General features: G+C 45.9%; 1 protein-coding gene and 1 non-coding gene across 2 annotated transcripts; one reads left to right on the forward strand and one right to left on the reverse strand.

The window, feature by feature from the left end:
• Positions 1-46,553: 46,553 nt before the first annotated feature.
• LOC147124279 (U6 spliceosomal RNA) lies at positions 46,554-46,660 on the reverse strand. Its single transcript, XR_015080241.1, has one exon. It is a non-coding gene; the product is annotated as a U6 spliceosomal RNA (small nuclear RNA).
• A 641-nt stretch (positions 46,661-47,301) lies between these two features.
• On the forward strand, positions 47,302-89,862 carry sptlc1 (serine palmitoyltransferase, long chain base subunit 1). Its single transcript, XM_085984532.1, has 15 exons — positions 47,302-47,422; positions 65,579-65,686; positions 65,775-65,869; positions 66,784-66,877; positions 67,244-67,316; positions 71,398-71,530; positions 78,450-78,579; positions 78,678-78,767; positions 78,971-79,078; positions 80,020-80,115; positions 80,796-80,892; positions 81,771-81,825; positions 84,487-84,604; positions 85,238-85,311; positions 87,951-89,862. The coding sequence occupies exons 1-15, from the start codon at positions 47,369-47,371 to the stop codon at positions 88,042-88,044; spliced, it is 1,419 nt and encodes a 472-aa protein (XP_085840658.1). The 5' UTR covers positions 47,302-47,368; the 3' UTR covers positions 88,045-89,862.
• Positions 89,863-144,179: the final 54,317 nt, after the last annotated feature.

Genomic DNA, 144,179 nt, shown 5'->3' on the forward strand with positions numbered 1-144,179 from the left:
TGTAAAATCAGCCCTTATATCTACATAGAATTACATAGAATATACAGCACAGAAACTGGCCATTTGGCCCAATCAGTCCATGCCGGTGTTTATGCTCCACTCGAGCTTCCTCCTCATCTAACTCTATCAGCATAACCCTCTATTCCCTTCTCCCTTATATGCTTATCTAGCCTCCCCTTAAATACATCTATACTATTCGCCTCAACCACTCTGTGTAGTAGTGAGTTCCACATTCTTACCACTCTCTGGGTAAAGAAGTTTCTTCTGAATTCCTTATTTGATTTCTTGGTGACTATCTTATATTTATCTAGTTTTGCTCTTCTCCATAAATAGAAACACTCTCTTTGGCCGCGATTTTGCCAGTGCTCAGAAGGTGGGTTTGGAGGCAGGTCAGAGGTTAAAATCTTTTTGATTGATCAACCCGCCTCCTCACAACTTTGCCAAGTGCCGGCTCTGGGAGACCCGATCGGACCCACCACCAAGCGGCAGGAGAGGCATTTAAGACAGTTAACAGCTTGTTAACAACCTCGATAATCAGATTTTATCAGGATCTTTCGATTTAAGTACATTTTCAGCATGTTCCACGCCATTCGCAAACCATGCCAGCTGATTGTGCCGGGTTCAGTAAGTACCTGACTTATTGACAGCTGCAGCTCCAGCATAAAAACGGAGCTCTAACATGGTTGACTTACAGATGACAGAACTTTGTTTTTTCAGGTTTTGGAACACTTTTTGCAGGTCTATTGAGCTTGTAAGTGCTGAAGCTGAGATCCATATGCACTGTAACATCCTTCGAAAACCCTCTGGCCACATTGACTGAGTGCTTATAACTTCTAGTCCTCAACTGAGATATATACCAGCAGCATGGGAACCATTTATACCCTCTCATCCTGGTCCTCAGATTCAGAGGAAGAGCAGCGGCAGCGGCAGCAGAACCAGGAACAACAGCAGCAGCAACAACAGGAGCGCCAACCTTCTCCTCACCCACCTGATGCTGCACAGGGCACAGATAACCCCAACACAGCGTTTACAGGCCGAGGATGAGTTTCCTCAACTTGACTGAGCAGCAGTGCCAAAGGAGGCTGAGACTTTTGCGAGAGGTAGTCGCTGACATCTGCGCAGTGCTGCAGCAACACCTGGAGCCCAGAGGAGCGTGTGGACACCCCTTACCAGTGGCTGTCAAAGTCACCACCGCCCTCAATTGTTTTGCTTCTGGGTCCTTCCAGGGATCATCAGCAGACATCAACGGCATCTCCCAATCAGCCGCACACACTTGCATCATGCAGATAACCGATGGCCTCTTTGCAAAGGCGCACAATTACATCCACTTCTCCACGGATGAACCGCGGTGTAACCACGCGTGCGGTTCGCTTTGCAAATATGGCAGGGTTGCCAAGGGTGCAGGGCGTCGTAGACTGCACACATGTTGCCATTAGGGCACCCAATCACAACCCAGCTGTATTTGTCAACTGCAAGGACTTCCACTCCCCTAACGTCCAGCTGGTGTGTAACCACAGGAAGACATGTTTATACATGTTTGCGCCAAGTTCCCTGGCAGTTGCCATGACTCGTTCATCCTGCGGCAGTCTACTGTGCCTCAGCTCTTCAATCCACCAACCCAACTTTCCGGATGGCTACTTGGAGACCAGGGCTATCCCCTGAAGACGTGGCTAATGATACCGTTGAGGAGGCCATCAAACGAAGCTGAGGAGTGCTACAATGCCAGCTACATTTCCACCAGAGCCATCATCGAGCAAACTCCATCGGCTTGCTCAAAATGCGATTCAGATGCCTCAACAGATCAGGTGGAGCCCTACAGTACTCAACAGCCAGGGTCTCCAGAATCATCATGGTCTGCTGTGCACTGCACAACATCGCACAGCAGCGTGGCTTACTGCTGCCTGAGGAACAAATGGCTCAGCGCACAGCCTCCTCCTCCTCAGAAGAGGAGGAGGAGGAGGAAGACCTTGTGGAGGCAGATGTGCCAGTTCCACCAGCACGCGAGCACATTGCTGCCCATGATGCAAGGGATGCACTAATCTATGCCAGATTTGCTTAAGTTGACGAAGCAAACACATGTGACTGCCACCTTCTTCCCTGACACCTCACTGTAACACTTCCATTTCTGGGCTCACATAGGCCAACTCTTTGAATGTTTGCCATCGCATTTGTTTACTACAATTGAAATGCCGATCATTATCTTAAATATGTATTACATCAAAACACCCAAGTGACTACCCTTGTGACTATTTGTGTGTTAACTTTCTTACGCATGCTTCTACGTGGTGCTTCCCCTGTGGCTTCAGCAGATGTGGAGGCACCTTGCTCACTTTCATGTTGTTCCTGCTTCGACACCTTTGGTGGGCGTCTTCTGGGTTTGGAAGCCTGGGAGGGCTCGGCAACAGTCTGCACCTCCTATGGCTGTGCAGGGGCTGAGATGGCCATCTCAGTTGGGTGAGGAATCTGGTGGGGCTCTGACCGAGGGCTCTGCAGTGGCATGGGAGTGTGAGCGCTTGGAGAGGAGCCTACACTTCCTTGTTGCCTGCCACCAACATCCCTCTCATGGGTCAGCCGCACTTCAGTGCTAGCAAGTGGCTGGATAACACCTTGCTGTACATTAGGGGGGCCATGAGGACCCATCCCTGTACTGACAGTCCTCATAACAAGGACGTCCATGAACCTTTGGTGTCTCTCCTCAATAGATGTCTATCTCTCCTCCATAGTAGACAATCTATTTTGAAGAGTGACCATGTTTTTGTTAGTCTGGTGAATTATGTCCTCCATGTCGGTTGCCACCCTCTCCATGGCGGAACGTTCATGTGCCATTGCCACCACAAAGGCAGTGCTCATGTTAGAGATGGATTCTTCAGTTCTCTCCACACTCGCAGTTACCCTGAATGCAAAACCTGCCAGAGACTCCTGCACTTGTTCTTGGAGTTCCAGCACCGCTCTCTTTCTGGATGGATCCGGAAGCAAGGGTTCACATGCAGCTGAGCAGAGCTAGGAGCGCCCTACGGCCTCCGACGAAGACTCTCCACTGCTGTCCCTGTCTCAACCATCTGCTGATGGTCACTTGTGAGCTGTGATACACCAGGTGACAACACTACTCTATCTCGCGAAAGACCCACCAAGGTGTGCGTCTCTGCGCTGGTGCAGGGTGCGCTCATTTCTGCTGATGCTGCTCCCTCAGAGGTTGCAGCTTCTTCTGAGGAGTCTTCTGGCTCTTCCTCCTGGACAGTGGGGAGGGGGGCTCTCAATGATCCTGTGGGGGAGTAAAGGGATGATTTACACCTGTGAAATTAACATAGCAGGCACATCAACTTGTGCAGATTATCAGAACTCAATCTGTATGAACATCAGATGCCATATCAGTCACTTATGCAATCTAAATGAGAGTGCTGTCACCAGCTTGCTCTAATGCACCTGTCTGGCCGTCCCCCACTTCCAGATCCTCAGCACCTCCTACGATGTCCAGAGCAGCCTCCTCAGCGGTGGTCAAGTGGGCAATGGAAGGTGGCCCTCCTCCTGTCCTGGCCCTCTCCCTCTTATTGTGGGCTCTCTTTTCCTGCAATGAGGGACACAAGTGGAGTTTGAGTGAGAATGATGGAGTGAGTGTAGAGAATCCATAGCATAGATGTTTAGAGGGAGACAAAGATGGAGTGAGGTGCCTATACCAAGGGCCTTCCATGTGCATTGTTAGTTGTTGACATTGCATAACAGTGACAGCGAGTGTTAGGGGTGCATAGTAGAATAGTGAAGTGATTCTGTACATAGAGCGAGCGGGGTGGTTAAGGGTGCAAGGGATGTAAGGGTAAAGTGGGATGTGGAGGAGTAGATTGACAATGCAGAGTGCTGGTGATGAGAGGAGATGGGGAGCAGATTGAAGGTAAGTGTGATGATATACTCACTTTTGCTGTGCGTAGCAGGTCATTGAACCTTTTCCTGCACTGCACCCAGGTGCGACCACACAAAGACCTGGAGCTCACCTCCTCAGCAATTTGCAGCCAGTCTGCAAATCGGGGGGAGGCCTTGGCTCTTGTAGCAGTCATTTTTACAAGTGGTACAATGAGAAGCAGCAGGAAAGGATGGATGCAAAACAATACTGCATGGGCCCCTTAATACAGCTGGCTGACAGACGTCAGCAGAGACGAGCAGTAGACCCGAACCCACTACTTGGGCCGGGTAGCGCACACGGAGACATTAATCAGGCCACTTAAGGGAAAGTCTTAATTCCTGGGCGACTGAAAGTAGCAGTGGGGCCGGAACCCGCCGAACATCAAAGCTGCCTCCAACCCGCCTCCACTGATAAAATCGCCACCTTTGTCTACTCTATCAAAACCTTTTATGGTTTTAAAGATGTTTATTAGGTCACCCCTCAGCCTTTTCTTTTCAAGAGAAAAGAGATCATCCTTGTAAATCTTTTTGCACCCTCTCCAGTGCCTCTATATCTTTTTTATAATATGGTGTCCAGAACTGAACACAGTATTCCAAGTGTTCTTCAATGAAATTTTGCCAAAAATCCTGATGTACAACAAAAACAACAACTTCATTATTTCTAGCTACAGTACAAATCTACAATCTATCTATAAGTAAAAAGAAACCAAAAACTTTAATCATATGAGATTAAACCAAATCCTACGTATATAAAAATAGGGTATCTTACATTATTGAGTGAAATTTGTCTTGTGTGGTAACGTAGAATGGGAGATAGCGAATCGGCAGCCGGTTTTGCATACCATCCAATTTTCTTTTCCGTGGGGCTGGATTTTGTGAATGGAGGTGAGTTGGAGGAGGGACTGCTGCTTGTCGCGTCAATGTCCCGCCTGCATCCTCGCCTGACCAATCAGAGGGATTTCCCCCTGATTGAGCTTGTTAAGCCCGCCCTGCGGGCTCAGCAGGCCAATTAGGAAAGAAGTCACTGACAGAGCACGTCAACATCAGACATGCTATCTGTCAAGACATCTTGAAAGAAGAAATGACAGCGTTTGACAGCTCTGTGAAGCTGTCAAACACTGACATTCTCTTTAGTTTGATGAGTCTTTGAGGTGAGGACTCATCAATCATTGCAAATTTGTAAATTTCAGATGTCTGATGGATCGGAGGGTCCATCAGCCATTACCTGAAATTGACAAGGTGGATGTCCGCTCTTCCCATCCAGCGTGGCTAAAGGCTATGGAAGGATAACAAGGTAAGTGAACACTTTTTTAAACTTATCACTCACCTTGCATGCTTACCACTCCACACTTGCACCCATCACTCACCGCTACACCTTACTTCCAGGTGCCTCCGACCACCACAGACCTCCTCCACATCTCCTCCAACCTGGTGGGGTTCTCCGAGGTCGGGAAGTCTTCACCTGTGAAGGTAAAATGGCCCTAATTCTTTTTTCTGCAGTTAAAAGGATTAAATGCCTTTCCCACCTCCAGGAGACAGGACCCGAAGCTGCACATCTTCCCACCTCCTGGCAAATGGGCATGGAGGCGGGATGGGGGCGGCTTTGCCATCCGCCCCCAAATTCTCCGATTTTACCGGCTGTCCCGCCTCCATGACCGCCTCCTTGGGGCTTGGAAAATCCAGCCCATTGAGTCAAATCGGGCAGAGTGTAAAACAGGCTGTCAATTCACTGTCGCCCATGTTGTGCTGCCGCCCAAGATGAATTTCACCCCCATTGTGTTGCTGGGTTCCCAAAGTGCAGACTAGAAGAGAAGACACCATGTAGTATTTTGAGCTCCTAAAGTTACACCCCTCAATTTTCTTATTCGGGAGGGGTAGAACTCATTGGATGTCCAGACATTATGGAAGGAATTTTAACCTCCAAGGACGGGTGGGTTGGGGGTCGATGGGAAGAAAATTATTTTAAATCCACAACCCCACAACCCGCCCACTTCCAGTTCTAATGGAGGCGGGTCAGAGAGCGGGCAACCAATCCGCTCTTAGGAAGCAGGTTGGTCAGTAAAAGCTTTTAAGGAGGTTGTGCCTCCATTTTAACAGGATTTTTATTTTTAACCCATGGAGGCCGGGTTTCCCGAGGCTCGGGAATCTCGACAGGTAAAAGGAGGAGGAAAGGGCCGGATCCATGATGTAAGCATATTTACAGAACCGCTTGTGGTCCAGGAGGAGCAGGAGTGTTTCCTCCAGATCCAACAAGCTAACCTCTTTACAGACCCCACGATCGGCCGACCCCACCCACCCGATCTCCGACTCCCCCCATCCCCGATATCCGCCTCCCCCCACACTGTCCAAGTCCTTCCACTCCCCACGATCTCTGACTCCCCCCAGCCCCCTGCGATATCCTATACCCCCCACCCTGCAGACTCACCCCCCCCACCCCCGCGATCACCAACACCCCTCCCACTCTCCCTGTGATCGGCCTTCCCCCACCCCACCCCAATCCCAGCTGCTTTCCTGCCCAACAGGCAGCTAGCCCATTAACCCGGCCAGATGGCAGGTGGGAAACCTGCTCTAAAAATTTTAAAGACATCTTGCTGTTAATTTCAGCAGGAAATCCGGGAAACCCTTACTCCCGGGTTTCCTGTCTGGAAGTCCTCCCCCCACCCCGCTCTCTTCACGGCCCTGAGTAAATAATGGGGCCTATGTGACCAGATGTAAAGAATCCTTCATGTCAATATTAGGTTTGCTGGAAGTTCCCTTGACACATTTATCTTTGGAAATTCTGCAATCCCTGAGTTCTTCAAGGTTGATAGTTAAGTGAATGGCTTATGACAAAGTTTATCCCTTGCTGCTATGGATAATGATCACTCCATGAGTTGCAAGAACAACAGTTGAGGATCACTGCAACAAGGCATATGTCTAGACCATTGTTGTCAATGAGAGAACTATAGGCCGCGATTTTATCGGCACTGAGAGGGCAGGCTTGGAGGCGGGTCAAAGGTTAAAATCATTTTGATTGACGGCGGGGTCCAATCCCGCCGTCAACCCGCCTCCAAACAATTTTCCCAAGTGTCGGGTCCCCGATTTGCGCATGGACCCGGCACCTAGTGGCGGGAAGAGGATTAAAGCTAATTACCTGCCTGTTAATAATAGTTGAGAGTAGTTGACAGGCTATTTTTAAATTTTGCCGCTTCTGCATCGGGCTTCCCGACATCCGGACACCATGCCAGGTAAGTGTGGCATGTTGTGAGTCTGCTGTAATGTTTCTGCATTGATGACAGCTGCAGAAGTGGTGTGAAGGATCCAATGGTGCATCTCAGAGGTAAGAAAATGTTGGGAAAATTATTTTTAATGCATTGACACATTTCTTTAGGTAACAAGTTTTGAAAATGATGTCCAGTGCCACCTCATTGGGAGAACCTCTCTCACCAGTGACAGATCACTCTGTCACCTCACCTGCAGCTGCCATCTGTTCTAGCCTATGGAGGGGGGTCATTGGAGAGCCTGGGTGCAAGAATTCACCTTTGTACAGTGATTGTCAGTGTTTGCAGCACCTCAATGCTGTCAAACACTGAGAAATCAACTGTCAAAAAAAAATTGTGCATGGTCCCTTTAAGAAAACCGGCAGATGACACGTCATCAAATGATGTCACCTGACTGGCCTCCTCTTAATTGGCCGGCAAGCCCGCAGGGCGGGCTTAACAAGATCAATCAATGTAAGTTGAGGGCAGGACTGGAAGCCGGAAACCACCTGACCCGCTCCCATCCCATATCCATTGACAAAATCACGGCCATAGGATCCTTTGTTACCTTGATAGGTTAGGAAGGGCTCTGCAAAATGATACAGAGCACGTTATAGTTTGCTGTGCCCAGCACAGTATTGCCATCCATTAAGGCTTAGGCGTGGAGATTCCTGGGAAGGTGGCCCCAGTTTCTGTGGAGGCAGAAGAACATGGAATGGATCATCAGGTCACTCAAACTCCTCACTGATGGCTTCAATGGACATCAAAACTGAACTTATCAATAAAGTGTTCTCATCTGTTTAATGGTGTCCCTTTGTCATCACTGTCATTGCTCATCACCTGTATATTCACATAAATTAGTAGTTCTTCAATCCAGTTCCCAGCCTAGACCATCATGTCAAATCAGACCTTTCTTTTTCCTATTCTACTGTGTGTCATAAGGGAAACCTGAGAGCCAGTATTGTAGGAGGTGGTTGGCTGTTCCTATGCCACAAAAGGCTGATGGAATGAGGTGGCTCTGCTGTCAGAGCAGCTTGGTCCTAGTAGGGAAACAATGCTGGTTGCATCTCTGGAGGTTGTGTCTGGGCAGCCTGGTGTCACCTACTATATGCCAATTACGTGGTGCTCTGAAGGGGAAGGCCGGATGCCTGGCATTTGCTGCTGTCCTGAGAAATGGCAACCTTGTGCAGGTGCATTCCAGCTGCTGTCATTATACTAGCCCTGGATCTGTGTGTCCACTGATCACTGAGCTGGCTGGTCTAATGGCAGCTATCAGATCCTGAAAGCCCTGAGAGACAATGGCCAGCATGTCAGCCACCAGTGCCTGAAAGTCAATACGAATCTGATTCCTACCGCCACCTTATATCTCAATAAAGTGTCTACAACTAGCCTTAAGGAAATAGACCTTCACATAAGTCAAAAGGATGCTCCAGGAAATTTCTTTGGGGAAAATAAGTTCTTAGTTCTTAAAAGCTGCATTTTTGCACCTTGTTATATCTAACTTCTTTGAGGACAAACACCAAATAAAAAAGCCTGTAACTATGATTCACAGAAACCATCAATTCAGCTGAGAGGTTTTTTGTCTCAAGTTTGTGCACAACCAACAGTGGGAGAAAGTAATTTCTGATGAATTGGTTCTGAGAGGCTCCAGTTCTACTTTCCACCTGATCTGACTGCTTGTTACTGGCAGCCTCCAATCCCAGTGGAAACCTGATTTTTCTTGTGAAATGCTGAGATATCGATTCAAGTGCTGAGCATCAGCTGAAAATACTGACAGTCAGAATTTGGAGAAAGGTTTCTGAAACAATAAAAGGCATGTAAGAAATTAAAGAGGTAACTCTGCAACCCACAATCCTAACAGGAAGCCACATTTGCAGGTAGCACAGGCCAGAGAACTAGGGCTATAATGTTGGAACCTTATCTCCGTTACATGCTCCCCATGAATCGTGTTCCCCACTGGAGACTCATGATATTGGAATCACCCTTAAAATGTTCTTAGAATTACATAGGAATACATAGGATATGCGGCACAGAAACAGGCCATTCGGCCCAACGAGTCCATGCCAGTGTTTATGCTCCACACGAGCCTCCTCCCGTCTTTCCTCATCTAAATCTATCAGCATAACCCTCTATTCCCTTTTCCCTTATTTGCTTGTCTAGCCTCCCTTAAATGCATCTTTACTATTCGCTTCAACCACTCCCTGTGGTAGCGAGTTCCACATTCTCACCACTCTTTGGGTAAAGAAGTTTGTTCTGAATTCCCTATTTGATTTCTTGGTGACTATCTTATATTGATGGCCTCTAGTTATGCTCTTCCCCACAAGTGTAAATATTCTCTCTGTGTCCACTTTATCAAAATTTTTCATAATTTTAAAGACCTCTATTAGGTCACCCCTCAGCCTTTTTTCAAGCGAAAAGAGACCCAGCCTGTTCATCCTTTCCTGATATGTCTTCTTTCTGTGTTTTCATCCAGAGTACTCAATACATGGCTGAAGTCCAGAACAGGACTCTATCTATACCTGAGAACACAATATTCTCAAAAAATTAAGGCCCGTAATTTACGGTCAGCGGTGAAGCTGGCCCAAAGAAAGCTGCCTACAGAGATCTCACGATCTTGCGATATCTGTGGATAGAAGTTTGCCTTTTTTAACGTTCAATTGATTTCAGCGCTCTGTAATGGGAATTCCTAGTGTGACGCTGCAGTGACGTCAACAAGCTGTCTAAGCAGTCAGTCACATTGCAGAATTCCCACAGACAGGAAACCAGGAAATGAGAAGATGCTTTTATCCAGACTTTAAAAAAATGTTACAGAGAGTGAAATAAAGATTGGGACTCTCACATCGGGATAAGGTAGAAGTTGAAATATCATGAACAAACTTTAAAAAAAATTTAAGTTTTTTTAAAATTTGTAATTTTTATCATATTGGAGAAATTTGACACGCCACAAATATAAAAAATAGATTTTCAGGGCCATAACGTTTGTAGAGCAGTCAATACGCAGTTAAAACCCCAGTTACACCTATTCCAATAAGGCTTAACATTTAATGGGGTATTTAACAGCGATGTTAGCGCAGAAAGGCCCAATTTTCATCAGTTTCACTGATTTCACTGATTACACTGATTGCTGGCTATGGCAGGGAGGGGGGCCACAGCGCAGCCATTGTCAGAGCAACTTCAGGATTTCCACATTTAGATGCACACGCGCTAAATCTTGAAGTTGTGGTCAGTTGCTGGTAGTTCATCATCATTACCCTCCGCAAATTCTGGGCCATTATCTCAGGGTGAGTTCAGACCAACATGTCCCTCTGCTTGCACTGAAAAACTGGAAAACCAGGAAACAGGTTAGTAAATCCACAAACAGACCCCAATTACCCTACTGCACCTTTTAGCAGAAACTGATTACCACTACTGCTAATGACAGCAGCAAAATAGCTTCACCTACCGATGGAATGGTACTGATGGCTCCTGGAGTTTTTATAAATTCATTCATGGGATGTGGGCATGGCAGGAAAGGCCAACGTTTATTGCCCATCCCTAATTGCCCTTGAGAAGGTGGTGGTGAGCCGCCTTCTTGAACCGCTGCTGTCCTTGTGGTAAAGGACCGCACCTTGAGTACTGTGTGCAGTTTTGGTTGCCTTACCTGAGGAAGGACGTTCTTGCCATGGAAGGAGTGCAGCGAAGATTCACCAGGCTGATACCTGGGATGGCAGGAATGACGTATGAGGAGAGATTGTGTCGATTGGGCTTATACTCACTGGAGTTTAGAAGATTGAGAGGGGATCTCATCGAAACCTATAAAATTCTGTCAGGCCTGGACAGACTAGATGCAGGAAGGATGTTTATGATGGCCGGGGAGTCCAGAACCAGGGTGTGATGAAATATATGCCTTCATCAGCCCATGTGTTTTACCTGTGTGTTTTACCTGCTTGTATTGTGTGAACCACCCCCTTTTGTTCCTATTGTGTGTATTGGCTACACCCCTGTCTTTTGCCATATAAAGGTCTCAAGAGCTGTATGAGTCATTCCTACCAGACGAACCCGATGTGGGAAGACCTGTAATGCTGCAATGTTCTTAGTGATTAAAAGCCTTAGTTGAATCCTTTAAACTCCCTGGCCTAGAAATTCACTAGCCTTAGCGCCGCTTTTGAGGCGCTAGAGGGACTAGCGCCAGAGTTATGGCCAGTTTAAAAATTCCCTGGGGGCCTAAATCGGCGTTGCACCGGTAGCGCTGCGCCGGCACCGATGACGTCATCGGTGTGCGCAGCGTCCCGGTTGCCGTGGTAACCCGCCCGAACTCCGAAATTGAGTTGCGGCCGCCTCGCCCGTGGCAGCCGCAAGCAACGTTCTGGCAGAGGTGCCTTACTCCAGTTTGCGCCGGCGCATTAAAGGCCCCGCGGCGGCCGGCCACTTTCCCGCCGGCCGCCTGCCCGCAGCTCCCTCCCCGGACTTCTCCCGCCCCCCCCCGGAACAGATGCAAGCCCGGCACTTGTCCGAGGTGCCGGGCTCATTTTTAAGCTGATTTGCGCGGGCCGCGGCCGGGTGCAGGCAGCTCCTTCTTAACGGGAGGAGGAGGCCTGCACGTCCCCAGCCTGCCGCACCGCATCGGGTGCCGCAGCGCCGGAATTGCGGCGCGAAACGGCAGTTAGCGCCGATGTACCGCCGCAAAGACCCTTCAGTAGCGCCGGCAGCCGTTTGGGCGCGGCGCCACTGAATTTTTGGCGCGCGCAGGGTACTTAGCGCCGGCACTAACTTCCGGCGCTAAAGCCCTGGCTAAGCCAAAACCCAATTTCTAGGCCCCTGTCTTTGAGTTATTGAAGGCACATCAATTTTAATCACTAAAACACCAGGATGGATCGACTCCTGAAACCAGAGCGCTTGGATCTGGACCCCCATGTCTCAGACGCAGCCACACAGTTCGGACACTGGTTCCAATGCTTCGAATTTTTCATTGCAAACTCATCCACCACCATAGCAGCCGCAACCGCTACCGGAGACATGAAACTGGGAATCCTGCGAAACTGGGTGAGCCATCGGGTCTCCCCTCTCATCCAAGATACCACCAGCTACGGGGAGACCTGCACCATTCTGAAGGCCCACTACATGCGGCCAATAAACGAGGTGTACGCCAGGCATCTTCTGACTACTCGCACGCAGCAGCATGGTGAGTCACTAGAGGACTTTATACTAAGCCTAAAAGTACTGGGCAGAGACTGTAACTGTAAGGCCGTGTCTGCCATCGTGTACACGGAGGAGCTGATTCGAGACTCCCTTATTGCGGGCCTCAGTTCAAATTACATTCGGCAGAAACTGTTTGAAAAGGAGGGACTGGGCTTAAAACAGGCTATAGACATAGTGCGATTGCTGGATATGGCCCAGAAGAACTCTGAATCCTGTTCCCCAGGCCACGCGGCCCACTCCGCCTCGTGTGCGCCGTGGGGGCCGCCATCTTGGAAGCCATCTTCACCTCCCAGGTCTCAGGCCAGCCCAGCACCATCGGAGCCCCAGCCTCCACCCAGGAGCCCCACTACTGCCGCGATGCATCGGGGCCCGAAATGCTACTTCTGCGGCCAGGACAAACACTCCAGGCATCTGTGCCCAGCGAAGGGCACCACCTGTTTTAAATGCGGGAAGAAAGGACATTTCAGCAAAGTCTGCAGAGGGAACCCCGCCTCCAACTCCACCACCGCCGCGTGCGCGCCGTGGGAGCGGCCATCTTGGAAGCCATCTTGTCCACCCTCATGGAGTCCACCATCTTGCCCCGACTACACGGCCCTCCAGGACCCACTGGTGGCCTCGATCACAGTGGATCAGTCCAGGCCGCATCCATTGTCTAAATCGATGATGGACATAGAGGTAAACGGGAACAAGGTTAAATGCTTGATTGACTGCGGGAGCACCGAAAGCTTTATTCATCCTAGCCTGGTAAAATGACTTTCACTAACGATAGTCCCCACACAGGGCAAAATCGCCATGGCCGATAAGACTCATACCTCAAAAATTACAGGTTTCTGCGCGGTTATGTTGTCGGTAAAAGGCAATGATTACAGAGATTTTAAACTATTGATAATGCCAGATCTCTGTGTGAGCGTGATCTTGGGTCTGGACTTCCAGTGCCACCACCAAAGTATCACGCTTACCTACGGTGGGTCCCAGCCGCCCCTCACAGTGTGCGGTCTGGCTACCCTGAAGGTCAAGCCGCCCTCTCTGTTCGGCAACCTCGCACCCAACTGTCGACCCATAGCGACCAAGAGTAGGCGGTACAGCTGGGAGGACAGATGGTTCATTGCGTCGGAAGTAGAAAGACTCAAGCGGGAGGGTATCATCGAATGCAGTACCAGCCCGTGGCACGCCCAGATAGTAGTAGTTAAGGGTATCGAAAAGAAGCGGATGGTGATAGATTATAGCCAGACGGTTAATCTATACACCCAGCTAGACGCCTACCCTCTGCCCCGCATAGCGGATATGGTTAACCAAATCGCGCAATACCGGGTGTTTTCCACCATCGATCTAAATCGGCATACCACCAGCTCCCCATTAGGCCGGAGGACCGTCCATACACCGCCTTCGAGGCGAACGGACGTCTCTACCACTTCCTCAGAGTCCCCTTTGGGGTAACGAACGGGGTCTCGGTCTTCCAGCGGGAGATGGACCGCATGGTCGATGAGAACCAGTTAACAGCCACCTACCCATACCTAGACAACGTCACCATCTGCGGCCACGACTAGCAAGACCATGACTCGAACCTCGCGAGATTTCTGAAAACCGCCCTCAGACTCAATCTCACCTACAACGAGGATAAGTGTGTCTTTAGCACCACGCGCCTCTGTATCCTGGGCTGCGTGGTGGAAAACGGGGAAATCGTTCCGGACCCCGACCGATTGCGCCCCCTACGGGAGCTACCCCTACCAAACACCCCCAAGGCCCTGAAAAGGTGCCTGGGGTTCTTCTCCTATTACGCCCAATGGGTCCCCAATTATTCCGACAAGGCCCGTCCCCTCCTGAAATCAACATCCTTCCCGCTCACGGCCGAGGCCCACGCCGCCTTCAACAGCATTAAACACGACATTGAGAAGGCCGCGCTGCGGGCAGTGGACGAAAACATCCCTTTCCAGGTCGAAAACGATGCGTCCGACTTCGCTTTAGCAGCCACCCTCAACCAGGATGGGCGGCCCGTAGCCTTTTTCTCAAGAACCCTCCAAGGGCCCGAGATCAGGCACTCCTCGGTAGAGAAGGAGGCCCAGGCCATAGTGGAGGCAGTGCGGCACTGGAGGCACTACCTAGCCGGCAAACGTTTCACCAGCGGTCGGTAGCCTTCATGTTTAACAACAAAGAGGGGGAAGATCAAGAACGACAAAATTCTCAGGTGGCGGATCGAACTCTCCACGTTTGAGTGCGACATAATATATAGGCCGGGGGCCCTCAACGAATCCCCCGACGCCCTATCACGAGGGATGTGTGCCAGCATCTAGGGGGACAGGCTACAGGGCCTCCACAATGGCCTCTGCCACCCGGGGGTCACCCGGCTATTCCACTTTATAAAATCCCGTAACCTGCCCTATTCCATCGAGGAGGTCCGGTCTATGACCAGGGACTGCCGCACTTGTGCGGAATGCAAGCCCCGTTTTTTCAGGCCCGACCGAGCCCACCTGATCAAAGCTACACGGCCATTCGAGCGCCTGAGCTTAGATTTCAAGGGACCACTCCCCTCCACCGACCGCAATGTGTACTTTCTCAACATTGTGGACGAGTACTCCCGCTTCCCATTCGCCTACCCCTGCCCAGATATGACCAGTGCCACGGTCATCAAGTGCCTCGGCAACCTGTTTTGCACGTTCGGCATGCCCAACTACATCCACACTGACAGGGGGGCGTCGTTCATGAGCAATGAACTGTGCCAATACCTGCTGTCAAAGGGGATAGCCACGAGTCGGACCACTAGTTATAACCCCCGGGGTAATGGGCAAGTGGAGAGGGAGAACGCGACAGTGTGGAAGGCGGTCACCTTAGCACTAAGGTCTAAAGGCCTCCCTACCTCCCGCTGGCAGGAGGTCCTCCCAGACGTACTCCACTCGATAAGGTCGCTACTGTGTACTGCTACTAACGCCACTCCTCACGAGAAGATGTTTGTTTTTCCCCGCAAATCAACCTCAGGAGTATCCCTACCCTCGTGGCTCTCCACCCCAGGGACAGTCCTGTTACGGAAGCATGTGAGGGGCCACAAAACGGATCCCCTCGTGGAGGCAGTACACCTACTCCACGCAAACCCACAGTACGCGTACGTCAAGCACGCCGACGGGCGTGAAGACACCGTGTCCATAAAGGACCTCGCCTTGGCAGGAAGCGACGATGACGACCCATCACCACCACCCCCAGAATAACCTCCACCATCCCCAGAGGTATCCTCACTGTTAAGTCTGTGTGTTATAGTGATAATTACTACACAGACTAAGAGAGTAAATTCAACAGGTCTTTACTGGTTGGAGGTCGGGACTATATTGAATACAATATTACTGCACAGTGCTTATATACCGGTGTGGTCACCACCGGTATTACGTATACAGCAGCCAGAGAAAGTAGTACATCTCTTAAGGTGGAACAGGTTACATACACCACAATCCTCCCTTTTTAGCTTAACAGTCATATCCCCATTTAACATAACATAATAACATATATACATATATAACTTCAGGTATAACAGTTCAAAGGTTCAGTCTCTCAGGAGGCTTTCTGATGCGGCTTGGATAACGCCTCTCAGTAGTCTCTGATTCTTGTTGTTGAGGTGCCTCCTCGATTTGGTTTCCAATGTATTGGGTGTCATCATCATCAAGTACATTCCCTGCCGAGGTAGATGCTTCAGGTTCATTAACGTCTTCCACAGTTGTCTCTGTCACAACCATGGGTTCGACCCTTGCTCTCGACTCTACCAGTTGATCCGCATGACGCCTTATCACATTATGACCAATATCTACTGTGTACATCAGAGGTCCTTGTCTGGCCCGAATTGTTCCGGAGTGCCATTTTTCGTTTCCATAGCCCCTTGCCAACACTGGTTGTCCTACGTCGAAAGTTCGAGTGGTCTTGTTGTTAATATGCCGAAACTGTTTGTTTTCCACTTCCCTCCGCACATTTGGTTTTAACAAGTCCAACTTGGACCGCAACCTCCTGTTATAAAACATCATGGCTGGACTTTGGTTAGTCACTGCATGATCGGCGTTTCGATACGACATCAGGAACTTGTCGACCTTGTGTTGCAGCGGAATCTGATCATCGTTCATGGCCTTAATTGCCTTTTTGAATGTCTGGACAAATCTTTCAGCCAACCCGTTTGTCGCTGGATGATATGGGGCAGAGGTATAATGTTTTACTCCATTCTTCTTTAAGAATTGTCGGAATTCTTCCGATACAAACTGTGGTCCGTTGTCCGAACAGATCTGTTCTGGCAATCCGTTCCTTGCGAATATTGTTCTTAACACCGCAATTGTCTTTTCTGAAGTAATGGTATTCATCTTGATGACTTCTGGCCATTTGGAATGTGCGTCCACCGCGATTAGGAACATGGAGTCCATGAATGGACCAGCAAAGTCAATGTGTACGCGTTGCCATGGGGCTGAAGGTCATTCCCATGGGTGTAGCGGTGCTATCGGAGGTGCATTTTGCACTTTTTGGCACCCAGCGCAGCTTTTCGTTAACTCCTCAATCTGTTGGTCAATACCCGGCCACCATACATAAGCCCTAGCAAGACTTTTCATTTTAACTCCCCCCAGATGACCTTCATGCAGTTCGTTTAAAACTCTTTCCCTTAACTTGGGAGGAATAATCACTCTTGTCCCGTACATCAAGGTACCATGGCAGACGGACAGCTGGTCTCACCTTGCCGAAAATGCCGGTAACAGAGGATCACCCCGTGTTGGCCATCCTTTCACTGTCACCTCGTAGACTCTGGACAGTGTCAGGTCGTTCCTGGTTTCTCTTTCAATACTTGCATTGGTGACTGGTAAACACTCGATGATGGTCGAATGAAATAACTCAACAGGGTCAACTTTCATCGTGTCTTCTTCTTCAGGTAGTGGCAGGCGCGACAGCCCATCAGCATTGCCATGCTGTTTCGTACCTTTGAATTCTATTTGATATTGATGTGCCCCTAGGAAAAGAGACCATCTCTGGAGACGCTGTGCTGTCATCACCGAAACACCCTTCTTAGGGTTAAAAATGGATACCAACGGTTGATGGTCTGTCAGAAGTGTGAATTTTTGGCCCTGCAGTTAATGATTAAACTCCTTCACTCCCCATATAAAGCTAAGAGCCTCCCTATCGATCTGCGCATAGTTGCGCTCAGCGGAGGTCAATGATCTGGATGCAAACACGACTGGCCTTTCCGTGCCATTTGGCAACTTGTGTGAGAGTACTGCTCCAATACCATATGGGGAAGCATCACAAGCCAACCGAATAGGCAGTGTCGGGTTGAAGTGAGCCAACACTTCCTCTGAGGTGATCAATTCTTTGCTTTTGCGAAATGCCTTCTTACAGTTTTCGCCCCATTCCCATGGTACCCCTTTCTGTAAAAGAGCGTTTAACGGGTGCAGTACCGTGGATAGATTTGGCAGAAATTTATGGTAATAGTTAATTAATCCTAGAAACGACCTCAACTGAGAGACATTCTCCGGAGCGGGAGCCTTTACAACTGCCTCAATCTTGTCAGGAGACTTATGAAGCCCCTCCCGGTCAATGACATGGCCACAGTACGAGATCCGCTTCTGGAAGAACTCACATTTCTGCCGATTTACTCTAAGTCCATACTCTTTCAGTCTGTTGAGCACCAGTTCCAAGTTTGCGAGATGTTGTTCATCGCCATCACCTGTGATCAGAATATCGTCCAGGTAACATTGTGTGCCTGGAATTCCCTGTAATACCTGCTCCATGGCCCTCTGCCAAATTGCTGGAGCCGATGCCACTCCAAAAACCAGCCTATTGTACTGGTACAACCCTCGATGCGTGTTGATCGTGAGGTATTGGCGTGACTCTTCCTCAACCTCCATCTGCAAGTACGCCTGCGCCAGGTCTATCTTGGTGAAGTGTTTCCCGCCAGACAATGAAGCGAAAATATCCTCAATCCGTGGAAGCGGATACTGCACCGTGTGAAGCACCGGATTAACGGTGATTTTGAAATCTCTAGAGATGCGACCCTTCCCTGGATCTCCTGGCTTGTTGCTCGCAGGACGTTTCATAATGGGAACAATGGGCATAGCCCACTCACTCCAATCTACCTTAGACAGTACACCTGAATGTTCTAGTGCTTCCAGTTCCGCTTCAACAGTAGGTCGTATTGCATAGGGTACCGGTCTGGCTTTAAAAAATTTTGGTTGTGCATGTTCATCAATCTTGATGTTTGCCGTAATTCCTCTCAGTGTTCCCAGTCCCTGCTGGAACACCTCTTTAGCATCATCCAATATTCTGGACAATCGTTTAGGTTTGACATCTGTTTCCCCGGAATCTACCGTTAGTGCCTTCAAGGAGTGCCAGTCCATATTCATTTTCCTAATCCACTCCCGTCCTAGTAGTGGTGGACCTCCTTCAGGTAGCACATATAAGTCCATTACTTGGCTTTCTTCACCCTTGTGGACCACTTCTACCTCTATTTTTCCGATGGGGTACACTCTTTGCCCCGTGTATGTTTTCAATATAATCTCCGTATCCTGTAGGGGAATATGTTGGAATAACCTTCTGTAATCTTTCTTATTCATGACCGTCAATGCCGATCCAGTGTCCAATTCCATTTTTACTTGGACTCCTGCTATCTGAAGAGTGACCCAAATTGTCTGGAGATCTGCATCCTTACCAACGTTGTGTACTCTTAAGCTATCCAGTTCATTACTGCTAGCGTCTGGATCTGACTTCTGTTCGATCAAACTGTTCTTTGTCACCTTGTGTACCTTTGCGTATTTTCCTTGCGGTGACTTTTTGTTGCTGGTCTTCTTTCCTGACCGGCATACTTTAGCTATGTGGCCAAGCCTGCCACACGTTCTGCATGCTTGGTTTTTAAACCAACACTGGTTCTGATCGTGCGTTGTCTTTCCACAATGATAACATTTGACAGAACTCAAACCCAATTTGTTTGTACCGAGTTCCGGTGACCGTAGCTGCATTACTGCCGTGCCTCTCGCTGCGGCTTCATGTGCTGCTGCCATAGTGACCGCCTTCTCAAGCATCAGCTCATTCTCCTCGAGCAGTCGCTTTTGTGTATCCTGTTTAAATAAACCACACACAAATTTATCTCGTAGTGCCTCTGTCAGTCCCGTTCCAAACTGACAATATTTTGCTAGCTTACGTAATTCCATCAAATATTCAGCATTGCTTTCATTCTGCAGCTGCCTTCTGTCGTAAAATTTAAATCGTTCCGCTAGCATCAGCGGCGTGGGGTTTAGATGATTTTTCAGGACAGTAACAATCTCATCGAACGTCTTATCCGCCGGTTCATCTGGTGATAACAGGTGTTTCAATTGCCCGTATGTCTTCGCACCCATTAAATTTAATAATGTTAGTGCTTTATCTGCATCAGGAATTTTATTTGCCTTACAATAATTTTGTATGCGTTCTACATACATGGCCCAATCTTCGATGTCACTATCAAAGGTATTAATGTTCCCATGTTTAGGCATCGTTGCAATTTATTGTATTTTTATGTTATCCAAGATGGCGACTTCCCGCTCTTTGTCGTCGTCTTCCGCCCACAAAATGGCGGTTTTCCCGCGCTTGGCGGTCTTCAACCGTCCCCCGACGCTGTCTCCGCTTCACCGCGGCTCTCGCGCCTTCAGTTTCCCCAGACGCTGCGCCTTTTAGCCCGAATGCGGCCCTTATCTCCAGTCGCGATTGATCTCACCGCCCTTATTCCTCCATCTTCCCAGCCCCGTCTGTACAGCCAACGCGGTTGACTTTCTGTCGCGTCGCTGCCCGGCTTACCCACCACCGAGGTAGAAGAAGAAAGCTGACAGTCGCTGATGGAGGCTTTGAGGTCAGGATGTCTTCTGCACTCCGGTTTCTCGATGCCTGCCGCTCGACGTGTCTTCCAGTAGGGTGATGAGGGTGGAAACCTCTCTTCGACGTCCTGTCTGTGGACGAAGCCGCCGTGGAAATAACTGCCACAGGGTAAGAATCGGACTCGTCGCCACTGTTAAGTCTGTGTGTTATAGTGATAATTACTACACAGACTAAGAGAGTAAATTCAACAGGTCTTTACTGGTTGGAGGTCGGGACTATATTGAATACAATATTACTACACAGTGCTTATATGCCGGTGTGGTCACCACCGGTATTACGTATACAGCAGCCAGAGAAAGTAGTACATCTCTTAAGGTGGGACAGGCTTAATTCTCTTAAGGTGGAACAGGTTACATACACCACACTCACCACCCCCAGCAGTACCTGCAACACCCCCAGCACATGGGTATGCCCAGGAGGGCACCATGGACCCCCGGTCGGAACCCGAGGTACTGTTGCGACGTTCAGGAAGGACTATCACACCCCCGGACAGACTAAATCTGTAGAAGGGGTGAATGTGATGAAATATATGCCTTCATCAGCCCATGTGTTTTACCTGTGTGTTTTACCTGCTTGTATTGTGTGAACCGCCCCCTTTTGTTCCTATTGTGTGTATTGGCTACGCCCCTGTCTTTTGCCATATAAAGGTCTCAAGAGCTGTTTGAGTCATTCCTACCAGACGAACCCGATGTGGGAAGACCTGTAATGCTGCAATGTTCTTAGTGATTAAAAGCCTTAGTTGAATCCTTTAAACTCCTTGTCTTTGAGTTATTGAAGGCACATCACAGGGGTCATAGTCTAAGGATAAGGGGTAAGCCATTTAGGACTGAAATGAGGAGGAATTTCTTCACCCAGAGAGTGGTGAACCTGTGGAATTCTCTGCCACAGAGGGCGGTGGAGGCCAGTTCATTAAATATATTCAAAAAAGAGTTGGATATATTTCTTAAGGCTAAAGGGATCAAGGGATATGGGGAGAAGGCAGGGACAGGGTACTGAATTTGGATGATCAGCCATGATCTCATTGAATGGCGGAGCAGGCTCGAAGGGCCGAATGGCCTACTCCTGCTCCTATCTTCTATGTTTCTATGTTTCTAAAGGTACTCCCACAGTGCTGTTAGGGAGGGAGTTCCAGGATTTTGACCCAGTGATGATGAAGGAATGGCGATGTATTTCCTAGTCAGGATGGTGTATGACATGGAGGGGAACTTGGAGGTGGTGGTGTTCCCATGCGCCTGCTGCCCTTGTCCTTCTAGGTGGGAGAGGTCGTGGGTTAGAGTCATAGAGTTATACAGCACAGAAAGAGGCCCTTCGGCCCATCGTGTCTGCGCCGTCCATCAAGCCCTGTCCAATCTAATCCCATTTTCCAGCATTTGGTCCATAGCCTTGTATGCAATGGCATTTCAAGTGCTCATCCAAATGCTTCTTGAATGTTGTGAGGGTTCCTGCCTCTCCCACTCTTTCAGGCAGTGAGTTCCAGACTCCAACCACCCTCTGGGTGAAAAAGTTCCTCCTCAAATCCCCTCTAAACCTCCTGCCCCTTACCTTGAATCTATGCCCCCTTGTTATTGACCCCCCTACTAAGGGGAAAAGTTCCTCTTTATCTACCCTATCTATGCCCCTCATCATTTTGTACACCTCAATCAGGTCCCCCCTCAGCCTTCTTTGCTCCAAGGAAAACAACCCCAGCCTGTTTAGTCTTTCTTCATAGATGAGGCGCTCCATCCCAGGTAACATCCTGGTGAATCTTCTCTGCACCCTCTCCAAAGCAATCACATCCTTCCTATAGTGAGGCGACCAGAACTGCACACAGTACTCCAGCTGTGGCCTCACCAGCGTTTTGTACAGCTCCATCATAACCTCCCTGCTCTTATATTCTATGCCTCGGCTAATGAAGGCAAGTATCCCATATGCCTTTTTAACCACCTTATCTACCTGATCCGCTGCCTTCAGGGATCTATGTACATGTACACCAAGGTCCCTCTGACCCTCTGTGCTTCCTAGGGTCCTACCACTCATTGTGTATTCCCTTGCCTTATTTGTCTGTCCAAAATGCATCACCTCGCACTTTTCAGGGTTAAATTCCATTTGCCACTTTTCCGCCCATCTGACCAACCCGTTTATATCGTCCTGTAGCCTGAGGCTTTCCTCCTCGCAATTTACCACCCCACCAATTTTCATGTCATCTGCGAACTTACTGATTATACCTTTTACATTCTCATCCAAATCATTTATGTAGATCACAAACAGCAAGGGACCCAGCACCGATCCCTGAGGTGCCCCACTGGACACAGGCTTCCAGTCACAAAAGCAACCTTCGACCATCACCCTCTGCCTCCTGCCACTCAGCCAGTTTAGGATCCAACGTGCCAAGGCAACCTGGATCCCATGGGCTCTTACCTTCTTGACCAGTCTCCTATGCGGGACTTTGTCAAAAGCCTTACTGAAGTCCATGTATACCACATCCACAGCATTTCCCTCATCCACACACCTAGTCACCCCCTCGAAAAATTCAATCAGATTGGTCAGACATGATTTACCCTTGACAAAGCCATGCTGACTATCCCCAATTAATCCTTGCCTCTCCAAGTGGAGACTAATTTTGTCCCTCAGAATTTTTTCCAATAATTTCCCTACTACAGATGTTAGGCTCACTGGCCTGTAATTCCCTGGTTTATCCCTGCTACCCTTCTTGAATAATGGTACTACGTTAGCTGTTCTCCAGTCCTCTGGTACATCCCCTGTGGCCAGAGAGGTTCTGAAAATTTGTGTCAGAGCCCCTGCAATCTCCTCCTTTGCCTCACACAGCAGCCTGGGATACATCTCGTCCGGGCCTGGGGATTTATCCACTTTTTGGCCTGCTAAAACTGCTAGTACCTCCTCCCTCTCGATGCTAATATGTTCAAGTATATCACAGTCCTCTTGCCCGATTTCTATGTCTACATCGTCTTCCTCCATAGTGAACACAGATGCAAAAAATTCATTTAAAACCCCGCCTACATCATCTGGCTCTACACACAGATTGCCACTTTGGTCCCTAATGGGCCCTACCTTTTCCCTGGTTATCCTCAAGCTGTATGTATAAATATCTACAGGAGGTTTACAAGGTGCAGTTGCAGAAGCCTTGGCGAGTTGCTGCATTGCATCTTATAGATGGTACACACTGCAGCCATGGTGCGCTGGTGGTGTAGGGAGTGAATGTTTAAGGTGGTGGATGGGGTGCAAATCAAGTGAGCTGCTTTTTGCTGGATGGTGTTGAGCTTCTTGAGTGTTGTTGGAGCTGCACTCATCCAGGCAAGTGGAGAGTATTCCATCACACTCCTGATTTGTGGAACAGCTTTGGGGAGTCAGGAGGTGAGTCACTTGCCACAGAACACCCAGCCTCTGACTGCTCTTGAAGTCACAGTATTTATGTGGCTGGTTCAGTTAAGTTTCTGGTCAATGGTAACCTCCAGGATGTTGATGTTGGGGGATTTGGTGATGGTAATGCTGTTGAATGTCACAGGGAGATGATTTGACTCCCTTTTGTTGGAGATAGTCATTGCCTGGCACTTGTGTGGCGCGAATGTTACTTGCCACTTATCAGCCCAAGCTTCATTATCTGAGGAGTTGTGAATGGAACTGATAACTGTGCAGTCATCAGCGAACATCCCCAGTTCTGACCTTATGATGGAGGTAAGAACATTGTTGAAGCAGCTGAAGATGGTTGGGCCTAGGACACTGCCCTGAGGAACTTCTGCAGCAATGTCCTGGGGTTGAGATGATTGGCCTCTAACAAGCACAACCATCTTAGTTTGTGTTTGGTATGACTCCAGCCAATGGAAAGTTTTCCCCTGATTCCCATTGACTTCAATTTTACTAGGGCTCCTTAATGCCACACTTGGTCAAATGCTGCTTTGATGTCAAGGGCAGTCACTCTCAGCTCACTTCTGGAATTCAGCTGTTTTGTCCATGTTTGGGCCAAGGCTGTAATGAGGTTTGGAGCCAAGTGGTCCTGGCGGAACTCAAGCTGAGCATCGGTGGGCAGGTTGTTGGTGAGTAAGTGCCGCTTGATAGCACTGTCGACAACACCTTCCATCACTTTGCTGATGATTGAGAGTAGACTGTTGGGACGGTAATTGGCTGGATTGGATTTGTCCTGCATTTTGTGGACAGGACATACCTGGGCAGCTTTCCACTCTGTTGGGTACATGCCAGTGTTGTAGCTGTACTGGAACAGCTTGGCTAGAGGCATGGCTACATAGGATTACATAGGATATATGGCACAGAAACAGGCCATTCGGCCCAACCAGTCCATGCCGACGTTTATGCTCCACTCGAGCCTCCTCCCGTCTTTCCTCATCTAACTCTATTAGCATAACCTTCTAGTCCCTTCTCCCTCATATGCTTATCTAGCCTCCCTGTTGTGGAGTAATTTCAAATCACTCAACACAAGTCCGAGATCGAGAGTCCAAACAGCCTTTATTCGCACCGGTGGGGAGACAGCCTGCTTCCACCTTAGTCAAGCTTCTCCAAATTGTTACAGCAGTTAGTAGATATTTATACATACAGTTTGATGCACTATACATTGTTCCCGTCTACCTTCTAGAATGTTCTGCGTTATAACATCGTTTAGCTCTTATCAGCATTTGTTTACTAGCCCTTTGTCCTAGTCCCAAGAATTGTTGACTTCGGGGGCAATTTTCTGATGCTGGAGGAGGCGGGTTTGGAGTCGGGAAAGGCAGGAAAATTTGAATTACTGAGGTTGGGTGAGAAACCCGACTCCAACCCGCCTCCGTGGGATTTTGCCGGTGCCAGTTTTGGCGGTCAGGAAACGCTCCCGCCTCCAGCTGACCATAGCGTTAACTAACATCTGCAAATGCTTGTTAAGGGCCTCTCTAATCCTCTTGAGTTTCCCATCATTTCAGCGTGCTTCACGCAACTTCTGAACCATGCCAGGTAAACCCGGCGTGTTGACTCGTGGGTGGCCTCCTCACTGCTGCAGGTCTAACAAGACATTTTTTATTGCAGCAAGGATTACTTGCAGGTGCCAGACCTTGGCTTTAAAAGGTCTCTGAGCACTTTTAGAAGGCCTTCCGAAGTTGGAGGTGCTGCAGCTTGACTCCATCAACTGTGGGACCTCCTGGGAAGAACCTCGCCCCGCTTACAATGAGCGCTTCCCCAGAGGAGGCATCTGCAAGCAGAATGAGAAACATTCATTTCCTTTTGCCTTGGACCTCAGATGAGGATGAGGATAAGGAGGAGGAGGAGGCTGAGGAGGAGGAGGATGATCTGGAGGAGGAGGAGCAGGAGGAAGAGGAGGAGCAGGAGGAGGTCAGAGTGCTGGTGTTTCGACCAGCGGCAGTGGCAGCATGCGAGCACATGGCTGCCAGGGATGCAAGGGATTAACTTATCATGGCCAGATTTGTATAGGTTGGCCAAGTTGGCACATGTCCTTGGCTCCATGCTCGGACTTCATTGACAATGGACATGACTCTCTGGCCTCCTTTCAGTCAGGCCAGCAACCTGACAGTGCAAGTGTGGCGTTGCCCGCAATGTGGAGCTGCCTAAGGCTAAGTAACAGATGGCATAACGCCAACATTTTGGCATCAAATCATGTTAATGCTTTCCAACAGGGATGATATTTCATCAATACACAGAAACAGTCTCCCAATCTGCACTCAGATCTGAAGGTTATGTCCCTTGCCAGCTGTACGCACACAGCCTTGGTTTCTTTGGCAGGCCTCTTCCTCCGAGATGAGTGGAAGAGCACCTCGATGCTAGCTGTCACCCCCTCCAACAACATTTGCAGCGCCTCATCCAAGACCCTTGCCTTGGAATTGGACATAGTGGTTTCTCAAAAGATGTTGGAGGCGGTGCAGGAGACGCAGAAATGCTGTGGAATGAGCCAAGGGAGGAAGAAGCCATAAAATCAGACTGGAAAAGTGCTGTCAACAGAGGCGAGTTTCAGTCCCAAAACACTAATTGAGCATGGGCATCCCACACCTCTGAAATCAAGTGGCCAATCATGGGAAAATCTATTTTTTGAAAACTATCAGTGGAGGCGAGTTTCTGACACACCCAAGATGAAACCCGCCTCCATCTCGCCTCCAGTGAGAAAACCGCCCCCTTTGTGTCTGCTTCCTGATCTACTTACTGTCCTTGGGATATTGTTAGGCCATCTGGTTTCTAGGGTGGTTACACAACTTGAGCATGCCCTTTATCTTGCAATATTAGCTGTTTCACTCAACTTAATTTCTTGCAGCATTTGCAGTTCTTTGCCCTTGATTATATCTTGTAGCCAGCCCAGTCACGCGATTATGTGAGGTAATGCTATACACTGCCTTTCCTGGCCATTTTTTGTATAGAACCAAATCCCCATCATGCACCACCACACTACACATCTTCTTTCCCCCCTTTCACTCCCCTTAAATGCATCTATATTATTTGCCTCAACTACTCCCTGTGGTAGAGAGTTCCACATTCTCACCACCCTCTGGGTAAAGAAGTTTCTTCTGAATTCCCTATTTGATTTCTTTGTGACTACCTTATATTAATAGCCTCTAGTTATGCTCTTCCCCACAAGTGGAAACATTCTCTCTGTATCCGCTCTATCAAAACCTTTCATAATTTTAAAGACCTCTATTAGGTCACCCCTCAGCCTTTTTTCAAGCGGAAAGAGACCCAGCCTGTTCATCCTGTCCTGATACGTATACCCTCGGGTTTCTGGTATCATCCTTGTAAATCCTCTCTGCACCCTCTCCAGTGCCTCTATAACCTTGCTATAATATGGCGACCAGAGTTCTGGAGCACAAGTCTTCAGCATGACAGCCGGGATATTGTCGGAGCCCACAGCCTTTGTAGTATCCAGTGCGCTCAGGTATTTCTTGATATCATGTGGAGTGAATTAAACTGGCTGAAGACTGACTTCTGTGATGGTGGGGATCGCAGGAGGAGGCTGAGATGGATTATCCACTCGGCACTTCTGGCTGAAAATGGTTGCAAACATTTAAGCCTTGTCTTTTGCACTCACGTGCTGGGCTCCACCATCATTGAAGATAGGGATGTTCATGGAGCCTCCTCCCACTGTTAGTTGTTTAATCGTCCACCACCATTCACGACTGGATGTGGCAGGATTGCAGAGCTTTGATCTGATACGTTCTTTGTGGGATCGTTTAGCTCTGTCTATAGCATGCTGCTTCCACTGTTTAGCATGTATATAGTCCTGTGCTGTAGCTTCACCAGGTTGGCACCACATTTTTAGATACACCTGGTGCTGTAGATGGCCCACGGCGCCTCATGGATGCCCAGCTTTGAGCTGCTAGATCTGTTCTGAATCTATCCCATTTAGCACGGTGGTAGTGTCACACAACTCGATGGAAAGTATCCTCAATGTGAAAACGGGACTTCGTCTCCACAAGGACTGTGCGGTGGTCACTCCTACCAATACTGTCATGGACAGATGCATCCGTAACAGGTAGGTTGGTGAGGACAAGGTCAAGTAGGTTTTTCCCTCGTGTTGGTTCTCTCACCACCTGTCGCAGGCCCAGACTGGCAGCTATGTCCTTCAGGACTAGGCCAGCTCGGTCAGTAATGGTGCTACTGGGCCACTCTTGGTTATGGACATTGAAGTCCCCCACCCAGATTATGTTCTGTGCCATTGCTGTCCTCAGTACTTCTTCCTAGTGTGTTCAACATGGAGGAGTACTGATTCATCAGCTGAGGGAGGGCGGTAGGTGGTAATCAGCAGGAGGCTTCCTTGCCCATGTTTGACCTGACTTCGGAGTCAATGTTGAGGTTTCCCAGGGCCACTCCCTCCCAACTATATACCACTGTGCCGCCACGTCTGGTGAATCAGTCCTGCCGGTGGGACAGGACATACCCAGGGATAGTGATGGAGGAGTCTGGAATGTTGGCTGAAAGGTATTATTCTGTGAGTATGACTGTCAGGCTGTTGCTTAACTAGTCTTTGAGACAGCTCTCCCAAATTTGGCATAAGCAGGGTTGGTCCCCTGGCTTGATGGTAATGTTCAAAACCATGCAGCATCTATTAGGCTGTTCCCATTTCCTGTACAGACTGGCTCCTTGTTGGGGATGAGGGTGTGTTTGTATTTCAACATTAGGGTTGTTTTGCTGCTAAAGTTGTAATATAATTCTAGAGCTGAGTCCTGACCTGACTCTGGAGGCCAGCTGTTTGAGATATCCTGGAGGCGGCCATTTCATACTGCTTGGTATAGCTGCTGTGTGGAGTGTAATTCTAGTATGGTATTAAACCTGGTTTAAAAAGCATTCAGGAGGTTCATTGGAGCTCCATGGCACCTTTTTAAAAACTTATCTGCAGTTGATTTAAATCTTTAGTTAGTGCTGACATTCCATTCTGCACTCTCAAAACATTAAAGAATTTTAACAGTGGGGAGGTGAGAGGCACGTGCTGACCTTTCTCCCAGATAGGAGCATTCTAATCAGAGTTGGGCAGCATAAGCAAGATGCTGCCCGACTGGAACCAATTTATGCTGCACCTATGAGTCTCAGAGCTGCATTTTATGTGTGACCTTGGAGAAGTCAGAGTCACTAGATACTAAAGCATGGCTATGCAGTAAAGAGTCTTAACAAAATCATTTTGTGTTCTGTGATGTTTTTAGCCCCTGAAGCAATACAAACAATTGCCAACAAAAGCAGAAACAATTTGGTACATTCACTGCCAACTGGAATATTTTGACAAAATACAGCGGGCCGGATTTTGCGACCCCCACGGGTGCGTACGAGTGCGTACCTATCCTATTACTATCTCGTCTCACCTTGAATATCTCTTAATGTCTCTTCTTTCATCCCCTCCCCCATTTCCCAGCCCCCCAAACTGCCTTTTGTTTCATTTCCTGCCTTTTCTCTCAGTTCTGTAGAAGGGTTTCAACCCGAAACGTTGACTCTATTTCTCTCTCCACGGATGTTGCCTGGCCTGCTGAGTTTTTCCAGCATTTTCTGTTGTTATTTCAGACAGCTATGTTGATGGATATGGCCGACCGATACTCCCGAGAGTTCCGCGCCATTTTCAATCATCAGACAACCGAGGTGAATCAGCTGCAGACTAAAAGTAAAAGGCAGTTGGGCCACAAGGTCTTAACAACTGGCCAAGGTAACAGTGCATTGAAGTCGTGCTATCGGGACCTGGGTCAACACATCGCTCAAAGCTCTCCATATGTGAAGGCAGAGTGTTTCTACTGCAAAAAAACTGGGCATCTTGCGAAAGCGTGCCGACAGAAGAGTAAACCGACTGGCAATGCTAGAAGTAGAAATCGCCAGACACTACATACCATTGAAGAGAAGCAGCAGGACGAAGAGTTTCTGGAGATTCACATCATCAGGGGCACGAAGGTATCTAACAGCGATTTGTGAGGTATCGTCATCCAAGCAGATGTCACAGGAACCAGGATACCCGTGAGCGTAGTACCGGAATCACTATATCGCGACAAGTTGTGTGATTATCAACTAGAGAAATCGAAGGTAGAGCTGCGAGGCTACTCAGGAGAGCAAATCCCTGTAGTAGGAAGTTTCACCATACCAGTGAAATACAAGGATCAGTGTCAGTGCTTGCCTCTCATAGTGGCAGGAGACAAGCCTGTCTTGATCGGTAGAAATTGGTTGTGATTACTGAAGCTGGATTAGAATGAGGTTTTTCGTGTGGAAGCAAAATTTGCATCGAAAGATGATGTCATCAAACAGTATCCGAAGGCGTTCAGCGAAATGGGCAGTCCGATCCAAGACTTCAAGGCGAGTGTCAGAGTGCAGGAGGATGCAAGACCAGTTTACTGCAAGCCACGTCCCGTACCATATGCACTCAAGGAGAAAGTTGAGCAAGAACTCAAAAGACTAGAAGCTCAGGTAAACCTGAGTAATTGGGCTACTGTGGCGGAGCCACCATTGGGCTATGGACATTGTATGTAATTCCTTTTTACAGCTCTGTTATATAGTCTGACGATGTACCTTTAAATGTATCTGTTACTGCACTCAGGCTTCATTCCTGTACTCTGCGTGATGACGTCATGATGTCAGAGCTCGGAACCCTCTAGCAGTTCCAGACAGTTGGAGAGAGGGTCATAGCTCGGAACCTTCTAGCAGTTCCAGGCAGTTGGGTAGAGGGTCATAGTTCGGAACGTTCTAGCAGTTCCAGGCAGTTGGAGAAAGGTTTCCAAGCAGACCAGGCACGTTTCCAGTTCATCCTGTAGTTGTTAACTTGCTTCGTTTGTTCATTAAAGTTTATTGTTTTGACTTCGTGAGTCGAACTCCATCTTTTGGTAAGGAACAGAGGTTCCTACATTGGTGACCCCGTTTTTCTTCGAACGAATTCGTTGAAAAAACAACATGGACACGAACGCCGTCACGATCAAACTACCACACTTTTGGGAGCAGCAGCCAGCCGCGTGGTTTTGCCAGGCAGAAGCTCAATTCCAGATCCGGGGAAATACAGCGGATTCGACCCGTTACTACTACGTGGTCTCCGCCCTTGACAGTGCCACGGCCTCGCGAGTCGTCAGCCTCCTTGAAAGTCAGCCTACCGACGGCAAGTATGAAGCATTAAAAACACGCCTCCTCCAAATTTTCGGTCTGTCCAAATCTGAACGTGCCCGACGCCTAATCGCCATGCCCGGTCTCGGGGACTCGAAACCCTCAGAGCTCATGAGTCAGATGCTCACGTTGCTCGGCTCGGAATCCCAGTGTTTTTTATTCCGTGAGCTCTTCCTCTGCCAGCTACCGGAGCCCGTGCAGACCACCTTGGCCAACTCCGCAATCACAGATTGTGCCGAACTCGCTGCGGAGGCGGATAACATCTTTTCGGTCGCCCAACAGTCCTGCGCAGCCACAAAACGCCGAGGCAGTCTGGAGCCCCCCGCCGACACTGACACAATTTACCCCGAGCTGCAGCCATGTTGCGCCACCACGAGTCGCCCATCCCCCATGAGGACGAACCAGTCTCCTCTTCCTATGGGTTGGTGCATTTACCATTCTCGTTTTGGCGCAAAAGCCAGGAATTGCCGTCCACCCTGCAGCTTCTTCCAAGAAAGAAAAAATCCTTTTTCAAGTCGCCGAGTTTCGAGACACCATTCTAATCCTGCTGCACACGCGGGGATCACGATGGCTGTGGGATCTGCAGGAAAACTCCTGTACATCACTGACTCCCTTTCAGGACGCCGCTTCCTCTGCGACACTGGCTCCCAGTGCAGTATCCTGCCGGCGTCGAAGCTCGACCTGCAGTCCAGTGGCCAGGGTCCCTCCCTCGAGGTAGCTAACGGCGCAGCCATCCGGACGTTCGGAAAGCGTTGGGTCCAATTAAGTTTCGGCGGCCAGCGTTTTAGATGGGAGTTCATCACTGCAAGGGTTTCACAGGCCATCCTGGGGGCGGATTTCCTCTGTGCTAATGGTTTCTTAGTCGACGTTCGACACTGCCGACTCATCAACGCCTCGACTTTTCATTCGGTACCCTGCCACCGAAGCACTGCAGCACATTGGTCTGTGGTTTTTGCAGTCCCCGCCGCCAATGATTTCTCTCGTCTCCTCAAAGATTTCCCCAAGCTCACCAGGCCTACCTTCTCTGCATCAGTAGCAAGACACGGTGTGACGCACCATATTACTACAACAGGGCCCCCCATTTACGCAAGAGCACGTAGGTTGGAACCCGTCAAACTTGCGGCGGCCAAGGCAGAGTTTCACACAATGGAACGCCTAGGCATCATCCGACGGTCCAATAGTCCTTGGTCCTCGCTCCTGCACATAGTCCCTAAGCCAGGCGGTGGATGGCGACCATGTGGCGACTACAGGCGCCTGAACGAGGCTACTACCCCGGACAGATATCCAATCCCTCATATACAGGACTTTTCGGCCCACCTGGCGGGAAATTGCATTTTCTCTAAAGTAGACCTCGTACGCGGCTATCGTCAAGTGTCGGTTAATCCTCAAGACGTCCCCAAAACCGCCGTCATCACACCCTTCGGGCTTTTTGAGTTTCTCTGTATGCCGTTTGGGCTAAAAAATGCAGCACAGGCTTTCCAACGGCTTATGGATTCCATCTTTCGAGACCTAACATTCGTCTTCGTCTACTTAGACGACATCCTCATCGCCAGTAGCAGCCACACTGAGCACATCATGTACCTGCGTGCCCTGTTCTCTCGCCTTAGTCAAAATGGCCGAATCATCAACCCGGCCAAGTGCCAGTTTGGTCTGCGCACTATCGACTTCCTGGGCCACAGAATCACTGCAGATGGTGCAGTCCCTCTAGCCTCCAAGGTGGAGGCCGTCACATCTTTTGCTCTGCTGAAGACCGTGAAGTCCCTCCAGGAATTCTTGGGAATGGTCAACTTTTATCACAGATTCGTTCCCAAGGCAGCCTTGTTGATGCAACCATTGTACGAGGCCATCAGAGGCAGAGCAGGCAAAGGTCAGATAGAATGGACACCTCACATGAACCAAGCCTTTGTTGATACCAAAAATGCCCTGGCTGCAGCAACCATGTTGGCTCACCCCCTCCCAGGCGCAACCATCGCCCTCACTACAGATGCCTCTGACTACGCCATTGGGGCGGTTCAAGAACAGTGGGTCAATGGGGCTTGGCAACCGCTGGCTTTCTTCAGCCGACAGCTGAGGAAGAATGAACAGAAGTATAGCACCTTCGACAGAGAACTGTTGGCACTCTTCCTGGCCATCCGCCATTTCCGTTTCCTCCTGGAAGGACGGCCATTTACGGCTTTTGTTGATCACAAGCCGCTGACCTTCGCGATGGCTAAGACAACAGAACCATGGTCGGCGCGCCAGCAACGCCATCTCACATATATCTCGGAGTTCACCACCGACATCCAGCATGTCTCCGGGAAGGATAACATGGTGGCGGATTGCCTCTCCCGCGCTCAGCTCCACGCAGTACATCTTGGTGTCGACTATGTCAGATTGGCGGAAGACCAGAGGGCGGATCCCGATGTGCAGGTGTACCGCACCACACCTTCCAGTTTGCAAGTGGCTGATGTGCCTTTCCAGTCCGCAGGGACCACACTCCTGTGTGACGTTTCCATGGGTGTTCCACGCCCAATCATCCCGGCCGAATGGTGCAAAAAAATCTTCGACACTATCCACGGGTTGTCACATCCCGGCATGAAAGCATCTCAGCGGTTAATGGCGAAGAAATTCATTTGGAAGGGCATGCATCTCGACGTCCATGACTGGACAAATTCCTGCGTGACCTGCCAGAAAGCCAAAATACAACGCCACGTTAAAGCCCCACTCTCCACTTTTCCGGTCCCGGAGCGCCGCTTCGACCATGTACACGTGGACCTCGTTGGCCCTCTTCCTCCTTCTCGCGGGCACACTCATCTTCTCACCATAATTGACCGCACTACTAGATGGCCAGAGGCGATTCCTTTGGTTGCAACCACAGCAGCGGACATCTCCAGGGCTTTCATCTTGTCATGGGTAGCACGTTTTGGGGTATCGGCTGACATCTCTTCGGTTACCGAGGACCTCAGTTCACCTCTGAGCTTTGGAACGCCGTTGCTCAAAGTTTTGGTGCCAAACTTCATCGTACCACCACCTACCATCCACAGGCGAACGACCTCTGTGAGAGGTTTCACAGGTCTCTTAAAGCAGCACTACGTGCCAGTCTTACCGGGCCGGGGTGGATAGACAAGCGTCCTTGGGTGCTACTAGGTCTTCGCACGGCGCCAAAGGACGACCTGCAATCTTCCTCGGCGGAGCTAGTCTTTGGGCAACCGCTCAGGGTTCCAGGTGATTTTCTTCCTCCTCACACTGAACCTTGGTCTCCAGTTCAGCAACTCATCAGCCATCAGGAAGCGGCCAAGAACTTCATCCCGGTTCCTACTTCACATCATGACCGGCAACGTTCCCACATTCCAGGGGACCTCAAGAACGCGAGGTACGTGTTCACCCGGCAGGATGCACACAAAGACCCTCTCAAGCCACCGTACACAGGTCCTTTTCGTGTCATCTCCTCGGGCGATAAGACCTTCATAGTCGACATCGGCGGTAAAAATGACCACATCTCTGTAGACCGACTGAAACCTGCTCATCTTGACCTCAGCGCACCAGTTGTCACTGCCCAGCCGCCTCGTCGCGGTCGTCCTCCTTTGACTGCCGGTGTCCCACAGCCACAGTCGACCATCAAGACAACAGGGTCCATCGCACCGAGTTGCTTGCGATCGTCTTCTTCTTCTTCTGCTTCGGCAACGTCATTCCAGCCTCAAACTATGGCTGTTTCATCTTCTACCTCTTCGTTCCAGCCGCCAGAGTACCATAGTCGTTCGGACAGGCTCGTCAGACCTCCTTCTCGCCTTACCTTCGCTGTTAAAAGCAATTCTGGGGGGGCGCATGTGGCGGAGCCACCATTGGGCTATGGACATTGTATATAATTCCTTTTTACAGCTGTGTTATATAGTCTGACGATGTACCTTTAAATGTATCTGTTACTGCACTCAGGCTTCATTCCTGTACTCTGCATGATGACGTCATGACGTCAGAGCTCGGAACCCTCTAGCAGTTCCAGACAGTTGGAGAGAGGGTCATAGCTCGGAACCTTCTAGCAGTTCCAGACAGTTGGGGAGAGGGTCATAGTTCGGAACCTTCTAGCAGTTCCAGGCAGTTGGAGAAAGGTTTCCAAGCAGACCACACACGTTTCCAGTTCATCCTGTAGTTGTTAACTTCCTTCGTTTGTTCATTAAAGTTTATTGTTTTGACTTCGTGAGTCGAACTCCATCTTTTGGTAAGGAACAGAGGTTCCTACACTACACCCATTGTTGTTGTACCTAAGTCAGATGGTAAGGTAAGGTTATGTGGTGATTATAAGGTAACCAGAAACCAGGTTCTAGTGAAGGGATAATTACTAGTCCTAGCCCCTTTAGGGCTACCCAGAATCAGGCGTATTCCTCAGATGTTCACTTTCAACTAAAGTTTGAGGTGGCCGAATCCTAAAGATGCTTAATTGGGTCTAAGGGTCTGGACTATCTCTCCCTAAAAGAAAGGAACAACCTGAAAATGTTACCATCCTCCAGATAGCACTTTTAATAAGTTTAGCCAGACTGTAACATTCCGGATATTATGAGGGTCCAGAAAACTCCCCCAGAATTCTGCAACTCCTCGCCAAATAGTGTACAGAAATTGAGTTTGTGAGTTTGATACAGAAGTCTTATGTGAGACAATACTAAAAATATATACGATAGCAAAATACTGCAGATGCTGGAAATCCAAAATAACAACAGAAAACGCTGGAAAAACTCAGCAGGCCAGGGCAACATCCATGGAGAGAGAAACAGAGTCAACGTTTCAGGTCGATGACCTTTCGTCAGAAATATATATATAGATTTATTAAAGAACTGACATGCAGTTTACAGTTGGTGAGTCAATCGCAACATTAACAGTTCCAAAAAGAAAAAGCTTACAATCCTATTATCAGAGAACCTTACTTTCAAACCTTAACTTTGCTACAGTTTTACAGTTTTTAAAGTTCTATTCAGGATATCCACCAAAATCAAATACCTTTGATCCCCAAGGTACAAAGAGTTGGAGACTTACAGAGCTGCCTCTGAAGCTGAGAATCGCTTTGCCCCTTTAAAGCGAGTCTACTATCCCATTTGAGAGTTCAATATTTATACCCTTTTCCAGTGGTATTTCCTTTAAAGTTTTCTGCTGATGTAAGCTAATTATCTCTAGTCATTTTTCTGCTGACCCCTGCAATTCTTACAGTCACCTCAGCTGGTAGCATTACAGAATTATGTCTCTTCTCTAGGTGATATAAAAACGGTGTTACGGCAGGTGTGTTTTTTTACTTGGTGTCATTTTTACGAAGACAGATGTTTCTTACTTTTATGTGCTTCTTTACGAAGTGTAAATTAGAACACCTTGTCCAGGGTGAGCCATTGTTTCATTCCGAAAGGTTCAGCCTACCGGAGCCTTTAACCTTCTGTTTCAATAAGGTTATTGATTCAGTGTCAACAACTATCTTATCTCTATAGCCAGAATGTTTTCACAGCTTTTTCATCGTTCAGTTTCTAGATTTCCAAACCCAGTTTGTCATGTTTTAATAAGGCCAGAATTCTTTCATAGAATGGTGTATTTTTCTGAATAGGTTATATGACTTATTCCTTCACACTAGAGTGTAATCTACCGAATACGTTGCCAAATGTGGAAGATTACTCCAGAGAGTATTGGCCCATTCTACACAATCTCTCATCATAGGACAGTCCTCTCATCCCAGGAATCAATCTAGTAAACCTTCGTTGCTCCGCTTCCAAGGCTAGTATATCCTTCCTTAGATAAGGAGACCAAAACTGTGCACAGTGATGTAAGAAAAAGGAGACTTACCATCAAGTAACTTTAAAGTAAGCTTTAAGTAACTTATAAGCACACTATATACACAAGAGAGGTCTTTACCATGCCACTGGTAGAAGCCTCTTACAATACTGAACAGACCAGTATTTATACCAGTCCAACAGGAAGTGACATATGACAGGAAGTGAGGTATGTACACAGTTCATAGTTCATAGTTCATAGTTCACAGGAAGTGATGACATAACTTCCCGGAAGTTATCATTTTTATCACATTCTTCCCTCCTGCAGGATTAGGAGGCTGTGGTCTACCTTTTGGTCCGCAGCCGCCGAACAAGGAAGAGTCGCACCCGTTTGGATTCCCGTCGTAGAGGGTCGCTGGTCCGCTTACATGCGGTTGGCCATTGGTCAGAGTCTGTGTGGCCTGGATTGCCCTGTGAAGGGTCGGGGAGATCATGGCTTCGAGTACGAGCCCCAATAGGTTCAAAGTCGGACTGCCTCTGTTCAGAGGGAGGTGCAGAGCTGGTCTGTGGCGGATCAGTACTTTCATGCGTGGTACTGGGAGGGTCGAAACCTTGAGCACGGGGTTCTACCGGCACCAAGCTAGTTGGTGTCCGATCAGGATCCTGGAGAGGGGTACCCGATAGGTCCCAAGAGTTTCCTGGTGAAATGCCATCACCCGATGTCCCACTAGGTCCTGGTGGGCAGGGAGCCAGATCCCGTAATGATACGGTAGATTCTCGGCCGTCGGAATATCGTATGTTTGCATAGGTGGGGTTGGCATCGGTTAGTTCGACCTCGTCTACAAGAGGGTCATTTTTAGACGTCCGAACGTATCTTCGGAGTAATACAGGTCCAGGAGTAGTTAGCCATGACGGGAGTGATGTCCCATGAGATGAGCGATGCTGGAATTCAAAGAACCGCTCATGAGGTGTAGTATTTGTGGCTGGAGAAAGCAGGGACCGTATAGAGTGCAATGCATCCGGAAGCACTGTTTCCCATTGCTGGTCTGGTAGGCCCCGAGATCTTAAAGCGAGACGTACGGAATTCCAGATGATACCGTTATACCTCTCTACCTGCCCATTTCCGATGGGATGGTATGGTGTTGTAGCACAGAGAGTGGCTAAAACTCTCGGTGTGCTTCTTCGGGAGAGAGCTCGAGAGGAAGCTTGATAGGTCCTAGCTGGAGCATCTTGATAGGCCCTAATTGGGGCAGTTCGGTAGGCCTTAGCTGGATTGGCCCTCGTAGAGGCCCTTGATAGGCAAACTTTAGCAAAGTGTCCTTTTTTCCCGCGATAGCTGCAGATTGCATTGCGAGCAGGGCAGGTTTTCCTAGGGTGAAAAGCATCTCCACAAAAGAAGCATTCCTTCCTAGATTGCCAAGAGGCTGCTAAAGTGGGGTCATCCTCCTCTTCTTCATCAGAATTATCAGAATTAGATTCCCCCATGATAGGGTTCACCTGACACCGCTTGAATTGTCTGGTTGCAGCTACAGCAGCAGATCGAGATCTGGGCAGCTGATAGAGGTCTGCATTTCTCTTTGCCAAATCCAGTGAACAAGCTAGGTCAAAAGCTTTTTGTAGCTCAAGTGTTTTACTTTCTAGTAGACGCTGGCGTATAAATGGAGAGGCAATCCCGCAGATGAAAGCATCACGAATCATTTCTTGGCGGTACAGCTCAGCTGAGGCTGCCTGAAAGTTACAATCTACGCTGAGCCTGCGAAGTTCTTGCAGGAATTCGTCAATTGATTCCCCTGGCCCTTGTCGGGCTGTGGCCAGTAGATGTCTAGCATAGACCTCATTTGGGGTCTTCGCATACAGTTTCTTAAGTGCCCGAATCACCTCTTCGTAATTATCCCAGTCATCAACATATTCGAACACTTTTGGGGTCACATAATTGACAAGTATCTTCAATTTAGCAGGAGCATCCGCTTTACATTCATCCAGAAAATTCTCAAAAGTACGATACCAATGCTTCCATACCCTGCCAGCTGCTGGTGTATTCGGGTCCAAGTCCAGACGAATAGGTCTAAGGATTTTCTCCATGATGGGTGGTTCCCTGGATCCTTAACTTCCGAGTTTGTCTGAAGGTCTAGTGTTTGTCAGTGTAAATATTAAGTTACTTAAATTGATGTAAGAAAAAGGAGACTTACCATCAAGTAACTTTAAAGTAAGCTTTAAGTAACTTATAAACACAGTATATACACAAGAGAGGTCTTTACCATGCCTCTGGTAGAAGCCTCTTACAATACTGAACAGACCAGTATTTATCCCAGTCCAACAGGAAGTGACATATGACAGGAAGTGAGGTATGTACACAGTTCATAGTTCATAGTTCACAGGAAGTGATGACATAACTTCCCGGAAGTTATCCTTTTTATCACACACAGTACTCCAGGTGTGGTCTCACCAAGGCTCTGTACAACTGTAGCAAGACTTTGACTCTTATACTCCAACCCCCTTGCAATAAAGGTCAACATGCCATTTGCCTTCCTTATTTCTTGCTGTACCTGCATGCTAGCTTTCTGTGTTTCTTGCATGAGGACACCCAAATCTCTCCGAACACCAACATTTGAAAGTTTCTCACCATTTAAAAAATATTCTGTTTTTCTATTCTTCCTACCAAAGTGAATAACCTCACATTTCCCTACATTATACTCCATCTGCCACCTTACTATCCACTCACTTAGTCTATCTGTATCCCTTTGCAGACTCTTTGGCCCCGATTTTTGGCTTGTGTGGGAAATGGTCGGATTTCCCCGAATGTGGGGTTTCTGACACACATAAAAAAGTGTCAGCCAGCCCCACGCAATTTTCCCTCAATTGGCCAATTAATTCCCAGCATGTGGGAAGCCTTGCTAATTGTCTAAATCGAGTCAGAAATCCCCACAGTATGATGTCATCATTCGTGGTGCTTTCAAGGTCCATGGCAAGCTCTGCATCCTCTGAAGGCTTCCAAATGAACCATACAGGATGGCATAAGGAGCCTACAGCAGCTGTGGCCAGTGCCATACCCCGAGCTGCCTTCAAATTCGACGAGGCTTCACTGCAGGCATTATTGGATGGGGTTAGGGCCCACAGGGAGGTCCTCTTCCCTAGGTCAGGGAGGAAGAGGCCTCCCACTGAGACCAATGCTGCATGGATGCAGGTGTCAGCAGATGCCAACTCGCTGGGAGTCACCAGAGGAACCTTGGCATTACATCTCTAACTCCTTCCTTTACTCCCCCACAGTACCATCCAGAGCCCCCGTCCTCACTGTGGAGGAAGAGGCTGTGCAGCCAGACTCCTCAGAGGAAGCTCTAACCTCTGAGGGTGCAGCGTCAGCAGAAGTAAGCGCACCCAGCACCAGCGCAGACACTCACACCTCGGGGGGACCTTTGGGACATAGAGTAGTGTTGTCACCTGGTGTTTCACAGCTGACAAGTGAGCCTCAGCAGATTCTGGAGACAGGGACAGCAGTGGAGAGTCCTCATCGGAGGGCGCAGGGCTCTGCCAGCTCAGCTCAGCTGCGCTGCATCTCGACCCTCTGCCTCTGGGTCCATCCGCAAGAGAAGAGGTGATGGATCTCCATGCACAGATGCAGGAGTCTCTGGCAGGTTTTGTCTCCAGGGTCGCTGCGAGTGTGGAGTGAATGGAGGAGTCCATAGCGACCATGAGCAGAGCCTTTGTGGAGTCATTGGTGCATGAACGCAGCACCATGGAAAGGTTGGCAACATCCATGGAGGAGATAAGTCGCCAGGGTAGGGAAAACATGGTGAGTGCTCATAAGAGAATGACATCTCTTGAGGAGCGTTGGCCATCTGTTGAACAGAGAAACCAGATCTTCATGGAAGTCCTTCTGAGTAGGACTGCCAGTGCAGAAACGGGTCCCACTGGCCCCCTAAAGTGCAGCAAGGTGCTCTCAAGCCACTTCCAAGTGCTGGCCCCTTCTGGCCTGTGCAGCTTCAGGTGAGTGAGCAGCAGCCTGGTGCTCCTGGTGCTCATCCTGCTGTTCCTGGTTCTGCTGCTGCCGCCTCTGCTGTTGGAGATCCTCTAATGCCAGGAAGGGAACGTCCCAAAGGCCTCCCATGCTTCTGGCAGATGCCTCCAATGAGGGGGCGCTGAGTTAGGGTGGTGAGAGGGGCTTCCCAGGAGCTCACACTGGAGAAGTGTGTGAGGCTCCAACTTTCTGCAGCTGCTCCTAAGGCTTCAAAAAGTTCCCCCAAGCCTTGATCAACAGGGTCCTGCAGCCTACAAATGCTGCCTATTTAAATCTCTTCAGCCCTCAGCGACCTGCTGCTGCAAGCAAGCAAGCCAGCTGTTTTCACGCCAGCTCTCAGCAGCGGGGTTCCCCGCAGGCGGGTTTCAGGTGGGGAAAGCCCCAAAGTCGCAACGGCACGGGAAAATCCACTTCAACAAGCAGATAATTGCTTGTTAGTGCTCCGACGACCAGTCCCGCCAGCGGCGGCCGGGACTGAAGCGGGGCACGTGGAAACGGCAGTTCGAAAGTCGGATGGGGCGGGGAATTGGGCGGGGGGGTTCCCGACCCGCTTTTTCGCTGATTTTCGGCCCCCGGCCGCATGAAAAGCCGCCTGACGGCGGCCAGAAAATTGGGGCCAAGTTCTCCTCACAGCTTACTGTCCCACCTGTTGTATATATGTGCTGTGTCTCAAGAATTGTCATGTGATGAAACTTCCCTGAATGAAATCTAACCAGAGCAGGCAGCCCTATATGGGAACAGGGTTGAGGTGGAACTTTTTGCGTAAGCGGGGGTTTAGCTATTTGTGTGTAGGTGATGCACTTCGTTGTGTATGCACAGTCTTGCATTACCTGGAATGTCACAATCTTTATGTATGGGGTATTTAAATTTCCAGTGCATCAGGACTCACATTTCTGCATAATAGTTTGGACGCAGGCCCACTTGCACCCTTTTGGAGGCCAGTACCGTTCATCTCGCTTGCTCTGCCACTGTCTAATCTTGTAAGAAGTCACACAACACCAGGTTATAGCCCAACAGCTTTATTTGAAATCACAAGCTTTCGGAGCGCTGCTCCTTCATCAGGTGAAGTGGAGAGATGCATAAAGACACAGCTTATATAGTCAGAGAATAATGCCAGATGATTACAGGTAATCTTTCTAACTGCCATTTATCACACATCGACAGAGAGATAATCACAGCAATCAAAGGTGTGAATGGTGTCCAAACAGGTCAGTCAGGAAAACATTACATCAAAGAACAATGAGGTGGGGTCACAAGGGGTCAAATGTTGCAGATGCTGGGGTCTGTATGAAAAACAACAAACAGACAAAAAAACTTTTTTTTGCTGGAAATCACAGCAGGTCCGGCCGCATCTGTGTAGAGAGAACAAGCCAATGACGACTCGAGTCTGGATGACCCTACGTCAGGTGGGGTTACATGTAGCGTGACATGAACCCAAGATCCCGGTTGAGGCCGTCCTCATGAGTGCGGCACTTGGCTATCAGTTTCTGCTCTACGATTTTGCATTGTCGTGTGTCTCGAAGGCCGCCTTGGAGAATGCTTACCCGAAGATCGGAGGCTGAATGTCCTTGACTGCTGAAGTGTTCCCCGACTGGGAGGGAACACTCCTGCCTGGCGATTGTTGTGCGGTGTCCGTTCATTCGTTGTCGCAGTGTCTGCATGGTCTCGCCGATGTACCATGCTCCGGGGCATCCTTTCCTGCAACGTATGAGGTAGACAACGTTGGCCGAGTCACATGAGTATGTACCATGTACCTGGTGGGTGGTGTCCTCACGTGTGATGATGGTATCTGTGTTGATGATCTGGCATGTCTTGCAGAGGTTGCCGTGGCAGGGTTGTGTGGTGTCGTGGTCGCTGTTCTCCTGAAAGCTGGGTAATCTGCTGCGAGCGATAGTCTGTTTGAGGGCAGGCGGCTGTTTGAAGGCGAGTAGTGGAGGTGTGGGGATGGCCTTAGTGAGGTGTTCATCATCATTGATGACATGTTGAAGGCTGCGGAGAACATGGCGTAGTTTCTCCGCTCCGGGGAAGTACTGGACGACGAAGGGTACTCTGTTGGTTGTGTCCCGTGTTTGTCTTCTGAGGAGGTCTATGCGATTTTTTGCTGTGGCCCATCGGAACTGTCAATCGATGAGTCGAGCGTCATATCCCGTTCTAACGAGGGTGTCTTTCAGCATCTGTAGGTGTCCATCGCGTTCCTCCTCGTCTGAGCAGATCCTGTGTATTCGCAGGTCTTGTCCATAGGGGATGGCTTCTTTAACGTGGTTAGGGTGGAAGCTGGAGAAGTGGAGCATCCTGAGGTTGTCCGTGGGCTTGCGGTAGAGTGAAGTGCTGAGGTGTCCGTCTTTGATGGAGATTCGTGTGTCCAAGAATGAAACCGATTCTGAGGAGTAGTCCATGGTGAGTTTGATGGTGGGATGGAACTTGTTGATGTTATCGTGTAATCTTTTCAGTGATTCTTCACCGTGGGTCCATAGGAAGAAAATGTCATCGATGTATCTACTGTATAGCATTGGTTGGAGGTCCTGTGCAGCGAAGAAGTCTTGCTCGAACTTGTGCATGAAGATGTTGGCATATTGGGGTGCGAATTTGGTCCCCATGTAATGTTTTCCTGACTGACCTGTTTGGACACCATTCACACCTTTGATTGCTGTGGTTATCTCTCTGCCGAGGTGTGATAAATGGCAGTTAGAAAGATTACCTGTAATCATCTGGCATTATTCTCTGACTATAAGCTGTGTCTTTATGCATCTCTGCACTTCACCTGATGAAGGAGCAGTGCTCTGAAAGTTTGTGATTTCAAATAAAACTGTTGGACTATAATTCTTGTATAAACCTTGTTCATCTTCATTACTTTCAGTTTCCCTTCTCGTGTTTGATCAGGTATCTGCCAAGACTCGGTTTCACAGCCACATCATTTTCCTCAGCAACTGTCTCCAGTTCCGACTTATTCCACATGGATTCCAACTAAACTTCCACCCTTCGTGCTTCGGATCCACCCAGGATTACAAATATCTCCAAGATATTCATCGTTCCTCAAACTGCTGCTCTCGCCGCATCTTGAGATCCACGCTCAACGCCATGCGCCACCACATGAACAACCTCGACCTCTCTCTTCAGCAGCACCGACGCACTCTATCTCAAAGCTGTCCGGGTCCACAGTTCCATTTCATCCTTCGACTCATCCGACGCTTCAATAAAAAACTTTTCTACTTCCTTTCCGATGTCAAGGATCGCAAGCTTCATCAACTCTTGGACACCAACGCCCCTCCGGAACCTTCTTCCCCTTCACTTTCCTCTGACCCCCCTTCTCCCAATCTTACCCCCTGCCGCGTTTTCACTATCCCCTCTGACCTTCCACTCTCTGACCCTGAACGATCAGTCCTCAGCAAAGGCCTGAGCTTCATCCCCTTACACCCCCACCTCAATGAATTTCGAGCTCGGCACGATGTTGAGCTCTTTTTCCGCCGCCTTCGTCTCCGTGCCCACTTCTCTGGCCAGGAGTCTTCCCCCCGCACAACTGACCCTTTCTCCCGCTTGCAGAATTCCCATTCTACCTGGACCCCTCCCCCTGGCCTCTTACCCTCTCTAGATCTTTTCATCACTAACTGCCGCCGTGACATCGGCCGTCTCCATTTCTCTGCTCCCCTCACTCACTCCAACCTACCTCCCTCTGAACTTGCAGCACTCCATTCTCTTAGATCCAACCCTGACATTGTCATTAAACCCGCTGACAAGGGTGGTGCTGTTGTTGTTTGGCGCACTGACCTCTACCTAGCAGAAGCTGAACGCCAACTCTCCGACACCTCCTCCTACCTCCCCCTGGACCATGACCCCACTACCGAACATCAAACCACCATTTCCAAGACTGTCACTGACCTCATCTCCTCTGGAGATCTTCCCCCCACTGCCACCAACCTCATAGTTCCCCAAACCCGCACAGCCCGCTTCTACCTCCTTCCCAAGATCCACAAACAGGACTGCCCTGGTAGACCCATCGTTTCAGCCTGTTCTTGCCCCACAGAACTTATCTCTTCCTATCTTGACTCTATCTTTTCTCCCCTTGTCCAGTCTCTTCCCACCTACATCCGCGACTCTTCGGACGCCCTCCGCCACTTTAACAGTTTCCAGTCTCCTGGCCCCAACCACTTCCTTTCCACCATGGACGTACAGTCCCTCTACACCTCCATCCCCCACCCGGATGGCCTGAGCGGGCGCTCCGCTTCTTCCTTGAACAGAGGCCCAACCAGTCCCCATCCACCACCACCCTCCTCCGCCTGGCTGAACTTGTTCTCACATTGAACAACTTCTCCTTTAACTCCACTCATTTCCTCCAAATCAAAGGTGTTGCCATGGGCACCCGCATGGGTCCTAGCTATGCCTGCCTTTTCGTGGGCTATGTGGAACAATCTTTGTTCCAGTCCTACTCGGGTCCCCTCCCTCACCTCTTTTTCCGATACATTGATGACTGTATCGGTGCCGTTTCCTGCTCTCATCCCGAACTTGACAATTTCATTCACTTTGCCTCCAATTTCCACCCTTCCCTCACCTTCACATGGTCCATCTCTGACTCTTCCCTTCCCTTCCTCGACTTCTCCGTCTCCATCTCTGGGGATAGGTTATTGACCAATATTCACTACAAGCCCACCGACTCCCACAGCTACCTGGACTACACTTCCTCCCACCCCGCTTCCTGTAAGGACTCTATTCCATTCTCCCAGTTTCTCCGTCTCCGCCGTATCTGCTCCGACGATGCCACCTTCCACACCAGTGCTTCAGATATGTCTTCCTTTTTCCGCAACCGAGGATTCCCCTCTACCGTGATTGACACTGCCCTCGACCGTGTCAGTTCTATCTCCCGCACTTCTGCCCTCACCCCTGCCCCTCCCTCCCGGAACCACGATAGGGTTCCCCTTGTCCTCACCTTTCACCCCACCAGCCTCCACATTCAACGGATCATCCTCCGGCATTTCCGTTACCTCCAAAGTGATCCCACCACCAAACATATCTTCCCCTCCCCTTTCAGCATTCCGCAGGGACCGCTCCCTCCGAGACACCCTAGACCACTCCTCTCTCACCCCCAGCACCCCTTCCCCTTCGCCTGGCACCTTCCCGTGCAAGCGGAGGAGATGTAACACCTGCCCCTATACCTCCCCCCTTCCCACTGTCCAGGGCCCCAAACACCCCTTCCAGGTGAAACAGCGATTTACTTGTACTTCTCGCAATCTAGTATACTGTATTCGCTGCTCACGATGCGGTCTCCTCTACATTGGGGAGACCAAACGCAGATTGGGTGACCGCTTTGCGGAATACCTCCGTTCAGTCCGTAAGGGTGACCCCGAGCTTCCGGTCGCCTGTCATTTTAATTCAATGCTCCATTCCCACTCGGACCTCACCGTCCTTGGCCTCTTGTATTGTTCCACGGAAGCTCAACGTAAACTCGGGGAACAGCACCTCATCTTCCGATTAGGCACTCTGCAGTCTTCTGGACTCAATATCGAGTTCAACAATTTCAGATCATAACCTCGGCCCCTATTTCATTTTTTCTTGTAATTTTTCCACTCCTTTCCCCCCCCCCCCCTTTCCTTTGTTTCGCTCTCACACCTGGCAGCTATCCCTTGCCCTGCCAGTACACTTTACACCCAATCTCAGCCTATTACCATCTCGTCTAGCTTCTAACACCTTTTATTCTCTTTTTTACTTCTTTTGTTTCTTTTATTCTTTTGTTCGATCGCAGCCCTGCCACCAATCTATCTTTTCTTTCCAGTTTTGAAGAAGGGCTCGACCCGAAACATCAACTCAAATTTCTGTCCACGGATGTTGCCTGACCTGCTGAGTTTTTCCAGCATTTTCTGTTGTTATTTCGGATTTCCAATATCCGCAGCATTTTGCTATTGGACTATAACCTGGTGTTGTGTGACTTCTTACATTTGTCCACCCCAGTCCAACACTGGGCATCTCCACACCATGTCTAATCTTGAGCCAGGAACATGACAACTTCTGGTGTGTTCGGCAGGGGTGGGCTGGAATGACAATTTCAAAACTGTTATTTTTAACTTAAATATGCACGGTCATAAACCGTTGCAAAGAAAATAGCTTTGTGTTTTAATTTCGCAAAATATGGAACGCTTCACGAATTTGCGTGTCATCCTTGCGCAGGGGCCATGCTAATCTTCTCTGTATCGTTCCAATTTTAGTATATGTGCTGCCGAAGCGAGCACGACTAAAGAGGGAATCTCAAAGCTATATAAAGCACCAGGGCGCACAGCTTTTTATATTTGTAGTGGTTTTATATTTAAGTTTAACAGTTACCGGTTATATAACATCTGTTTCTTATGTTAACATTCAACATATCATCCTCCTGCTTACTGTTGCCTGCATTTTAATCTTACTAAAATAATGAAATGAAAATGCCTGCTGTGGAATTGTGGGTGCCGGCTGTATGTAAATGAGCTGCGCTGCCGCTGTACCAATGGGAAGCAGGTTCTTACAGCGTGCTGTTTAATAACTGAAACCCACGGCTATTCTCACCTTTTTCTGTCCCAATATGTGTACTTATAATTGTTAGTGTTGTGAACTTAATTGTTGGACGAGGGCTTGAAGTGAGGGTCACTTAAAAAACATGGAAGAGCTGTGATTAGTCAAAGGAGGCTCCATCATTAAAACAAAGCAAGTGACTCGGCAGTTCAGTACACTTCCCCCCCCCAAATGAATATCTAATTTATTTATTACAGATAGTTTGACAAAGACAGCGGCGCCACTTCTGTTTGTCTTCCGACAGCAGACCGTTGGCGTGAACCACGTGATCTGAGTTGGCCAAGTGACTATATCAAAGATGGCGGCCGCACCTTTCAACTGGCTTGGTGTACGCATGCGCGTCACTGTGTTCATTCCATCTTTAATGCTGTCAATTGACGTCAGGTAGCAAGATGGCGACGGGTCAACAGTGGGTGTTGGTGGAGATGGTCCAGGCCTTTTATGAGGTAAGATCAAACTGGTTGCAGAAAATAACTTTAAAAGGTACACAGTTTGTGACCAGCATAAGGAATAACTAAAGTCACATTGGGAAGTGAAAAGTTGAGGGACGTTGTGACCCAGCCCCGTGCTGAACCAATATTACAAGGAAGTAGTTCTGGAAAGGGGTTGCATTTGTTGATTGACAGCTGAACTATCCAATAGTAATTCAGCTTCTTATTTACGTCGTTGCGTACAGCATGATTGTTGTGTCGGACAACCAATTGGGAAAAGACGCGGGCGGGTGTGTACCGGTTAGATTGTGATGTCACAATCCAGCAAAGTTACGAAATGAAAGTGAAGTCGAGGGAGGTTCAATATGAGTTTCAGTGGCTGGAAGGAGAGAGAAAACAAGAGGTCTTGAGTTGAAATGTTTATTGAACTATTTATTACATGAATATTAAAACAATGATAATGTTATGAGGAACAGCACCTCATCTTCCGATTAGGCACTCTGCAGCCTTCCGGACTCAATATCGAGTTCAACAATTTCAGATCATAACCTCGGCCCCTATTTCCTTTTTTCTTGTAATTTTTCCACTCCTTCCCCCCCCCTTTTGTTTCTCTCTCACACCTGGCAGCTATCTCTTGCCCTGCCAGTACACTTTACACCTAATCTCAGCCTATTACCATCTCGTCTAGCTTCTAATACCTTTTATTGTCTCTTTTTTACTTCTTTTGTTTCTTCTAATCTTTTGCCTGATCGCAGCCCTGCCTCCGATCTATCTTTTCTTTCCAGTTTTGAAGAAGGGTTCGACCCGAAACGTCAACTCAAATTTCTCTCCACAGATGTTGCCTGACCACCTGAGTTTTTCCAGCATTTTCTAATGTTATAGGTGCTGATAAAGTCTATAGTCTACTGCTAATTAAAATGATAATTAGCAGTAGACATTCAGGGGTGATATCAGAAAGCACTTCCCACAAAAGGTAGTGGGAATCTGGAACTCTTCCCCTCCCTACCAAAAAAAACTGTTAGGCTAGAGCAATTAAAAAATTTCAAGACTGAGATTGATAGGGTTTTTGTTAGGCAAGGGTATTAAGGGTTATGGACCCAAGGCAGGTAAATGGAGTTGAGGTACAGATCAGCTATGATCCAATTGAGTGGTGGAACAGGCTGGAGAGGCTGACTGGTCTACTCCTGTTCCTGCATTCAACAGCAATTAAGCAATCTGAGTCACACAAACCACCTATTACAAAAACAAAATACTGTGGATGTTGGAAATCTGAAATAAAAACAAAATGCTGGAAATACTCAGCAGGTCAGGCAGTATCTGTGGCGAGAGAAACCGAGTTAACGTTTTAGGTCGATGACCCTTCGTCAGGACTGGAAAAAGCTGGAGATGGAACAGGTTTTTAAGCAAGTGCAGGGGCAGGGACGGAGGGGAGGAAAGAACAAGAGGGAAGGTCTGATAGGATGGAAGGCAGGAGAGATTAAGAGATAGAAACATAGAAACATAGAAGATAGGAGCAGGAGTAGGCCATTCGGCCCTTCGAGCCTGCTCCGCCATTCAACGAGATCATGGCTGATCATCCAAACCCTAGCACCCGGTCCCTACGCCGACAGCCATCCCACCCAAGCCCTATCCTCGTAACCCCACGTATTTAATCCCCCCTAACACTAAGGGCCAATTTTTTTATCATGGCCAATCAACCTAACCCGCACATCTTTGGACTGTGGGAGGAAACCGGAGCACCCGGAGGAAACGCACGCAAACACGGGGAGAATGCGCAAACTCCAGACAGACAGTCAGACAGACAGACAGATGGTGGAAGGCAGGAGAGATTAAGAGATGGTGCAAGGCAAAAAGAGATGGTAATGGGACAAGTTAAGAAACAAAAGATGGCTCTAGATGAAGTGTAAATGGCACTGGCAGAAAAGTTATGAAATGAAAGTGAAGTCCAGGGACGTTCAATGAGTTTCTGTGGATGGAAGGAGAGAGAGAGAGGAAAAAAATGGAAAATAAAGGATGGGGCAGAAGTTCTGGTCTGAAATAGTTGAACTCTTGAGTCCAGAAGGCTGTAAAGTGCCGAATCAAAAGATGAGGTGCTGTTCCTTTTACTTACGTTGAGCTCATTGGAACAGTGTAAGAGGCTGAGGACAGTGAGGTCTGAGTGGAGCGGAACAGTGTAAGAGGCTGAGGACAGTGAGGTCTGAGTGGAGCGGCGAATTAAAGTGACAGGCGACCGGACGCTCAGGGTCACCCTTACGGACTGAACGGAGGTGTTCTGCAAAGTGGTCACCCAATCTGCGTTTGGACTCCCCAATGTAGAGGAGACTGCATCGTGAGCAGCAAATACAGTACACCTAAATCTATGGTGTGTTGGGCAATTCATATGCTATAATTGGTCTCGGTGCTTTTTATCACTATGCAGTCATAGCAGAATCTGGTTTGGCTGTGTGTATATAATTTTTTAATGCTCATACGTGAATAATGGCTACTAAGAAGGTGAGTGCATATGGAACTGTATTCTGGAGTCAAATGTTTTCAGGGGAGGAAAGTATAAATTTAAACCGTAACTTTATTTAAAAAAATTAATTCATGGGATATGGGCACCGCTAGCAACCCATCCCTAGTTGCCCTTGCGAAGGTGGTGAGCTGCCTTTTGTATATCTTCACAGTAGAAGACACAAAAAGCATACCAAAAATGGTGGGGAACCAAGGGTGCAATGAGGGTGAGGAACTTAACGTAATTAATATAAGTAGAGAAAAAGTACGAGAGCAATTAATGGGATTAAAAGTCAACAAATCCCCTGGACCTGACTGCCTACATCCTAGGGTTCTAAAAGAGGTGGCTGAATAGATAGTGAATGCATCTTCCAAAATTCCCTAGATTCTAGAACGGTCCCGGCGGATTGGAAGATTCCTGGGATGAGAGGGCTGTCCTATGATGAGAGATTGTGTAGAATGGGCCTATACTCTCTGGAGTTTAGAAGAATGAGAGGTGATCTCATTGAAACATACAAGATTCTGAAGGGGATTGACAGGGTAGATGCTGAGAGGCTGTTTCCCCTGGCTGGAGTGTCTAGAACTAGGGGGCATAGTCTCAGGATAAGGGGTAGGCCATTTAAGTCCGAGATGAGGAGGAATTTCTTCACTCAGAGGATTGTGAATCTTTGGAATTCTCTGCCCCAGAGGGCTGTGGATGCTGAGTCCTTGTGTATATTCAAGGCTGAGACAGATAGATTTTTGGACTCTAGGGGAATCAAGGGATATGGAGATCGGGCGGGAAAGTGGAGTTGAGGTCAGTGATCAGCTTTAATCTTCTTGAATGGCGGAGCAGGCTCGAGGGGCCTTATGGCCTACTCCTGCTCCTATTTCTTATGTTTTTCAACCGCTACAGGTGAAGGTACTCCCACAGTTCTGTTTGGTAGGGAGTTCCTGATTTTAACCCTATGATAATGATGGAACGGTGATATATGCACAAGTCAGGAGGTTGTATTAAAATAATCCTCAAAGCTACAGAGAGATTTGTTCTCTAAGTTTAAAATGTTTTACTTTTGGGGGAAACATTAAATATACTCAGTAGTGATGCTTCATACAAGTGTACCACTTCATAGCATTGAGAAAACAGTCAAACTGTGGGTGGAGGGTCAGATCAATTCTTCGACTTACTGGATAAACAAGTTCTTATTTCTTCTCATCTGTTTTGTAGATTGCTAGTTACTACCTGGGAAATATTTTCCTCGCAACTTTTGATATTGAACATGACCAACTTTTTTTTTAAATTCACACTTTCCATTATCTACTCTCTCTTCCCTCCCCCTCAACTTGATTTTTCACTTTGGTTTGTGATATACCATAATAATCCTTTAAAATCATCTCCATCCGATCAGATTTATAATTTAGCATTTTGTAATTTTAAAAACAGTTTCTTGATTTTGCTTTTCTGTATTAATGAGACAATTTATTTGCATTGCTTGAGTAATTTCCTTTGTCTGTTTGACAGACCAGTTCTCTTCAAGGTAATCTATGCTTTATAAATTGTATGAACAATCCAGTTCATTCAGTCATGTACATTCTTTAGTTCAACTGCAGTTTCTTCAGCCTTGACCCATACGTGCTAATGTTGGGGAAGATCATGAAAAGGAGAGATAGTTGGTTCAATCAGCATTTGAACATCCCCCTCTCCAACAGATATACCACTTTGAGTACTGTTGGGGGGGGGGATGGCTTATCAGAGGAAGGCAGCAGCAGCCAACTTCCTGGCACCAGGGGTGGCTCTGCTGCACAGAATGGGAGGAAAAAGAGTGGTAGAGCTATAGTAATAGGGGATTCAATTGTAAGGGGAATAGATAGGCGTTTCTGCGGCGGCAAACGAGACTCCAGGATGGTGTGTTGCCTCCCTGGTGCAAGGGTCAAGGATGTCTCCGAGCGGCTGCAGAACATCTTGGAAGGGGAGGGTGAACAGCCAGTTGTCGTGGTGCATATAGGCACCAACGATGTAGGTAAAAAGCGGGATGAGGCCCTAAAAGCGGAATATAGGGAGTTAGGAGGTAAATTAAAAAACAGGACCTCAAAGGTAGTAATCTCAGGATTGCTACCAGTGCCACGTGCTAGTCAGAGTAGAAATAGAAGGATACTTCAGATGAATACGTGGCTAAAGGAATGGTGCCAGGGGGAGGGATTCAAATTCCTGGGACATTGGAACCGGTTCTGGGGGAGGTGGGACCAGTTCAAACCGGACGGTCTGCACCTGGGCAGGGCTGGAACCGATGTCCTAGGGGGTTTGTTTGCGAGTGCTGTGGGGGAGGGTTTAAACTAAAATGGAAGGGGGTTGGGAACCTGAGCAGGGAGACAGAGGACAGGGAAACAAGGATAAAAGCAAAAGATAGGAAGGAGAAAAACAAAAGTGGCAGTCAGAGAAATCAAGGGTTTAAATCAAACGTGGCCACAGTAAATAATAATTCTAATAGGTCTAAGAGCATTAAAAAAACAAGCCTGAAGGCTTTGTGTCTTAATACGAGGAGCATTTGTAATAAGGTGGATGAATTGGCTGCGCAAATAGAGGTAAACGAATATGATTTGGTTGGGATTACGGAAACGTGGCTCAAGGATGGCCAAGACTGGGAACTCAACATCCAGGGGTATTCGATATTCAGGAAAGATAGGCAAAAAGTAAAGGGAGGTGGGGTAGCATTACTGGTTAAAGAAGGGATTAACACAGTGGTAATGAAGGATATTAGCTCTGATGATGTGGAATCTGTATGGGTAGAATTGAGAAATACTAAGGGGAAAAAAACATTAGTGGGAGTGGTATATAGACCTCCAAACAGTAAGGCGGAGGTTGGGGATGGCATTAAAAGGGAAATTAAAGAAGCGTGCAATAAGGGCACAGCAGTCATCATGGGTGACTTTAATCTACATATAGATTGGGCTAACCAAATTAGTAACAATACTGTGGAGGAGGAATTCCTGGAGTGTTTACGGGATGGTTTCCTGGACCAATATGTCGAGGAACCAACCAGGGATCAGGCCATCTTAGACTGGGTATTATATAACGATAAAGGATTAATTAGCAATCTTGTTGTACGAGGCCCCTTGGGTCGGAGCGATCATAATATGATCGAATTCTTCATTAAGATGGAGAATGAAGTAGTTGACTCAGAAACTAGGGTCCTCAATTTAAATAAAGGAAACTACGATGGTCTGAGGAGCGAGTTGGGTAGGATTGATTGGGGAATGGCACTCAAAGGGTTGACGGTGGATAGGCAATGGCAAACATTCAAAGACCGAATGGATGAACTACAGAAGTTGTTCATCCCAGTTTGGCATAAAAATAAAACAAAAAAGGTGACTCAACCGTGGCTAACAAGGGAAATTAGGGATAGCATAAGATCCAAGGAGAGGACATACAAATTGGCCAGCAAAAGCAATAATCCTGAGGATTGGGAGCAGTTCAGGATTCAACAAAGTAGGACAAAGGGATTAATTAAGAAAGGGAAAATAGAATATGAGAGTAAGCTTGCAGGGAACATAAAAACTGACTGTAAAAGCTTTTATAGATATGTGAAGAGAAAAAGATTGGTGAAGTCAAGCGTAGGTCCCTTGCAGTCAGAATCGGGGGAATTTATAATGGGGAGCAAAGAAATGGCAGACCAACTAAATACATATTTTGGTTCTGTCTTCACAAAGGAGGACACAAATAACCTCCCAGAAATACCGGGGAACATAGGGTCTGATGAAAGGATGGAACTGAAAGAAATCAGTATTTGTAGGGAAATGATGTTAGGAAAATTGATGGGATTGAAGGCCGATAAATCCCTAGGGCCTGATGATCTACATCCCAGGGTACGTAAGGAAGTGGCCCTAGAAATAGTAGATGCATTGCTGGTCATCTTCCAGAACTCAATAGACTCTGGAACAGTACCCATGGATTGGAGGATAGCTAATGTTACCCCACTATTCAAAAAAGGTGGCAGAGAAAAAGTGGGGAATTATAGACCGGTAAGCCTGACATCGGTAGTGGGGAAAATGCTAGAGTCCATTATAAAAGATGTAATAGCAGAGCACTTGGAAAGCAGTGACAGGATTGGACAAAGTCAACATGGATTTACAAAAGGTAAATCATGCTTGACTAATCTACTGGAATTTTTTGAGGATGTAACTGGTAAAATAGATAAGGGAGAACCAGTGGATGTGGTGTATTTGGACTTTCAGAAGGCTTTCGATAAGGTCCCGCATAAGAGATTAGCGTGCAAAATTAAGGCACATGGGATTGGGGGCAAGGTATTGACTTGGATAGAGAACTGGCTGGCGGACAGAAAGCAAAGAGTTGGAATAAACGGGTCGTTTTCCGAGTGGCAGGCAGTGACTAGTGGGGTACCGCAAGGATCGGTCCTAGGACCCCAGCTGTTCACAATATATATTAATGATCTGGATGAGGGAATTGGATGTAATATCTCCAAATTTGCAGATGACACAAAGCTGGGTGGGAGGGTATGCTGTGAGGAGGATGTCATGAAACTCCAGTACGATTTGGACAGGTTAGGTGATTGGGCAGAAACATGGCAAATGCACTATAATGTGGATAGATGTGAGGTTATCCACTTTGGAGGCAAAAACAGGAAGGCAGATTATTATTTGAATGGCAATAGATTGGGTGAAGGGGAAGTGCAAAGAGACCTGGGTGTTCTTGTGCACCAGTCGCTGAAGGTAAGCATGCAGGTGCAGCAGGCGGTTAAGAAGGCAAATGGTATGTTGGCCTTCGTAGCAAGAGGGTTCGAGTACAGGAATAAGGATGTCTTGCTACAGTTGTACAGGGCCTTGGTGAGACCGCACCTTGAGTATTGTGTGCAGTTTTGGTCGCCTTATCTGAGGAAGGACGTTCTTGCCATGGAAGGAGTGCAGCGAAGATTCACCAGGCTGATAGCTGGGATGGCAGGAATGACGTATGAGGAGAGATTGCGTCGATTGGGCTTATACTCACTGGAGTTTAGAAGATTGAGAGGGGCTCTCATCGAATCCTATAAAATTCTGTCAGGCCTGGACAGACTAGATGCTGGAAGGATGTTCCTGATGGTCGGGGAGTCCAGAACCAGGGGTCATAGTCTAAGGATAAGGGGTAGGACATTTAGGACTGAAATGAGGAGGAATTTCTTCACCCAGAGTGGTGAACCTGTGGAATTCTCTGCCACAGAGGGCGGCGGAGGCCAGTTCATTAAATATATTCAAGAAAGAGTTGGATATATTTCTTAAGGCTAAAGGGACCAAGGGATATGGGGAGAAGGCAGGGACAGGGTACTGAATTTGAATGATCAGCCATGATCTCATTGACTGGCAGAGCAGGTTCGAAGGGCCGAATGGCCTACTCCTGCTCCTATCTACTATGTTTCTATGAACCAGAGGCCCTGCCTGTGCTCAGTACCACAACAAGTGTTGCAGTTATCCATTGACTTATTAAAATCAGGTTGAGAGCACCCTTAATAAGGAAATAACCTTTATTTCTACATTTCATAAGGTTAGATCAAATAATTAAACCCAAAAGCAAAATGCACACGGGGACAATTTTTTTCCTTCCAATATCCCTAAAACTTAAACATGCACTTTCCCGCCACTGATCAATTACAACAGAATACCTACTCAAATCATAATTCATTGATTACCAAATATATCCAGAAGTTGAGTTCAAATCCCAACATGACAAGTTGTGAAACTGATTTCAATAAATCAGCTAATTGTGGGCTGACACCAGAAATAATTACCATGAAACCTGCTGGATTGTTGGAAAAGTTCCAAAAGTTTCATTAATGTCCTCCATGGAAGGGAACCTGCCACCCCTACCTGGTCTGCCTTATATGTAACTCCAGTATCACGCTATATGTGGCTGATTCTTAATGTCCTCTGTAGTGGCCGATCAAGCCACTGAGTTGTATACAGTTGCTACAAAGTTCAGTATAATAAGAAAAAAATCAGATAGACCATCACGTTAGGACAAAACTCCAGTGATGCCAGCCCAGTCTACTCAGCAAAATCTACTTCGCTAACATCTAAGGGCTGGTGCCGTCTCTGGGTATGTCCTATGCCACTGGCAGGATAGATGCATCAGCGGTGGGGGCACAATGGTATACATTTGTGGGTGGGGTGGGAGTGGTCCTGGAAGTCTTCATTGATTCCAGATCCCATGAAGGTTTCAGGTCAAACAAGACCAAGGTAACTTCTTCCTGATCACAACTTACCACCCCTCTCAGCTGAACAATCAGTACTCATCTATGTTGAACATCACTTGAACGAGGTTCTGAGAGAAGTAAGGGCACAGAATGTACTCCTGGTGGGGGACATCAATGCCTACCACCAAGAGTGGCTTAGTAGAACCGCCACTGATCAAGTTGGCTGAGACCTGAAGGTTACAGCTGCCAGACAAGGCCTGTGTCAGTGGTGAGGGAACCATTATAAGGGGCTAGCCTACTTTACCTAGTCCTTGCCAACCTACCTGTCACAGACTGGCCTGACCATGACAACATTTGTACGAATAACCACCACACAGTCCTTGTGAAGGAAAGTTTCAACTTTACAGTGAGGACATCCTCCATCATGTAGTGTAGTTCAACTGCTGAACTAAGTGGGACACACTAAGATCAGCTCTAGCTGTCCAAAACTGCCCATGAGGCACTGTGGGCCATCAGCAGCAGCAGAATTATAAATCACGACAATCTGTACCAGGAGCAGTTCCAGGCATACCTTAGAATGAGGTATCAAGCTGTTGAAGCTATAAGATCAAGCTATGCTCATGCTAAACACCAAAAGCAGCAGGTCCACAACCAACTGATCAGAACCAAGCTCTGCAGCCCTACCTCATCTAGTTGAGAATGGTGGTAGATAATTGGGTAACTAACAGGAGGAAGAAGCTCCACAAATATCTCCATTTTCGAGCATGAATGTAAGAGACAAGGCCAAAAGTGCCAAGTGGATGGTCTATTTGGTCCCTTCCTGATGCCACTACCATTATAGGGGCCAATTCGGTTCACACCACGTGACATTAAGTGGCTGACTGCACCGGACTCTCCCAAGGCTTTTGGCACTGACACCATCCCTGCTGAAGTGCTGAAGACTTGCACAGCACAACTACCATAGCCAAGCTGTTCCAATGCAGACACTGGCATCTACCCAGCAATGTGGGAAATTGGCCATATATGTCCTATCCACAAAGAATTTAATCCGGCAACTACTGCCTCCTCCCAATCTTCAGTAAAGTGATGGAGTCATTATCAGTACCATCAAATTACACCTGCTCATCAACACTTAGTTTGGGTCCTATCAGAACCGCTCAGCTGAAGACCTCATCATAGCTGTGATCCAGACATGGATGCAAGCGTTGAATATGAGATGAGAGCAGCTGCCCTCGACATCAAGGCAGCATTCGACTGAGCATAACACCAAAGAACCCCAGGAAAATAAAATGTAATTGGGTGGGGGTGCGGTAGAGAAAGTCAAAGGGAAACCCCCCAATGGCTGGGGTCATAAATGATGGACAGGAAGATGGTCATATTTGTTGGAGTGTCCTCGGCGACCATCTTCAGTTTCTTTACCATTGACATTCTACCCTCCGTAAGCTTGAGGTCATCCAAAACTCGGCTGCTCGTGTCCTAAGTCCCGTTCACCTATCACCCCTGTGCTCGCTGACCTACATTGGCTCCCGGTTAAGCAACACCTCGATTTTAAAATTCTCATCCTTTTCGAATCCCTCCAACGCTTCGCCCCTCCCTATCTCTAATGTCTTCCAGCCCCACAACCCTCCGAGATATCTGCTCTCCTGAGCATCCCCGATTTTGTTTGCTCCACCATTGGTGGCCATGCCTTCAGCTGCCAAGGCCCTAAGCTGTGGAATTCCCTCCCTAAACCTCTCCATCTCTTCCACTCTTTCTTCCTTAAGATGTTCCTAAAAACCTACCTCTTATCTCCTTATGTGGCTTGGTGTCAAATTTTGTTTTAGAATGCTCCTGTGAAGCGCCTTGGGGCGTTTTACTATATTAAAGGCGCTTTATACATGAAAGTTGTTGTCCCTGCACGAGGCTCAGTGGGCTATTCAGCTATGAAAGGCACCACAACTGAGCCTGAGTTTTGTTCTCCCCCCTCATGCCATCTAGCAGGGAGGGAACAGCAGAGGGTGAGGTTCATAATTTTCAGGTAGCTAGGGCTAGACAGTAAAGCCTTGGCAGTGACACCAACATCCAGTGAACATTTTTTTTAAATCCAGTTAGTGGCATACTTATCATAATGCTGCAGTGTATACCATCGACAAGATGCACTGCAGCAACTCGCCCAGGCTTCTTCGGCAGCACCTCCCAAACCCGCGACCTCTACCACCTCGAAGGACAAGGGCAGCAGGCGCACGGGAACACCACCACCTCCAAGTTTCCCTCCAAGTCACACATCATCCTGACTTGGAAGTATATCGGTGTTCCTTCATCGTTGCTGGGTCAAAATCCTGGAACTCCCTCCTCAACAGCAGTTCAAGAAGGCGGCTCACCACCAGCTTCTCAAGGGCAATTAGGGATGGGCAATAAATGCTGGCCTTGCCAGCGATGCCCACATCCCATGAATGAATTAAAAAACAATATTCACTAATGTCAACATTAATATACTGAAATAAAATTAAACTTGCAGTGCTAGTCTAAAAAGGCATGTGGTGATGGTCTGATTTAGAAGCTTTTTAAAAAAACAAACAGATTTGGTTAAGAAGAAAACACAGCAATATTAACTCACAACTCGGACAGAATCCAAGAACCAGCAAGAATAGCAGCTCCGCTCCTCCACATGATTGTCCACAAACATCAGCCAGTTTCTCTTAAGCCATGAGGTTAACTTTAAAATTGTCAAACAAGTCTTGTTCCTTTGAATAAAACAGCAGCAGCTCCCTAGAGCTGCAGGCATATCTTTATTTCCCTCCATCAAGTAAGGGCCACTGCCCTACAGCCACATTGTAATCAGCAGAACCTCTTCAAAGCATGCCATAACATATATTATGTTTTTCCTTCCTTTTTGCCTATCCAATTCACAGTAATGAGGCTGCCAGCAAAGTCCCATCTGGGCTGATCTTCCTGGCCTTTGAACAGCCCATGTCACAAGGGAGGCACAGACTGGAGCTTAGAAACCAGTTTTCATTTTACAAAATGATTGCTACAAAGGGCCTTATTAACTGATCTCTTCTCCTTTCATGGAGTCTCTGACTCTGATTCCGGCAAGTCTGTAGATAAAATCAGGATAGAACACAGGCTCCTAAACCTGCTGTGCAACTTTTGACATGTGGCCTAGCTTTTCCACCTGCTCATAGTCATAGAGTCATAGAGTTTTACAGCACAGAAAGAGGCCCTTCGGCCCATCGTGTCTGCGCCGCCCATCCATCCCTGTCCAGTCTAATCCCATTTTCCAGCATTTGGTCCATAGCCTTGTATGCAATGGCATTTCAAGTGCTCATCCAAATGCTTCTTGAATGTTGTGAGGGTTCCTGCCTCCACCACCCTTTCAGGCATTGAGTTCCACATTCCAACCACCCTCTGGGTGAAAAAGTTCCTCCTCAAATCCCCTCTAAATCTCCTGCCCCTTACCCTGAATCTATGCCCCCTTGTTATTGACCCCCCCACTAAGGGGAAAAGTTCCTCTTTATCTACCCTATCTATGCCCCTCATTATTTTGTACACCTCAATCAGGTCCCCCCTCAGCCTTCTCTGCTCCAAGGAAAACAACTCCAGCCTGTCCAGCCTCTCTTCATAGCTGAGGCGCTCCATCCCTGCTATGGCTCATTATCCACTAACTCCTTTCATGAAAATGATATCCTTGACTCCTAACTATCACCTCCGCACTTTAGCTACCAGAAACTATTGGAATTCATCTTGCAGTTGAGGGAGCCTAAGTTTCATAGATCCAAGTCATCAATGTAAAATGTTCGTATTTGTCAGCCTTCCATCAGAGTTGGTATGTTTCAGTTTCCCAACTGGTACAGGTAGACTACCCTTTATCCGCACTTCCGACAACCGAAATCCTCTGAAAACCGAAAGGTTTCGTTCAGCGTAAGTCGTCCGCACGACGCCGACCCCCGACCGCCGGCCCCCACCCCCGACAAATTTCCCAGTCTTATAAAATACCTTCTGAAATCCGAAAACCGAAACACGGCTGGTCCCGAGGTTTTCGGATAAAGGATAGTCTACCTGTACTGAGACTGTGAATTGTCTGTGTGCCAGGATTGGCAGCTAGGGCCAGGAAAGATGCTTTTGGGTCCTTCCGTGGTTGACTGGTAATCAGAAACATGATTGAAGTAGTCCTTTTCTAGCTAAGATTTCTGATATAGTGGGTTCTGTGAGCTTACATTTTAGCTTATAAAATTAATTAAGACTATCTTCACTTAGGTTGTAGCTTTTTTAAAACAGTAAATAATGTAGCTGCCTTATTGGCGGGGTGGGGGGGAAGAAATTATTGACCAGCATAGTCAAAGACTAAATCTAACTCCAATCTAACGAGCTGATATTTATTTTTATTAATTTTTTTAATTAGACTGAATGCAATGAGTGATCTGACTGATTGTGACACCTGGCAATGTTGCATTTCAAAAGTTTGTATTCCTAAAATAACTTGTCTACTAATTGTAATTGTTTTATAGCAACATCCAGCATTGTTTTATACCTTCCCCAGCTCTGAATCCCCTATTTCAGCAAGGAATATGCTAAAACATAATTATTGCAATAGTAAATCACAATACATGACCTGTACTTCTGATTGATATCGTACTCTTTGATGGAGTTGGTGAGTAGTTCCAGTAATGGCTTGTGGGAGATGTGAAATTAAACACTTCAAAAATAAATAGAAGTGCAAATAGAATATCTCTAAATGTATTAATTTAAAATGATAGTAATGCCACAATAAGTTTAAAATCATGTTCTGAATATCATGCTGCAGTATGTTAACAGTTTACATTACATGCAAAGAGCTGAGTGATATCCCAATCACAGACTGTAAGAATTATGACTAATATTAAACTGTCCACTGTGCATTGTATCTTTAAAATCACTGGACTGGTCTCATGGTTGCAGAGAAATCTTAGGCTGAGGTGAATTTCTCAACTGGATTATGTGCTTTGTGTTTTATTCTCATCAATCCCTATGTTCCACCTCCCCAATCTAATAAAATTACACTTTTGTAACTTGCTCCCTGTTGCCCATTATTCCATTCACATTGCACTTGTGTGATATCAATAGAATTGATTAGGGCAAGGGAAGAATAGACGGATTTTGATTAAGTTGATATATGACTAACTATAATACAAGGCATCGTTCAACTAGTGCATCATTGAAAATGGAACCTGTTCGTGCGTTGCAGCTGAAACGGTAGGCTTCCCTCGCTGCAGTCCTGAGCAGAACCATTTATTTTGACTTTTATCATTTATATTGGAGTACCAACAAATGTCACCAAGAAATATACATTTCTGTCTAAGATTTTTCCATATTGCTGAGTTCTTGGTCTTGTCTCTGTTGCTCTGGTGAAGGGTCAAGCAGAGGTTAGGTGCTTTCCGTAAAGGGTTGACAAATTATTTACAGGCGGCCCCTGTGTCCATTCTACCGGATTGTTTGCAGCAGTGACCACCCCAGTGAGATCAGGGAAATGGGAGGAAAAATCGAGGGACTAGCCTTCAACGTTAAAAATGACCATGGTGGTGTCGGAGCCATACAGCACAAACTGAGCTACCTTTTGAGGTGGAGGGAAGTGTTGAGTGGGTTGTGCCAAGAATTGGTGTTGGGACCACAACTACTTCTAATTTACACAATGACTTGGACTCGGAAACTCAATGCAAACTGGTCAAATTTGCAGCTAACAGCAAACCAGGAGGGGCAATGGAATTGGAGGAGGCAGCTTAGAAATTACAAAATGAGTTGGACAAAATATGTGAGTGGGCAGAACAATGGCAGAGGGAAATTGAATATAAATACAGCACATGTAGTATGTGTCGTCCATTATTACTTTACATGAGTTGTGTTAAACCTATGAAATTGATGGGCAGGAAAAGACCAGCTGGTCCGCTAAACCTGCCCCACACCACGATGGCAGGAGCATCAACTAACATAGAAAGAGACCTAAGAGTGTTAGGCCTAGAAATTCACTATGGCCCTGCCAGCTGGCTAGCGCCCAAAAGTTAGCGCTGGGCGCGGAGCCAGTTGCGACCGTCAGATATTCAGTTTTTGCGCCCCAAGTCGGAACCGGGCGCTATTCCAGGGTGTGCCCGCCCCCGCTTGGGGCGCTGAAACTGAATTTCAGCGCTCTAGGTGCCGCTGCGCCACCCACTGCGGAGCGGCAGGCTGCGGTACTGCAGGCCTCCTCCTCTTAAGGGGGAGCTGCCTGCCACGGGGAAATCGCCGCTGGATTGTGCCGGCAAATGAGCCCGGCACCACGGATAAGTGCCGGGTTCGCGGAAAGCAGCCGGCAATGCCGGGGGGAGGGGGAGGTGGAGGAGGCTGGGGAAGGAGGTGCGGGCAGGCGGCCGCCGAAAAAGCGGCCGGCTGCACCTCCACCTTAAAGCGCCCCACTAAGGCTACAGTACGGCCCCGTTTTCTGGTCGCTGTTTGCGGCCGCTGCGGAAGAGGCGGCCGCAACTAAATATGGGGATCGGGCCGGTTTCGGGGCGGAACCGGGGCACTGCGCACACCGATGACGTCATCGGTGCCGGCGCAGCGCTAACGGCTACCGCCGCCATTACCGCTGCGCTGAATATCAGCGCAAGCTCCTGTATTGGCGCAGAAGCCCTCTTTAGGCGGTAACTGGCCGCAAAGCTGCCGGCGCCTTAATGAATTTCTAGGCCTTAGTGTTAGTAGGCAGCATTCAACATGTACAACTAATAGAGAGCAATAATCTAAGCCAAAGCAATAGAATATAAATCAAAGGAAGTTGTGATCAAACTGAACAGTGCTTTTGTCAGACCACATTTGACCACTGCATCCAGTTCTAGTTGCCAAGATATAAGGAAGATGTTCAAAGGTAGGAGGCAGCACAGAGAAGAGCCACAAGGATAATCTCCAGTCTCGGAGATCTAATGAGGAATGACTGGAGAAATTTGGGCTTTTCAATCTTGAAAAGTGACTGAGATGATACAGAAGTATTTCCCTTTCCTCTCAAGTCCTTGTGCTTGTTGTTACTTCCCAAATACATCCTCATCTTTCCAGCAACTACATGTTTGAATCTCGCTAATCAGCACTGAAATGACCCTACCACAGCACTGAAATGACCCTAATCAAAGTCACAAATAATATTCTCTTGAGTGTGACTGTGGTGTATTTTCCATCTTCGTCCTCCTCAAGCTCTCTGCAGTTTTTGACATGGTTGACCACTCCATCCTGCTCGATTGTCCAGTTCAGTGTGATTGACCTCACTTGATTCCACTCTTACCTATCCAGAGTATCTCCGGCAATGGCTTCTCTTCCTGGCCCCAAACCGTTATACCCAGCATCTTCCATGGATCTATCCTTGCACCCCCCCCTCCCAACCTCACCATCATCTGAATACATGGGGTTAGCTTCCACATATATGGTGACAACACCAGCTCCACCTCTCTACTCCACTCACTGCCTCCGTGCTATTAGACTGCTTGTCCAACGTTCAGTCTTTGATTAGCCACAATTTTTTCCTTGGCCATTGTCTTTGGCCTCCACCACAAACTCTGTACCCATGCCACCAAACTGATTCCACCACCGAACAAATTCCTTCTCCCCAGCCACTGTCGTGGGTTGAACCAGACTGTTCATAAACTCGCTGTCCTTTTGGACCCCAAGGTTAGCTTCCGATTCCATATCCTCTCCATTGCAAAAAATGCCTACTTTCACCTCCGCAACCCTGCCTTGATTCCACCCCTGCTTCAGCCACCAGATTTTCCTTCCTTGTGTTGACAGCACTAGTTAAACTAACAGAATAACTCTTAACTGCAAGTGAATGTGGATTCTTTAGTTTACCTTGACTTCTGACAGAAATCTGTTCTACTTTTTGATTGCAGAGTAAACATATTGGCCCAGAAATTCGGGTCGGGGGCTTCCTGCGGGTGCAAGCCCCCGACCTGCACTTACCTTGCGCGCCGGCAGTTGAGCTGTAGGGCCCCGTGGAATTCCGATCCGGGGCCTGGCCCAGCTGCTGGCGCGCAGTGCTTGCGTGTCCCAGGAGCGCAGTTAGTTCGATGCGTCCCCTGGGATCACGTGGGCCATGGGCAGCCAATCGGAGCAGGGAATGCTCCATTCATAAGTCTTGACAGGAAGTGATGTTAAGACTTATAAATACTACGGCCCCAAAATAGCAGTAAACCTTCAAATAATTTTTTTTTTAAATCACATTTTTAAAAATAAACTATAAATTACATTAAATAACTATTTTAAACAATAATTTAAATTTTTGAAATTTTTTAATATTCTAACGGGGCTAAAAATAAACTTACCTTGCTTTAAAGTATTTAAAAATAATAAACCTGTGGAAAAAATGTTTTAATTTTAATTAATTGACCACTTACCTTGTAAAAAGCAGGGCTTACGCCTGCTTTTTACATTTCTAAATTCTAAAGACTTACGTTTTTTTTTACAGGTTTTTCCCATGAGGGTAAGTTCAAAGCGCTCGCGCAGACTCCCCCGCATACACGTTCGACCTCTGAACCCCTGCTTTCAGAGGAACGGAAGTGCCGGTTTCCCGCGCATGCACAGTGCATGCAGGAAACTGGCACTTCCATCGGGTCTACGGGTGAGTACCCCGTGCGTACTCGCCCGTGGAGACCCGAATTGCTGGGCTAATAACCGTGAACTAGTGAGAAAACAGCAGAAATCAAAATGGGAAAAGCAGGGGGAAATTGTGTTCCATAATAGATTTGTTATAATGCTGTTAAGTTATATCTGACAAAATAATCCTTCAATTTATCCCTGACATTGATCATTACAATTCACTCGCAAATAAAAATACTATATGTCATGTTGCGAGATATTAATCGTCCAGATGCATCACTAGCGCTAATCTCATTGAAGCATTTTAAAAGTGAGCTAGTGAGTCACAGTGTATATAGTTAGGTTATAAGATTCCCAAATAGTTTCTCCTGCCTAAGTGGCTGCTTGATTTCTGAATAGTTTGTCCAGTGATAGTTATATGTCACCTTTTCAAAAAGAAATGCACAGTAATGCACTAAATATCTGGGCTTTGGGATTTATGTATGACTTGTGCTTCAAATTTTACAGTACTCCTCGAGGTGTGTTTTCATGCCAGAAGGGTGAGGTGAGCCTCAACCGATTGATGAGGTTTTTACTGCAAAGTTCACGGACGTGAAACCCTTTCCAGACTGGTGTTAACAATCTCTCCGTTACTTGTATTTCTGAATAAAGTGTAGAATTCCACAACAATTAACCTGTATGTTTGTTCTAACTCATGATTAAGCACTTGATTATAAAGTGAGATTTTATCAGACCTCTGAGGTTGTAAATTGACACTTTGGATATTTTATGTAGATTGCAATGGTGGAAAAAATACTGCTTTTGTAATGTAAAGCATTAAATACTCATGTACTATAATTGTTATATTCCATAACTTTTCCTTTGCCACAGTAAGGATATTCTCTATTTTTTGATGTAACATTGAGCACTGTGGCATATAATTAGCAGTTGTTTTTTTGATGTCCTTTAGGCCCCAGCTTACCATCTAATTCTGGAAGGAATTCTCATTTTGTGGATAGTGAGACTACTTTTCTCCAAAACCTACAAACTTCAGGAGCGTTCTGACCTGACAGAAAAGGTAATCAAGTAGAATTTTTAATAAGATCTATTGCCCTTTTGGTATTGCAGCTTCTCATATTTGTTCCGTGTTGCACCTTTTCTAACAGGAAAAAGAAGAGCTTATTGAGGAATGGCAGCCAGAACCTCTTGTCCCGCCAGTATCGAAAGACCACCCTGCCCTTAACAATAACATTGTCTCCGGGTATGTAAAACACTTTTGGGCTATATTACAATGGTTCTTAACTTTTAATTGTGCATGTGTTTGTTGTACAATGCTCAAAAATGTGACCTGTTTGATTTAGTGTTGTCTTAATTCTTTTGTTTTTAACTACTAAATGACAGGATCAGTGGAAAATGCATATTTTTTTCTATATCAAGGTTTTTTAATGTGTTACAGTTTTAAAGCACTTTTTATTAATGGCTCACTGACTAAAGGTATTGCATGTTGTTGTGCTGAGCCAAAGAGACTGGGAAAGTCCCAAGAACAAACCTTGTCTGTGCAAAGTTAGCTGATCGCAGCCAGGCTAGCATTAAAAGCCGTGCAGTTGGCTTTAGCCTCCTAGGCTGGGGAGCCCTCTAAGGCTGAATTAACCTACTGAAACTCATTGGCCCATAATTTCCACAGACTTTCTGTTGTTAAGCTGCTGTAACTTAATTGGGCTTTCTGCCGCACTTCCAGCAAAGAATGACCAGTTGAGTGAGGCACTGGAGGGCTTCTTGTGCCTGCAGAACATAGCCCCAGCTTGGATTACTACCTTCAGGAGAGCAAAGGGAAGCAAATTGCAAAAAAAAAACTAAAAATTCATCAAAATATCTTTTTTCAGTTTAATGAGTTTATGGAATTGTGACAATATTGTATATTGTGACTTTTGCTCTGTGTTTTACACTTCCCTGATTGTCTGTAATGCTTGTTATTAACTGTCTGTAATGCTTGTTCGTAACTGTCTTCGGCATTGAATGTCTTCTCTTGTTTGGATTGAAATTTGGTTTCAAACAAACCTCAATTTCTTTTATAACTTTATTGATTGATGACTTAAAAGTTATAACTTTTTTTTGTCTGAGCTTTATGAAATTTCATAATGAATTGTGCTAATTTAATTTTTTTATTATTTTCAGTCCTCCAACTCATAACATAGTGGTTAATGGTAAAGAGTGTATAAACTTTGCGTCCTTTAATTTCCTTGGCTTGCTAGACAATGAAAAAGTCAAGGTGAGTTTATTGCTGTATTGATCTAAAGAAAATATGCTTTAGTATTAAACTTGTGGATTTTTGATGGGGAGGGGATTTGAAATGGCAATTCTTAACAAGAGTTTCAGTGTTAAATGGGCTCCAGTGTAATGCAATTGGTGAAAGGGCCTTTTTTTTTTTTAACTGGGTTATGTAATTTTTGAAATGAATGGGCAGTAAGGTGTTTACAGCAATATGCCTAGTATGTAGATGATTGCTTGCTATATTTTTTATTACAGTTTCCTGATAATTCAAAGTTTTAGCTTAAAAATTGAATCATACAATAATTTGAAGTAAATTCTAACTTGATTCAAGGTTTTTAAAAGATAAATTTTTGTTCATGCACAGAACGTAGCTTTGGCTTCACTGAAAAAATATGGTGTTGGTACATGTGGACCTCGAGGGTTTTATGGAACATTTGGTAAGTTAAAATTATTGTTAAAGCTAATCAAATTGCATTTTTGAGATACTAATCACACCATTTATCTTTTTGCAATCCTTTTTTCTAAGTGAAGAAAGTATTTTCTAGTACTTTTAACACCAGTCGTTACACACCAAGTCTTCTTCCAAATTTATTTCACCGGTGGAGGCAATCCTGAATAATATGGCAATGCCAATGTTAGCAGAAGTACAAAGACTCCTCTTGTGAAGGAATTTTCCCTAGTGCCAATCTGGGTGCAGGCAATGGCATCGGCTCATTTGCCATTGAGGGTGTGGCTACAGATTAGGCTGACTCTCCGCTTCCTTGTACAGTACATGTCAGCAATGCATTTAAGCTTTGCCAGCCTGTACTGATCTTTCCCTGATCTCAGAAAAGGTCCTGGCCTGATTGACTAAAGCATGACATTAATTTGTGAAATTATCCATTGTTTCTGAATCCAGCCACAGTATAAAGGCAAATTCAGCAGCAAGAGAACTACTGGAAACAGTTCTACAATATAAATGGGCTATTCATTTATTCCTAGATCTAATTATGAATGCTTTATTGAAAATTCATCTTTGTTCACTGGGAAATAAGAAATAGTTAATGCCTATGATTTAAAAAGTAGGGTAAACTATAACCTGAAATGACCTATACAGCTGAACCCTGAAGAACAAATCTTTTAGGATAAGGAATACACAAGTGTCAGCTATAGCACACACTCCTTTGAGTCAGAAGGTTGTGGGTTCAAGTCCCACTCCAGAGACTTGAGCACAAAATCTAGGCTGACACTCCAGTACAGTACTGAGGGAGCACTGCACTGTCAAGAGGTGCCATATTTCAGATTAGATGTTAAACTAATCAGGTGGCTGTAAAAGATCCCATGGCACTATTTTGTGGAACAGGGCCAGGAGATTGGAGAGAACTCCTAATATTTATTCCTCAATCAACATCACTAAAACAGATTATCTGGTTATTATCTCGCTGCTGTTTGTGGGACCTTGCTGTGTACAAAATGGCTGCCATGTTTCCTATATTACAACAGTGACTATGCTTTAAAGGTATTTCATTGGCTGTAAAGCGTTTTGGGACGTACTGAGGTCGTGAAAGGTGCTATATAAATGCAAGTTCTTTCTTTGGCCCAACAAACCCTATTTTCAATTGATAATGGCCCAATCTTCTCTACCCCTCTCCCCAGAAGCTCTTGGGCCCATCTGTGCTGTTTGCTTCAGTGATAACTTAGTTCATGCGTATTACCTTGTGTCTAAATAGTTCTGATTGAATTCACCATTTGCTTCTAATTTCCTAATCTTTGTGATAACCGTAGTTTTTGAAAGCTTAATCTGAGCAATTTTGTCAATTCCCTTCATATAATAATAACTTCTATGGGTTACCTCAAAATCTCGCATTTCCCAATGAGAATAAATCCAACTTTCTTAACCTTTCCTCATCATTTGGATTCCCAAGAACTGGATATCATTTTGGCTACCTAAAATGAAACTTCTGAAGGGCAATCACATTTCCTGAACCTTATTTAAATAGAAGAGTTACATTTTGCTACTTTCCATTCCTCAAATTTAACCACTTTTAAAAGAAAAATTAAATTCTTGCTAATTTCTATCCCCATTTTGTTTAAAGCACATGGGTAGGTGTTCTCTGGACTTGGTACTTTTTGGTTCCAGAGCATCTAACCTATTATAAATATAAATATTTCCATCATTATCAGCACTGCCTTGCCTCTCCTTAGTCATTGCTGGAAATTTTATTCTTGACTTGGGAAAATCATTATTCTTGTTTTCTGTAAAAATATGTGAAAAGTAACTGTTCATCAGCTCTGCCACTTCCTTATCCCCTGATTTGAGTTTCCTACCATCATTTTTAAAAGAACTGTACTTTTATCTTTTTGTTGTATGTGTATATTTGGAAAACCTTTTACTGTAATGTGACTTGTTTTCTACAGTTAGATTTGTTCCATTTTACAAATTTGCCTTTGTTTATTTTGGAGGATTATTTGTATTTTCTTAAGTTCCTGGCTTGTATTTCTCTCTCGCCCTCCTTCCACCTTTTAAGTGGATTTGATTGCAACCTCTACAACTGTTCCTTGAGTATTCTCATTCCTCCACTGTACATTTACTATAATTTGAGTTCCAATCAACTTTCTTTAACTAATTTTTTGTATTAATGTCCTTTCCCCTTAACTTTTTGAGCATTTCAAATTGAACAATGTTTTGATCATTGGAATCTAGATGCTCCCCAAATCTAAATTATTTACTACATACAGCTCATTTCTTATGATTATATCCCGAACAAGCTTTGACTTTTTGGTTGCTTGCCGAACGAAGTAAGAAAGAAGTCTGACACTACCTCCAAGAACATGTATCCTTCTGTAGTTTATCCACTGCTGATTTCCCAGTCAGTATCTGGGCAACTGCAATCTGCCATGAACAATGTTGTGTCCTTTTTTACAGGCCTCTCTCCTCTTCAAAGGCATTTCCTGTTCAGGAGGTCAGCGCCAGTATCCAAGGATCCCCTTTTTTTTTAGTATTGGATATATAATCTATACAGACTAACTGGATTATGTAATTAACAACAACAACTTGCATATATAGAGCCTTTCATGACCACTGGATGTCTAAAGTGCTTTCCAGTCAATTAAGTACTTTTTTTGAAGTGTAGTCACTGTTATAATGTAATGGAAACTTAGCAGCCAATTTGCGCACAGCAAGCTCCCACAAATGGCAATCTAATAATGACCAGATAATCTGTTTTTGTGATGAGGGATAAATGTTGGCCAGGACACTGGGGATAACTCCCCTGATCATCTTCAGGATAGTGCCATAGGATCTCTTGCATCTACCTGAGAGAGCAGATGGAGCCTCGGTTTAACGTCTCATCCGAAAGATGGCACCTCCGGCAGTGCAGCACTCCCTCAGTACTGCACTGGAGTGTCAGCCTAGATTTTTGTGCTCAAGTCTCTGGAGCGGGACTTGAACCCACAACAAGTAGTAAAGCGTCCCATGGCGCTTCACAGAAGCATTATTGACAGTGCGGCGCTCCCTCAGTACTGCCTCTCCGACAGTGCGGCGCTCCCTCAGTACTGCCCCGCCGACAGTGCGGCGCTCCCTCAGTACTGCCCCTATAATATTAGGACAGATGAAAGAGATAGATTTGAAGGAGAGCCTTAAAGGAGGAGAGACAGGCAGAGAGGTTTAGGGAGGGAATTCCAGAGCTTAAGGCCTAGGCAGCTAAAGGCACAGCCACCAATGATGGAGCGATGAAAATCGGGGATGCGCAAGAGGCCGGAACTAGAGGAGCGCAGAGATCTCATGGGGCTGGAGGAGGTTAGAGATGGAGAGTGAGCATAAATAATGAAAGTAAGGATTAAGGACCCCCAAAGGCAGGCATCACAGTTGTACCATGTCATTCATATTTCAGTAATATGGGCATTCATTTCACTAAATGTTTGTGTGTGCTGTATATTTGTAATTGAGTGTTTCTAAGGTTTTTTTTTACTGTCAGCTTAACTCTGTTACCTGGCAAAACTTGGCAGGTACTGTGGTTATGGTGACCTAACAAATAACGCTGGTAAAACCACAGTGGAAAAAGATGATGTGTACAGCTGTAGATAAAATACATTTCCCCACATGTCTGCTGGACCCTGGCCCTATCTTGCTTTGTGCTTCCTTTTTCCCTTGAACTGATAACACATGGCCTATATTGGGTTAAATGTTCTTTTCTATCCCAATTAACTATACTAGTCAATGCAAATCATGTTGCCACCATTCAGGAAGGTCAGGACAGTGTATATGTTGTGGGCTCCTACTGTGAGGATAAAGACAAAATTGTTCTTCCATACAAATGAAAAAAGATTTTGAAACTTCTGTCTCTTTAGTCTGCTTACTCCAGTCCTGTTTGTTGCTTGCTAGTATAATACCATGGTTGTGACTTGCCAGCAACTGTGGTTTACCTCTTATTTTGGATCATCATCAAATTGTTTCCATGTGTTGTGAACAGTACATAGTTTGACATTTTAAGTGCATGCTTACAGCATTTTATTCTTGCTGTTTTCCTTTTTGATCAGATGTTCATTTAGAACTGGAAGATAGAATTGCCAAGTTTATGAGAACAGAAGAAGCTATTATTTATTCATATGGATTTGCTACAATAGCCAGTGCCATTCCAGCATACTCAAAGAGAGGAGACCTTGTGTTTGTGTAAGTCTTTTTCTTGCCTAATTCAAACCTAATGCGTGCATGCACGTAAGCTAGTTGCTTTCCCCAACTGGTGCTAATGAAAGAAATGGAACAATAGTTAGCACAGTTAAAAATTGCTGCGATTTTTATCTAGACCTTCTGTGATGAAACTTGAGGGATTTCTCTATAATGACATCCTGAACTATAAACTTTCTCTCCAGCTGCTCCCATTCTCTAACGATGATATGTTTTAAATTTTTCTGGTAAGTTTTCAGAGTAGTCCTTAGAATCATTGTGCAGGATTTTGCAGTAGAAATAATGGTGAGGCTAACAGTGCTCACGATTATTAACGTGTAAATCAGACAGTAACTTCCAGTGATAGCGCATGCATAGTTAAACGCAGAAATCTGGAAGTTGCTGGCAGAGATGCCCTGTTCCTCCGCAAGCTGCACTATACCGGTATCTCGTCCAGAGACTAGCCATTGAAATACATGGAACGGCGTGAAGTTACTATACTTGTCTGATAGATGCACACTAAACTCGCCAGAAAAAGTTTGGGCTTGTTGATTCCAGTGCAAGTACATTTTTAATGGCTTGATAAGTCTTAATTACTGCAAAACAACCTCTTTTGGCCCTGAAATTTAACTTTTACAAGTGTAGAGTCTCATTTCTTCAGCTTTTAATTATTGTTGGAGATTTAAAAAAAACTTTTTACTTTTCTTTGTCTCTTTTATCTCTCTCAATCCAATCTTTCTTTCCCTCTCTTTTATTTCACTTTATATACCTGATTTGACATTGAATTCAATATTCCAACTGATACTTCCTGGTATATAGGCCTCCAAACAGTAATGCGGAGGTTGGGGATGGTGTTAAAAGGGAAATTAGAGAAGTGTGCAAAAAGGGCACAGCAGTCATCATGGGTGACTTTAATCTACATATAGATTGGGCTAAGCAAATTAGTAACAATACTATGAAGGAGGAATTCCTGAAGTGTTTACGGAATGGTTTCCTGGACCAATATGTCGAGGAACCAACCAGAGATCCGGCCATCTTAGACTGGGTATTATGTAACGAGAAAGGATTAATTAGCAATCTTGTTGTACGAAGCCCCTTGGGTCGGAGCGATCATAATATGATCGAATTCTTCATTAAGATGGAGAATAAAGTAGTTGACTCAGAGACTAGGGTCCTGAATTTAAATAAAGGAAACTACGATGGTCTGAGGCGCGAATTGGGTAGGATTGATTGGGGAATGTCACTCAAAGGGTTAACGGTGGATAGGCAATGGCAAACATTCAAAGACCGCATGGATGAACTACAGAATTTGTTCATCCCAGTTTGGCATAAAAATAAAACAAAAAAGGTGACTCAACCGTGGCTTACGAGGGAAATTAGGGATAGCATAAGATCCAAGGAGAGGACATATAAATTGGCCAAAAAAAGCAGTAATCCAGGGGATTCAACAAAGGAGGACAAAGGGATTAATTAAGAAAGGGAAAATAGAATATGAGAGTAAGCTTGCAGGGAACATAAAAACTGACTGTAAAAGCTTTTATAGATATGTGAAGAGAAAAAGATTGGTGAAGTCCAGCGTAGGTCCCTTGCAGTCAGAATCAGGGGAATTTATAATGGGGAACAAAGAAATGGAGGACCAATTATTATAAATGCATATTTTGGTTCTGTCTTCACAAAGGAGGACACAAATAACCTCCCGGAAATGTCGGGGAACATAGGGTCTGATGAAAGGGAGGAACTGAAAGAAATCAGTATTTGTAGGGAAATGGTGTTCGGGAAACTGATGGGATTGAAGGCTGATAAATCCCCAGGGCCTGATAATCTACATCCTAGGGTACTTAAGGAAGTGGCGCTAGAAATAGTTGATGCTTTGCTGATCATCTTCCAGCATTCGATGGAATCTGGAACAGTACCCATGGATTGGAGGGTAGCTAATGTTACCCCACTATTCAAAAAAGGTGGTAGAGAGAAAACGGGGAATTACAGACCGGTAAGCCTGACATCGGTAGTGGGGAAAATGCTAGAGTCCATTATAAAAGATGTAATAGCAGAGCACTTGGAAAACAGTGACAGGATCGGACAAAGTCAACATGGATTTACAAAAGGTACAGGAAACTTTTTTTTATCCGGCACGGACGGGACCTACGTGGTGCCGGTTCATCAAAAATTCCGGATAACCGAAAGCTATAGTAAAAGATACGGAGCTGAGAGCTCTGTATAAAGCAACAAACCCTGTTGCTTAGCAACAGCTTCAGAACAATGGCCACAAGTTGCAAGCGTCTCTGTAGCTTAGCAACAGCTGCAGCCACACCCTTGCACAGCAACAAATGGAGGAAGGCAAGTAATAAAAGTTACCTGAACCTATTCCTGAATTTTGCCGGTTAACAGAGATTTCTGGTTATTTAGGTGCCGGTAAATCAAAAATTTCCTGTAAATCGTGCTTGACTAATCTACTGGGATTTTTTTGAAGATGTAACTAGTAAAATAGATAAGGGAGAACCAGTGGATGTGGTGTATTTGGACTTTCAGAAGGCTTTCGATAAGGTCCCACATAAGAGATTAGCGTGTAAAGTTAAGGCACATGGGATTGGGGGCAAGGTATTGACTTGGATAGAGAACTGGTTGGCAGATAGAAAGCAAAGAGTTGGAATAAACAGGTCTTTTTCTGAGTGGCAGGCAGTGACTAGTGGGGTACCGCAGAGATCGGTCCTAGGACCCCAGCTATTCACAATATATATTAATGATCTAGACAAGGGAACTAGATGTAATATCTCCAAATTTGCAGACGACACAAAGCTGGGTGGGCGTGTGTGCTGTGAGGAGGATGCCGAGAAACTACAGGATGATTTGGACAGGTTGGGTGATTGGGCAGAAGCATGGCAGATGCAATATAACGTGGATAAATGTGAGGTTATCCACTTTGGTGTCAAAAACAGGAAGGCAGATTATTATCTGAATGGCAATAGATTGGGAGAAGGAGAAGGGGAAGTGCAACGAGACCTGGGTGTCCTTGTGCACCAGTCGCTGAAGGTAAGCATGCAGGTGCAGCAGGCGGTTAAGAAGGCAAATGGTATGCTGGCCTTCATAGCGAGAGGGTTTGAGTACAAGAACAAGGATGTCTTGCTGCAGTTGTACAGGACCTTGGTGAGACCACATCTTGAGTATTGTGTGCAGTTTTGGTCACCTTATCTGAGGAAGGATGGTCTTGCCATGGAAGGAGTTCAGCGAAGATTCACCAGGCTGATACCTGGGATGGCAGGAATGATGTATGAGGAGAGATTGTGACGATTGGGCTTGTACTCGCTGGAGTTTAGAAGAATGAGAGGGAATCTCATTGAAACACAAAATTCTGGCAGGACTGGACAGACTAGATGCAGGGAGGATGTTCCCGATGGTCGGGGAATCCAGAACCAGGGGTCACAGTCTAAGGCTAAGGGGTAGGCCTTTTAGGACAGAGGGGGATGACTTGCCAGAGGAAGTCAGCAGCAGACAACTTCCTGGCACCAGGGGTGCTTATGCTGCTCAGGAAGGGAGGAAAAAGAGTGGGAGAGCAATAGTGGTAGGGGATTCTATCGTAAGGGGAACAGACAGGCGTTTCTGTGGCCGTAGACGTGACTCCAGGATGGTTTGTTGCCTCCCTGGTGCCAGGGTTAAGGATGTCACTGGCTGCAGGGCATTCTGAAGGGGGAGGCTGAACAGTCGTGGTTCACATTGGGACCGATGACATGGGTAGGAAGAGGGATGAGGTCCTGCAGCAAGAATTTAGGGAGCTAGGTAGCAGATTAAAGAGCAGGACCTCAAAGGTTGTAATCTCTGGATTACTCCCGGTGCCATGTGCTAGTGAGTATAGGAATTGGAGGATAGAGCAGATGAAATCGTGGCTAAAGAGTTGGTGCAGGAGGGAGGGCTTTAGTTTCTTGGATCACTGGGCTTGCTTCTGGGGAAGGTGGGACTTGTACAAGTCGGACAGGTTGCACCTGAACCAGAACGGGACAAATATCCTTGCGGGGAGGTTTGCTAGCACTGTTCGGGGGGGTTTAAACTAATTTGGCAGTGGGATGGGATACAGAGTGGAGCTATAATAGGGGGTGATGTACAGCCAAATATAGAGGAAAAAAATAAGTCAGACTGGAAGGCAGAGCAAATATGTAACGGCACAAGGGAGTAGGGCAAGGCTAAATGGCATTTTAATGCAAGGAGTCTTACGAATAAGGTGGATGAACTGAAGTTGTTGATGAACACATGGGAGTATGATATTGTTGCTATCACGGAGACATGTTTGAGGGAGGGGCAAGACTGGCAGCTCAATATTCCGGGGTATAAAATCTTCAGGCGAGACGGGGGGGGGGGTAAAAGAGGAGGGGGTGTTGCAATCTTAATTAAGGAGTCAATTACTGCTGTAAGGAGGGATGATATATTAACAGGTTCCTCTAATGAGGCCATATGGGTTGAACTTAAAAACAAAAAGGGGGCTAGCACTTTGCTGGGAGTGTACTATAGGCCCCCAAACAGCCAGGGGGAGATAGAGGAACAGATATGTAGGCAAATCTCAGAGAAGTGTGCAAATAATAGGGTAATAATAGTGGGGGATTTCAACTTCCCCAATATTAACTGGGATAGTCAGAGTGTGAAAGGCTTAGAGGGTGCAGAATTCTTAAAGTGCATCCAGGAGAGCTTTTTGAGCCAGCATGTAGAAAGTCCTACAAGAGAGGGGGGGGCGGTACTGGACCTAATTCTAGGGAATGTGGCTGGGCAAGTGGTAGAAGTGTTAGTAGGTGAGCACTTTGGTGACAGTGACCATAATTCGGTGAGATTTAAGGTAGTCATGGAAAAGGACAAGGATGGACCGGAAATAAAGGTTCTAAATTGGGGGAAGGCCGATTTTAATATGATAAGGCAGGATCTGGCCAATGTGGACTGGGATCAGCTACTTGAAGGAAAATCCACATCGGAGCAATGGGAGTCTTTCAGAAAGGAAATTGAGAGAGACAGAAATGATGAGGAATTTCTTCACCCAGTGAGTGGTGAACCTGTGGAATTCTCTACCACAGAAGGCAGTAGAGGCCAAATCATTAAATATATTCAAGAAGGAGTTGGATATATTTCTTAAGGCTAAAGGGATCAAGGGGTATGGGGAGAAAGCAGGGACCGGGTACTGAACTTGGATGATCAGCCATGATCGCATTGAATGGCGGAGCAGGCTAGAGGGGCCGAATGGCCTACTCCTGCTCCTATCTTCTGTGTTTCTATGGTTCAGACTGTGCTGTCATTAACAAATCTTCAATTTGATTGGCTAAGGAGATGCACAGTTGCTTGACCTGTTCACACTGGTTCCAGATGCTCTGTAGAGGGCACTGTGCTTTGCCTGACTGGAACTTTGAGTGCAAAAGCCCATAAAAAGTCTATGGAGAAAGTGTAACTGTAATGAATGATGCCGCTGACCGCAAAATCTGGCACGTTATTTTATCAAATCCACAAGATCTTTTTAAGGTGGATAAACCTAATTCATAGAGAAATGAGGACTCTGCCATAGGAGGATGTGCTGTTTTTATACAACACAAGTTTGAACTAGACTGGTTTAAATCTCCACTGAGCTGCCATCAGAATTTATTTTTTGAAAAGTATTGTCAGAGAAAAATTGCTTTATTTCTTTTTAAACTTTTTTTTGTTTTGGGTTCGTATTTCCTATCATGAAATCTATGCTGGTATGTCTTGCTAAAATAATGGGGGAGGGAAGTGTAGTGTACATTATTTTATTTATATAAAATTAGTGTATACTTCACATGAAGAATACATGTTAAGGAGTGGTGGATTAAGTAGCATAACAGGCTTGTGTTGATGTCTGTGTGCTTGCGAGGTAATGTGGCATCATCCACTCAAGTAGTGTATTTTTCATAATTCACCAGAGTAAAGTACCTTAGTTACTATCAATTTAAAAACTAGACTTCTCACCAATATTTTGTTTCAGGTCCCTTCCTATAACAGCTTGTCAATGACATTTCTGTATGAATAGGGTATGGTGAAGGCAACGTGCTCCTAATTTATTTAATTTTCTAACCTCAAATAAATATTGTCTGCGGCATAGCTGGTAATACAGTAATGTATAGGGAAGTGACAGAATACATCACACTTTGTCATTTTTTTTGGTAACTCCTCTAGAAATATATTACAGATGACACCTTGGCAATAGAATTTTTAAACTTTTTTTTAGGGGTGAGCAACTAACATATTTGTTCAACTAGTCTGATAAGATCCTGACGAGAGGGCAGCCTGAACTTTTGGGCCTGAATAATATGAGGAATATGAATCAACACCAGGAGGCAGGGCATTAATCCAGAATACTTTGGGGGCCTTTTTAATTTTGCTCCCTTAATCAGTGACAATAATTTCTCCAAGCTGATTGTCTCTCTGGTGATATAAGTCATACCGTTTGAACAAACATTAAAAGTTTGATAGAAAACGCTCCTCCAATAGCTCAAATGGTTATTGCAGTGAGTCGTTGAACAACACCGACCAGGAAGGCATCAGGTTTGATCCTCAAATTGTACAGAATTAACTGATCTCAGCCAGGGGGCGGTAAGGGAACTACAGGTGCCTTAGTGCCCCTAATTTCGAGAGGAGAAAATCCTGCTGCTGATTGCTCTCCACAAACTCCTATGGGAACTGTGCTTAGGTGGACATCCAGTAAGGACATGGATCAGGCTCAGCTATGGTGTCCACACAGTCATATGGCCTGCCATCTCTTATTGTCTAAGCACACACATGAAGAATATGCCTTTAGGGGAGAATTGGTAGAAAAATAAATAAAGTTGACAGGAAAAAAATACTGTGCCTAATTAGTTATTTTGAAAGTAATATTTGTGGTGAAACTTCCTGCATCATTAGAGGACTTGTTGTATTTAGATGGTTTAAACTTGTTTTACAGGGATGAAGCCGCATGCTTTTCCATTCAAAAAGGCTTGCAAGCTTCACGTAGCAACATAAAATATTTTAAACACAATGATATGGATGACCTGGAACGGCTGCTGAAAGAACAGGAACTTGAGGACCAGAAAGTAAGATGCATTTAAGCCTGTTGGAACCAAATAGAACAACAAAAGTACTTTGTTTCAAATGTTCTCCACCTTTAATCCATTTAAAATTATTTTTCAAGAATCCTCGCAAAGCACGTGTAACCCGACGATTCCTTATAGTGGAAGGATTGTACATGAACTCTGGATACATTTGTCCACTCCCAGAACTGGTAAGAGAAAAGGGTGGAGGGGAAAAATAAATCACTTGTATTGCCTTTATTGCAAGTAAAACGTGGCTTGTGTGTGGGGGAGGAAATATAGTCACCATCATAATGAAAATATTGGTGCATTTTGATGCTCTTAAACTCTTGAAAGTTCTGAAATTATCCTGGTAGAAGTTTTTAAATAGCCTTTCATACCTCTTACTGTGCAGGTAAAACTAAAATACAAATACAAAGTGCGGATATTCTTGGAAGAAAGCTTGTCCTTTGGGGTTCTAGGAGAGCATGGACGAGGTGTAACTGAACATTTTGGGATGGATGTAAGTTTTTTTCTTGCATTGTGTGTTCTACAAATCTATTTGCCTACATAACAACAGGGACTGCATTGGCACAGTAACATAGTGGCTAAATTACTGGACCAGTAATCCAGAGCTGTGTACTAATAACGTGAGTTCAAATCCCACCACGGCAGTTTGAGAATTTGAATTCAGTTTAAAAAAAATAAAATAAATAAATCTGGAAATAAAAGGCTAGTATCAGTAAAAGTGACCATGAAGCAGTCAGATTGTCATAAGAGCCTAACTGGTTTCCTAATGTCTTATAGGGAAGGAAACCTTCCGTCCTTACCCAGACTGTCCTATATGTCTTAGAATCATACAGAAGCAAGCCACTTGGACCATTGTGTCTGTGCTGGCTCTTTGAAAGTGCTGTCCAATTAGTCCTACTCCCCTGCTCTGTCCCCATAGCCCTGCAAATATGTGACTCCTGCCCCCACATCAACATGGTTGACTCTTAACTAACCTCTGAAGTGGCCTACCAAGCCACTCAGTCATATCAAACCGCCACACAGAACTGCAACAGTTCAAGAAAACCACCACCTTCTCAATAGAAGGCCAATAAATGCCGATTGCCAGAACCGCTCTCCACATGAGGAAAAAAAGATTATGTCTAATGCTTCTGAGATGTTTTGCAGCGACGCAAGATGCTATACAAATGCAAGTTATGCAGCAGGTTGTTTTGAGTGTTATACTTTGTATTCTAAATAACTAGTCCACTCCCATGGTTTTGCACATGGGGAGTCAAAACCATGGCACTTTACAGGTGAAGCTAGGTTTAGAGGTTGTGCAGCTTTGCTGACAAAGCCATCGACTAGTGCAATGCCTTCGGAATGTTGCGACCATGCAGAGTTTTTAATAGATACTTCCATCTTGTGGCAAAAATATTTCATAATTCTCTTCCTTTCTCAATTGAAATGATACAGATTAATGACATTGACCTTATAAGTGCAAATATGGAGAACTCATTGGCCTCCATTGGAGGATTCTGCTGTGGAAGATCCTTTGTTATTGATCATCAGGTAGGTCCACTTTAAGCTTACACATTGAATTGTATATTAATTTTGCCCCTCTCCACCCCGCCCCAGGTCTAATCCCACAATGGGATGGGCAATAAATGCTGGCCTGGCCAGCGACACCCACATCCTATAAACGAATAAAAAAAACAATCAAATACCCCACCAGCGGTACTGTCTAGATTCATACATAAAGAATAGCCACTTGGGTGAGTTAGTAGAAGATAACTGGCATCTGTGAAACAGTGCCCAACAGGAAAAAGAAAATTAAGGGACAGGGGAGAAATAAATCTTAATGTTGAAGTCAATGGCAGCTTTTTGAATTATTTTGTTGAATTCAAAGCTCATCATAATACATAGAAACTGCATGCCCCTGCTAAAAAATTTTAAATCGCTTATTTTTTCCCCAATGAATCTGCCCTGGGTAGGATCCTCTAATAATGCAGTTGACATTTAGATTTGGCACTATTGTTCAAACTGGTTACTTGTTACATTATATGAGGAGACCTAAGTTCTTGTCTTGTTTGTTCATTTATAGTCCCTTGTTTGAATGGAATTATATTTCATTAGTTAATTTGAAAACGGGAAGCTAGTTTTTTTTCTGAAATCCTAATCATTATATTCTTGAGGTGAGCTTTACTAAAGATGCATTTCAATTGATGCATTTTTATATTTTTTCTCTGAAGCGGCTTTCCGGACAAGGCTATTGTTTCTCGGCATCCTTACCGCCAATGCTTGCTTCAGCTGCTATTGAAGCTCTCAACATTATGGAGGATGACACAGGTATTGAAATGACTGAGTTATTGTGAGCCAATTTATTCTTGTGTAGCACTGCTTGTTGGTGTACATCACAGATTGATGTGCCTAGTCCATGAACCCCTTTAATTTATGATTCCAGTTGTATTACTGAAAGAAAACAGCAACCATAAGCTGAGATTTTCTCTACAGAAAGGGAGAAGTTAAACTTGGAATCATCCTTGTGCAATACATATGTGTCCTCAAGTGCTTGAATCAAGGAATTCCTGACAAAGCTTTGGTAGTAAATTAACCACGTTTGCAGCAGTAAATGGTGCATGGTAGTCAGGAAAAACATTGGGAATTTTTTTATTTAAAAAAAAAAAAAAAAAAAAAGTTTTTCACATAATATAATGCCAGACTTGAAGTCAGAATGCTATATTTGATTTCTAAATATCTGTTTTAAATGTTTTGGAGTAAAGAGCATTATTTATGACCGAACAGTTACTCAGTGAAGTGAATTATATAAACATTTATTACAGGAAACTTTGGTTTATCCGGAGGTTTATCCGGAGGTTAACTCGAGCCACCGGCAAAAATCAGGAGCTGTTTCGTTAGGTTTTTTTTCTTTTCGTTGCTTTTTTTTTCACCAGTCAGGCTCTGCAAGGTCTCGCTGAAGCTGTTGCTAAGCTACAGAGATGCTTGCAAGATACGGCCAACTGTTTAGAAGCTAAGCAACAGGGTTTATTGCCAGATACGGAGCTCAAAATCTCCGTATGTTTCAACATTAGCGCTGGTTTGTCCGGCAGTTTTGATGGGACGGCAACAGCTCGGTCCCGTCGTTGCTGGATAGCACATTGGGTATGAATATGTGATTTACCTTGCATCTATTAACATAAAATACAAATGGTTAAAATATTTTGCAGATATTTTCAGAGTATTAAGAGAAAAATGTCAGCGAATTCATTGTGCATTGCAGGGGTAAGTGCTCATTTGTTAAAGTGGTGTGAAATAAACAAGCTGTATATTGTGCTTTGTAACCTTTTAACTACTGGGTTACTATATATCTAAAGCCTTCAGCAAATCAGTTATATAACTGTATACTTTTCCCTTTTTTTGATTATCACTTTGTCTCCACAATTTGAAACACAATGTTGTGGGGGCTTTAATCGTCATAGACTGGGCAAATCAAATTGGCAAAGGTAGTCTGGTGGACGAGTTCATGCAATGCATTCGAGACAGTTTCCTAGAACAATATGTCATGGAACCAACCAGGAACAGGCTATTTTAGATCTTGTATTGTGTAATGAGACAGGGTTAATTAGTAATCTCATAGTAAAGGATCCTCTGGGGAAGATTGACGAAATGATAACATTTCACATTGAGTTTGAGAGTGAAATACTTTAGTCGGAAACGAGAATCTTAAACTTAAAGCCACTTACATAGGTATGAGGGGCGTGTAAGATTGGGAAATTAGATTAAAAGATATGATGGTAGATAAGCAGTGGCAGACATTTAAAGAAATATTCTAAAATTCTCAACGAATATACATTCCATTGAGAAATAAAAGCTCCACGGGAAACATGATCCATCCGTGGCTAACTAAAGAAGTTAAGGGTATTATTAGATTAAAAGAAAAGGCTTATAATGTTGCAAAGATTAGTAGTAAGCCGGAGGATTGGGAGAGCTTTGGAAACCAGCAAAGAATTACCAAAAAATTGATGAGGGAGAAAATAGAATATGAGAGTAAACTAGCAAGAAATATAAAAACAAATTGTACAAGCTTCTAAAGTATGTAAAGAGTGTAGCAAATTAAGCGTTGGTCCCTTAGAGGCTGAGACAGGTGAAATTATAATGGGGAATAAGGAAATGGCAGAGACAGGTGAAATTATAATGGGGAATAAGGAAATGGCAGAGACTTTAAACAAATATTTTGTATCTGTCTTTGCAGTAGAAGACAAAAAAAAATACCAAAAATAGTGGGGAACCAAGGGGCTAATAAGAGTGAGGAACTTAAAATAATTATCAGTAGAGAAAAAGTACTTGAGAAACTAATAGGACTAAAAGCTGACAAATCCCCTGGACCTGATGGCCTACATCCTAGGGTTCTAAAAGAGGTGGCTACAGAGATAGTGGATGCATTGGTTGTGATCTTCCAAAATTCCCTAGATTCTAGAATGGTTCCAGGGGTTTGGAAGTAGCAAATGTAACCTGGCTATTCAAAAAAGGCGGGAGAGAGAAAACCGGGAACTATAGGCCAGTTAGCCTGACATAGTCGTTGGGGAAAATGCTGGAATCCATTATTAAGGAAATGGTAACGGGGCACTTAGAAAATCATAATGTGATTAGACAGAATCAACATGGCTTTATGAAAGGGAAATCGTGTTTAACAAACTTACTAGTTTTTTAAGGATGTAACTAGCAGGGTAGATAAAGGGAAACTAGAAGTATATTTGGATGTAGTATATTTGGATTTCCAAAAGGCATTCGATAAGGTATTACAAAAAAAGTTGCTACGCTAGATAAGGGATCATGGGGTTGGGGGTAATATATTAGCATGGATAGAGGATTGGCTAATGGACAGAAAACAGAGTAGGGATAAACTGGTCATTTTCAGGTTGGCAGGCTGTAACTAGTGGGGTGCCGCAAGGATCAGTGCTTGGGCCTCAGCTATTTACAATCTATATTAATTACTTAGATGAAGGGACCAAGTGCATTGTATCCAAGTTTGCTGACAATACAAAGCTAGGTGGGACAGTAAGCTGTGAGGAGGACACAAAAGGGATATAGACAGGTTAAGTGAGTAGGCAATAAGGTGGCAGATGGTATCTTTCTAAATGGTGAGAACTATTAAATGTTGGTGTTTGGAGAGATTTAGGTGTCCTCGTACAGGAAACACAAAGTTAGCATGCAGGTCAGCAAGCAATTAGGAAGGCAAATGGCATGTTGGCCTTTATTGCAAGGGGGTTGGAGTACAAGAGTAAGGAAATCTTACTACACTTGTGCAGGGCTTTGGTGAGACCACACCTGGAGTACTGTGCAGTTTTGTTCTCCTTATCTGAGAAAGGACATAATTGCCTTGAAGGCGCTGCAATGAAGGTTTACTAGATTGATCCCTGGGATGAGAGGTTTGTCCTATGATGAGAGATTGAGTAGATTGGGTCCATTGTCTTTGGAGTTTAGAAGAATGAGAGGTGATATCATTGAAACATAAAATTCTGAAGGGGATTGGGTGGGAAAGTGGAGTTGAGGTTGAAGATCCGACATGATCTTATTGAGTGGCAGAGCAAGCTCGAAGGGCTGTATGGTCTACTCTTGCTCCTAATTCTCATGTTTCTTATGTAACTTGAATGTTCACCTGAACAGGCCAATATTGGTACTGTTCTGGAGTGTCAACCTCAATTATAATCTCAAGTCCTGATACTGGGCTTAAACCCATGGCCTTCTGACTCAGTGACGAGAGTCTTACTAACTGAACCAAGCTGACTGTAATATAGTGTACCATTAAAGGTTAATTGAGTAACTAATATTAACTAACCAGTTATTCTATGTTATATGACGCTGCATCTTTCAGCATTTCAAATAATTGTATAATGGAATTATGCTGAAGTTTCTTTTGATCTTTATATTTTAACATTGCAGTATCTCTGGTCTGAAAGTTGTGGGTGAATCATTTTCTCCAGCTGTTCATCTGCAGCTGGCAAGGAGCAGAGGATCACGAGAAAATGATGTTAAGCTACTGCAAGAAATAGTTGATTATGTGAGTTGTTTTTTAAAGCAACAATGTGCAAATGTTTTGAATGGTCATGCACTGGGCCCGACACAAAGTGCTCTGGTATTAATCTCCATTCACAATTGCGAAAAAGATGGTGCAACATGTTGTGGTATACATTTATTTTGTACCATTTAAAGTTTATAATCAACTTTTCTATTTCCCTCCTCCCTGAAATTACTTGTCAATCTGTTAACAGCAATAGTTTAGTAGTGATGACCAATCTCAATAAAATGTTTGGGATTTGTGATGTTTGACTTGTGCAGGGCATGTAACAGATATCTAGGTATGATTGCAAGGTGACGTCCCAAACTAATGAGGGGTAATTCAGAATTCTCATTGAAGATTAAATTACTGTTTGAAAATTGTATGTATATGTGTGTATGTATATATGGGTCTTTGCAATTCAGAATTAACAATTGTCAAAATTGTGCTGTAAATTTGCAGCTGATTGGCACAAAACTTTAGCGATTAATTTATATTAATGGTGTGTGGCAAGCTTTAATAAAATATTACTTATAGCATAAATCCTATAAGGATGTAGAATAAAACAGATGATCTTTTACACTAAATACTATTTTTTTAACTCTACAATTTTGATCATGGTGTTTTGTTTAACAGTGCATGAACCGAGGGATTGCATTAACTCAAGCACGTTACTTGGACAAGGAGGAAAGGTTTTTGCCTCCACCAAGGTAAATGTTATTTGTATTTTATATAATGATATGAAAATATGATCTCTCTTTTGCCAGCTAGTTTTCTCCGCATTAGTTGCCATTATCTTGGGATCCTGCTCTGTTTTTGCTCTTTTTTTCTGTTCCATTCCTGTGCTGGCTTTGTTTCATTTACATTAAAGAAAGTTTTATTTATTAGAAATTGTTCTATGGTAAGGCCAATCTACCCACTCTCTCCATGAACAATGCAGAAACTAAACCCTGTTCAATCCAAACTAACTTGCTGTCATTTAGGACCGCTTCCAGCACCAACATTTTTTTTGACTTTCTTATGATTACTTTTTTTTTTTCTTTATCAATCTTCTCTTTTTTTTCCTCTCTTCTCCTGGCATTGAATCCTTGCTTGGATACAGTTTCATGAGGATACAGTTCATAGGAATGGGAGTAGGCCATTTAGCCTCTCGAGCCTGTTCTGCCATTCAGTGAGACAATGGCTGATCTGTGACCTAATTCCATGTACCCACCTTTGGCCCATATCCCTTAATACCTTTGGTTACAAAAATCTATCAATCTCAGATTTTAAAATTAACAATTGATCTAGCATCAACTGCTGCTTGTGGCAGAGTGTTCCAAGCTGCTGCCACCCTTTGCATGTAGAAGTGTTTCCTAACTTCACTCCTGAAAGGCCTGGCTCGAATGTTTAGGCTATGTCCCCTAGTCCAAGACTCCCCAACGGGCGGAAATAGTTTCTCTCTATATACTCTATCAGTTTCCCTTAATATCTTGAAAACTTTGATCAAATCACCCCTTAACCTTCTAAATTCCAGGGAATACAACCCTAATTTGTGTAATCGCTCCCTCCAATTTAACCCTTGGAGTCCCGGTATCATCCAGGTAAATCTACGCTGCACCTCCTCCAAGGCAAATATATCCTTCCTAAGGTGTGGTGCCCAGAACTGAACCCAGTACTCCAGGTGTGGTCTAACCAGGGCTTTATATAGTTGTAGCATAACTTGTACCCCCTTGTATTCTAGTCCTCTAGATATAAAGGCCAGCATGACATTAGCCTTTTTGATTATTTTCTGTACCTGTTCAGGACATTTTAATGATCTAGGTACATGGACTGCCCGCTTGAGACCTCCACTGTTTCTAGCTTTTCACCATTTTAGAAAGTACTCTGATCTATCTTTTTTGGTCCAAACTGGATGACCTCACACTTGCCTACATTGAAATCTATTTGCCACAGTATTGCCCATTCACTTAATCTATTAATATCTTTTTGTAATGTTATGCTTCCATCTACACTGCTTACAATGCCGTCTATCTTTGTATCATCAGCAAACTTAGATATGTGGCTCTCTATCCAATCATCTAAGTCGTTTATAAATACAGTGAATAGTTGAGGCCCCAACACAGATCCTTGCGGGACACCATTAGTCACATCCTGCCAATTAGAGTGCCTGTCCATTATCCGTACCCTCTGTCTCCTGCGCTCAGCCAATTTCCTAACCAAGTCAATAAGTTGCCTTCAGTTCCATGAGCTTCAACTTTAGCTAACAGTCTTTTGTGAGGGAAGTCCGTATAAATAACATCCATAGACATTCCCTGTCCGCTAGTTTAGTCACCTCTTCAAAAAATTCAATCAGGTTCGTTAGGCATGACCTACCCATTACAAATCCATACTGGCTCTCTCTGATCAGTTGAAAATTTTCAAGGTGTTCAGTCACTATCCGTAATTATATATTCCAGTAATTTCCTGACAACAGATGTTAGGCTAACTGGTCTATAATTTCTTGGTTTCCCTCTCTCACCTTTCTTAAATAGCAGAGTGGCATGCACAGCTGAGGCAATGACACATTCAAGGACCTTTGGAGAAGAACGGGAGATTAGCGATGGGGTGGTAGTCAGAACTGTTGTCTGCATTTCACCTGTTGATTTCCCAAGGTGGTCGTGAGGGTCAAAGTGATTCTGGTAAAGTTTCATTGACCACACAAACCTTGTTTCTTTCCCTATACTAATGAGTTTATGTGAAGCAAGAGATGTTTTGGTAGTTTCACCTGTTTTGTAGTTGAATGTATTGATTGTGATGGGCTGATTCTTGGAGGATTACAACCTCAGGTTGTAGACACTATGTGACCTACCTAATTAAAAATTGCATACAAATGGTGCTTGACGAGTTGGTGAGTTTAATTCTTCAGTAGATGCACGTTTGTACCGTTTGCTATACAGAGGGTGAACTGCTTTTACTACACTGTTCATGCAAAATGAAGTATGAAACTCACTGGATGTCTTGGTAGGAATCGATGCAAAAAGCAGAATTATCTGTAAGGATAGTGGAACTCCGAGGTAAGAGTGGGTTGGGGTAAAGAGTGATTGTATGAGATGGTGAGCTGTTGGGTTCAAATCATATGCATGGATCTAAATTTTTTGGGAGTGATTTGGTATCCCAAGGCATTTTCATAAAGCAAAAGACTGGAGTGTACAATCCCAGTTTACACATGACTAAAAGGAGTTGTCTGTAGAATAATTCTGTTAGAAGAATAATTTGTTGCAACTGTATAACCGTATACTATTGTAATTAGCTCCCATAGATAAGTGGACCCTATGTAACATTTGCAGGTCTGGAAATATTAATATAGCTTTTCAAATGTATTCCATAGTGTGCGGGTGGTGGTTACTATAGAACTGACAGAGGAAGAGTTGGACAAGGCAGCAGCATTAATCAGGGAAGCATCGGAATGCATCCTTCAGTAGGATGGCCTGATATTTATGATCTTTGTGGACCAGAAATCGCACAGGGACGTTATGCCCTAAAGGACTGTACAGAAAAAGATCACTATCTACTGAAAATAAGGATGATCGAACTACAGTAAATGAACTTGATGTATTTTATTTTTTACATATTTTGTTCAAATTATGGAAATTGTACTAATGAACTTGAATACATTTGTCTTACAAATAAGTGCAAAAAAATGATTGTTTCAAAGTGTGGTCAGCTAAGGGCCCAGAAAACTTTCTATCCTACAGTTTCTTGTCCAAAATGTTCTTTCATTTTGTAATAATAAATGTATTTTTTGCAACATTCATAACAACTGTGTGCCTAAAGATAATGAGCTGTAGGGATTGGTTGGTAAATTCATATTTAAATGAGAATGCGGTGTAATGGTTTTTGTAAGATTGTTTAAGGAGCTCAAATGTATTGCCTATTTAAGATTACCAAGTTTACTAATTATACTATAAGACTAATTTCAGTATCTGCTGTATGAGAATTTGGCTGTTTTTGCACTTGCTACACATTTACAAGAACAATTATCCTCATTGACATTGGTGTGCATGTGTTATTTTCTAAGTTATTGATCTGGTTTGATATTAGAATGGAGGTACCTGAAGAACTATTGCTGGTCAACTTAATTTTAAGTTTAAAAAAAAACTTATTGGCCATGTGATCAACCCATATTTTAAATGTGGTAGAGTGCTTCATTTTGTTTGGAGCTAGAGAGAGAGCATAATTTGAGAGCAGTTTGGCAACATAATGCTACTGGCTGACAGGATGTCTGTGTGCAGAGTTCACTTGCAAGGCTCTAACTGGAGGAGGACGTGGCTAAACTTCTCGGCCCCAAATGGTTTATAGATTAGTTCTGCAGAATCTGACCCTTTTGACTTTCCAAATTATTGTAAAATACAGTGGAATCTAGATAAGGATATACATGGTCCTGTTCAACCTTTCAATGCACTGGTCCAGTCATTTATGTAATAGCATATGCAACATTTCTCAACAAATTAGTTGTGCTTCCATCAGGATTCAGCAGTGTTCCTTTTAAAGTCTGTGGCTTACCTGCTGATAACTTTGTCATGCAGAAATTTGCACAGTAAATTTATAGATTTATATTGTGACATTACTGAAGGTTACCATCAGCATCATTTTGTTTTGGCAAGTGTAGGAAATAGAGAAGTGTGACATTTTTGTGCTGTTCAGGAGATTTGTATAGAGATTTGTTAGTTTTCAGTTGAAATTGGTTACGCGTCCATTTTAATACTGGTTTACAGGATTTGCAGCACTAAATGCGAGAACTGTGCAAGATTTTTCAAATGTTTATAACTGCAAGAGTAATTGCTCAAAAGTTCTTATTTAAATATTGAATGAAAAGAGGTAAGCAAATTGTGCTTTAAAAGTGTTCTGCACTCTTGGTGATTGGGAAGTTATTTTTGTAATTTATGTGCTTTTTACTGTTAAATTTAGTGCATTACTTTATCCAGAACTTAAGAACATCAAGTCTTTCCTACTTATGATTTTTTTCAAGGGAAAGGGCTTGTCTATTTACAGCTGCATTTGTTATATACCTCTGCTTCATAACTGCACTGTACACGTGCATTGGAAAATTGCACAACACATAGTCAGATATGTGAAATCGCGACTGGTATTTTCATTGGAGTTAAAATATAGGTACCATTATAATCTCGCAGTTGACTTGCCAGCTGCATAATAAAACCAAAAATCACGAGTAAAAGTGTGTGTTTTATATTTTTTTTATTCTTGCCAGAATGTGTACCACAATAAAATTTTATACTGAGTGCTGCCTGAAGCATTGTCATTTTTAACCTGATCCTAACCTAAATTCTATTAATGGTCTCTTCATAATCCTCAAATGATGCAGCATATCCTCTATCATAACTCACAGTTTCGCACGTTATATTGGAATCTCATCTCCCACTTTCCCTAGATTTACCAACGCACCAACCCAGACTTAAGTGTTCTGCACTCTTAGTGATTGGGAAGGTTATTTTTGTAATTTATGCTTTTTACTGTTAAATTTAGTGCATTTCTTTATCCAGAACTTAACATCAAGTCTTTCCTACTTATGATTTTTTGTCAAGGGAAGGGTTTGTCTATTTACAGCTGCATTTGTTATATACCTCTGTTTCATTCACCTAACAGCAATGTCAGGCACTTGCACACTGATACATTTTGAATTAAACCCAGATATTCGGGTCGGAGGCTTCCTGCGGGTGCAAGCCTCTGACCTGCACTTACCTAGTACGCTGGCCGTTGTGCTGTGGGCCCGCATAGGATTCCGATCCTGGGCCTGCTCCAACTGCCGGCGCGCAGTGCTTGCGTATCCCAGGGGCGCAGTTAGTTCGAAGTGGACCATGGAGAGCCAATGGTAGCAGGGAATCTGTATTCGTAGATTTGACAGGCAGGCCTGTCAAATCTATGAATATAATTCAGCCCCAAAACATAACTAAAACTTCAAATAATTTTTTTTTTAAATCACATTTTTAAAATAACTATAAATTACATAAATTTTAATTATTGTTTGAGTTATTTTTTGAAAAAATTAATTAGTTTCTAACGGGGCTAAAAATAAACTTACCTTTCTTTAAAGTATTTAAAAATAATAAACCTGTGGAAAAAATGTTATAATTTTACTTAATTCACCACTTACCTTGTTAAAAGCAGGCCTTGCGACTGCTTTTTAGAAGCGTAGCTGCTGGAGACTTACCCTCCTGGAGAAACCTGCAAAAAAAAAAACGGAAGTTCCAGGCATACGCGCTGCCTCTCTGGCGCACGCGTTCGATCTGTGAACCCCTTCCTTTAAGGGAACGGAAGTTCTGGTTTCCCGCGCATGCGCAGTGCATGCACTAAACCGGCACTTTCGTTGGGCCTACGTGTGAGTACCCAGTGCATACTCGCCCGTGGGGACCCAAAGTTCTCGCCCATTGGCTCAATTTCCTGTACCCTTGCCCATTTAGTGTTGACTATATTTTATACTGCAAGTTGCTGGAAGTGCAAAATGGAAATAGCGCGTCGCCCTCTACAGGGCATCTGAGCAAACAGGACAAGCAACTGCGTATCTCCTTAACCAATCAGATTGAAGCATTGTGAAATTAATAGCACAAGGACTGAGAAGGAAGTGTATGTTAGAGTGGGTGAATTCAATGTCAAATCGGGTACAAAGAGAAATAGAGAGGGAAAGAAAATTTGGATTAAGAGAAAGAGACGAAGGAAAAAGTTTATCCACAATTAAAACCTGAAGGAATGAGACTCCACACTTGTAATAGTTAACTTTCAGTGCCAGAGAGGTAGACTGGCAGTAATTAAGACTCACCATGCTATTAAAAGGGTATTTAGATTTGAAATTACTTAACTTTCTGTGGCGAGTTTACTTTGTATGTACTGTGCAAGTACAAGAACTTCACGCTGCTCAATGCAGTTGAATGGGGAGCCAGACAGCAAGATGCCATTTTCAGAAAGCTAACCGTGGAGCAGCGCATCTCGAACAGCAACTTTGCGATTTCTGTGTTTAGTCGTGCATCTGTCCTCGCCTGAAGTTGCTGTGGCATTTGCACATAAGTAACAGTGACGCTATTAGCCTCACTGTTTTAAAATTTCCTTGGGTACCAGAAGAATGAACTGATCTGAACCTTGGGTGACAGACCATTTGCTCTATATAGTTCACTGAGTTCCTGAGTAGAATGTTTAGTGTAACTGAGAGGATGGCATCCTGCTCGACCCAGAACGCTGCTTCTAAATGGTTCAGGCTTTCCCGTTTCCGCCCTCGCCCTGTGGCCTCATCTCTCAAGCTTTCCCTCCCTGTATCCTGTGTAACTTCCACAATTAATGCGTTTAACATACATTTTTTTGCTGATTATATTTTTATCACAGGAGTTAATTGCAATGAATCAACAAACCTACCTAGAAGCTGCACTAAGATGTGTTGTGTCTGATAAAACCATGTCAGAATCCCAAACTTTGGTGAAAAAGACTGCAATGTTTTGCACTGAGTGGTGGCAAGTGTTTAAGTAAACATACACACGAAATACATTTATCTGTGTTGTATGTTAGGTTTTCTATTAAAATTAGCAGTTAACAAACATCAAAAAATATGCTTGAAGAAATAATTGTTCTGAGAAAAATTGCGACGCATTTACTTGTGCGGGTTCAGCTTTCTGACTAGGTATATGATGTACTTTCGAAACAGTTCAACCTTTACACTACAATTGGTCCAGTAGTGCTGGGCTAGGGAGGATGAGGGGAAAAAAATCAGCCAAACATCCTGCTCAATTGTTACTCAGTGACTCCTGCTGAAAACTATGCTTGTGTGGTTGGGGCTGAGGAAAAGATCCGACTGGGATGTGATGCCACCCACAATTGACTAGTCTGCTGATACATTGGGCCCAATATTTATGGGGTGCGTGTCTGCGGCTGGAAACGCCGGGAACATGGAGGTCCTGCCGAATTTAATGGCAGGACCTCATTGGCATTTTTTAACCCGTTTCTCACCCTGCAGCCTGACCGATTTAGAGGCTGGCCGGATGCTGGGTGGGAAAGCCAGCAGTAGAAGGCTGTAGCCAGGGACTGCTGGGGAAGATCCCTGGCAATTGAAGAGATGGGGAGAGAGCGCGGAGGGTGTCTGAAGATCGGGGAGGAGGGAGGTTGCAGCAAAAGATGTGATTGAGGGGCCGGGAGAAGCACTCCTTCTCCTCCTGGCCCACGAGCAGGGCTGGAAAAGCACTTATCTGCTGGATCTGCCAGCTCCCACCTCCCTTTAGTTGCCGGGCTTCCTAAGCCTTGGGAAACCCGGCCCACAACCATTAAACTCAAATGGCTCCCAGAATCTGAGGAACGGAGCCTCATTTAAATATAATCACAGAAAAATGGTAAATGAGAAGTTGTCTCACCATCTCACATTTTCTGGAGTCAGCCTAATTCTTATAATGAAAGTAAGGTCATGTTAGAAACTCCAGACATTGGGAGCTTCCCATTTGGGGGAGGGAGAGCTAAATTGCTGTTGCAGGATTTAAAGGCCTACAGCAGCTCAAAGGGACAATAACTATATTTGGATACAGAAACAAAATTTAGCTGTCTTGAAGGATATCTGTAAGGTCAGCAATGTCTGGAGGAGGGACCAGAGCCTTCGGATTTCACAGAGAAAGCCCTGGGAGCTTTTTCATGAAGCCCAGTGGAGGAGCGAGGCATTGGTTGGTGCAGAATGATAGACCCAGAAGGAAAGCAGCACGGCAGCAGTGGAAGGAAGTGTCCAATGCAGTCAGTGCCATAAAAACCTTACCTTGCCAAACCTGTTAAGATGGTTAAGAGCCAGTCACACCTTCCAAGAATACATTGTCTCAAATGTGTCAGCCATTTACAATCACCTGCAATTATACTCACTAAAAGTGTGGAAAGAGCTTACCATCATGCCCAGGAGATAGTGGTGTCCTTTACACCCCCAGCCTTCTGCTGGACGTCTTCATTCACAGCCGTACAAGCTTTACCCCATTAAAAACCTTACATGGTGCTCTCTGCTGTCTCTAATTTCCCCCAATTGGATGTATCTGGGTGTTCGCGGGTTCTGGAGTGCTTGACAGGGACCGATCCTGCTTGGTGCTATCTTCCTCATCTGATAGAGAGGACTCTTGTTGTAGAGGCATATGTTCCACCTATTGTCCCAGCTATCCTATTAAACCTTACAGCTTATGTCTGCTGCATCTAGACCTCAATGAGCATGGTGATGTAACTCTGCACCTTGAAGAATATGGCTGATGTTTCCATGTCCTCAGTTCATCCTCATCCTTCTCCAGGTAATATAGATAAAGGGGCACGCTGGGTGGCTCATCCACGATGTTTCCGGGCCTGTCGATATCAGACAGAGAGGGGGATGGCCCACCTGTCAATGCCATTGACTCAGTTTTAAATCTCAGGGAATGTGGTCATTTTAATATTTGGCACAGAGTCACTCCAACAGGAGGAACGCAAGGCCCAGAAATGGCCAAAAAAAAATTTACAACATTTTTGGAATGCAATTTGGGCGTAAAAGAGCAGGCTTTTAAGTGTAATTGATCTCTCTGGGATTGGTTAACTTTCTTACTGGGCCAGAACAGGACTTAAACTGACTCTCAGCAAGCATAGGTCCACTGAGCCTATCAGGGGGCGAGCTGCGTTGAATTCCAGGATAGCCTGGAAATGTCCCCAGACATCCCCCAAAAGTGCCTGATGGACATAATGGGGACAGACTTGAGGGTTGGAAACCTGATCAATCCGGATTCCATCCAAATTGCAGCTCTCTCAGGAGTGTGCCAATTTTCTGCTTTCCCTAAGCCTGGAATTTTGGGTCCAAAGCTTTTAAGTAATGCTGTGAACTACAAGCCCCTAAAAATATTACATTGCAAATCTAACTCTCTTTTATTTAAACAAAGACAGTTCTGCAATGGCTACCTCAATGTCAGTGACTAAAACACTATCTCCCCTAGATCACAGCAATCAACACAACTGAGGCCAAACAGCACTTAGTCTATGACTGGTGGAAATACTGGGGAAAAAAGGGTCACAGGACAGGAAGATATCACCGGCACTACATTTACTTTCAATTTCAATACAAACACCTCCCTGAGGTGCAATGATCCTAAAAACATTAGAAGAAACAGAAGAAACATTGTGGGGAGTGCAAATCAGAGGCAGGGGGATCGCACCTATTTTTCTGATTCATTGGGCCAGAAATTAGGTTCGGGGGCTTGCCGCGCATGCAAGCCCCCGATGTGCACTTACCCGGCGCGCTGACATTTCAATCCTGGCCCGCATTGCATTTCCTGTCACTGGCACTTGGAATGAGTGACCATAATATGGTTGAATTCCAAATTCAGTTTGAGGGTGAGAGTTGGATCTCAAACCAGCATACTGAGCTTAAATAAAGGAGACTATGAAGGTATGAGAGTAGAATTGACTAAAGTGGACTGGGAAAACAGATTAAAGTGTAAGACGGTACAAGAGCAGTGGTCTACATTCAAGGAGATATTTCACATCTTTCAAGATAAATATATTCCACTGAGGAAAAAGGGGAGTAAAAGAAAAGACAGCCATCCGTGGCTTAGTAAAGTAATAAAGGATAGTATCCGACTGAAAACAAGGGCATATAAAGTAGCCAAATCTAGTGGGAGGATAGAAGATTGGGAAGCATTTAAAAGCCAGCAAACAATAACTAAAAGATTAATTAAGAAAGGGAAGATAGATTATGAAAGTAAACTAGCAAAAAATATAAAAACAGATAGCAAGAGTTTCTACAGCTATATAAAAAAGAAAAAGGGTGGCTAAAGTGAACGTTGGTCCCTTAGAGGATGGGACCGGGAAACTAGTGGTGGGGAACATGGAGATGGCAAAGACGCTGAACAAATATTTTGTATCAGTCTTTACAGTAGAGGACACTAAAAATATCCCAACACTGGACAAACAGGGGGCAATGGGGGGGAGGAGCTAAAGACGATTAAAATCACTAAGGAGATGGTACTCAGTAAAATAATGGGACTTAAGGCGGATAAATCCCCCCGACCTGATGGCCTACATCCTAGGGTTTTGAGAGAAGAGGCGGTAGGGATTGTGGATGCATTGGTGATTATTTTCCAAAGGTCCCGGCAGATTGGAAAACTGCTAATGTAACACCCTTATTTAAGAAGGGAAGTAGACAAAAAGCTGGAAACTATAGACCAGTTAGCCTAACATCTGTGGTTGGCAAAATGTTGGCGTCCATTCTTAAGGAAACAGTAACAGAGCATTTGGATAAACATAATTTAATAGGACAGAGTCAGCATGGTTTTATGAAGGGGAAGTCATGTTTGACAAATTTGCTTGAATTCTTTGAGGATGTAACATACAGGGTGGATAAAGGGGAACCAGTGGATGTAGTGTATTTGGACTTCCAAAAGGCATTTGACAAGGTTCCACACAAAAGATTACTGATCAAGATAAGAAATCACAGGATTGGGGGTAATATACTGGCATAGGTGGAAGATTGGCTATCTAACAGAAAACAAAGAGTTGGGATAAATGGTTCATTCTCGGGCTGGCAATCAGTAACTAGTGGTGTTCTGCAGGGGTCAGTGCTGGGACCCCAACTCTTTACAATCTATATTAACGATTTGGAGGAAGGGACCGAGTGCAACATATCCAAGTTTGCTGACGATACAAAGATGGGAGGGAAAGCAATGAGTGAGGAGGACATAAAAAACCTGCAAAAGGACATAGACAGACTAAGTGAGTGGGCAGAGATTTGGCAGATGCAATATAATGTTGGAAAGTGTGAGGTTATGCACTTTGGCAGAAAAAATCAAAGAGCAAGTTATTATCTAAATGGAGAGAAACTGCAAAGTGCTACAGTACAAAGGGATCTGGGGGTCCTGGTGCATGACCTCTCCTGGTCCCTCAATACCTCCTCTCTGGTGAAGAAGGCCCAGCAGCGCCTATATTTCCTAAGGAGGCTGAAGGGATGTAACCTGTCACCCCTGATCCTCTCTAACTTTTACCGCTGCACAATAGAGAGCATCCTGACGAACTGTATTATGGTATGGCAGCTGTAGCTACTATGACCGGAAAGCCCTGCAGCGGGTAGTCAAAACTGCCCAACGCATTACCGGCACCCGGCTACCGACCATAGAGCACATATACCAGAAACGCTGTTTACGGAGGTCACGGACCATCATCGAAGACCCTACCCACCCCAGCCACAGTCTGTTCGCCCTCCTGCCATCTGGGAGACGCTACAGATGCATTCGCACCCGGACGACCAGATTTGGGAACAGCTTCTTTCCCAGGGCTGTCATCCTACTGAACTCCACAAATAAACTCTAAAGCCTGCACATCTGCCAATGCACTTTATTATGGTCATGTTTATGTTAATGTTTTACAAGCCAAATGTATGTTGAATGTTTAAATGTCTTAATCTAAATGTACACTCTCGGGAGCCGCAAGCCTACATTTCGTTGTACTGCACTTGTGCACTAACAATGACAATAAAGTTGATTATGATTATTATTATGATTATGAAAAGTTAGTATGCAGGTGCAGCAGGTGATCAGGAAAGCCAATGGAATCTTGGCTTTTATTGCAAGGGGGATGGAGTATAAAAACAGGGAAGTCTTGCTGCAGTTATACAGGTTATTGGTGAGGCCACACCTGGAATACTGCGTGCAGTTTTGGTTTCCATATTTAAGAAAAGATATACTTGCTCTCGAGGCGGTTCAGAGAAGGTTCACTCGGTTGATTCCGGAGATGAGGGGGTTGACGTATGAGGAAAGGTTGAGTAGGTTGGGACTCTACTCATTGGAGTTCAGAATGATCTTATCGAAACATATAAGATTGTGAGGGGGCTTGATCGGGTGGATGCGGGGAGGATGTTTCCACTGATGGGTGAGACTAGAACTAGGGGGCATAATCTAAGAATAAGGGGCTGCGCTTTCAAAACTGAGATGAGGAGAAACTTCTTCACTCAGAGGGCAGTAAATCTATGGAATTTGCTACCCCAGAGAGCTGTGGAAGCTGCAACATTAAATAAATTTAAAATGGAGATAGAGAGTTTCCTAGCAGATAAGGGAATTAGGGGTTACGGGGAGAGGGCAGGGAAGTGGACGTGAGTCTAGATTCGGATCAGCCATGATCCTATTGAATGGCGCAGCAGGCCCGAGGGGCCGTATGGCCTACTCCTGCTCCTACTTCTTATGTTCTTATGGCCCGCTTCAGGTCCTGCCGCGCTGTGCGTGCGTGACCCAGCGGCGTACTTAGTGCGATGAGCCAGCTGGGATCACGTGAGCACTGGGCAACCAATGGGAGGTTGCAAAAGTTCATTCATGAGTTTGATAGTAAGAGCTGTCAAACTCATGAAAACTCCTGGCCCCAAAACACTACTTAAACTTGAAAGAAAATTAAAAAAAACATCGCACTACTTAAATAAACTATAAATAACTGTAAAAAAACTATTTTAAACAATAATTTTAAATTTTGAAAAAAATTATTATATAAAAAATCGGGGCTAAAAATACTTACCTTACTGTAAAGTCTTCAAAAAAAATGAACCTGTGGAAAAATTTTCTAATTTTACTTAATAGACCACTTACCTGTTAAAAGTAAGTACTTACGGCTGCTTTTTCCACGCGTAAAAACCGGAGTCTTTTCCCCACAGGCAACTCTAATTAAAAAAAGGGAAGTTCAGCGTGCACGCGCTGCCTGATATGTCGTACGCGTTCCGCCTCTTAACCCCTTGGGTCAGAGGAGAGGAAATGCCGGTTTTCCCCGCATGCGCTGTGCATGCTGAAAACCGGCAATTCCTCCGGGCCCACGCGTGAGTACCCTGTCCGTACTCACGCGTTGGGACAGGAATTACTGGCCCACTATGTCCCCGAATTCTACCCCACTTTCTCCGGGAAGGATTACAGATATTTTAAATATGAAAATAAAGCTAGGTGTTTACAACTTTATAGGATAAAGTCAAAAATAAATGGGTTAACATGATCCGTTAAAATAACAGGTAGAGGAATGTCAAACGAATGTGTTAAGCATTCATCCACTATTACCACCAAGACCAATTGCTAGCCTATATGCTCTTCTGAATATATCAAAAAAGGTTATTCTATCATCATACACTGCAATCAATAAAACATGTAAAATGTGCAAAAGAAAAATGTGGTTCCCATAAACTGACATGGGGAACTGAATATTTTACTCTCAGAAGCACTTGACTAATTACCCCCAGTCTGAGAATGTCTATTATATTATTGATAATTAATATAATTTCTTATATTTTACCATAGATGTACATCTTTGGGGGCAAGCACATGTAATCATAATTCTCAGAAACCATCAAAACATTTCTGCCTCAAGTATGTAATCAACCAACAACTTGCATTTCTATAGTGCCTTTAATGTAGGCCATGAAGGGAATTAAAGTTGAGGCATCAGGGCACTGAAAGCCAACGTAGGCAGGAAGGACAGGAATGATCAGTGAGCGGGATTTGATGCAGGATAGGATATGGGCAGCAGAGTTTTGGATCAGTTGAAATTTACAGTGCGGAAAATGGGTGGCCGGCAGAAGAGCATTTGAATAGTCGAGTCTGGAGGTAACAAAGGCATGGATGAGAGTTTGAGCAGCAGATGGGGTGAGGTGAGGTGGAGATATGCAATATTACAGAAGTGGAAGTAGGCAGTCTCTCTGATAGGATATCAGGTCGGAGGCTCAGCTCAGAGTCAAATAGGATGCCACGGTTGCGCAGAAGAGCTGGCAGAGAAATGTTGGATATCTCCCTATTTTCCCCAAAAAAGTACAAGTAAAGGATTCCCATGTAGAAACCCAGTGTGCCATTGTGCAGACATTGGAAAACAAAGGCAGTGCCACAACAATATTTTGCTGCAAATCACTGCATTTTTGGCTAATACACATACATTCACTAGAAAACTAGCAAGCGATTCCTGCACCATTCAAAACACTGATCTCCACCTCTTCCAATTAGTTAAACACACTTTTCACCTAATTATTGGGTGCAACGTATCAGAAAATCCATCTCTAAAATAAGGGAGTGGCAATTACTTTTGCGGGGTAGAGAGGAGCTTGGAGGGAGGAGGGGGAAGAGAAGGTCAGGAACTAGGGGATGTGGAGAGGTCAGGAACTCTGGGGGGTGGGGGATGAAGGACAGGAACTCAAGGGAAGAAGGTCAGGAACTCGGGAGAGAAATTCAGGAACTCGGGGTGGGGGGGAAGGTCAGGAACTCGGTTGGGAGAGGTCAGGAACTTATGGGGGGGGAAGGAGAAGGTCAGGAACTTGTGGTGGGGGTAGCACTGAGAACAGTGGGGATGGGAGAAGAATGTGATCCGGGTCTAAAGCGGGGGAATGAGAGCGAGAACGTGATCCAGATGGGCAGATGGATCGTGTCCTCTCCCCCTCTGTTAGATGTGGATCACGTTCTTCAAACCGGATGAATTAGTGAATCCTTTCTCACACACTGAGCAGGTGAACGGCCTCTCCCTAGTGTGAACTCGCTGGTGTGTCAGAGGTCAGGGGATTGGAGGGTGGGAGAGGAGAGGGGATCGGAGGGGGCGCACCCCACACATAGAACCCACAAACACGGACCCCACACACACGGACATTAAAATCGGGTTGCGCAGGAGGCCATAATTGGAGGAATGGAGATCTCGGAGGGTTGCAAGGCTGTAGGAGGTGACAGAGGTAAGGAGGGGTGAGGCTATGGAGGAATTTGAAAACAAGGATGAGAATTTTAAAATCAAGACATTGCCGGACCGGGAACCAAAGTAGGTCAGCAAGTTTATGGAGGGTGGAAGATGGAAGGCCGGCCAGAATAACATTGGAATAGTCATGTCTAGAGGTAACAAAGGCATAGATGAGGGTTTCAGCAGCAGATGAGTTGAGGCAGGGGCAGAGACAGGCGATGTTATGGAGGTGGAAGTAGGCAGCCTTGGTGATGGAGAAGATATGTGATCATAAGCTCATCTCAGGGTCAGATACGACACCAAGGTTGCGAACGGTGTGATTCAGCCTTACACTTGCCAGGGAGAGGGATAGATAAAAAATATAGCAGCCTTTGTAAAGGCTATCAACATTTGTGTCCCATATGTGGCCACTTACTTTTAAGTGGCTGAATCCCTTTAAATTTACCCATCACCCTATGTAATTGGCTCTCCTGGTGAGTCCTAACACCAGGACTGAGAGCTTGTCTACGTTATGTAAATGAAGTTGACGCCACAAAATTAAGCAAGATCAGTAAATTAACAATCAAACAAGTGCTAATAATGCACCACCTGACAAACGCCTGACTGGAGGTCTGATTAGAACATCTGCCCGAATAAGGAATAATAGGATATGTTGATAGTGGGAGATGAAGTAAATAGAGTGGGTGGAGGTTTGTTTGGAACATAAGCACCAGCATAGACCAGTTGGGCCGAATGGCCTGTTTCTGTGCTGTAAATTCTATGTAATGTCTCCAATTTTCTTTGTTGCTCATAATTCATTAAAACAAAAGACTTTTTGTTAGAAATGTCACGTTGAAATGAAAATATCTAAGTGTTTTCTTCTGGACAGTAAAGGGGTAATTTTACAAGCTTTGCCTGTTGGGAGCCTGAATTCATAAAATGTACCCTTATTTTTCATAGCCATGCCACTTGTAAAGAAACTGAGCAAATTTTGTATTTGAAACACATTCTCAAACTATTTTAGCAACAATCCAATGTCATTTCAAGCTGTAAAAAGACTAAGCTGAAGAATTTTGATAGAAAACAAATTTTTGACATATTATCCTTAATGTCCAGAACTGTCGTAGGCCTCCTAGAACAATACAATCAATTTTCAACAATGTTTTATTCACTTATCTGGCATACAAATAGAAGATACATTAAGGAGACACATGGGACATGATTTATATCCCATACATAGGTTGAATTGATGACTCATGTGTGCCAAAGTCACAAATGAGCTATGACCAGCACCGTTGTAAGACATAAATCTTATGCCATGTTATTCTAAATATATTCTGTTTATACCATACATGGATGTGAATTAATTAAAGAATATTAAATGTAATTATAAAATGAACTAAAGAACATTAATTGTAATTAATCTATATTGGATTAGTGGTGAATTTTGGATTACTTCCAATGATCCTGCTGTGTTTCAAACAATGTTGTACATTTAATTTCTGCCGAGTTTTTGGAACCATCAAACTATTTTTTAAAAAATCATGTATTAATTTAAGAATTATTTCAAAGATGTAGCATTTTCATAATGGCATAGCAGGAAGCCTTTCATCCTATCATGCTTCTGCTGGTGCTAGGTCCACATGGGAGCTATCTACTGTAATTCCATTTCCCTCGCTAGACTAGTAATCAATAAATATCAAGTTGTTAAACTAGTCTGTTTGAATAAACAATTATTGGATTACCATTGCAAAATATTTGAAAGCAGAGGTGATGTGTCATTACAAAATGAAGAACAGATTGGTACATTCAATTATCAGGGACAACTGCACTGCAAGTCTTTAACTTTTCTAAGAATCAGCGTTGTGTAGAGGAAAACAAAAATAAACAAACATGCACAAATAGAATGTAATTTCTGGAATGTATGTACAGTATCATGTTCCAACTACATTTTCTTTAACTTAACATAAGTAAGAGGATGTTTTGAATTTTCATAGTAAAAAGAAAGGAATTACTTCAACGGTACTCTTTATAAAAATCTAAATATTACAAAGATTAACTAATGATTGTTTTTCTGTTTTTTTCATACTTTTTATTTAATGGTAAGCACTGATGATGTCAGTTGAACTTTCTTTGAGGATTAACTGAAGAAGACAGTGTGAAGATGGATAAATTAAAGTGTTTGAAATTACATGATCTCTAAAACACTGTTGTTTCCTGATACGAATTCAACTTTTGAACATTCAATAATTCTTCCAAGCTAGTTCTCCTGACACAAAATATAAAATACTGCAGGTGCTGGAAACCTAAAACAAAAACAAAAAAATGCTGGAAATACTCAGTAATTCAGACACAGCATTTGTGGAGAGAAGTGAAGTTAATGATTCAGGCTTAAAGGGCAATTGCTTCTCTCCACAGATGCTGTGCCTGACTTGCTGAGTATTTCCAGCATTTTCTGTTTTTGTTCAATCACAACAACTTGCATTTATATAATGCCTTTAATATCTCACGGCACTTAACCAATAGGCAAAAGGAAAATGGACACTGAGCAGGATGATCAAAAGCTTGGTTGAAAAGAGGTGGATCTTGAGGAGGTTTATAAAAATGGAAGAATAGGTGTAGAGGTAGAGAGAGTTAGAGAGGGAATTCCAAAGAATAGGACCGATGTGGCTGAAGGCACTCACACCAATGGTTGGACGAAGGGACGGGGGATGCTCAGAAGACTGAAGCCAGAGGAACAGAATGTTCTGCAGGGGATATAGTGCTTGAGGAGATTGCAGAGGTTAGTGTGGGGAAGGCCATATAGGGATTTATAGACAAGGACAAGGATTTTGAAGTTAACATGTAGCAAGACATGGACCCAGTGTACATTAGCAAGGACAGAGTGATGAATAAGCAGTATTAATGTGAGATAGGATAAGGTCAACTGAGTTTTGGACAAGTCGGAGTTCATGGAGGGTCAATGATGTGAGGCCAGCAATGAGATTGTTTGAGTACAAAAGCAAAATACTGTGGATGCTGGAAATCTGAAATAAAAACAGAAAATGCTGGAAATAGTCAACAGGTCAGGCAGCATCTGTGGAGAGAGAAACAGAGTCAACATTTCAGGTCGATGATGAAGGGTCATCGACCTGAAACGTTAACTCTGTTTCTCTCTTCACAGATTGTTTGAGTAGTTGAGTTTGGAGGTGACAAAGGAACATTAAATGGTCTCAGCAGTGGAGAGGTTGAGATAGGGAGGAGGTGAGCAATGTTGTGAGGCGAAAGTAAATGGTCTTGATGATGGATAGGATGTTGGTCTAAAGTTAGTTCAAGTTCAAACAGGATGCCAAGACTGTGAACCATTTGGTTTAACATGAGGGAATGGCTGGGGAAGGAAATGGAATAAGTGGTAAGGGAGCAGAGTTCAAAGATGATGATCCTGTCTTGCTGATTTATTATAAATTATGCTCATACATGTCGTAATGTTAGAAAAGCAACTAGCTTGAGCTCAAGCAAAGAACTGGAACAGACACAATAGGCTGAAGTGAATGGAAAGGAAAATCAGGCAGCCAATGCGCTACTGCCCATTTTGTGCCCCTGCCGAAGTTGAATTTCATCCCCTGGACATTTTCTCAGGAAACTAAAAGTCACAAATATAAAATATACATTAAACTGTTTTAGATTACAGGAGCAAAAGCATGTAAACCACTTTACAGCTCCCTGTTTTAACCAATAATTTTGCCTTCAGTTTCAAACACAGCTATAAACATTACTATTTTGTCTTACAGTTCCTCCGATGTTTCCTTGTTGATAAGGGGTATAAAATATAATGTTTCGAGCAAAAATAATACCAATTATATTTCCCTTCAAAAACTTTCTGAGAGAGACAGATTACAGCAGCACCTTACCTAGAATATCAGATAGGCTGATGGTCCCATTTGCTCAGGATCTGTGTTTATATAACTGGGACCAAAAAATATACAATGTAAGGGATTAAATTAAGTCAATATTCATCTTTTCTGAATATCTCTGCAATATTACTTAGTGTAACTATTAGGATCTGCTTAAAAAAAAGTTTAAATTATTCAAAATCTCCCTACAAACTTAAATAATGGTTCAGTCCCTCCAGAATTTACTGCTCCAATGTTTACCCTTTTTCTGTTGGTTGCATTTGAGTTCTGTTTCAAGTACAGATACATAAAAGAAATGCAGTTGCTCGACACATTTATAATCTATCTATATTTTACTAGCTGAAGTGCCCGGCGGTGCCGAGGCTTTTTCGAGGGCATGTTGTTGTTGGAAGAGAGAGAGAGAGCGACTGGGGGGTAGAGAGAGAGCGACTGGGGGGAAGAGAGAGAGAGACTGGGGGGAAAAGAGAGAGCGCGGGTGGGGGGAAGAGAGGGCGGGGGGGGAAGGGAGGGCGGGGGGGAAGGGAGGGCGGGGCGGGGGGCGAAAGGGAGGGTGGGGGGGAAGGGAGGGCGGGGGGGGAAGGGAGGGGGGAGAGAGGGGGGGAGGGGGGGAAGGAGGGGGGGAGGGGGAGAAGGGGGGGAGAAGGGAGGGGGGGAAGGGGGGAAGGGAGGGGTGGGGGGGAGGGGGGAAGGGAGGGGAGGGGGGGCAGGGGGGAGGGAGGGGATGGAGGGCGGGGGGCCCCCCCGAGGGTCGCGCCCCCCCCGAGGGTCGCGGACCCCGCAGAGGGTCGCGCCCCCCCCCGAGGGTCGCGCCCCCCCCCCGAGGTGAAGACCGCCGATTGCAGCTGTGCGAGATGGCCGGCGGGCCCGGTTGCCAGGGTAACCCTTGACGCTCAGCAAGCCCCGCCCCCTGGCCGAGCCAGAGAGAGACGCCGCGTCTCAGCTCCTGCTGCGCGCGCACCCTTTAGTAAGGTAGCGGCGCTGGGCTGAGGCCCGCCCCTCCAGCCTTCGAGTGGGGCCGGGAGGTGCCTAGCTCGGGCGTGGGTGCAGAGGAGAAGCCGAGGCTTCGAGGCCTACCTGGAAAAACGGGGAAAGGTAGAAAAATTAATGAGATTAGGTAAGTTAATTCGTTTCTAAATCATTTTTTTAAAAAACAATATGTGTTTTAAAAGCAACGTTTTTTTTAAAGACGCAGAAAGTGGGAAAAAGAAAGGAAAAGTTTGGAATCAAGATGGCGGTGACTCACCTCGGTTCAGAACGATAAGGCCCGCCCACACACGCACCGATTGGCCCGGCCGCACGCGGCAGCAAGCCGCCGTACGATTGGTCGACCTGGAGGTCACTCTGTCGCTAATGAGCGGATAATGAGATGCTAATGAGCGGAATGTTGACGGTTTTTGGGATACCGCGGGCGCGATTTTAGCCTGGCCGAAACGTAAATACGCTTAAAACCGTCTCGGAAGCGTAAGCTTTCTTTGGAGGTAACGCGCGCGTAGGTACGCCCTGTAACTTTCGAGCGCATAGCCCGCCAGACGCACACGCGATGACAGACAGAATGACAGAAGGACAGAATGCCAGACAGACAGATCGACCGATTTATATATATAGATTAAAAGTCTTTATATCTGTGCATACTTCCTGTCTGCTCCACTTGACTTCTTGTCATGTTTTTGTGAATCTTTGTGTCAATTTTTTCCCATTATAAATGACAATATCCACATTTAAAATGGGTTCAGCCTATGTAACCTTGTCATGCTGTAGTTCTGTAAGAATTTGCAATAATTTACAGTTCTGAAGATCAATTTTTTTGATTAAAGAATCCCTGGGCGTTGTGCTTTTAAATTTCCAGGGATAAAAATGGCTGTCACCACATGGCCGAAGACAAAGGACAATGCTTTGTTTACAAAGCAATTGAATGCTATTAGCATTTGTTTGTATATCGAGTGGATACATCTAAACTGCAGAAGAGACTTTTGTACCTTGAATGGGAAACGTTTAAGAATTGAATGGGTTTTAAATCACCCAGCACTGGACAATAGGGCTGTTGCATTCTCTTTTGTTTCAGCCCAGGGAGCTCCGGAAGACACATTAACCCAGTCTAACCACTTTGAGTTAGCCAATCACAGCTTTCTCTTGTGTATTGGACCCTTTGGGTGGGGAATTTTGCACACAGCCCTTGCAGGGCAGAACAGCAGGGGGGAGGGGGGCTCACCAGATATATAAGATAGCTGCTGAGAAGCTATCTCTCTCTCTTTACTTCCTGGGACCATAGGTGAGTCTCTCTCTCTCTCTCTCTCTCTCTCACTTTGCTGGACCACAGGTGAGCAGAGTTTCTGACTCCTCAACAAGGCAACCTAGCAGGAGTTAAGGGGTGGTGATTTAAGGGTATTGCTAAGATTGTTTAAATAACATTGTAGCCATTGTATCCCTCGTTTTCGCCGTCTGCAACCCCCTGTTATATAGTTTTACTGTAATTACTGTGTTCGTGTGGTATAGTTTATTCTTTGGATTGTAGTTCATTTAGGTAATAAAACTTGATTTTTCTCTCATCCAAACCACTTGTTCCGTTTTAATATCATTAATTATAAGTTCCTCCACTCAGAACTGAAGGAGGGGTAGCGATTCGAAACCATTGTTTTAAAATTGGTTTTATTGGAATTGGTCTGAGTGCAGGCAAAGGCTGCAAGACAGGAAAATTACTTTAAACCAGTTTAAAGAAGCCCCCAACCCTTACAGTTCCACCCTCCCACTGCTGGTATCCTTGCAACATGTCTTCTGAACCATCATTCAGTTCCTGCACGACTGTATAACTGAATCTGCTCACCTGACTTTGTTGACCTTTTGTTTTTTCCCTCACTGGAAATATCACTTCATAATGAATAAATGTTTATTTGCTAAGTATTATTTCTGCTACGATTAATGGGGCACCCACTGTTGAATTCATGGCTGAAGCTGGACCAGATGCAGTGGGTAAGAATTTCTCAGTGAAGTCAGGGGATCTCTGACCTGACGTTGAAAACCTTCCCTTTCTTGCCACTTCTACTCCTCCCATCGTGTGTTCCAGCTGCTCAACAACAACTTCTATTTATATAGCACTTTTAATGTAGTAAAAAGTTCCAAGGCGCTTCACAGGAGAATTATAAAACAAAATTTGACACTGAGCTACATAAGGAGATATTAAAGCAGATGGCTGAAAGCTTGGTCAAAGAGGTAGGGTTTAAGGACATCCTAAAGGAGGAAAGAGAGGTAGAGAGGCAGAGAGTTTTAAGGAGGGAATTCCAGAGCTTAGGGCCTTGGCAGATGAAGGCACGGCCACCAATGGTGGAGCGATTAAAATCAGGAATGCTCAAGAGGGCAGAAAATTAGAGGAGCGCAGATATCTCGGAGGGTTCTGGGGATGGAGGAGATTACAGAGATAGGGAGGGGTGAGGCCATGGAGGGATGTGAAAACAAGGCTAAGAATTTTTAAATCGAGGCGTTGCTTAACCGGGAGCTAATCTAGGTCAGCGAGCACTGGGGTGATGGGTGAATGGGACTTGGTGCGAGGTCGGACATGGGCAGCAGACTTTTGCATGACCTTAAGCTTACGGAGGGTAGAATGTGGGAGGCTGGCCAGGAGTGCGTTGGAATAGGCAAGTCTAGAGGTAACAATGTCATGGATGAGGGTTTCAGCACCGGGTGAGGGGAGGCAAGAGCAGAGTTGGGCGATGTTCCAGAGATGGGAATTGGTGGTCTTAGTGATGGCATGGATATATGGTCGGAAGCTCATCTCGCGATCAAATATGATATCAATGTTGCGTAGTCTGGTTCAGCCTCAGACAATTGCTCATCTAGTACCGGAGGCCAGACAAGCAGTCTGACAAGTTAGAGACAGTGAAGGGGTCGAGAGAGATGGTAGTAAAGTAGATCTGGGTGTCATCAGCGTACATGTGGAACTACCTGAAGCTGCTTTTTCAGATGATATCGCCAAGGGGCAGCAGGTAGATGAGAAATGGAGGGGGCCAAGGATAGATCGTTGAGGGACACCAAAGGTATAGGCGCGGAAGCAAGAAGAGAAGCCATTACAAGTGCTTCTCTGGCTATGATTAGATAGATAAGAATGGAACCAGGCAAGTGAAGTCCCACCCAGCTGGGCAATGGCGGAGAGGCGTTGGAGGAGGATGGTGTGGTCAACCATGTCAAAGGCTGCATACAGGTCGGGAAGGACGAGGAGGATAGTTTACCTTTGTCAAAGTCACATAGGATGTCATTTGTGACTTTGATATGAGCCGTTTCAGTACTGTGGCAAGGGTGGAATCCTGATTGGAGGGATTGAAACATGTAGTTGCGGGAAAGGTGGACATGGATTTGGGTGGCAACAGCGAGGACTTTTGAGAGGAAAGGAAGTTGAAGATGGGGCGGTAGTTTGCAAGGACGGAGGGGTCAAGGTTTTTTTTTGAGGAGAGTATTTATATAGCACCTTTAATGTAGTAAAACGTCCCACGGTGCTTCGCAGGAGTATTATAAGACAAAAACTTTGACACCAAGCCACATAAGGAAAAATTAGGGCAGATGACCAAAAGCTTGGTCAAAGAGGTAGGCTTTAAGGAGCATCTTAAAGGAGGAAAGAGAGGTAGAGAGGCAAAGAGGTTTAGGCAGGGAATTCCAGAGCTTAGGGCCGAGGCAACAGAAGGCATGGCAGGGATGCTCAAGAAGGCAGAATTAGAGGAGCACAGATATCTCGGGGGGTTGTGGGGCTGGAGGGGATTACAGAGATAGGGAAGGGTGGGGCCATGGAGGGATTTGACAACAAGGATGAGAATTTTGAAATTGAGGCGCTGGTTAACTGGGAGCCACAGTAGGTCAGCGAACACAGGGATGATGGGTGAACAGGAATTGGTGTGAGCTGGAATAAACGGGTCTTTTTCCGAGTGGCAGGCAGTGACTAGTGGGGTACCGCAGGGATCGGTCCTTGGACCCCAGCTATTCACAATATATATTACTGATCTAGACAAGGGAACTAGATGTAATATCTCCAAGTTTACAGACGACACAAAGCTGGGTGGGCGTGTGTGCTGTGAGGAGGATGCCGAGAAACTCCAGGATGATTTGGACAGGTTGGATGAATGGGCAGAAGCATGGCAGATGCAATATAACGTGGATAAATGTGAGGTTATCCACTTTGGTGGCAAAAACAGGAAGGCAGATTATTATCTGAATGGCAATAGATTGGGAGAAGGGGAAGTGCAACGAGACCTGGACGTCCTTGTGCACCAATCGCTGAAGGTAAGCATGCAGGTGCAGCAGGCGGTTAAGAAGGCAAATGGTATGTTGGCCTTCGTAGCGAGAGGGTTTGAGTACAGGAACAAGGATGTCTTGCTGCAGTTGTACAGGGCCTTGGTGAGACCACATCTTGAGTATTGTGTGCAGTTTTGGTCACCTTATCTGAGGAAGGATGTTCTTACCATGGAAGGAGTTCAGCGAAGATTCACCAGGCTGATACCTGGGATGGCAGGAATGACGTATGAGGAGAGATTGGGTCGATTGGGCTTATACTCACTGGAGTTTAGAAGAATGAGAGGGGATCTCATTGAAACTTATAAAATTCTGACAGGACTGGACAGACTAGATGCAGGAAGGATGTTCCCAATGGTCGGGGAGTCCAGAGCCAGGCGCTCACAGTCTAAGGATAAGGGGTAAGCCATTTAGGACAGAAATGAGGAGGAATTTCTTCACCCAGAGAGTGGTGAACCTGTGGAATTCTCTACCACAGAAGGCAGTAGAGGCCAATTCATTAAATATATTCAAGAAGGAGTTGGATATATTTCTTAAGGCTAAAGGGATCAAGGGGTATGGGGAGAAAGCAGGGACAGGGTACTGAATTTGGATGATCAGCCATGATCGCATTGAATGGCGGAGCAGGCTCGAGGGACCGAATGGCCTACTCCTGCTCCTATCGTCTATGTTTCTATGTTAGGACATGGGCAGCCAAGTTTTGGATGACCTCAAGTTTACGTAGGGTAGAATGTGGGAGGCCAGCCAGGAGTGGTTGGAATAGTCAAGTCTAGAGGTAACATAGAAACATAGAAGATAGAAGCAGGAGTAGGCCATTCGGCCCTTCGAGCTTGCTCCGCCATTCAATGAGATCATGGCTGATCATCCAAATTCAGTACCCTGTCCCTGCCTTCTCCCCATATCCCTTGATCCCTTTAGCCTTAAGAAATATATCCAACTCTTTCTTGAATATATTTAATGAACTGGCCTCCACCGCCCTCTGTGGCAGCGAATTCCACAGGTTCACCACTCTCTGGGTGAAGAAATTCCTCCGCATTTCAGACCTAAATGGCTTACCCCTTATCCTTAGGCTATGACCCCTGGTTCTGGACTCCCCGGCCATCAGAAACATCTTTCCTGCATCTAGTCTGTCCAGGCCTGACAGAATTTTATAGGTTTCGATGAGATCCCCTCTCAATCTTCTAAACTCCAGTGAGTATAAGCCCAATCGACACAATCTCTCCTCATACGTCATTCCTGCCATCCCAGGTATCAGCCTGGTGAATCTTTGCTGCACTCCTTCCATGGCAAGAACATCCTTCCTCAGGTAAGGCGACCAAAACTGCACACAATACTCAAGGTGTGGTCTCACCAAGGCCCTGTAAAACTGTAGCAAGACATCCTTGTTCCTGTACTCGAACCCTCTTGCTACGAAGGCCAACATACCATTTGCCTTCTTAACCGCCTGCTGCACCTGCATGCTTACCTTCAGCGACTGGTGCACAAGAACACCCAGGTCTCTTTGCACTTCCCCTTCTCCCAATCTATTGCCATTCAAATAATAATCTGCCTTCCTGTTTTTGCCACCAAAGTAACAAAGGCATGGATGAGGGTTTCAGCAGCAGATAAGCTGAGACAAGGGCAAAGACGGGTGATGTTACAGAGGTGGAAATAGGCGGTCTTAGTTATGTTGTGGATATGTGGTCGGAAGCTCATTTCAGGGTCAAATATGAGACCAAGGTTGCAAACCGTTGGTTCAGCCTCAGACAGATATTAAGGAAAGGGATAGAGTCAGTGGGTAGGGAATGGAGTTTGTGGTGGGGACCAAAAACAATGGCTTTGGTCTTCCCAATATTTAATTGGAGAAAATTTCTGCTAATCCAGAACTGGATGTCGGGCAAGCAGTCTGACAATTTAGACGTGGGAGACAATTTATGATGGCAAATTTGAAGGAAAGGGGGACAGTACCTGAAAAGAGAGAATCGTTAACAATTTAAGCTAACATGGGAGCCAAAAAGGGAAGTTGGGTGGTCAGCAGTTTAGTGGGAATAGGGTCGAAGGAGCAGGAGGTGGGCTCGGAGAGGGCATATGGGGAGGTAGGAGAGAAACTAGAGTAAGATGCGAGTTCAGGGCTAGGGCAGGGGGGAACCTTACTGTAAATTTGGCCCAGTGGGCTAGGGAAAGGGAGGGAAGTGGCAGAGGCAGCTGATCGGATAGTCTCAATCTTAGTGACAAAGAAGTCCATGAGCTCCTTGCCTCAAACAGCATGATCACCATTTCCCTGGAAGCTACTTGAAGGATTGTAGAGCAAAGCAGCAAATTCATACGGCTCAGTGCAGAGGGATAGACCGTCAAGAATAAAACAGATAGGAAAAATTAAGGGGTCAGAGAGAGTGAAAGAAAGGGGAAAAGACAGAGCAATGAGAGAGATAGACAGGTGGGGAAGAGAAATCAGGGGAAAGAAGTGAAATGAGAAATAGAGGCACAGATAGGGGAAGCAGCAGAGAGACAGAAAAGGGAGAAAGAGAAAGCAATCAGGGCAGAGATAGATAGAGAGAGAGAGAGAGCTAGGGACAGAGATAAAGAGATGGGAGAGACAGAAAGAGAGATCATGGGAAGACAAAATCGCAGATATTGGCAGAGACAGCAGCGATTGAGAGATCATGGAAACATGGGTCATGGAACAGAGATCAATAGGATAGAAAGAGAGAAAAAGATTAGGGACAGTGAGGGATCAAGGGGGAAAGACAGAGATATTGAGGAGAGAGAAAATGAAAGTAAGATAGGGAAGGTGGGTCAGGGACAGAGCGAGACAAATCAAGTAGAGAGGGAAATATCAGGGGCTACACAGATCAAGAGGATTGAAAAACGCAGAGAGAGAAAGAAAGATTTAGGGAATAGTAAAATGTCACAGCCACAGAGGCAGTTATGTCACGAGAGATCAGATACTAACACATTAAAATCTTCCATCTGCGTACAGTTCCTGTTAGCTTTTTCCATTATAGTTCCTGTGTCCATTTTTATAATGAAAATTACCTATGTAAACTTGTTCTGCTGTAATTACACTCTCCTAGCAGTGGAGACAGTGAAATGACCCCCAACCCTGCCTAAACATTAAACAACTAGGAAAAATTTGAAGTGCAAGTTTTCCCCTATGACTACATATCATTTGTCTCCCCAGCTGATCCCAGAGCATTTCAAATTATGTGATTTATGGGGCACATATTTACATATGTCCTGGTGTCTCTCTATTCATTGGCATGGAATTCAACCTGTCCCACCAGCATTGTTAACACAAGGGGGCCTGAGCCGGGAAAAGTCAGTACCAGCCGTGCATTACTGCATGCTTGGTTTATACAAACTTTTCCCTGCTCAAGTACCTCCAGATCACCCTCCATTGGGTCACTACTGAAAATGATGGTAGTATCACTGAGTATGAATACAAGTGTTAATTTTCCATATTAAAAAACTCAAAAAATTAATATACATTATTCAATTAAAACTAATAATGAATGTGTCTCTGAATATTTTGTACTGAAGATACTCTCTCTCTGATTTAATGCTCACGATGTATTACCTTCCGACAGTACAAAAATCAAGAGTCAATTGTAATGTGTAACAACTACTTTTTAAAATATTTAAAATATGTAACCCTTTTAAGATGCTATTTTTTGCCTTCAACAGGGTTGAGAAGAGTCCCCCAACATCTATGAATTAAGTTCAGTGCTCACGTCCCCTTTCAGAAATTTCGAAGTATACACTTTGTGTACTTTTAAGTTTTTGTGTAATGCAAATGGTTGAATATTAGGTATGACTTCAGTTCATGTTCCAATGCAATTTCAGTGTAACTGTTTGTTTTCACGTTTTAGTCAAGGCCTTTCAGTTTCAGTTTTCACAGAAAAGCGGAGGGAGTTCCAGAATATGATCCCCAAAGTACTGGAATCCTATGTAATAAAACCAGAATTTAACTTTGTCAGAACTGTAAAATGTTACAGATGAACAGTTTATGAGAAGGAACAGGGGTGGGGGTGGGGATAAAAATTATCACATACACAGGAAAAGAAAAAGAATGATCTGTAAAATAATTAGGTAGAGAACAGAACATGATTGAATGACAGAAGTGATAGGCATAAGACAAAAGCAAGCATACTCCCTGGCCACTAGATCCTTTGCTTGCTTATCCATGTTTTACTCTATTATCATTTTGTCGTTCAATTATCTCCTGTTCTCCACTGTACATCTCATTCTTTATCCTTTCCTGCATATGTGATAACTTTCTCCCTGCCCCTTTCTCCCTTGTTCGTTCTTCCTTATAATCTGTTCATCGATAACATCTTCTGGTCCTGACAAAGAGTCATAGACAAACTAAGCTTTTTCCTTTCTTGACAGATGCTGCCTGACCTAGCGAGTGTTTCCAGCATTTTCTATTTTTATTTCAGATTTCCAGTATCAACAACAACTTGAAAGCCAATGGTGGAGTGAAGAAAATCGAGAATGTGCAAAAGGCCAGAAATTGGAGGAGCGCAGAGATATCGGAGGGTTGTAGGGCTGGAGGAGGTTACAGAGATAGGGAGGCGTGTGGCCATTGAGGGATTTTAAAACAAGGATGGGAAGTTTAAAGTCAAGGCGTTGCTGGAACGGGAGCCAATGTTAGTCAGTGAGCACAGGGGTGATGGATGAATGGGACTTAGTGTGAGTTCGGATACGGGCAGCTGAGTTTTGAACGAGCTCAAGTTTACGGGGGTTACAAGGTGGAAGGCCGGCCAGGAGAACATTGGAATAGTCGAGTCTAGAGGTAACAAAGGCATGGTTGAGGGTTTCAGCAGCAGATGAACTGAGGCAGGGGCAAAGACGGGCGATGTTACATAAGAACATAAGAAATAGGAGCAGGAGTAGGCCATTCGGCCCTTCGAGCCTACGGAGGTGGAAGGAGGCGGTCTTGGTGATGGAAAGGATATGGGGTTGGAAGCTCAGCTCAGGGTTAAATAGGACGCCAAGATTGTGAACAGTTTGGTTCAGCTTCTGACAGTGGCCGGGGAGAGGGATGGAATCGGTGGCTAGGGAACGGAGTTTGTGGTGGGGACCTAGACAATGGCTTCCCACGTCCCAATATTTAACTGGAGGTAATTTCTGCTTGTCCAAAACCGAATGTGGGACAAGCAGCGTGACGCATCAAAGGCAGCAGAGGGGCCAAGAGAGATAGAGTTGGGTGTCGTTAGCATACATGTGGAATAGGACGCTGTGTTTTCGGATGATGTCGCTGAGGGGTAGCAAGTCGATGAGAAATAGGAGGGGGCCAAGGATAGATCTTTAGGGGGCGCCAGAGGTAACACTGTTGGAAAGAGAAGCCTTTGCAGGAGATTTTGTAGCTATGACTGGATGGATAGGAATGGAACCAAGCGAGGGCACTCACGCCCAGCTGGACATTGGAGGATGAAAGGTGTTGGAGGAGGATGGTGTGGTCTACCCTGTCAAAGGCAGCAGACAGGTGGAGAAGGATGAGGAAGGATAGTTCACCACAGTCACCGTCACATAGGATGTCATTTGTGACTTTGATTGTTTTTTTTTCAGTTGTCAGCTTTTTTGAAACTACTAATCAGCTTTTGCTAATTTTCCAGATTGGCATGTATGTGCACATGGAAACAATAGAATCTACATCTGTACAGATCACCTGATGAAGGGTCCATCCAAAACGTGCCTTGCATTTCCTGTTTTTTTGTTGCTGTACATTAATTATTTCAGTTATTTCGAGCATCCTTTCAATGTTCCATGGTGCTAAGGTTTTCCCCACCAGGATGCGCTGTTAACTTTTGCGGAGAGTTGGTGAAACCTGGATGCTGACGCCGGCTTCGACCGGCAGCCGAAGGCGAGGCGCGCGCTCTGGGGTCTCGCGCACAGACCCAGCACGGAGCTGGTCGCGCGCCCCGGCCAGGTCTCGCTTCGCGCGCACACGTACACAGACAAAGTTTGAGTGGAAGAGACAGTCTGCAGGACCATAAATCTTCCGCTCTCACTGCTGCTGGAGATGTTGCAAAAGCCTCCCCGAGAAGACGACAACGGAATAATCAGAATTCTATAAACTTTGAATTTTATTCTTGATTGCTGAGAATTGTGAAGATCAAGCGAGCGGCTTTGTATAGTGCTTTTTTCTGTTGCCCTTTCTCGTGGTTCTGTGTGCCTCCCTTGGGGGGACCGCTCGGTCTCTTTGGATGAGCACGACCAAGTCGCCTTTTTTATACTTGGTGTGGTCTGCATTTAACTAACGAGTGATACTGGCAATTTTTGGAAAAAGCTTCGTGCTGCTTCTGTTTATGTGCTGCCCGCTTTTCGGAGAGATTTCGACAGGTAAGGATTTTAAAAGAGAAAAGACGGACAACAGAGTGTAATTTTATTGGTGGAAAGAATAGATTGCCTAACTTGAATCTTCTGCTTGTATCTTACAACTCACCGAGCAGAACAATGAATCCGAGAAAGCCATTCGGCCCATCGTGTCTCTGCAATAATTTTCAAACAAAGTTCCAGAGTTTATGATGCACTCATCAAACTTCAGGCTAACTTTTTGTAAAATGTTTGCAGCGAGAAAGACGCGAGATTCTTGTGGGTTCTCTCTCCCTTTATGTGTTCACAGTAAACAATGCTGGAAAAGGTAAACTCGAATAAACTTCTCATTTCCTGTCTGCTTTGCCGAATGCATGTTTGGAATCAGGAAGCATCACGCTTCACGTTAACAAGCAATGCAATTGTTTTTGGAGGTTGCTGAAGTCGGTGATTAACATTTGACCTCTGTTTGTGAGTTACATTTTCACCAGATTTCCGTTGTGTACTTGCAAGTCTTTCCATAAGAACAGGCTTCTGATGCATTTCATTTTGGAATGTGGTTGCGAAGGTTTTAGTACCCAAGGGATGAGGTGATTGCATTCACTTGAGGGTAATTTTGGTAGAGAGATTTCCTGCATTTTATTTAACTATGTAGACGTTGAAATGGAAGTAGTGGCAGGAGAGAAAAAGCCGAGAGTTCCTTAATGTGATCCCGTTTGGGAGCAGCGTTGTGTTTGTGTCCCATGATGTTTGATATCTGTGTAGCTAATAAAACCATTGCTGGCCAGCAACAAATTTCTTGGTACAATAGTTTGTGTGTGTTGGAAACAAATTGAATGAAACGGAACTAATTTAATTGGATGCCTGTGTATATTCACTTTTGTTGTCTGATAGCGATAACTGTTCAATTATGCTGCACTGTTTCTGTCCAGCAACTCACTGTAGGGGAGAGTCATGATGTTGCAGATTAGACTGGGATTGAGAGGGATCTCTTCCTGGCGAATTCTTTGTCGGCCCCTCTAATCAATGTTTCTTCTCAACGGGAGGTGACAGATGCTTACGTTTCCTGTTGTTCAAAGGCAAGTTTCCTGGGTTCAAATTTGGTACCACTGGGGAACCAAACGCTGCGATGTTAATACAATTTAGATGGAGTTTATTTTCAATTGGCTTTTATAACCCTTTTGAACGTACGGAGATAATGCGTGATAAAGGTCAACAGCAGACTGCATGGGGTCGATTTTAACTGAGGCGGGCTTGGAGGCGTGCGGGGGGGTGTTAAAAGCGCAAAACCGGCGGGCGGGGCGGGAGCCCCCCCCCCTCCGCCTCCGACTCTGAGCCATTTTTACTCAGGAGTGTCTGATGGTCCTGTAGTGTATTGATTGCGAGTTTGACACCAGTCAATACGGTAATGTAATGTGCATTGCATTATGGGAATTACCCGGGAAAACGGCAGTCGGCTATTTTACGCAATAAAGTGAACATCGCAGTTATAAGCCTGTCTGCCTGACTCTGATTTAATTCGACGTATCTACATGCTTGATTGAACGCATTAAAGCATAGATACAACAGGTCCCGAATCCGACCCGCATCCAACAGGTGGGACTGGTCTTTAAGGCCCTTAATCACCACTAAATGAACAACTGACAAGTGACATTCGCGCCACACAAGTGCCAGGCAAAGACCATATACAACACGAGCATACAACTATCTCCTTTGGCACTGAATGGCATTATCATTGTCCAGCAACATAAATGCCATGGCTAATCAAGAAGGCCAGAGGTTGGGTATTCTGTGGTGAGTGGCACACCTCCTAGTCCCGCAGATGCCTCTCTACCACCTGCAAGGCAAAACTGAGACCTGTGATGGAAAACTCTCCACTTGTCTGAATGAGGGGAAGCTGCAACAAGAAGCTGCACACAATCCAGGACAAAGAAATACGCTTGATCGACAGCCCATCTACCAGCTTAAACATCCACCACTGGGGTACCCTGGCTGCAGTGTGTACCATCTACAAGATGCACTGCACCAACTCGCCAAGGCTTCTTCAGCAGCGCCTCCCAAACCCGAGGCCACTACCACCACAAGGGCAACAGGTGCATGGAACACCATTAGCTCCAAGTTCTGCAGGATCCTGACTTGGACATTTATCGCTGTTCCTTCATCGTCTCCAGGTCAAAATGCTGTAACTCCCTACCTAACAGCATTGTGGGAGCACCTTCACCACACGGACTGCAGCAGTTGAAGAAGGCTGCTCAGCACCACCTTCTCGAGGGCAACCACAAATGGACTATAAAGGCTGGCCTTGCTAGTGATGTCCATCTCCCAGGAATTAATACAAAGTCTAAGAAGTAAATGGTAGTAGGCTGAGTAAAAGCTAGAGTTTTAAGGAGGAGACAAAGTTGGAGATGGGGAGGATTATAACGAATGAATTACAGAGCCTGGGACCTAAGGCAACTGGACACTTGTACACCCACCCCTTCATCCTACCATTAGTGGCCAAGAGGCCAGAGTTGCGGGAGGTTTGCAGTGCTTCAGAATATATATAGGGAGGGGCGAGGCCAAGAAGGGATTTAAACAGGAGGATGAGAATTTTAAATGGAAGGCATTTGACGACCGTGAGCCACTGTAGGTGAGCGAGCACACGAGTGATATCTGAGAAGAGAGGCTACATGCAGCAGACTTTCAAATCAGCTGAAGTATACAGAGGGCAGAGGAAAGGAGGCCGGCCAGGGGAGCATTGAAACAATCGAGTCTAAATGTGACAAAGGAATGAAGGAGGGTTTCAGCAGCAGATGGGCAGAGCTAGGAGTGGAGGTGAGTAATGTTATGCAGGTGGAAGGAACTTGTATTTGTAATGGAAAGGATATGGGGTCAAAAGCTAAGTTTGTGAACAGTCAGGTTCAGCCTCAGCGAGTGGCCAGGGAGAGGGACAAAATCAAGTTGAGAAGGCAGAGTTTGAGGTGATGTGGAAGACGAAGGCTTAAGAACATAAGAAATAGGAGCAGGAGTCGGCCATTCGGCCCTTCGAGCCTGCTCCGCCATTCAATGAGATCATGGCTGATCTTCTACCTCAACTCCATTCACCAGCCCTATCGCCATATCCCTTGATGCCCTTACCAGTCAGAAATCTATCGATTTCTGTTTTGAATATACCCAATGACTGAGCCTCCACCGTCCTCTGGGGTAGAGAATTCCAAAGATCCACCGTCCTCTGGGGTAGAGAATTCCAAAGATTCACCACCCTCTGAAGAAATGTCTTCTCATCTCAGTCCTGAATGGCCTACCCTTTATCCTGAGGCTGTGGCCCCTGGTTCTAGACTCCCCAGTCAAGGGAAACATTCTCCCAGCATCCATCCTATCAAGCCCTGTAATAATTTTGTATGCTTCAATGAGATCCCCTCTCATTCTTCTGAATCCAAGAGAATACAGGCCTAGTTTACTCAATCTCTTCTCATACGACAGTCCTGCCATCCCAGGAATCAATCTCATGAACCTTTGTTGCACTCCCTCTATGGCAAGTATATCCTTCCTTAGGTAAGGAGACCAAAATTGTACACAGTACTCCAGGTGTGGTCTTACCAAGACCCTATATAATTGGAGTAAGACTTCTTTACTCCTGTACTCAAATCCTCTTGTAATGAAGGCCAGCATAGCATTTGCCTTCCTAATGGTTTGCTGCACCTGCACATTCACTTTCAGTGACTCATGTACAAAGACACCCAGGTTCCTTTGAGCATCTGCATTCCCCAATCTTTCACCATTTAGCAAATGCTCTGTCTTTCTGTTTTTTCTACCAAAGTGGATAACTTCACATTTATCCACATTGTATTCCATCTGCCATGTTCTCGCCCACTCACTGAGCTTGTCGAGATCCCCTTGAAGCCTCTTCACAACTGCCACTGCCACCTAGCTTTGTATCATCAGCAAATTTAGAAATGTTACATTTAGTCCCCTCATCCAAATCATTGATGTAGAATAGCTGAGGCCCAAGCCCCGATTCTTGCGGTACCCCACTCATCTATCTAAATGCACCAACTTTGCCCGTGGGACATTTTCCTCCATTGGCAGCAGAACATCTCTTTACCGCATCCTGCTGCAATCAGCTGGCCAGATCTTCGGTTCGATGAAGGAAGAGGTGGACGAGTGGTGGGGCAGGCATTGGATAGTAAGATTTCACATTAAGAGGTCGGGAGACAGGATTCGTGAAGACTAATGATGGGAGGCTGTGCTCCCTGCCTGGGACGTCGTTAAGCGAGAGCTGGGTTCGGAGACAGGGCCGTAATACTAATGGGCAGATGCTGCAACCTGTGTTCCAGTCCAGTGAGACTGCACCAGGAGCAGAGCCTGGCCATGTGACCCTGTCATACCACCACTAGGTGGGGCCTGCGCTGGCTGCTGTGTGATTGGCTCCTGGCTCCTTTGTGATGTCACCTGGAGACAGGTTTTAGCCCCTGGTTACAATTCATCAGTTGTAGTTACTGTGGGCAGGAGCTGGAGTTGGCAGCTGACACTGAGTGAGTTTAGTCCTTAGAAATAGGGGAAAGGACAGAAAAGCATAAGGTAATACTAAAGAAATTGAATCAAACACTATTAATGACATAATAAATATAATCAGAGTCAGGGAGACAGAGCTAGGTAAAACACAATCAGAGTGGATCACAAGCAGAGTGGAAGCTGGGAATGAGGTGATAGTAAAAATCCGGTGGAGAGGAGGAAGGCGGTTTCTCACATCCAGCTCAAAAGAAGGAGTGCAGCCAAGAATTCTAAATTAAGTATCCAATATTTAGGTTCTTTGTATTTTGTAACTCGGTGGTTCCTGTTAAGCTTGGGTAAATAATTTAGTCTTTGGCTAGTTTGGTATGAGGAGCGAATATAAAAATTGCAGTGTAGTTTAGACATAGTTAACAGCACTTCTATAAATCACCTTGTTTCTAAGTAGATTATTTTAAGATTCTAATTAGAATGGAGGGAAAGCTATGACCCGTAGCCTGCAATTCCTGTGCCATGTGGGAACTTCAGGACTCTGCATGAGTCCCAGAGGCCCATGTTTGCAGGAAGTGCCTCCAGCTGCTCGAACTCACGCTGAGGGTTTCTGAGCTTGAGGGGCAGCTGGATTTGCTGCAGGACATGCGGGTGGCTGAGTGTGTCTTGGATCACAGGTTCCAGTATGTGGATACTGCTCAGCTAGATGGAATTCAGAATGGCAAGTGGGTGGCCACTCAAGGGTGGGATGAGGCAGGCAGTGCAAGTATCCTCCGGGAGTGTGGTGCTCTCAAACTGATATTCACCATTGGTTACTGGTGAGGGTGACGACAGCTCAAAGAAGTGCAATGCCGAGCTTGGCACCGTGAGCCAAAGGACTGCACAAGGGCTACTGGAAAGTGTAGGAATGCAGTAGTAATTGGGGATTCGACAGTCGGGGACAGACAGGCAGTTCTGCTACCATCGATGCGAGACCCGTATGGTATGTTGCCTGCCTGCTGCTAGGGTAAGGGACATCATGGAGAGGGTGCAGAACATTCTTCTGGGGAAGGGCAAGAGCCAGAAGTCATGGTCCATGTCAGAACCAACGACCTAGGGAGAAAGAGGGCTGAGGTCCCGTAGTCAGAATTTAAGGAGCCAGGGAGGAAGTTTAAAAAGCAGGACCTCAAAGATAGTAATCTCTGGATTACTTCTAGTGCCAGGATGCGCTCGTGAGAGTAGAAATAGGAAGATATGGACGGTTAATGCGTGGCGCGAGAGGGCTTCAGATTCCTGGGACATTGGGACCAGTTCTGTGGCAGGAGCGAGCTGTTCAACATGGACGGGTTGCACCTGAATTGAGCTGGGACCAATATCCTTGCGGGCACATTAACGAGTGCTGTTGGGGTGGGTTTAAACTAATTCATCAGGGGGTTGGGCACCAGGATGTAGTATTAAAAAGTAGAAACCAGGTGCACAGAGGACTGGGAGAGACGGTTCTAGTTAGAAGAGTTGTAAGTGTGTAAATGTACAAAGTGTGGTTCATAAGGTTGGTGAGCTGCAGGCGCAAATAGCCGCATGGGAATATGATGTAGTGGCGATAACGGAAACCTGGCTCAAAAAGGGGAGGATTGGATGATTAATATTACTGGGTACAAGGTATTCAGGAAAGAGAGGGAAGGGAAAAAGGGAGGAAGGGTAGCAGTTTAGATTAAGGGAAATATTCCAGTGCTAGAAAGTGAGAATGTCTTTGAGGGGTCAAAGACAGAATCTATTTGGTTGGAATTGAGAAACAATGGAGGAGCTATTACACTGCCTGGTGTATTTATGTGCCAACCTGTGGGTTGGAGATAGAGGAGTAGAATTGGAAAGACATGACTGAGAGGTGCAACAACAATAGAGTAGTGATAATGCGAGACTTTAGCTACCCCAATAGAGACTGGGATAGTAATTGTGTTGAGGGGTGGGGGGGGAATTTTTGAAGAGAGTTCAGGAGAATTTTCTTGATCAGTATGTTTCCTGCACAATGAGGAAGGAGGCATTGCTGGATCTAGTCCTGGGGAATGAAGTGGATCAAGTGGAGAATGTCACAGTGGAGGTGCATCTCGGGAACAGGGATCATAGTATTGTAAGGTTTAGATTAGTTATGGAGAAGGACATGGAACAATCTAGAATAAAAATACTTAACTGAAAGAGGGCTAATTTCAGCGAATTGATGAGGGATCTGGCCCGGGTGAATTGGAGTCAAAGACTAGCAGGCAAAATGTAATGGAGCAATGGGCGGCCTTTAAAGAGGCGATGGGTCGGGTACACCCGAGGTACATTCCCACACGGTGGAAAGGGAGGGCAACCAAAGCCAGAGCTCCCTGGATGGTGAAGGAGTTGGAGAGTAGCATGAAGCAGAAAAAAGGGGGTGTATGACAGATGTCAGCTTGATAATACAAGGGAGAATCAGGCTGAATATAAAACGTACAGAGGAGAATTTAAAAAGGAAATAAGAGGGGCAAAGAGACAGTATGAGAATAGATTGGCTGCTAACATAGAGGAATCCAAAGGTCTTCTGTAGGCATATTAACAGTAAAAGGGTTGTCAGAGGAGCAGTGAGACCGATTACAGACCAAAATGGAGATCTATTTGTGCAGACAGAGGCATGGCTGAGGTAGTAAATGAGAACTTTGTGTCGGTGTTTACCAAGGAAGAGGACTTTGACAAAGCTATGGTAAACGAGCAGGTTGGTGGGATACTGAATGAGATAAAAATAGATAATGAGGAGGTACTAGAAAGGCTGGTGGTAATTAAAGTGGATCATCACCCGGTCCGGATGGGATGCAACCTAGGATGCTGAGGGAAGTAAGGGTAGAAATTGCAGAGGCTCTGGCCACAATATTCCAAGCCCCTCTGGATACAGGGGTGGTGCTGAGGACAGCAGGATAGCAAATTTTGCACCATTGTTCAAAAAAGGGTAGAAGGATAAACCTGGCAATTACAGACCAGTCAGCGAAAATTAACAACCGCTTGTAAAAGTCTGGAATAATAAAGGACAACCAGCATGGATTTGTTCAGGGCAAATCATGTTTGCCCAAGGTGATTGAGTTTTTTGTTGAGTTAAGAGAGAGGGTGGATGAGGGCATTGCAGTTGGTGTTGTGAGATGATACATTTTTGGAGGAAGAATGAGGACCGTACAACTTTTAAATGTTTTCAAATTTAAAAAAAAAATGATATAAAAGCTGAGGGAGCCTAAAAGGGGTTTGTTTGTTTGTTTGCCCTCCCCCTGCCAGCAGTGTGTGTGCACAGGGTGCAGCCTGTCTTGGTCTTGGCCATTGAGCCTCCTATCCTGGGTGCCCTCCCCATGGGGGACTAGTGTGTCTTTGGGCCTTGTTTCAAAGGGCGCACGCTCGGCCTCCCTGGGCGCGTGAGGCGGGCTGTCTCCTCACGCCGGCGCTCGCACCCTGCTCAACCCTCAGCTGCAGCGCTCTGATTGGCCGCAGCGCCGCTCATGTGTCGCCCTTCTAACGGCCCCGCCCCGGGGGGAGGCAGGCGCTATAAATAGAGGCGGCGTCGCTGGGCAACGGGCAGAAAGCGGGAGGCTGCAGGAGGGGGAAGGAGGTGTGCGGCTGCGCGGGCCTTTCACCAGGCGGGCGGGGAAAGCACATTCTCAGTCATTTCACACTTTTACGGCAAATGCTGACTGATAGCAGCTCAACAAAATAAAAATCAGGTCACAAATTATTTCTGACCAGAAAAGGAACAAAAATATCCTGAGGAAAAACCAGGAGCTGGTAGGGTTACTTTTAGTGAGCAAGAGACTGAGGTCGTGTTAGTCTGAGGGAAAGTCAGAAGAAAAGACCGCTTCAGATATTAGTGCCACATAAACTAAACACTGCTGCTGACAGGAAAGTCTTTCACTCAGATTGGACTTCATTTTAGCCCCGTGAGGTGACAGAAAAAAGGAAGAAATAATCGACCCAGGGGCAAAACCATTGAAAAGACTGAGGGATCGAGAAGGGCACAAAAATTGGAGGGAAAAGTTGAGTAAATAAGGTGGCCAACCTCAGGAAGGTTTGGGCAAAACTCAGAGTGACAGGGAAGATACTGAAGAGGGAAAGGCCATGTCTGAGAAGAGGAAATCGGAGGTGAGATGATGGCAGATTTGAAATGGAAACGAGAAAGAAAATGCTGGAGAAATGTATTGTTTGCAACTTGAGATGGGGAAGATTCAGCTGCTCAGTCCCAAAAGATACCAATCACAATACTGTCAGTAGGGAGTGGCTGAGTTCTCCAGTGTTTAGATTGGATCACTAACATTAATATTGAGCAGTGAGACCATTTGGCCCATCGAGCTTATCCTTCCAGTAGAAACCTAAAATTCCCTTATCACAATATCCAACTGCTTAAATTAATTTATTTTTAGTTTTTTGCCTCTACTACCCTCCCCAGTGACCATTTCAGGTACTGATAATTCCTGCTGTGACCATAGTTCTGAACTTCTCTCTTACCAGGTTTATCCTAGTCTTGTAGTTACAATTTAACTGAAAGTACTGCTGTGGATTTGCCTTTCCTATTCCAATTATTACTTTAGGTCTGATCAGAGACTGAGCAAACCTCCCAAAACATGAGTGATCTGATCGAGGTGTTTAAATAGAAGGTCCACCACCATCCTCTCGAGGCAACTAGGGATGGGCATTAAAGATGGTCTTGTTAGCATTGACCACATCCTGAGTAAAAATTAAAAAGGGAATTGACAAGATAGATGAGTTCCAATACTCATTTTGCTAATAGGGGGATCTGTAATAAAGGGACATCTATTTAAAATTAGAACTCGGCTGTTAGGAATTTTCTCCTGGATTAAATTTTCAACGCAAAATGTTGTTGGATTGTGAAAAGCACGACCACAGGAGGCCATTGATGCAGATTTAATTCAGGTATTTAAAAGGGGATAGATACTTAAAGTGGGGAAAAATGAGGTTGAAAAAGTAGATCTACCATTGTAAATAACATGGCGAAGCTTGCTGAATGGTGTTTTGCTGTGTCCCTTGAAGTTACTAGATTGATCTCGACTATGACGTTCGGGTGAGTGTGAATAATTTCACCGTGAAGGGGAGGAATCGGAGGCATTCACTATGGATGTCCCTGAACAACTGGCTCAAAAACGGCAGTACCAACAAACCTGCTGTAAGTTGTTTGACTACAGTTTTCTATGGAATGTTGCATGTGAGCATAAAGAAGGTGAGGAAGAATAATTTAGAAAAGGGGATGGTGTGTGGTATCATTTTTAGCCATTTTGTTTTGCTTTTCGAGACATCGTCCGGAGCAAGGTAGCACCAACACTGATTGTAGAAGGTCTTGAGACAACTTTCCGTCAAGACATTTCAACATTATGCTGCCACGATATTGATGGCTCCTAATAACGGCGGGCTGTGCCGGCCCATTCAAGTGGTGTGGAGGATCTTCTTTTAAAGATTGGCAGATCTGACCGGGTAGCTAATCTTACATTTGTAGAGCTCTAGTTTGTGAAGATTACAGATTTAATGCCTAGATGTATCAGAAATTACATTCATTTTATTTCTCCAGATTCTCGAAGCTTAAAGACATTGCTGTGTATCTTTCCAAAGATGATTGGGCAGAGCTAAGTGAATGGGTAGGCATCCGTTATAAGAGAGTGCAGCAGAACTATGAAACCATGCTTGCAATAGGTTTGTACAAAATCAATTATTTTCTTCCTTTCAATGTTTCTCCCTTCCTGTCTTGAACACACTGATTCGTACTGGCATACAGTTCTTCCAATATGTTCTCCTTATATGTGGTTAGATATTTTGGCTGGGATTTTCCATCTCACTGCTGCTGGCACAGATTAGGAACGCATATCAGGAAATGCAGCACCTCCATCCTATGATTCACTGAATATTAATTTATGACTGTATCGGTGCCGTCTCCTGCTCTCGCCCTGAACTAGAAAATTTCATTCACATTTGCTTCCAATTTCCACCCTTCCCTCACCTTCACATGGTCCATCTCCGACTCTTCCCTTCCCTTCCTCGACTTCTCCATCTCCATCTCTGGGGATAGGTTATTGACAAACATTCACTACAAGCCCATTGACTCCCACAACTACCTGGACTACACTTCCTCCCTCCCACCCCGCCTCCTGTAAGGACTCTATTTCATTCTCCCAGTTTCTCCGTCTCCACCGCATCTGCTCTGATGATGCCACCTTCCATACCAGTGCTTCCGACATGTCTTCCTTTTTCCTCAACCGACGATTCCCCTCTACCGTGGTTGACACGGCCCTCGACCGTGTCCGTTCTATCTCCCACACTTCTGCCCTCGCCCCTGCTCCTCCCACCCGGAACCACGATAGGGTTCCCCTTGTCCTCACCTTTCACCCACCAGTCTCCACATTCAACGGATCATCCTTTGCTATTTCCGCCACCTCCAGCGTGATCCCACCACCAAACGCATCTTCCCCTTGCCTTCCCTTTCAGCATTCCGTAGGGACCGCTCCCTCCGCAACACCCTAATCCACTCCTCTACCACCCCCAGCACACCTTCCCCTTTGTCCGGCACCTTCCCGTGCAAGCGCAGGAGATGCAACACGTGCCCTTATACCTCCCCCCTTCCCACTGTCCAGGGCCCCAAACACCTCTTCCAGGTGAAACAGTGATTTACTTGTACTTCCTGCAATTTAGTATACTGTATTCGCTGCTCACGATGTGGTCTCCTCTACATTGGGGAGACCAAACGCAGATTGGGCGACCCCGAGCTCCCGGTGGCCTGGAACTTTAATTCACCGCCCCATTCCCACTCAGACCTCACCGTCCTCGGCCTCTTGCATTGTTCCACGGAAGCTCAGTGTAAACTCGAGGAACAGCACCTCATCTTTCGATTAAGCCCTATAGACTCAACATAGAGTTCAACAATTTCAGATTATAACCTCAGCCCCTATCACATATATATATATTTTTTTCCCTCCCACATGGCAGCTGTCCTTCATTCTGCTAGTGCAATTCACACTCCAACTAGAGCCATCCTTTGTTCCTTAATCTGTCCCATTACCACCTCCTCTTGCCTTGAATATCTCTTAATGTCTCTCAATATCTCTTAATCTCTCCTGCTTTCTACCCTATCACTGACCTTCCCTTTTATTCTTTCATCCCCTCCCCCTTTTCCCAGCCCCTAACTTGCTTTAAAATCTGTTCCACTTCCTGCTTTTTTCCAGTTCTGACAAAGGGTCTTCGACCTGAAACGTTAACTCTGTTTCTCTCTCCACAGATGCTCCCTGGCCTGCTGAGTTTTTCCAGCGTTTTCTGTTGTTATTTCGGATTTCCACCATCCGCAGTATTTTGCTAGAGTATTAATTTTAAAAATCCTGTCTGAGTGTTGGTAGTCGTGTGATGTGCGGGACAGCACAGCTGGTCCTGATCTCACCTGACTATCAGAACACCTCCTATTGTGACAATATGAGTTTCCCCCCCACTCTTTGTGCAAAACTACTAAATGATTGTCATTAAAACTAAGTGAAGAATAAAAACAGTAAATATTGGAATAAGGGAGGAAAGCTCTACATCTCAGGTGCCATCAAGGACCTTCCTTTCCCTCGGTACTGAGAGTGACCGTCAGCTGTCACAAATGTAAATCTCCTTCCTTTGGACTCTCCAATGGGTCCAATAGGGAGCAGTGGCATAAACAAATACTGGGAGAACAAGACTCTTAGAGGGCATGGGTCTGAGTGCTGTGCTCCCAGCTCCCCAGCATAACATAAAAGCACCTTTTCATCTGATCAGTCTGTGCTGGATTTAAATCCAGATGCCATTGATGAAAGGAAAGCCTCTATGCTGCTCTTGCCTGATATTACTCTAAAATGGTTTGATTCAACCGATGCCTTACATCAGTAAGTTGTCAAATTAAATACAGGCAATTATCAGCTGTAGACGAGTGGAATATTTAAATTTTCACAGGATTGAATGTACCAAAACCAGCGTTTATATCAAGACCTAGCAGTGGGCGCCAACCCCGTGTGTATGTTTCTAGTGACTCGGATGAGGAGTGGATGCCTAAACATCTTGTGAAAAACCCACCAAGTAAATTGAATGTGTTTTCTTTGTTGAAGTATTAAATGTGCTTTTTTATCACCCTGATTATAACCAGTTTGTCCAGCTAGTACATATTTTTGTCAGGAGGCAGTTACTTTGAAGTTTTGGAGAGCTGGAGAGGTAAGTAAATTGTCTGATCACATTTTCCCTTATACTTGTGTAAGTTTTCTTTTCCAATTTTTATCTGCATAATGTATTGATTTTTTCGAGCCTGAATAAACTAGATGGGGTCGATAAACTAGATGGGGTCGATTTTAACTCGGGTGCGGGGAATTGTCGGGTTCCCCGAATTTCGTGTTTCCCACACGAATCTAAATGGGTGTGTGAGATTGATGCAATTTGAACTCAATTGGCCAATTGATTTCCAACATGTGGGATCCCTTGGCAAATGAGTATTTCCAGTCAGAAAGTAGCATAATATGATGTCATCATTGCTGCTGCATTTAAGGTCTGCAACAAGCCTTGCTTCTTCTGCAGGCTGCCAGCCTTTTGGCATTTGATGGCACAGAAACCTGCAGGAACAATGGCCAGCGGGAGGCCAAGATCATCTCCTAAATTTGATGAGGCATCACTGCAGGCATTGTTGGATGGGGCTAGGGCCCACAGGGAGGTCCTGTTCCCTTCTTCAGGGAGGAAGAGGGCTCCCAGTCAGATGAAGGCTGTGTGGCTACAGGTGGCTGGGGAAGTCAACTCCTTGGGGCTCACACGGCGCACCTGGATGCAGTGCAGGAGAAGATTCCATGACCTTCATCGCACTGGAAAAGTAAGTATGAAGTTTCCATCACCCTCAATCTGATCCCCATTGCCTTTCCTCACCAGCACTCAGCTTTAGCAATCTCTTCCTCCACATCCCACTTGACACTCACATCCATGCACACTTAGCCATTCCCTCTCTCTCTATGCTCAAATTCACATAACTATTTGACGATGCAGCCCTCTCACTCCCTCTCACTCTGATGCTTTGAACACAACTGACCACACACAGGGAGGGCCCTTGGTCTTGCAACCTCACTCCATCTTTGTCTCCTTCTAAGTATCAATGCTATGCAATCACTACACTCACTCCCTCATTCTCAATCAACCTCCACTTGTCTCCCTCATTGCAGGAAAAGAGAGCTCACAACAGGAGAGAGCGAGGCAGGACAGGAGGAGGGCCACCCTCATTAGCCCAGCTCGCCCCCTGGGAGGAAGCCAGCTATTCACAATATATATTAATGATCTAGACGAGGGAACTAGATGTATTGGCCCAGAAATTCGGGACGGGGGCTTCCCGTGAGTGCAAGCCCCCGACCTGCACTTAACTAGCGTGCCGGCCGTTGAGCTGTGGGCCCGCATGGAATTCCAATGCGGGGCCTGCTCCAGCTGCCGGCGCGCGGCGCTTGCGTATCCCAGGGGCGCAGTTAGTTCGATGTGGCCCGTGGGATCACGTGGACCATGGGGAGCCAATCTGACCAGGGAATGCTCCATTCATAAGATTGACAGGAAGAGCTGTCAAAACTTATAAATACTACGGCCCCAAAACATCACAATCTTAAAATAATTTTTTTTAAATCACATTTTTTAAATAAACTATAAATTACATGAAATAACAATTTTAAACTATTCATTTTTGAAAAAAATAATTTTATTTTCTAACGGGGCTAAAAATAAACTTACCTTGCTTTAAAGTATTTAAAAATAATAAACCTGTGCAAAAAATGTTTTAATTTTAATTAATTCACCACTTACCTTGTAAAAAGCAGGCCTTACGCCTGCTTTTTATGTTTAACTTCTGGAGACTTACCCTCCTGGGAAAACCTGTATTAAAAAAAAAACCTTTGCGCACGCGCAGCCTCTCCCGTGCACGTGTTCGACACCTGAACCCCTGCTTTCAGGGGAACGGAAGTGCCGGGCGCACGCGCAGTGCATGCAGGAAACCGGCACTTCCATTCGGCTTACGGGTGAGTACCCCATGCGTACTCACCCGTGGAGACCCGAATTTCTGGGCCAATATCTCCAAGTTTGCAGATGACACAAAGCTGGGTGGGCGTGTGTGCTGTGAGGCGGATGCCGAGAAACTCCAGTATGATTTGGACAGGTTGGGTGATTGGGCAGATGCATGGCAGATGCAGTATAATATGGATAAATGCAAGGTTATCCACTTTGGTGGCAAAAACAGGAAGGCCGATTATTATCTGAACAGCAATAGATTGGGAGAAGGGGAAGTGCAACGAGACCTGGGTGTCCTTGTGCACCAGTCGCTGAAGGTAAGCATGCAGGTGCAGCAGGTGGTTAAGAAGGCAAATGGTATGTTGGCCTTCGTAGCGAGAGGGTTCGAGTAGAGGAACAAGGATGTCTTGCTGCAGTTGTACAGGGCCTTGGTAAGACCGCACCTTGAGTATTGTGTGCAGTTTTGGTCACCTTATCTGAGGAAGGATGTTCTGGCCATGTAAGGAGTGCAGCAAAGATTTACCAGACTGATACCTGGGATGGCAGGAATGACGAATGAGGAGAGATTGGGTCGATTGGGCTTATACTCGCTGGAGTTTAGAAGAATGCGAGGGGATCTCATTGAAACTTATAAAATTCTAACAGGACTAGATAGATTAGATGCAGGAAGGATGTTCCTGATGGCGGGGGAGTCCAGAACCAGGGGTCACAGTCTAAGGATAAGGGGTAAGCCATTTAGGACAGAGATGAGGAGGAATTTCTTCACCCAGAGAGTGGTGAACCTGTGGAATTCTCTACCACAGAAGGCAGTTGAGGCCAATTCATTAAATATATTCAAGAAGGAGTTAGATATATTTCTTAAGGTTCAAGGGGAGAAGGCAGGGACAGGGTACTGAATTTGGATGATCATCCATGATCTCATTGAATGGCGGAGCAGGCTCAAGGGTCCGAATGGCCTACTCCTGCTCCTATCTTCTATGTTTCTATGAAGGAGGAGGTGTCTTATGAAGAATGGTTGAGCAGGTTGGGCCTATACTCATTGGAGTTTAGAAGAATGAGAGGGGATCTTATTGAAACATAGGATTCTGAAGGGGCTTGACAGGGTAGATGCAGAGAGGATGGTTCCCCTCGTGGGGGAATCTAGAACTAGGGGGCATAATTTCAGAATAAGGGGGCACCTTTTTAAATCGGAAATGAGGCTGAATTTCCTCTGAGGGTCGTGAATCTTTGGAATTCTCTTCCCCAGAGAGCGGTGGAGGCTGGGTCATTGAATATATTTAAGGTGGAGATACAGATTTTTGAATTGTAAGGGAGTCCAGGGTTATAGGGTGCGGGCAGGGAAGTGGAGTTAAGGCCAAGATTAGATCAGCCAGGATCTTATTGAATGGCGGAGCAGGCTCAAGGGGCTGAATGTTCTACTCCTGCTTCTACGTCTTATGTTCTTATATTCTTTGTTCATGTTCCCTTCACAAAGCAATGAAACATCATCAACCAGCAGATTGGACAGGAACTTGGAAAGGTTTGTCTTAACCTGTTGATCGTGTATTATTAGTGAAAGTCGCAGCGAGCAATATGAACAGTTTAACAGATACAGTAATATTGGTGCACAGTCGGGTGGAATAGTTCATTGTTATTGGTAGATCTTCCATGGCATTGCTCACCAGGTAGTCTGGGGCCGGAAGCATGGTTACTGAGCCCCACTCTCAGCTCCTCACTGTTGACTGACTCCCCCCAGCCCTTGATTTTGGTGCTCACTCCCTGATCTGTAAATGTAGACAACCACTTATCATTGGTAGACCTCCCATACCATTGCTCATAGGTAGTCAATGAGAGTCAGCATGGATTTGTGAAGGGCCGGTCATGTCTGACTGATCTAATAACCTTTCGGAGGAGGTCAGTAACATGGACAAGGGGGTGTCTCTGGATCTTGTATGTGTGGACTTCTAGAGGGTTAAATTATGAGGACAGGTTGCAGAGACTGGGCTTGTATTCCCTCAAGTATAGAATATTAAACGGTGATATAATTGAGGTGTTTAAGATGTTCAAAGAGTTGGTAGGGTAGATTGATTAAAAACTATATTTCCTCTGGCGGGGCAATCCAGAACAAAGGGGCATGAGCTTAAAATTAGAGTTAGCCTGGTCAGGGATGTAATGTCAGGAAGCACTTCTTCTCCCAAAGGCTAGCGGAATTGTGGAACTCTCTTTTCCCCCCACGCCCCCCCCCCCCCCCCATATCTATTGAGGCTGGGGGTCAATTGAAAACTTCAAAAATGAGATTGGTAGATTTTTGTTAGGCAAGAGTTTTAAGGGATGTGGAACCAAGGCGGGTAAATGGAGTTAACATACAGGTCAGCCATGCTTGAATTGAATGGCAGAACAGACTCGAGGAGCTGAAAGGCCTCCTCCTGTTCCTAAGTTGATCAAGGAATATCGATCAAAGACAGGTAAATGGTGTGGTAAACCACTGTTACCGTTCACAACCGTTCACTATTGTTACACTGTTGTTATCACTGTTTACACTGTTGTTATCACTACACAAGGTTACCTCTTGCCACGCACGCTGTTATACCTAGGCATACCTCAGCTGACTCCGCCCATGGCTCCGCCTGCTTGCCCAGGTATAAAGGTGACCGCTTGGCTAGTATTCTTCCTTGTTGGAACCGATCACCCACGAGGGTGGGCTCTGTTATTTAGCCAATAAAAACCTATAGTTACTATCTTAACTCGTCGCTTTTCATGGAATGAATTGATAGGTATATCAATTTTATCGGCTAAATTTTGAAATGAGTGGATCGGAGCAGCCAAACGACCAGCCAAACGGCCAGCTACAACAGCCCCAGCAGCCGACCTGGCTGCGAGCCCTCCGACCGCCGTACCTGGATCTAAACCCACAGGCAGCGAATTCAGCCCTCGATTTCGAACACTGGCTGAGCTGTTTCGAATCCTACCTGGGAGCCTCCGGAATCCAAACTAAGAGTCCTGACCGCCCAGGTGAGCCCTAAAGTATTTGCACTCATCCGGGACCTTGCTACATACGAGGACGCCCTCAACCTGCTAAAAGAGCAGTACCGGAGCCCAGTAAATTCAATGTATGCCAGACATCTCCTAAGATCCCGCTCGCAACAGCCAGGAGAGTCTGTAGATGAATTTTTACGGGCGCTACAAACACTCGGCAGGGACTGTGACTTTAAAGCTGTAACGGCTGCAGAAAATACTGAAGAAAATATCCGCGATGCCTTCGTGAAAGGCCTTCGGTCCGACTACTCACGGCAAAGACTGCTCGAATCAAAGGACCTTGAATTGAAAACAGCTGCAGCCCTCGCTCGCTCCCTGGAAGTGGCCCATCGGGACCTCGAGGCGTACTCCAGGTACAGTGCTGCGCGACCCTGGGACTCGGGCCCGACTCCGGCCGCAATACCCCTCGCACCGCCGCCCCTGGGACCTACTACGGCGTCGGTGTCCCGGAATCGATCGGGACCGCCACCCCCGGGACCTGTTGCGGCAGCGGACCTCCGCGTTCAGGCCGCCAGCTGCTTCTTCTGTGGCCAGGCGAGACATCAAAGGGCGCGCTGCCCTGCAAGGAACGCGACCTGCTCCGGCTGCAAAAAGAAAGGCCACTTCGTAAACGCCTGCAGGGGGAAAGCCACAGACGCCAGCAGTGCCTCATGTGAGGTGTGGGGGCAACCATCTTTGATCAAGGCCACAGATGCCAGCATTGCATCATGTGAGTCGTGGGGGTGGCCATCTTCTCCGCCATTTTGTCCAACTTCGTGGGGATCCGCGTCACGGGCGCTGCCATTTTGTTCGCCGCACTCGGCCGCCGTTTTGTCTCCAGACCCGACCACCGCCTCACCTGCAGACTACAGCAGCTCACTCAGCCATACACTGGCCTCCGTCACGCTTGACCAAGCTCTCCCGCATCATCTGCCAAGTCCATGATGGACATCGAAGTAAACGGCCACGCCACGACCTGCCTGTTCGACAGCGGAAGCACGGAGAGTTTTATTCACCCAGACACGGTGAGCTGCTACTCCCTCACTGTCCGGCCAACGCGCCATCGGATCTTGATGGCGGCGAAGTCCCATTCAACAGACATCAGCGGCTACTGTGTGGTGACCCTGTCGGTTAGGGGCACGGAATATAAAAACTTTAAACTTCTCGTCCTGCCCCAGCTCTGCGCTGCCGTCCTACTAGGGCTGGATTTCCAAAGCCACCTTCAAAGTGTCACTTTGGCTTACGGTGGATCCCTCCCCCCACTCAGTCTGCAACCAGCAAAATTTAAACCGCCCGCCGCGTACCACCTGCGGCCTCTCCACCCTCAAAGTCCCGCCCCCTCCTTGTTCGCTAACCTCACCCGTGACTGTAAACCCGTCGCTACCAAGAGCAGGCGGTACAGCGCCGGGGACAGAGCTTTTATTAGCGCTCGGGTGCAGCGACTCCTGAAGGAGGGCATCATCGAGGGGAGCACCAGCCCCTGGCGTGCCCAGGTCGTAGTCGCTAAGACCGGCGATAAACACCGCCTGGTCATCGACTACAGCCAAACCATAAACCGGTACACCCAGCTGGACGCATACCCCCTTCCCCGCATATCTGACATGGTCAACCAGATTGCACAGTAGCGGGCATTCTCCACCATCGACCTCAAGTCGGCCTATCACCAACTCCCTATCCGCCCTGAGGACCGCCAGTATACCGCCGTCGAGGCGAATGGCCGCCTCTACCACTTCCTTAGGGTTCCCTTCGGCGTCACCAATGGGGTTTCGGTCTTCCAAAGGGAGATGGACCGGATGGTTGACCAGAACGCGTTGCAGGCCACGTTCCCTTATCTAGATAACGTCACCATCTGCGGCCGCGACCAGCAGGACCACGATGTTAATCTGGAGAAATTCCTCTGTACGGCCCAACGGCTGAACCTCACTTACAATAAGGAGAAATGTGTGTTTAACACCTCGCGCCTTGCCATCCTCGGCTGCGTAGTAGAGAACGGAGTCATCGGCCCCGACCCCGAAAGAATGCGCCCCCTCATGGAGCTTCCCCTCCCCCACTGTCCAAAGGCGCTGAAGAGAACCCTGGGGCTCTTCGCTTACTATGCCCAATGGGTGCCCAATTATGCGGACAAAGCCAGACCCCTCATGAAGTCCACCTCCTTCCCCCTGACAGCAGAAGCAGGCGCAGCCTTCTCCCTCATAACAGGAGACATTGCGAAGGCCACAATGCACGCAGTGGATGAGTCCATCCCTTTCCAAGTGGAAAGCGATGCATCCGACTTCGCCCTAGCTGCAACCCTTAACCAGGCGGAGAGACCTGTGGCCTTTTATTCCAGGACCCTCCAGGGTCCTGAGATCCGACACTCTTCTGTCGAGAAGGAGGCCCAGGCGATTGTGGAGGCGGTACGACACTGGAGGCATTACCTGGCAGGCAAACGATTTACCCTCCTCACCGACCAGCGTTCGGTTGCTTTTATGTTTAATAACAAGCTGAAGGGCAAAATCAAGAACGACGAGATCTTGAGGTGGGGAATTGAGCTCTCCACCTACGATTACGATATCTTGTACCGGCCTGGTAAACTCAACGAGCCCCCAGATGCTCTATCACGAAGTACATGCGCCAACGCGCAAGTTGATAGACTGCGGACCCTCCACAACGACCTCTGCCACCCCGGGGTCACCAGACTTTACCACTTCATTAAGGCCCGCAACCTGCCCTACTCCATCGAGGAGGTCAGGACCATGACCAGGAACTGCCAAACCTGTGCCGAATGCAAACCGCATTTCTATAGGCCGGACAGAGCAAGCCTGATCAAGGCCACCCGTCCCTTCGAGCGCTTGAGCATCGATTTTAAGGGGCCCCTCCCGTCCTCTGACCGTAATGTGTACTTCCTCAACATTATTGACGAGTACTCCCGTTTCCCCTTTGCCATCCCCTGCCCAGACATGACCAGTACCACGGTCATCAAATGCCTGAACGACCTCTTCGCCTTGTTCGGGTTCCCGAACTGTATACATAGCGACTGGGGCGCATCCTTCATGAGCGAGGAACTTCGCCAGTTCCTGCTCGCGAGAGGTATTGCTGCGAGCAGGACCACCAGCTACAACCCCCGGGGGAACGGCCAGGTGGAAAGAGAAAACGTGACAGTTTGGAAGGCCGTCCTCTTAGCCCTAAAGTCTAAGGGCCTCCCAACCTCTCGCTGGCAGGAAGTCCTCCCGGTAGCGCTCCACTCCATCCGGTCACTGCTTTGCACTGCCATTAACGCCACCCCCCATGAACGAATGTTTGTTTTCCCCAGGAAGTCGACTACGGGAACCTCGCTACCAACATGGCTGACTTCTCCGGGGCCCGTCCTGCTACGGAAGCACGTGAGGACCCATAAAACAGACCCCCTGGTCGAGAGGGTGGACCTCCTGCATGCCAACCCCCAGTACGCCTATGTGGCATACCCAGACGGGCGGGAGGACACTGTCTCCTTGCGAGACCTCGCACCCTCGGGCACCCCTGAGATACCACCGTTAACCCCCACCACTCCCCCAAATCCAGCTCCTGAACCCCACGAGCCTTCGTCGACCACGCAGACACCAGCATTAACATCGGATACTGCACCACCGCCGCCGCTGCTGTGCCGATCAGAAAGGCTTACGAGGCCTCCTGAGAGACTGACATACACGAACTGGTAGTACACTTCACCCCGCCGGACTCAATTTTAAACAAGGGGTGAATGTGGTAAACCACTGTTACTGTTCACAACCGTTCACTATTGTTACACTGTTGATCGCACTGTTTACACTGTTGTTATCACTGCACAAGGTTACCTCTGGCCGCGCACGCTGTTAAACCTAGGCATACCTCAGCTGACTCCGCCCATGGCTCCGCCTGCTTGCCCAGGTATAAAGGTGACCGCTTGGCTAGTATTCTTCCTTGTTGGAACCGATCACCCACGAGGGTGGGTTCTGTTATTTAGCCAATAAAAACCTATAGTTACTATCTTAATTCCTCGCTTTTCATGGAATGAATTGATAGGTATATCAAATGGATTTGAGGTGCAGAGCAGCCATGGTCTAATTGAATGCTGGAGCAGGCTCGAGGGGCTGAATGGCCTACTCCTGTTGTTTTAAATGTATGCAATTACTTAACATAATTGGTAGAAGGCAAACAATCCCATCGCCCACGCACCCTGTGCTCTGGGTCGTAACCACATGGAAACCTGTTATTGTTTTCTAGCGAAACAAGTCAGTGTAACTTAAGTAAAGCCCAAAGGTTTTTACCAAAGATGGTTTCAAAGTGAGGCCACTTTAATTGGACGGGTCAAACAGTGACATCACAGAGTAAGCCTCACCCTCCCACTGCGCATCACACTGAGATGAGACGTCACAATAGCTTTGTAAACTCGATAAATGTGAGGCAGGAGTTGATACAATTCCAAAGATTCACGACCCTCAGAGAAGAAATTCCTCCTCCGCTCCGTCTTAAAAGGGTGACCCCTTATCCTGAAACTATGCCCCCTAGTTCTAGATGATGTGCCATCAATAACTCAAAGACAAGAAGTTAAAGGATTCAACTGAAGGCTTTTAATCACTAAGAACATTGCACGCCATTCCACATCGGATTCGTCTGGCAGAATGACTCATACAGCTCTTGAGACCTCTATATGACAAAAGACAGGGGCGGAGCCAATACACACAATAGGGGAAAAGGGGGCGGTACACAATACAATGCAGGTAAAACACAGGGGCTGATGAAGACATATATTTCATCACATTCACCCCTTCTACAGATTTAGTCTCCGGGGGTGTGATAGTCCTTCCTGAACGTCGCAACAGTACCTCGGGTTCCGACCGGGAGTCCGTGGTGCCCTCCTGGGCATACCCATGTGCTGGGGGTGTTGCAGGTACCTCTGGGGATGGTGGAGGTTCTTCTGGGGGTGGTGAGGATGGGTCGTTGTCGCTTCCTGCCGAGGCAAGGTCCTTTATGGACACGGTGTCCTCACGCCCGTCGGCGTGCTTGACGTACGCGTACTGTGGGTTTGCGTGGAGTAGGTGTACTGCCTCCATGAGGGGATCCGTTTTGTGGCCCCTCACATGCTTCCGTAATAGGACTGTCCCTGGGGTGGAGAGCCATGAAGGTAGGGACACTCCCGAGGTTGATTTGCGGGGAAAAACAAACATCTTCTCGTGAGGAGTGGCGTTAGTAGCAGTACACAGTAGCGACCTTATCACGTGGAGTACGTCTGGGAGGACCTCTTGCCAGCGGGAGGTAGGGAGGCCTTTAGACCTTAGTGCTAAGGTGACCGCCTTCCACACCGTCGCGTTCTCCCTCTCCACTTGCCCATTACCCCGGGGGTTATAACTAGTGGTCCGACTCGTGGCTATCCCCTTCGACAGCATGTATTGGCGCAGTTCGTCGCTCATGAACGACGCCCCCCTGTCAGTGTGGATGTAGTTCGGCATGCCGAATGTGCAAAACAGGCTGCCGAGGCACTTGATGACCGTGGCACTGGTCATGTCTGGGCAGGGGTAGGCGAATGGGAAGCGGGAGTACTCGTCCACAATGTTGAGAAAGTACACATTGCGGTCGGTGGAGGGGAGTGGTCCCTTGAAATCTAAGCTCAGGTGCTCGAATGGCTGTGTAGCTTTGATCAGGTGGGCTCGGTCGGGCCTGTAAAAACGGGGCTTGCATTCCGCACAGGTGCGGCAGTCCCTGGTCATAGACCGGACCTCCCCGATGGAATAGGGCAGGTTACGGGATTTTATAAAGTGAAATAGCCGGGTGACCCCCGGGTGGCAGAGGCCATTGTGGAGGCCCTGTAGCCTGTCCCCCTAGATGCTGGCACACATCCCTCGTGATAGGGCATCGGGGGATTCATTGAGGGCCCCCGGCCTATATATTATGTCGTACTCAAACGTGGAGAGTTCGATCCGCCACCTGAGAATTTTGTCATTCTTGATCTTCCCCCTCTTTGTTGTTAAACATGAAGGCTACCGACCGCTGGTCGGTAAGCAGGGTGAAGCATTTGCCGGCTAGGTAGTGCCTCCAGTGCCGCACTGCCTCCACTATGGCCTGGGCCTCCTTCTCTACCGAGGAGTGCCTGATCTCGGGCCCTTGGAGGGTTCTTGAGAAAAAGGCTACGGGCCGCCCATCCTGGTTGAGGGTGGCTGCTAAAGCAAAGTCGGACGCATCGCTTTCGACCTGGAAAGGGATGTTTTCGTCCACTGCCCACAGCGCGGCCTTCTCAATGTCGTGTTTAATGCTGTTGAAGGCGGCGTGGGCCTCGGCCGTGAGCGGGAAGGACGTTGCTTTCAGGAGGGGACGGGCCTTGTCGGAATAATTGGGGACCCATTGGGCGTAATAGGAGAAAAACCCCAGGCACCTTTTCAGGGCCTTGGGAGTGTTTGGTAGGGGTAGCTCCCGTAGGGGGCGCAATCGGTCGGGGTCCGGACCGATTTCCCCGTTTTCCACCACGCAGCCCAGGATACAGAGGCGCGTGGTGCTAAAGACACACTTATCCTCGTTGTAGGTGAGATTGAGTCTGAGGGCGGTTTTCAGAAATCTCGCGAGGTTCGAGTCGTGGTCTTGCTGGTCGTGGCCGCAGATGGTGACGTTGTCTAGGTATGGATAGGAGGCTGTTAACTGGTTCTCATCGACCATGCCGTCCATCTCCCGCTGGAAGACCGAGACCCCATTCGTTACCCCAAAGGGGACTCTGAGGAAGTGGTAGAGGCATCCGTTCGCCTCGAAGGCGGTGTATGGACGGTCCTCCGGCCTAATGGGGAGCTGGTGGTATGCCGATTTTAGGTCGATGGTGGAAAACACCCGGTATTGCGCAATTTGGTTAACCATATCCGCTATGCGGGGCAGAGGGTAGGCGTCTAGCTGGGTGTATAGATTAACCGTCTGGCTATAATCTATCACCATCCGCTTCTTTTCGCTACCCTTAACTACTACTACCTGGGCGCGCCACGGGCTGGTACTGTATTCGATGATACCCTCCCGCTTGAGTCTTTCTACTTCAGACGCAATGAACCGTCTGTCCTCCCAGCTGTACCACCTACTCTTGGTCGCTATGGGTCGACAGTTGGGTGTGAGGTTGGCGAACAGAGAGGGCGGCTTGACCTTCAGGGTAGCCAGACCGCACACTGAGGGGCGGCTGGGACCCACCGTAGGTAAGCGTGATACTTTGGTGGTGGCACTGGAAGTCCAGACCCAAGATCACGCTCACACAGAGATCTGGCATTATCAACAGTTTAAAATCTCTGTAATCAGTGCCTTTTACCGACAACATAACCACGCAGAAACCTGTAATTTTTGAGGTATGAGTCTTATCAGCCATGGTGATTTTGCCCTGTGTAGGGACTATCGTTAGTGAAAGTCGTTTTACCAGGCGAGGATGAATAAAGCTTTCGGTGCTCCCGCAGTCAATCAAGCATTTAACCTTGTTCCCGTTTACCTCTATGTCCATCATCGATCTAGACAACGGATGCGGCCTGGATTGATCCACTGTGATTGAGGCCACCAGTGGGTCCTGGGTGTTCGTGTAGTCGGGACAAGATGGTGGACTCCATGAGGGTGGACAAGATGGCGTCCAAGATGGCCACCCCCACGGCGTGCACGCGGCGGTGGCGGAGTTGGAGGCGGGGTTCCCTCTGCAGACTTTACTGAAATGTTCTTTCTTCCCGCATTTAAAACAGGTGGTGCCCTTCGCTGGGCACAGATGCTTGGAGTGTTTGTCCTGGCCGCAGAAGTAGCATTTCGGGCCCCGATGCATCACGGCAGTAGTGGGGCTCCTGGGTGGAGGCTGGGGCTCCGACGGTGCTGGGCTGGCCTGAGACCTGGGAGGTGAAGATGGCTTCCAAGATGCCGGCCCCCACGGTGCGCATGAGGCGGAGTGGGCCGTGTGGCCTGAGGAACAGGATTCAGAGTTCCTCTGCGCCATATCCAGCGATTGCGCTATGCCCATAGCCTGTTTTAAGTCCAGTCCCTCCTTTTCAAACAGTTTCTGCCGAATGTAATTTGAACTGAGGCCCGCAATAAAGGAGTCTCAGATCAGCTCCTCCGTGTACACGGTGGCAGACACGGCCTTACAATTACAGTCTCTGCCCAGTACTTTTAGGCTTAGCATGAAGTCCTCTAGTGACTCACCATGCCGCTGCGTGCGAGTAGTCAGAAGATGCCTGGCGTACACCTCGTTTATTGGCCGCACGTAGTGGGCCTTCAGAATGGTGCAGGCATCCTCGTAGCTGGTGGCATCTCGGATGAGAGGGGAGACCCGATGACTCACCCGGTGTCGCAGGATTCCCAGTTTCACGTCTCCGGTGGCGGTCGCGGCTGCTATGGCGGTGGCTGAGGTTTCGATGAAAAATTGGAACCAGTGTCCGAACTGTGTGGCTGCGTCTGTGGCATGGGGGTCCAGATCCAAGCGCTCTGGTTTCAGGAGTCGATCCATCTTGGTGTTTTAGCGATTAAAATTGATCTGCCATCAATAACTCAAAGACAAGAAGTTAAAGGATTCAACTGAAGGCTTTTAATCACTAAGAACATTGCACGCCATTCCACATCGGATTCGTCTGGCAGAATGACTCATACAGCTCTTGAGACCTTTATATGACAAAAGACAGGGGCAGAGCCAATACACACAATAGGGGAAAAGGGGGCAGTACACACAATACAATGCAGGTAAAACACAGGGGCTGATGAAGACATATATTTCATCACACTAGATTCCCCCATGAGGGGAAACATCTCCTCTCCATCTACCCCTCAGAATCTTATATGTTTCAATAAGATCACCTCTCGCTCTTGTAAACTCCAATGAGTATAGGCCCAACCTGCACAACCTTTCCTGATAAGACAACCCCTTCATTCCAGGAATCAACTGAGTGAATCTTCACTGAACAGCCTCCAATGCAAGTATATCCTTCCTTAATTACGGTGACCAAAACTGTGTGCAGAAGGAGGAGACAAATCAGCCGTGGTTTCCACTCATGATCTCCTTCAGGTTTTCCCGAAGACATTGGCTGTGGACCAAGGTTTGACAACACTCTAGGGTTGCCCTGGAGCCTCCAGGCGTGAAGGACTAATCTCCAGGACACTGTGCTGCGAGGAGGACAACCCAGGAGTAAAACAGTGGGTTTTATTAATTTTCTTTTAACACATTTGCTTCTTAGCAATGGAAATACTGGAGATCGGGGGAAAAAAAGGCTGTTTGACTGATGGGCAAGAATCCTCCAATTGGGTAACGAAGAGTCTGTCCACTTTGCGATTGGCCGTGGGGAGGCGGGGCTCAGCGAGGGTGGACGTGTCGAGCGACCAATGGCGTGGGGGTGGGGCGGTGGGAGGCAGGAGGTCATGTGATGACACCTCCAGGAATATGTCCATCCAGAGTTGGTGACCCCTACTTGTGAATCCCGAGCAAATATTTAAAACAGGCATAGATATTGATCAATGCATTTTTGAAGAAATATATTTTGAATCTTCATACCATCTATTCTATTACTTTAAAGGAATGGACGTCAATCCCTTTCTTAATCGGCCGGGTGGAGAACGTCTTTGCACTGATGTCTCGTCATATCCCTTTAAAATTACGAACAGGTTCAAGGGGAAAGATCTGACAACACTGGAGGAGGAGAGGAAGCGTGAGCAGAACCTGAGGAGACTAAATTGCTGGTTTGGCGTCAGCTGGAGTATTGTGTCCAATTCTGGACACTGCACTTTAAGAAGGATGTCAGGGCCTTGGAGAGGGTGCAGAGGAGATTTACTAGAATGGTATCAGTGATGAGGGACTTCAGTTATGTGGAGAGCCTGGAGAAGCTGGGGTTGTTTTCCTTGGAGCAGGAAAGTTGAAGGGGAGATTTAATTGAGGTGTTCAAAATGATGAGTGGTTTTGATAGAGTAGATAGGGAGAAACTGTTTCCAGTGGCAGGAGGGTCGGTAACTAGAGGACACAGAATGAAGATAATTGGCAAAAGAACCAGAGGCGAGATGAGGAGAATTTTTTTTACGCTGTTGTTGTGTTCTGTGAACTGGAACGCGCTGCCTGAAAGGGCGGTGGAAGAAGATTCAATAGTTACTTTCAAAAGGCAATTGGATATAAACTTGAAAAGGAAAAATTTGCAGGGCTATGGAGAAAGAGCAGGGTGAGTGGGATTAATTGGAGAATTCTTTCAAAGAGCCGGCACAGCCACGATGGGCCGAATGGCCTCTTTTGGTGTTGTAAAAGTCTCTGATAATATGAAACAAAAGCTAATGGCATGTTAGATTATAAAGAGAAAATGACCAATTGAGTGTCAATCAGAGGTAATCCTGCATCAATACAGTGCACTGGGCTGGCACCACTTAAAGCTCTCATCAAAGTCACAAATGACATCCTATGTGACTGTGACAAAGGTAAACTACCCCTCCTCGTCCTTCTCGACCTGTCTGCAGCCTTTGACCACTCCATCCTCCTCAAACGCCTCTCCACCATCGTCCAGCTGGGTGGGACTGCACTTGCCTGGTTCCATTCTTAACTATCCAGTCGTAGCCAGAGAATCACCTGCAACGACTTCTCTTCCCACTCCCACACCGTTACCTCTGGTGTCCCCCAAGGATCTATCCTTGGCCCCCTCCTATTCCTCATCTACATGCTGCCCCTCGGCAACATCATCCAAAAACACAGCGTCAGTTTCCACATGTACGCTGACCACACCCAGCTCAACCTCACCACCTCTTCTCTCCACCCTGCCACAGTCTCTAAATTGTCAGACTGCTTGACGGACATCCAGTTCTGGATGAGCAGAAATTTTTGCCAGTTAAATATTAGGAAGACCACAGCCATTGTAGAACTAGGGGGCGGGATGATGACGGGTTCCCGACCCGCTCCCAAAAATTTCAACTTTCCCACCCGATCCACCTCCAATAGCATCCGCAACCACCCCGGAAAATACCAGCCCATGAAACTGTCAGATTGTTGTAAAAACCCAACTGGTTCGCTGATGTCCTTTAGGGAAGGAAACCTG

Source organism: Somniosus microcephalus, chromosome 1 (assembly GCF_052327205.1).
Source record: "Somniosus microcephalus isolate GS21.2 chromosome 1, FLI_Smic_1.0, whole genome shotgun sequence".
NCBI classification, from domain to species: Eukaryota; Metazoa; Chordata; class Chondrichthyes; order Squaliformes; family Somniosidae; genus Somniosus; species Somniosus microcephalus.

What these genes read in the sequence shown, in the direction of transcription:
- sptlc1 (XM_085984532.1), top strand. Translation starts at nt 47,369, where the DNA reads ATGGCGACGGGTCAACAGTGGGTGTTGGTGGAGATGGTCCAGGCCTTT. An exon ending in AGGGTTTTATGGAACATTTG is followed by an intron (nt 67,317 to 71,397) that starts GTAAGTTAAAAT and finishes CTTTTTGATCAG; the next exon opens with ATGTTCATTTAGAACTGGAA. An exon ending in CATTATGGAGGATGACACAG is followed by an intron (nt 80,893 to 81,770) that starts GTATTGAAATGA and finishes AATATTTTGCAG; the next exon opens with ATATTTTCAGAGTATTAAGA.